This window comes from Octopus sinensis, linkage group LG5, assembly GCF_006345805.1.
Source record: "Octopus sinensis linkage group LG5, ASM634580v1, whole genome shotgun sequence".
NCBI lineage: Eukaryota > Metazoa > Mollusca > Cephalopoda > Octopoda > Octopodidae > Octopus > Octopus sinensis.
In genome coordinates, this window is record NC_043001.1 from 19,691,018 (window position 1) to 19,835,196 (window position 144,179).

The window sequence follows — 144,179 nt, forward strand, 5'->3', positions numbered from 1 at the left end:
GGGGTGCTTGTACCCTTTAACCCTTTCATTACTCTATTTATTTTGAGGAGCTTTGTATTTCTTTCAATTACTGGTATTTTATTTTATTGACACTGAAAGGATGAAAGGTAAAGTTGACCCCAGCAGATTTGAACTTAAAACATAAACAGCCAGGAGAAATACAAGGTATTTTGTCTAAAGCTCTAATAATTCTGCCAACCCATGGCTGTCATATGAAATAATAAAAGTCTCTATTATAGGCACAAAGTTTACAATAGTAATAATAATCCTTTCTACTTTAGGCACAAGGCTTGAAATTTTGAGGGACGGGGTCTAGTCGATTATATCGACCTCAGTGCATAACTGGTACCGTAAGGATGAAAAGCAAAGTTGACCTTGGCAGAATTTGAACTCAGAATGTAAAGATGGACAAAATGCCGCTAAGCATTTTGCCTGGCATGCTAACAATTCTACCAGCTAGCCCCAAAATCCTTTTTACTATAGGCTCATGGCCAGAAATTGTTTTGTGATGGAGAACTAATCGATTACATCAACCCCAGTGTTTCACTAGCACTTCATTTATCGGCCTCGAAAGGATGAAAGGCAAAGTCGATCTTGGCGGAATTTGAACTCAGGTTTCAAATTTTGACACAAACCCAGCAATTTCAGGGGTGGGGGAATGTCGATTACATGGACATCCGTGTTCAACTGGTATTTATTTTATCGACCCCAAAATGCAAAGTCGACCTCTGCTGCATTTGTACTTAAAACTAAATAATAATAATAATTAATTCGTTTATTGGCCACAAGGGCTGACAAAAATTAATTAAAACATAAAGGGGCAAAACGCAGGACGAAAGTTAGAAAGGGTTTTGTCCGTTTGCAAAAAACCGTGTAAAAATAACAACGAAAATATAACAATTGAAATTCCCAATAGGGGAAGGCGCTTCGAAAGGTTACTCGGGGGAAAACCCATAAAAGCCACGGGAGCCTGGTCAAAATAATTCCTTTGGGCGTGGAGTACAAAGCCATTTGATGATATAAAGAGAGATAATTGGTTCAATTCATGAAAGCACTTTTTTCATCAGCAAACAAGCAAATCGAACCCCGATATATACTAAATAAGAGGAAAGAGTAGAGCTCGTGACCTTTGTGAAACCCTTAATGACTGATGACATTGGTACGATTAAGGTTCAGTTGAATATTTCTGCAAGTTAACGTCTGCAGGGGAAACGTTCTGGGTGTGCGGTGAAGGACCAGGTATAATGGTTAATGTGGGACCTGAAGAACAATACGTAGGATAGGTGACGCGAAATAAAATAAGGTATATTGGGTGAACTTAGATGGAGGGGTATGCAACGAACTAGTTCAGAGGAACAATACTTATAAGGTACTGAAATAGACAATATAGAGAATTCAGCCTCTCTCTAATGTACGTACCGAATAAATATTTGGGAAATCAAACCCTTTTTCTTTTTACATATTTAGGAGGTTGTCTTCATGAGTAAACAAAACGAAGAAACATACTTAATTGTTACGAAGATTTAGAAATAAAATGTCCCAAACCCCACTTAAATCTGATAAACTAAGTTAATCGATAAATAAAATAATACATTTTGAATGACACCAAACCGAAAGAATACAAAATATAATTCGACAAATATAGGGTAACCAAATATAGGTATATGATGTATAAGGAGATATAACACAAGATATTAGATAAATAATTGAAGTGGATATATCGTTATTAGTTCCTTTAAAAACTCGATTGTTACAAGTTATTTTTGCTTAACAACTTAGAAACTGATTAGCTTGAAAATGACGTGTTGGAGGGGAGGGGAAACCTTGTCGAAAAAAGCGAAGCCACAAATAGTGGCGGCCACGTGTAAGTCCGGTTTAGCTAGATGATGGTCACTGTTAGGATATATATCCCACAGAAAGGCAGGGTTATCTTTGAAGAAATCTGCCCTGCTGTCGAAGCCTGTTGAAAATTCAAGGACTTTGTACTAAACAGGGTAATGTGTGGTTTTACATACCTGAACTTCGTTGAGAAAAGTAACTCATAAATTAATTAAATTAATTTTGAAATATTACAAAATAAATAATTAAGATTTTATATTTTAGTTTCAAACTTTTTTTCTTTAAAAGAAATTAGGCGATCTTAATTAAATATTGAAATAAATCTTGAATTTTTGTTTTCAATTTCTTTGCGACAACAACAAACAGAACTCGGTGTCCCAGGGGTTAAAATGAATATAAAAATGCTAACTCATCTAAGATTTCGTTAATAGAATTGTATTAGCCAGTCAAATTTATGTGATAACCTAAGCAAAAAAAAACAAGAACAGGATATAGTTAACTGAGATCTGGATTGTGAAAACGAAATCCAATTAAGATCCATTGAGCCATTTTAGTTAATTACTAAATAAAAACTGTTTTGTGGAGAGAAAGCATCAGTACAAAGAAAATAACATCCCAGATTAGGAATAGGATTGTTTGAGGGATTTGTGGCTGCAGAAAGGGACAGCTAGGCATACAACAACCGAGTATATGTACGTAGATATGCGACAAAAACAAGACAGCTTACCTTTCCGTTCATAAACATAGTGTTTGGTTGAAGGGTCAAATCTCCTTCTGTCTCTGTTACGCAAGATGAGACGCAAAGGGTTGAGGGGGAAACTCTCTCATGATTACCTCCCTTGAACAGCTGAATTGGCGTTTCCGGGTCCAGGAAATGTACTTTCGTTAATACGTCGAAGGTGTGATGTGGTACGTTGTTATCGTACGACAGGAGAAATAGGAATGGCCATTGTGAAAGTCGTCAATGAATGTAATAGTTGTCTGCGCTGGAGATTACGTTAAACTACAAAGTTTGTTTATACATACAAAAAAAAAACAAAAAAAACATGCGTACACGTCATTGGTGTGTCACCTGGAGCGTGAAAACCAGCTTCCTGATAATAGAATTCTTTTAATTGTTCACAAAGAAAGTTTAAAAAATATATTTCGGAACGGTGATTAAAAAAAAATTAGTTTAACCACAGGAAACATCATAAATCTAACAATATGAAAAAAAGCTACGAAGTGAGTGAGAGAAAAAGAGAGTTATTATTTTGAAGTTTCTTTGAGAGTAACTACAAAGCATTGACTGATGGAATCAATACTAAGTGTTGGGTCGACCACTGGATAAACAAGCTATTATCGACATCTTTATGACTTTTCATAAATCTGTCTATTGTCACAACTGAAAAGATAGTTTTTAGCCTTGTTTCTGACACCCATTTTCTCTAGATGATTTTTATTATCATCATCATCATCATCATTTAGCGTCCGCTTTCCATGCTAGCATGGGTTGGACAGTTCAACTGGGGTCTGGGAAACCAGAAGGCTGCACCAGGCCCAGTCTGATCTGGCAGTGTTTCTACGGCTGGATGCCCTTCCTAACGCCAACCACTCCGTGAGTGTAGTGGGTGCTTTTTACGTGCCTCCGGCACATGTGCCAGACGGGGATGGCAAACGGCCACGGACGGATGGTGCTTTACACAGGGAACTAGTGAAGGGGCTTCTGTTTGGTCATTCAACCCACTTGAATTAGTCCCTAAATCTCATCGTCAACCCCAAAATTACATCCTTCCTTCTTACAAGAAGAATATATTGGATAATCTGATGTTAGGTACACTATGTTTAAATAAAAGAGGGGTTGGTCAATGCTTCAGGTCATAGTTATGTTCAGTCAGTGTTTACTGGAAATAAACGACTGCAACCTTGCAGCTACCATTCAAATTATATTATGCTTTGCATTCACCAAACTAATTATTCACTTTTTCAGCTCTTTAATCTCTCTTTCTTTCTTTTTTAACATCATGTGGAGCATATGGTATCAACAAGAAATTTCCACCTGTCTCTTTCTTTGACAAGGGACTGCATTTGTCTCAAGGTGTAACCCACCTGCCAATGCTTCAGTTTCTGTGGTTGTTTTATTCTGTCATGCTTGTGTCTCGCTGAGGTGTCCATCAGTAGGCTTGCTTCATAATGTTGGAAACAGGTTTCCATGGGATGTACCATTTTCTCCTCTTGAGACAAATTATCATCATCGTCGTTTAACATCCGCTTTCCATACTAGCATGGGTTGGACGATTTGACTGAAGACTGGTGAACCAGATGGCTGCATCAGATCTTAATCTGGCAGAGTTTCTACAGCTGGATGCCCTTCTTAATGCCAACCACTCCAAAAGTCTAGTGGATGCTTTAACATGCCACCGACACGAGGGCCAGTCAGGCGGTACTGGCAACAGCCTCACTCAAATGGTGTTTTTTTACATGCCACCTGCACAGATGCCTATCAAATCATACTTAACTTAATCTTCTCCAACAAGATCAATATTATGATTTCACTATTCTACAGCCAAATAGCATCACATTTTTATATGAAACATCCTCTTTTATATATACAGAAAATGCTACTGTTTATGGCAAACTTTTTCCAGAGAGTATGCTTTCAGTGGCCACCTCGGAGTTTACTCAAATATCTCGGTTAAAAAGTTTATTTCATAATTTATTAGTTACTTCCAATTAATTACAAAGTCAATAAACAGACTTATATACTGGTTGTTTCTATTGATATTTGTTAAATGTTTGCCTCAAACACATTTCAAAGTAAGATAAATTCCAATAATTGAGGAAATGGTGATGCTTTGTGTTAGCAGCAGTTAGTTCATAAGGTAAGTTATGAGCGACTTCTGTAAGCTCAGTCCCTAGAGGAGCATAGAATTTAGCATTTTGAGGTTTGTTCTTTGTCAAACACTATTTTTCTTCACTCTTAACTGAAGGGCAACACCCTAAATGTTAGCTTCTATACTTCTCACAGGAAACTTTGTTGAAATTCAACCTGTTAATCTTTCAATTTGCTGCTAATAGGACTTGGTTTATACTCATGTGAGGTGGTGAAGCATGACCTTCAAACATTGGGCCTCACATAGGCAATGACTAGTGACTGGGACCTTTGGAAATATGCTGTGCTTGAGAAGACTCAGCAAGCCCAAGTGAGACAATAACCTCGTGGCCTATGCCAGGGGTGTAACCAGCCCACTTATGCTTACCTTTCCTTCATTGAACACTAAACTCTGCTTGTGAAGACCTGTTGAGGCAAGTAAAATCAAAATCGAAGTCAAATTCGATGACTGGCATCCATGCTAGTGGAGCACTTACAGTACCACATGAGCGTGCCGGTGGCACATAAAAAGGACCATTCAAGCATGATCATTACCAGAACCGCCTTACTGGCACTTGTGCTGGTGGCACGGGAAAAAACATTCGAGCGAGGTCGTTGCCAGTGCAGCTGGACTGGCTCGTGTGCAGGTGACACATAAAAAGCACCATTTGAGCATGGCCGGTGACATGTAAAAGCACGCACTACACTCTCAGAGTAGTTGGCATTAGGAAGGGCCCCCAGCTGTAGAAATTCTGCCAGATCAGATTGGAGTCTGGTGTAGCCATCTGGTTCGCCAGACCTCAGTCAGATCATCCAACCCCTGCTAGCAAGGAAAATCGTAGCTGCGGCAGGTACTGGTGTCATGCAAATGGCATTTGTGCCAGTGGCACATAATAGCACCCATTACAGTCTCAGAGTGGTTGGTGTCAGGAAGGGCATCCAGCTGTAAAAACCATGCCAAATCAGACTTGAGTCTGGTGCAGTCTCCCAGCTTCACAGCCCTGGTCAAACTATCCAGCCCACATGAGCATGGACAACAGACGTTAAATGATGATGATGAAGTGTTTCTAATTTTACAGAAGTTGCCAGTACCGCCTGGAGTGGTTGGTGTTAGGAAGGGCATCCAGCTGTAAAAACTCTGCCAGATCAGATTGGAGCCTGGTGCAGCCATCTGGTTCACCAGACCTCAGTCAAATCGTCCGACCCATGCTAGCATGGAAAGCGGACGTTAAACGATGATGATGATGATGAAACATGGACATCAGATGATGCTGATTAGTTAGTAATTATTATTTATGATTACATATATATATATATATTTGTGATTTGGACACAAGTATTTTACTTGTCTATTCCAAACCAGCATTAGACTATATTTTCTGAGGTTCTTTAACACATTCAAAAGTAATGAGTTTGCCTTAAGGTGTTGAAGTCCCAATGATATCTGATAAGCAACTGATGAAGAAGGTTCTTTAGTTGTGTTTTCATTCCTCCTTTGTCTTTACTCATGAATACTTAACTGTTGGATCTGTTTTACTTACCTAGGCTAGTACAGGTTTTATGTTATTTCATTCCTTGACAAAATAAATTAGTGGGTTAGATATAATCTTTATTATAGCAATACACTGCTTAGTAGTTATAGTTTAATGAGGTTAGAATATTGTTATGCAGCAGATAAGAATTATTCTTTCATAGGAGAACCTATTTTATCTTCCCAAGATTAAAGCTTATAAATTTATAATTATATTTAAAGCAGCTAACTGGCTTTTGTGCCGGTGGCACGTAAAAAGCACCATTCGAGTGTAATCGTTACCAGCGTCGCCTTACTGGCACTTGTGCTGGTGTCATGTGAAAAAACATTCAAGCGAGGTCGTTGCCAGTGCCGCTGGACTGGCTCCTGTGCAGGTGGCACATAAAAAAACACCATTTGAGCGTGACCATTACCAGTACTGCCTGACTGGCATGGAAAGCGGACGTTAAATGATGATGATGATGATGATTTAAAATCTCAATTGTTAATGTATATCTTGTATTTAGTCATTATCTTGGAGCTAGTTCTTATTATAATCACTGAAGTAGGATATAAGACTATGTTAAACAATGATAAAAAATGCTTTCTACTGATACTGAAATGATTACAAAACTATCTACAATTCACATGTAATATAAGGCGGTAATATTTTTAGTTTATATCAATAAAACGTTTATACATTTTGACGACAGGGTCTCTATGGTGTAACCAGTAATGCAGTTGCCAAAATATAATAGAGATAAGTTTTGTATCATATAGGAATACCTGCTTTTTTTCCTGTCCTAGAATAATGCTTGCTAGTGTCTTATAAATAAATATTAATGTTAAACATTGTCACACATATATATGTGTGTGTTTGTGTGTGTACAGATACATACATATGTACATGTGTTTGTATGTACCCTTGTGTGGAGGCGCAATTGCCCAGTGGTTAGGGCAGCGGACTCGCGGTTTCAATTCCCAGACCGGGCGTTGTGAGTGTTTATTGAGCGAAAACACCTAAAGCTCCACGAGGCTCTGGCAGGGGATGGTGGTGATCCCTGCTGTACTCTTTCACCACAACTTTCTCTCACTCTTACTTCCTGTTTCTGTTGTACCTGTATTTCAAAGGGCTGGCCTTGTCACTCTGTGTCACGCTGAATATCCCCGAGAACTACGTTAAGGGTACACGTGTCTGTGGAGTGCTCAGCCACTTACACGTTAATTTCACGAGCAGGCTGTTCCGTTGATTCGGATCAACCGGAACCCTCATCGTTGTAACCGACGGAGTGCTTCCAGTGTGTACCCTTGTCTAGACAGCATGTGACTGTTGAAAATAAGTATCAATGCCATACAAGCAAAGTTCTTTGTGTGCAGTCTTCAGTGAAAAACATATCTAACTATAGGAAAATATTACTTTCAGGAAACAGGTGAGGGTTTGTGACAGGAAGGGCATCCAGTCAGAAAAATCTGCCTTAACAAATTCTATGCAAGCATAGTAAAGTGGATGTTAATACAATGATAAAACTCAATTACACACTAGGATTTATAACTGATAATAAAGTATAAAATAAATAAATTTTATTAAATAGAAAAAGAAGAAACTTTATAAAAATATGGCATTTTTCAAAATCAGGAATCAATCATTTTTATAAATTGACTTTTAAACTTTATCAAACTGAAGTTTATTTTTCCTTTTTTTCAAACACCATTTGAGCGTGGCCGTTGCCAGTACCGCCTGACTGGCACGTAAAAGCACCCACTACACTCTCGGAGTGGTTGGCGTTAGGAAGGGCATCCAGCTGTAAAAACTCTGCCAGATCAGATTGAAGTCTGGTGGAGCCATCTGGTTCGCCAGACCTCAGTCAAATCGTCCAACTCATGCTAGCATGGAAAGCGGACGTTAAACAATGATGATGAACCTATTGCCTTGACTGTAATAAATACAAGTTTTAGTTCTGATAACATTCACTATCTATACCAATAATAAATGATATTATAGAGTGAAGAAGCAGATCTAATCATGAAATTTCTGTCTTAATTTCAAAATGAAATCATTCGCTAATGACATCTTATTAGTAAAGCTAGAAAAATATGAAATAATCCTGAGCTGTTTACACTGAAAATTCAGGATCTTTTCTGTTTGGCTGCCAATTTTCAATCTCTTCAATTCCTGCTCAAATTGATTTCATATTCAGTATAATGACAAGGTTTTGTATGCTAATCACTGCTTTGAAATTCATTTTCGCAATAAATCAATCAATAAAAAGTTATTAGCTTTTAAAGTTTGAAAATTTTGGGTAATTTTAGCCAATCATAAGCCACAGGCACATTCATGCCTGTTTCCATAGTAACAAGCTAAACATAAGAACTCTTTTGTCTGTGAGATAGCACGTATTGACAAATATATTCTACATGAAACAAGTGCATTGACATTGTATGCTGCTGCTTGTGCCCATCTGCTGGTAAAGAGATGTGCTAAAAATAACAGCCAAATAAGGCTTAAATCAAGCACTCCCACCTTTTTTTTTTTTTTTTGCTTGGCTTGTGCATAATTGTATCAATTCCCATGTGTAGAATACAAATTGACAAAAATTTTCCAAAAATTCCAAAGAATAAAAAAGCTATGAGGGGTTTATATGCCATGCGTAAAGCAGAAGTTGATTCATTTAGTTTCATATTAAAACACAAAAAGACAGCTTCCAAATCCTGTTTTCTGACTGGGTGAAAATTATCAAACTTTAAACCTCTATAACTTTTTTTTTTAAATTTTTTCTGGTAAAAGTGAAACATCTCTTGAAATTCAGCTTGGAAAACTACATTGATGTACCAAATTAAAAAATTTTTATTAACCTTTGAATTTTCATAAACTGACAGCCAAACTGAAAAAGATCTAAAATTCACAAAGAACTACAAATTGCTTTCTGTTCAAAGAGTCAGGTAGCAATCATGATAGTCAACTTGCTTGTACTTCTATTAACAAAATAAAGCAACTTTATAGTGTATTAAGAAAATATATCATGTATATATCAGTAAATATACTGTATATCAATATAATTTAACCCTTTAATGTTTAAACTATATCAGGCTAAACATAGAAGGGACAAACAAGGATAGACAAATGGATTAAGTCGATTACATCGACCCCAGTGTGTAACTGATACTTAATTTATCGACCCCGAAAGGATGAAAGGCAAAGTCGTCTTCGGCAGAATTTGAACTCAGAACGTAGCGGCAGACGAAATACGGCTACACATTTCGCCTGGCGTGCTAACGTTTCTGCCAGCTCACCACCCTCAGGCCAAAATATTCTACTAGTTTTATGTTCAAATAGCCAGATCTGACCTCTTACACCTATCCTACAATCTATAAAAAAAACCTTATGAGATCTTGAAGCTACAATATAATGCATGATTAATTCAAATAAGAGAACACTTATATTGATTCCAGTCTATTACTGGTACTTATGTTATAAGCTCCAGAAACAAAATAGAACTGGCAAAATTTCAGCTCAGAAAACAAGATAGAGAAACTTTATATGTAATCCCTTTAATATTGTTTGTTCCTTTTTGAGCCACGCCTGGCTCATAAGAGCCAGTTTCCCAGTTTCCTTGGCATATAGGTTCCCCACCTGGATGGGATGCCTGTCCATCGCAGGTGAGCTACTAGATGCAGGAGGAAAGAGTGAGAGAAAGTTGTGGCAAAAGAGTCAGCAGAAGTTCGCCATTACCTTCTGCCGGATCTACATGGAACCTAGGTGTTTCACTCATAAACTCTCACATCACCCGATCTGAGATTTGAACCCGCGATCCCTCGACAGCGAGTTTGCTGCTCTAACTACTAGGCCATGTGCCTCCACAATCCCTTTAATATAGTGTATATATATATTATTGTCTCTGTGATCTTGCAGCCCTAATTATTAAGTTAGCATTAGTTTTGTTCACCAAGTGTCTAATGAATAAATAACAATTAGCTGTATATAGTTTTAAAGTATAAAATTATATTTTTAATTGGATTTTTTTTCGCCTTTACTGCCTAATTATTTCTGGTTAGCTTTCTAATACTCCAAGCTTTGAATATTAACACAAACAGAAATGTTTATTATAAGCCATATATTCATAAATTTTAGCTATCTTCATCATTTTAATAGCAAATATTCCACTATCTTTTCAGAAAGATACATTAGTAATATTGAGAAATATTTCTGCCTGAAAATATTGAAAAATATTTCTACTTGAGTTTGAACTCTAGTAATTTCACAAATATACATAATACAAAAACAAAACATGGAATATATCTCATATTCCAAATAACAGTCTAAAAGAAAGAATACAATTCCATTTATTCTCAAGATCAAATGAGGCATCAGGTTTTCCTGAAAATCATTATAATTCAGTCTAAAAACAAAACAAATCTAAATGTTACAAATACTGATTTCAAATTTTGGCACAAGGCCAGTAATTTCAGGGGGAGTGGGTGAGATGTTTACATCAATCCCAATGCTCAACTGGTACTTCTTTTATCAACCACAAAAAGATGAAAAGTAAAGTAGGCCTCGGAGGAATTTGAAAATGTTACAAATATTGAAGAATAGATGCTTATTTCAACTACCGAATTTACTCAGCAGTAATAATTTTATCCTCTGAGGCCAAAACTACTTCTGTGGCAGTTACTGAACTTTCAGCTGGTTGAAAATTTACTCTTATATCTTCAGCAGGCAGAGTCTGTGAATTACCATCACCATTTACAGAACACAGTTCCAACGGCTGCACCATCAACAAAGTATGTCCGGCATTTCTTTGATCAGAACTTTCATCTGAGGCAATCTGTGATTGAGATGGCGGTAAATGCAAAGTAATTGTGTGTGTTGATATTCCTTGCTTAGAAGATGTATTTATGGTTGCTTGCATCCCAGTAAGCATCTGAGAGTCTTGCGGAAGAGAATTGGTTGCAATAGCATAAATTAATTCTGCAGCAGTGAGATCCGTTGATACCAGATTATTCCCTGTTTGGGCCATTTTAATAATGTCATCTGCACTTAGATTTGAAACACTGTTCTCTACAGGTGCTAACTGAGTTTGTATTTCACCATTACTAGGGTCGTTGACTTTTTGTAATATACTTTTATTATTACTGGAAGAAAGAACTGTTGAATTAGTAGTTGTTTCAGTGGTGGTGGTAGATGTTGTTGTTGATAATGTGGCGGTAGTTGTGGTGGTGGTGGTGGTGTTGGTCGTAGTGTTGGTGCCTTCTTGGACATCAATCAACCCATACTTGTGATCACTGACATGGTTAGTAAAACTGGTAGCATTTACCGTTCGGTAGTTACAAATATCACAGTGATAAATTCCAGATGAATCTGGATGCTTATTTTTCATGTGAGTTTTTAAAGAAATAGCTTGGATGCACGAGTAAGAGCAATATTGGCATTTGTATGGTCTCAATCCAGAGTGGCGCATTTTGTGACGGCGAAGTGAGTTGTGATCTCCAGTAGCATACTGACAAACATCACACCTAAATAAAAATAAAATATTGAGCATCATTGTTTAACATAAAATATAAAGGAAAATAAATCATTAAAGCTCACATAACTTTGAAATTATAAAAACAAAATAAAATTAACTATTCAATTTTTTTTACCAATATCAATATCTGCTTAAATTTACACTTTCGGTTCTTTCTAACATTTGAGATTTGAACTCAGACTGACTTCCTCTCTTAAAAATATGATACAGGTGTAACTATGCTCATTTTAATGATTTTTATTTTTTTTGCTAATAAGTGCTAGTAGGGTGTTAAGAGCACCATCCAAGCATGATCATTGCCAGAGCAGATATCTGGCCTCCGTGCCGGTGGCACGCAAAAGACACCATTCAAGCGTGATCGTTACCAGCATCGCCTTACTGGCACCTGTGCCAGTGGCATGTGTAAAAGATTCAAGCGAGGTCGTTGCCAGTACCGCCTGACTGGCCCTTGTACCGGTGGCATGGAATAAGCACCCACTACACTCTCAGAGTGGTTGGCATTAGAAAGGGCATCCAGCTGCAGAAACTCTGCCAGATCAAGATTGGAGCCTGGTGCAGCCATCTGGTTCGCCAGCCCTCAGTCACATTGTCCAACCCATGCTAGCATGGAAAGTGGACGTTAAACAATGATGATGATGATGATGATGATGTTAACTAGATATAAGAGGGTTTGGAAACAATATAAGGTTTCTGTAAGATCCAGTCCCCACTGAACACAGGCAGATGTTTATAACAGGTGGAGCAATACAAATGAATAACTATAAATGGCCTGAAAGCTTTTTGAGATTTATAAGATTACTTACTTGAATGGTTTTTCCCCAGTGTGGATACGTAGATGTAATTGTAGCATAGCTTTGCGTGCTGTTGAATGACCACAGTATGAACACACATATGGTTTGATCTTACTGTGGACAGCTTGTACATGTTTACTTAAACACTTCTGATTAGCAAAAGTCCGTTTACAAATGTCACACTGTTTGGTGGTATACCAACGGTCAGCATCATTTGACTGATGTTCTGCATGGATCATTTGGTGGTTCCTCATCTGACTGAACTGCTTAAAGCCTTTCCAGCATATATCACATGTATACGGTCTCTGGTCACTATGAATCTCTTTATGAATCAGTAATTTGTGGGTAGTGTCTGTTTTGAACTCACAGTTCTCACATGCAAAAAGATCTGTATCAATGGAGTGGCAACGCCAAAGATGCATCCTAAGATGTTTCCAAAGAAGAAATTCAACTGCACACATGTTACACTCAAAGAAAGACCTATTTGCATCCTTTTTGTGGCAAGCAATGTGAATCTTTAAACTTTGGTCCTTCTTAAACTTGGCAAAACATCCTTGCAGATTACACTTAAGACTGTAGCCTTCTGTAAGAACATTAGTATCTTTGTTCTTTCTTTTCTTTTTACCTAAATAATAATCATCTTTCAGAGCTTTTGGTGGGCGAATTTTTCTACGACTCCGTCCTTTGCGTGAATACCATTCGCTATTTTCATCTTCCTCCCAGTCCTTGTCTGAAACAGGTGAAGAGGATCTCTGAGGTAATGGGTTTTTCCGTTTTCTACCTGGCTTTTTTTTGGTAGACACAACTTGTGTTCCAACACTGACTCTATTAACAGGTTCTCCAGGTAACTGATTGTCTTCATTGTGGGGCAAAATATTGTGGACTTGCACGATATGGGATTTACATTCTTCAATACTGTTAAACCCAATTCTACATTGGCCACACAGAAACAATTCTTTCGTAAGAACATCATCCCCTTCAATATTAGGTTCGGAAAAGTCGTCAGAAGCAGCAACAGAAAACTGACTAATTGCTTGTGAATTAATTTCAGATTCATTAACAAAAGTCAACGAGTCTTCAACTGTTGTTGTAGCTTCCAGAGGAATGTAAGATGGTACAATATTTCCAGTTGATAAGATATCGTTGTGAGTTGGAATCATTTGGGGCTCGTTTAAAGAACCTTGAGTGAAAATAACTTGTTGATGATTTGAGGCTAACTCTATCAATGACCCTGCATCAGATTTTTCAATCAAAGAAACAGAGTCTACATCTGACAATGAAGATGCTTCTTGAGAAACGGCTACAGACTGGGTCTTAGACAGATCAGGTATTGTCTCTTCCTCAACAGTGACATCCCCTGAAGAACTTTCTGCTTGTTCGATATCAGGCATATTTGAAATCGTACTCAATTTGGAAGGAGTTGTCTTGATATGCACATTACGAACGTGTATGCCAATCTCTTGAGGCTGGTTGCAGGAGAAATTACAGAATCGGCATTTGTATGTAGTAACAACATCCATGTAATCAGTAAGATTAACATCCGTAAATCTGTCGACTGTTGAAGCCATTTTCTGTCTTTTGGAGTTTGTTTTTCAGGAAAGCTAAGTTCAATGTTGCATCTAGATGAACAAGAAGGATAAAAAAGATATGTTTATTAATTATACAATAATTTCAAAAACAGAGCAGGGTGGGATATAAATACAATTCTCTTTTCCACATATACATATTTCTGAAAATGGTAATATATAAAATAATTTAATATAAATTACTAAGTTGAGGAAAAAGTTTGTGCGCCATATTAAAATACTGATTTTTTTATGCAAGAATTTATTCAAAATCAACAACAACTATTCTTCAAAATAACGACCATCATTTTCCACGACCTTCTGCCAACGATCTGCAAGCTTTCGGATTTGGTTGAAGTACCAATCCTTTGACTTTGAAGCAAAACATTCTTGACAGGCTTCTTCACCTCCATCGAATAAACCCAAATCAGCGATCTTTCACAAAGTGCTGCATTGATTGGAAGAGACCTTAGTCAGATGGAGGAGCATCATCTGGACTATATGGTTGGATGCAGCAGAACTTCCACACTGATCAATTCTTCAATCTTGTTGTTGGTCTTTCTGGTGGTATGACTTGGCACAGGAGCAACAGACAAAAATCAGCCAACTTTGCTTCATATATTATAGTATACTGGTAATTTCTTTTGCTTTTCTTTTCTTTTTAATTCTTACAGCTGGATGCCTATTTCATCCCCAACCACTTTACATTGGGCCTGGTTGCATTTTATAATGTCTTAGCAGTAGGGGTTGTCTGTAGCTGAACTAAAAAGTTCTTGCTATCCTTCCTTACAAACACACTCCAAACTTTAACCCACAGGTGTCTTATCTCCCTTCTCTGTTTTTTTTTTTTTTATCATCTACTACAACACTTTATTTTTTGCAACTGGCTGACCATGTACCACATCTACTCAGATACTCCTCTTCTTGCTATTCATATGGTGTTCACACCCCACCTCAAGCCACACACAAACCAATACAGCTAGTTTTTCCTTCACAAAATGTTGGACTCCTGAAATTCTCTTCTTGTAACTGTTCAGAAGGAAGGTGAACCACATTCATTTCACATGTCCTGCAAAAGCTATGAACACAATCTCTTCCTCCGATCCAATCCTATATTAAAAAATAAATATCATCATCATCATCATTTGGTGTCTGCTATCCATGCTGGCATGGGTTGAATGGTTTGACTGAAACTGGTAAGCTGAAGGGCTACACCAGGTTCCAATCTGATTTGGCATGGTTTCTATGGCTGGATGCCCTTCCTAACACCAAATATGTATATAAATAAAATATACCAATTAAAGAAATGAACATAAAAGACTAGCACTTCATCACTTTCCCAAGTATTTCCACAAGTGTGATAACCAATTATTCCTTCTATAGCAAGACACCTATGCTTGGCTCATCAGATTTTCCCTTTTCTCTATTCTTTTTCTGTCTTGTAAGTTACATGATAACCTCATGACACAAAAAAAGCACCCAGTACATGCAGAAATATGGTTGGCATCAGGAAGGGCATCCAGCTAGTGAAGCCATGCTAAAGCTGATAATGGAGCTTGACGCTGCCCTGCAGCTTGCTGGATCTTATCAAACTATGCAACCGAACTCAGTATGGAAAATGGACATCAAATGATGGTGATGATTGTAATGTATTATGACAAGGTACATAAGTTAATTGTATTTAGGGGTTGCAGGATCGCAGGACGGCCTGCTGTGCTTACCTTGGATCATAGAGCGACCTGCTGTGCTTGAGGAGACCTATTGAGTCAAGTACATCAACATCAAAATAAAAAGCAAATGGAAATTGTAGTTGTGATACCTGTGTCAGTGGCACATAAAAAGCACCATCCGAACGTGGCCAATGCCAGCGCCGCCTTGACTGGCTTCCATGCCGGTGGCACGTAAAAAGCACCAACCGATCGTGGCCGTTGCCAGCCTCCTCTGGCCCCTGTGCCAGTGGCACGTAAAAAGCACCCACCACACTCATGGAGTGCTTGGTGTTAGGAAGGGCATCCAGCTGTAGAAACACTGCCAGATCAGACTGGAGCATGGTACAGCTTTCTGGATTTCCAGACCCCAGTCGAACCGTCCAATTAAGATATTCATTGTGAGTAAAACTGGCTAGACAGAAATTGTATGGAAGCCCATAAGATGGATTATATTTGTCATTCAAAACCCTAGCCTTCTCATAAGCTGGGTCATGCTGATTCTGCCCTTTTCATTAAGAGTGCAGGGCCTGCAGAACACTCAAAACAATTTACATAACTTAATGATTAGGCTAGCATGGAAAACGGACGTTAAACGATGATGATGATGAATATATTAACAATGTGAATCAATAAGCATTACATTTGACAGAGTAATCTGAATGCTGAAGAGTTAAGGGAATTTTAATAAAAAATTCATTTCTGCTGATATAAAACTGAAATTAAGATATTCATTTGGCAATCAAGAGGTCCTTAGGCAAGTGTCTTTTATAATAGCTTCAGGTCAATTAAAGCATTGTGAGTAAAACTGGCTAGACAGAAATTGTATGGAAGCCCATAAGATGGATTATATTTGTCATTCAAAACCCTAGCCTTCTCATAAGCTGGGTCATGCTGATTCTGCCCTTTTCATTAAGAGTACATGGGCCTGCAGAACACTCAAAACAATTTACATAACTTAATGATTAGATAATAAAAAATCTCAGAGCGAGTTATAAACAGTAGCTACGACACATCGTGACGTATATTTGCCATTTAAATATGGCTAACCCCTAAGGGTGGATGCTACTGTAGTCCTCCTGGGGCTACAAACTACAATAGCTTCCACTCTTAGGGGTTAGCCATATTTAAATGGCAAATATACATCACAATGATTAGATAAATAACTGAAAAATCATGAATTCTGCCATCTATTTGATTGTATTACATTAAATATGTTGTTTCTCCACTTAATTATGACCTTCATATAAAAGGCATCCTTGGAAAATCCACACACACAGACATAACTGCACTTATTCAATAATTGTTTGCTCAAAATCTTTATACCTCAGTGACTTAGTGTTTCTGGTAAAATTTTGCTTCTCTGAGATCTTATAACATCAAAACAGGTTCAGGTATTACCATACGGACTAAGGTTATTACCACATGGCCCCACTGAATGTCCCATTCAAACTAAATGTAGATTACGAAGTTGCCTCCCTTGCTTTTCTTGATCTGAGTTCATTAGAAAAACCCATGTCTTTTTTCCCATTTGGTAAGAGTGTAATTTTGAATTCATAGAAAATACATTAATCCACATTTAACTATATATTCTTCAGGTCATGGATGTGATTTGAATAGAAGTTTTATTTATTTTTCTCAAAGATCACCTTCACTCAAATCACATTTATCTGAACAATGCTTTATTCAGTATGTAAAAAAGGAAAAGGAAAATATTTTTATCTACTATACTGTAATTAATATATTCCCTCTGAACAACATAATGAGTACTCCCACGTTTGTGAAACTACTTCTCCCAACATCGCTTGACAACTGATGCTGGTGTGTTTACGTTCCCATAACTTAGCGGTTCGGCAAAAAGAGACCGATAGAATAAGTACTAGGCTTGCAAAGAGTAAGTCCTGGGGTCGATTTGTTCGACTAAATGCGCTGCTCCAGCATGGCCACAGTCAAATGACTGAAACAAGTAAAAGAAACACACACACTCAGAGGGTGGCTGACACTTTGATTTTGAACACTTTCTTATTGCAGACACATCTAATTAAGTTTGGCATAATATTGTCCAGAAAAATAAAAATAAAAATCGATCAACATCAATGGAAATTGTAGCTGTGATACCAGTGCCGGTGGCACGTAAGAGAACCAACCGAACGTAGCCATTGCCAGCGCCGCCCCGACTGGCCTCCATGCCAGTGGCACGTAAAAAGCACCATCCGATCATGGCCGTTTGCCAGCCTCCCCTGGCACCTGTGCAGGTGGCACGTAAAAAGCACCCATACACTCACAGAGTGGTTGGCGTTAGGAAGGGCATCCAGCTGTAGAAACACTGCCAGATCAGACTGGGCCTGGCACAGCCTTCTGGCTTCCCAGACCCCAGTTGAATCGTCCAACCCATGCTAGCATGGAATATGGACGTTAAACGATGATGATGATGATGATGAATCTCAACAACAGTGGCTCTGCCCTTGTGCAATCCAAAAGGAATTTTCAACCCAGCAGTAGATAAGAATACCTTTGGACATAACAAACAGTAACATACCACACATTAATCCACATTTGATTGATGCTATGTGTTGGTCAAACAATCCATCTTCATGATTGCAAGCTTCTGAAGCAATAACTTATGGTGAATTAGTTTTTGGTGTCTCCAGCACAAACCATAAAAGATTTCATGATGTCACAAAAGACTATCCTAAGTCCTTGAACATAAACTTCATTACATGAGAAATTCTTGCACTGAACAGAAGCAAATGGCAGTCTGTATTAAGAAGAACAACTATTAATTGGAGAAAAATTATCCCCCAACTAATGAAATGTAATGCCTGAAAGTTACTCTGTGGAATTTTTTTATAGTAGAGGGTTCAGAGATAATCTCACCTGTTCTATCTGTAGTTGGAGCAACATACATGTAAGCATATCACATTGGCCTCCCGATAAGTGACCTTTTATGGATGGCGAAACCAGCCTTTGAAAGAGTACTGCAACTCTTTGGTAGCACTGGCATCCATGCTAGTGGAGCACTAAGAGTACCATCCAAGCGTGATCGTTGCCAGAGCGGCTAACTGGCTTCAGTGCCAGTGGCACGTAAAATGCACCATTCGAGAATGATCGTTACCAACGTCGCCTTACTGGCACATGAAAAAACATTCGAGCGAGGTCATTGCTAGTGCCGCTGGACTGGCTCCTGTGCAGGTAGCACATAAAAAACACCATTTGAGCGTGGTCGTTGCCAGTACCGCCTGACTGGTCCTGCGTGCCGGTGGCACGTAAAAGCACCCACTACACTCTCGGTGTGGTTGGCGTTAGGAAGGGCATCCAGCAGTAGAAACTGCCAGATCAGATTGGAGCCTGGTGCAGCCATCTGGTCCGCCAATCCACAGTCAAATCATCCAACCCATGCTAGCATGGAAAGCGGACGTTAAACGAACGATGGTAGCACTTCAATATCAACCTGCATTTCAATGGAATTGCCAACATAGCTGAGTAGTTAAGAAACTTACTTTGCAACCACATGGTTTCAGATTCAGGGCTACTGCACAGCACTTTGGGCCAGTGACTTCTACTATGGTTCTGTGCCAACTATGCCTTGAGAGTGAATTTGGTAGATGGAAACTGTGCAGAAGCTTTGACAGTGTTGGTTTGTTTACGTCCCCGTAACTATTCGGTTCGATATAAAATACCATTTCAATAAATACCAGACTTTAAAAATATGTACCGGTGTTGATTTATCCAACTAAACCCTTCGTGGTGGTGCCGCAGCATCGCCACAATCAAACGTCCGAAATAAATAAGATCGATCTTCACAATTTTGCCTTGATTTAATCATTCTTACAAATGTATTCAATGAAAAAATAATTCAAATGCCTTCAAAACCTTTATTGTGTGACCCTTATCCATAGTCTCCAAATAAATTTTCCCAAAGTTATATGATACGAGTAAATATCCACATTTTAAAAACATAGTAAGCAGATATAACACCAATTTAGCAACTGTACTCGCAGAATACTTGAATGTATTTTATGATTGATCCCTAGTTTCTTACCATAGGGCAATCTTTCGTTTTGACTCGTCAGATGTTTACATTTCTGCGAGTCATATCGCAACATCGCCACCGATTCTAGGCGATCCTGGAGTTAACATTTAGCTTTACTACAATTCCAAGTACGTAAATAACATCATTCTCTGACAACTTCACAGAAACACCAACACAATTCTGAAGAACTTTAGAACCTTCTGAAGGATGAAACGCGAAGTCGATCACGGCGAGATCCAGCGCTAGACATGCAAGAAATAACAGCAAATTCTCACAAATAACATTTTACCACCTTAAATACATAAGGACAAATCGAACAATGGGCGATACTTTATGAACCCAAAAGGAAATACTAACAGACACCAGAATAACATACACTAATATCGATCATTGCATTTTCTAAAAATAAATGGATAAATAAAGCCTTGTTTCAAATGATATTTAATCATGTTTTAAGTATAAAACGTAAATGTATTCAGCAAGGGTGGTATTGATTAGTTACTTATACAAGATTTATCTGGAGTCTATCCTTAAGCGTATCTTAATAAAACAAGATTGAAATTTCATATTTGAAATATGCTTCTTTAGAAAATTTAATGACGTTCATATTGGTATTTTACCCTATTATTCCTGGATTTGTTAGTATTTACTTTTGGCCAAAATGCAAAGGATCACCGGACAATGTAATCTGAGATATGCAAAAAAAATAATAAAATAAACGAGATGGTCACAGATGGAACGCTTTTAATTATAGACTACCTTTAATCTCAAAAATTAGCTTGCTTTTTTCAAAAAAAAAAATGTTTTTAAAGGCGACACAAGTGAAATAAATTTGAAAGCGTTATTTCGTTGGTTTTAGTTTAAAATATATTTAAAAATCCTGAAAGCCATCTACTGTGTGTTAAATTCTTCATTTGCAGAGCGCTTTATCAGTAAACATATTTAAAGGAATACTATTAGTTAGAATTTTAGAATTCAGATTCTTCTGTGAATTACATTCATGCTGTGGCCAGTGGAACAAATTAAAGATCTCTATAGATTGCTGAGCAATTTTATACAAGCATGGTTTTCGGTACTTGTACCTGGTTTTCTTTAGAATGGATTGGACATGTGCTTAGTAAATAGAAATTTAGGTGTTGAGATAAAAGAATGTTTTTGCTATATTAAGAAAATTGATGTACAAAATATTCTTCACTCATTTATGAGCATTTCAGGAAAGTCTGATAAAAATTTGGTAAATTTTTTATACATATGCAATTATTTAGAATTCAGATTCTTCTGCGAATTACATTCATGCTGTGGCCAGTGGAACAAATTAAAGATCTCTATAGATTGTTGAGCAATTTTATACAAGCATGGTTTTCTTTAGAATGGATTGGACATGTGCTTAGTAAATAGAAATTTATTCTTGAGATATAAGAATGTTTTTGCTATATTAAGAAAATTGATGTACAAAATATTCTTCACTCATGTCTGAGCATTTCAGGAAAATCTGTTAAAAATTTGGTAAATTTTTTATATATATGCAATTAATTATTTAAATTGAATTTAAATAATTTTAAATAATTTTCATGAATATTTTGAATAAATTAATGTTACATACAAGCACACCTTCAATAATATATATATTTTTTGGCTTCTCAGAATAAGATATTGTTAGAATAATGTTATAAGTGAAATCTTTAAACGATATATTGAAAATATCTGGTAAGAATTAAGAGGTAGTTTAAAGAGATAAATACAAAAATTGAGACAAAACGAAAAACATGAGGATTTTCGGGCGAACAAGGATATCCTCTACGCCATATGTAATATCTGAGAACCGACGTGCAAGTCATTGTATTTTCATGAATAATAATAGTCATTGCAAAAAACAAGATGAAATATCATAACTATACTAACCTTGGAGATTAATGTAATATAAATTTTAAGAAACTGTGCTGTTTAATTCATCGAAATATTGCGATTTGAACATATTTTAGTGAGAAAAAGCGCTAGAGGCTAAGCTTCAATGTAGCAGCAAATAAAACAGAGGGAAACAATAGGTTTATAATAGAAGCGACGAAGGGAAGTAACTCGTGTGGGTCGGAAAGGCAGCGTTTGTTGTAGCAGACGATTTATTTCTAAGAATTTGCCTGAGAAAATATGTCTGAGACATGGGCAGCAGTTGGAATTGACCAAATGGAAGATTTACCTGTTCATGTAGCAGTAGAAGAACTAATACGCATGATATTCTTAGAACAAAAGCAACAATTTGTAAGGGATAAGTTTTCACTTACCCTTGATATAAAATCATGCAACACTGGAAATGATAGCACCCAACAAGAATTGTTTAAAATTAAATTATATTGCATTAGCAGTATTTCAGATATTTCTGTGTATCTTAAGGAAGGATTAATCAAAACATTGCAATTCTTAGTAGAAAGAATGCAATCCTTGATTAAAAATGAAAGTCACTTATGTCAAATTCAAAAGTGTCATTTGAATGACAATCATGCTTTGCAAAGGAATTATTTTTTTATTAAAAATCCTCAAAATAAAACCACTGACTTAAGTGAAATTTCTCTAAGTATCAACAGAGTCCTTCAAAGTCAAGCTACATGGTATTTGAGAATCTACCAAAATCATGCGCATATGCTGAGTGAATGTAGCAAAATTCTTGATTATCTGAAAAAAATAAGAATTTTAAACCCATCAGATGAATTCAAGTTTAAATTAAAAGTATCAGGTATCAAATGCAACCCTGATTTATCTACTAATAACTATATTGAACTGTGTAATAAAAGAATACTCATTGGTTTACATCAAAATACTAAAACTGGTAAGACAGATGATATTTCAGGAAAGACTTTCATAGGTACTACAACATCTTTAACTATTTCCACCAAAGAAAATATTTTCCGGAATATCTTTACTTTGACTTGTCTTGGTTTTCTTTTCCCTCTTGCAGAAGAAGATGCTGGAGAAAAACAGCATTTAGTTGAATTTTTCTCCTTTGGTCCCTATGGTGAACCCTTAAAACTTCCACATACAATTTTAAATTTTATTTCATGGGAGAAATACAATCTAAAAGCTTTGCTAAATAATTCCTTTGAAAATAGAAACAGTTCTTTACAGCCAGAACAATGTCTTGTTACACAACTAACAAATGGAAATACTTTGAAATGTCAAAAGTTTTGTATTGTTATTTATATAATATTTGACAATACTGATAAAAGACATGCCATGAGCTTACATGTTCTTGGACATCTACATAACAACTTGAAGTCTGTTTTTGACACCAATGAAAGAAATGTAAGAATAGCAATAGAAAGTTTCACAGATCTTGTCTTTCGTACAGATACTTCAAATCAGGAAAATACAAATGAAGACAGTTTTTCAAGTGTTAGTGAATCGATTGCAAACGTTGTTCGAAGATCTACAAATGAAGAATTTCGAGAAAGCTGTTTTCATACCATGAAATCTAGTTCAGTACAAGAAATGAAAACTGCAATAGCAAAAAGGTTGAAAAAGCTTTGAATATTCTTAATTAAAACTTATTAAGAAAACTGATTTTCTCCAATTTTATCAAACAAATATTTCAGCATTAAAACATTCCAAAAGAATTAAATTGTGCTCTCATTAAAAATTTCTTCTTAAATATAACTATTTGGGAGGCATCCTGTGTCTTGTATAATTTGGGAGTGTCAGCTTGCTTAATTTTTCAAGTCGTATCTTGCATACTGTGTTCTCTTCTCTGAGGATCCAGCTGGGGTGACAACTTGTGTTGGTCAGCTGCAAACCTCATGGCCACAACCAATGCCGAAATGTTTCATTAAAATGGAAACTGACTGGGACACTGCTCAAGATGACCTGAGCAGATACCAATAAATGCTGGATGCAGTGATGTATGGCACCTATACCTGGCCTGACCTGATAACTACTTGATACAGTTTACATCAACAATTCTATTGTAATTACTAAAAGACAATAAGTAATATTAAATATTTCAGGTTTGTGTCATAGTGCCATTGCAGAGTATTAACTTTCAAAAACTGTTACACAAGCCCATGAAGAAGCTTCCAAAATAGCAACCAAATTTCTTTCATATTATACTTTCCAAAAGAAAAGAAGACACAGGCTAGTATTTTGATCATTTGTCTTGAATTTTATAATTCCAACAATTAATTGCTTATTTGATAATTTGGATAATAATATAACTGAAACAGCCATTATATCTTCATTGACATATAATACAGAAACTCAACAGTCCAGCACTACAAGCTAATAAAATACTCATCAGCTAATATCATTGGTGTTTCATTGAAGTGCCTATTTATATCTAGATGAAGTTTGTAATAGATGTCTTTGTCAATTATAAAACACAGTCACAATTTTCTAAATGTCATGTTTGGAAACTCCGTTAGCTTCAATTTACAATGTATTTATCAAAAAGTACAATTACTAGCTTTTAAAAATTATTATATTTTGAAAAGTAAATTTAAAAGCAATAACAGAGATACTTACAAATACACATATATTTAGAACATCTCCTTTCAATACTAAAGAACGTTTGTGTTACCATATTGTTTCTATCTTCCTGCCTCTTCATAACATTATACTAAATCAATTATCTATGCTGTTAATAATAATGTGTTTACTGTTTAGATACAATATGTGTATGTATCAGATAGGGACATATAAACACTTAAGAACAAATAAAACCATTCAACTTGCTTTATTTCATGGCATCATCCAACACACTTATCTGTATACAATTTCAAATTTTAGATAAATATTGATTTACTGTTTAAAGAAGGCCATAAACATGGCGAGAACAGATGATTATATCGACCACCCCAGTACTTGACTGCTACTTATTTTATCAACCTAGGAAGGAACCCAGCAGGATTTTAATTCAGAATGTAAAAAGCTGTAACTGAATACCTCAGGCTATTTTGTCAGAGGAGTGCCATAGAACAATGTTATAACTCAGCAGGATTAGCTTACAATGTAATTTTGGATCATGGTAGAAGCCATTTTATTTATGTCACCAATGCTTTTAGCCAAGAGTTGACTATTCCATCATACCTTTAGAAAGTAGTGTCTTTCTATGCAGAACTTGTCCAGGCAAGAACTTTAAATCTGTCTTAAATATGGTAATCATCGTAGAAGGAAAGAGGTAATTTTTCCCTTTTTCTGACTAGTATACATTAATCTAGTATTTAAAATTTCCTTTTCAGAATAACTGTTTTCTCAATAGATCCTATTCGCAAGTGAGAGACTGTTTTTTAAGATGGCATTTTAACCCTTTAGTGTTTAAACCGGCCATATCCAGCCCAAATATTCTAAACGTTTTATATTCAAACTGGCGATATCTAGCCTCTCACACCTAACCTACAATGTCATGCTAAAAATAAACAATCACATCACTGAAACCTCAAAGCTATAAGATAATGCATGATTAATTCAAAACAATTTGAGTGAAAAAGTATTACATTTAACAGAGTAATCTGAACACTAAAGGGTTAAAGCAGCCAATTTTGTCCGCTGTTGAAAATGTTAGGAGAATGCATAAGTACTTTTGTTAATGATCCTGAAAAAGAAATTATTTAATGTCCATTATGCTCAAAACTCACATATAAAGTACATTAAACATCATAGCTAGCTAAAAAATAGTTTAATTTTGAAGTTATAATGGTTATAATAGCAGTAAAAATTGCATTTCAAAAACTGACCTTCCTCTTCAAAGCCAGCTCCTGACAGTTGCTAACTCTCTACAAGTCTGAAGTGAGATCCCCAACAGAATACTGCTCATTTGATTCACTGCAACTGTTGCCATTGAACACAAACATCCTAGACTGGTTTGTACAGAGTCACTCACCTACTCACTCCAAACTTTGATCCACAGACATGCTCTTGGCTTTTGTCTTTTTTATTGTTACCAGTGGCCTCTGCTCTTTGGGGCAAGCTGATCTCATGCTCCTTCCCTTTACATTCACATGACTCACCCATCACCCACATTGTGTCTATTCCCTACATTGCACTGCACTAACAACTTCACCCAATCACTCCTCCCTAAATATCAAACTTTTTGGATTCCCTACCAACCCATGTTTTCCTTGTCAACAAGCTGATGAATATAGGAAAAGACAGTTGATTCAAGAATTACGTATCTCTTCCTCAAGTCAAAAATAAATTTTTAGATACAAAAATCACTTTCACAAAAAAAACAAATATTCAAATTTCTAAAAAACATCCAGAATATGTTGGACATCATCATCATTATCATTATCATTTAACATCCTTTTTCCATGCTGGCATGGGTTGGACACCTTGAGTGAAAACTGGTAAACTGGGGAGCTGCACCAGGTTTCAGTCTGATTTGGCATGGTTTCTACAGCTAACCCTTCCTAGTACCAACCACTCCAAGAGTGTAATGGGTACTTATACATGCCACCAGCACAGGTGCCATTTTCATGACACCAGTATCTGTCAAGACTATGATTTTACTTGGTTTGATGGGTCTTCTTCTCAAGCACAGCATAATACCAGAGGTCATTGTCACTCATCATTGCCTCGGTAAGACCCAACACATGTAAGGTACTTTTCACGTGCCACCTTGCTTCTGTGAGGCTCAACACTTGAAAGGTACTTTTTACGTGCCACTGGCACAGGTGCCAGTTGTGACACTAGCATCAGCCACAACTATGATTTCACTTGGCTTGATAGGCCTTCTTAAGCACCGCATATCGCCCAGTCTTCGTCACTAGTCATTGCCTCTGTGAGGTCCAAAGTTTGAAGATCATGCTTCACCACCTTATCCCATGTCTTCCTGGGTCTACCTCTTCCACATGTTCCCTCCACAGTTAGAGATCAGCACTTCATTACACAGATGTCCTCGCCCATATGCATCACATGACCATATCAGCATAGTTGTCTCTCTTGCACACCACATCTGATGTCTCTTATGCCCAACTTTTCTGTCAAGATGCTTACACTCTGTTGTACATGCACACTAATATTGCACATCCAGCAAAGCATACTAGCTTCATTCTTTCAAGCCTATGCATGTCCTCAGCTGTCACAGCCTATGTTCCACTGCCATGTAGCATAGCTATTCACACACAGGCATCATACAATCTGCCTTTCACTCTGTTGCCAGCAGAAGTAGGAGCTCTCTGAACTTTGCCCAGCATTTTCTTATTCTCACAGTTATGCTCTGAGCATCCACTTATGTTACTAACTTGGTCACCTCTAACTTACCCCACTGGCAGTTGATGGAATCTATTTTCTGTGCTTATTGTACCTGTGTATCTTCCACATACAAAAACTATTTTCCCTGTTAATCTTTTTGTCACTATATTTCTGACCAAAATACACTTCATGAGTTTCAATTAGATTCTAAAATAATCATAAATTTAGACTAGTTTCATTAAACAACTGTAACTTTTTTACGTATCAACATATTAATGCGAAATTTGGAACATAATTGAAGAAAGGGTTCTTAATCAATTCTATTGCATAATTTTTGTCTCAAAGTGACTCTAATTACAGGTAAATGTAAAAATATTTCAATTCTGTTTAAACATTACCATAGAAAATGAGTCCTCAGCTATTTAAATGAGGTATGCAACAAAATTTTGATATAGAAAAATTGTGCACATCACTAGATTATCAGTTGAATTTAATGCACAGAAGAACAGGTGTACCATAAAGGTAAAATAAACTAAAATACTGGAATTTGTTTTTGAAGAAAACTAGAAAATTAACCTTCCTGATATTGCTGCATTGCTTATGTCCATAGCTTAGTGGGCACATCTTATGAATTTTCTACCTACGTCTTTTCTACAGATCAAGTATGGCCATCTACCCAAAGGGATTTGTCTGCCTTCCTACTTACTAAGACTTTGGTTTTTGCTAGGTTAACTCAAAGGTCCTTCAATTCTAGACCTTGCTTCCGTACCTGAAACTTCTTTAGTTCTGGTAGTGATTATATGTGTGTGTATATATATATATATATATAGACTGAAGTCTGGTGCACCTTCCAGTGTGCCAGTCCAGTCAAACTGTCCAACACATGAACCCATGCCAAAGTGAACAATGGACATTAAATGATGATGGGCTTCTTTCGGTGTCTGTCCACCATATCCACTCACAAGGCTTTGGGCTACAGCCTGGTCTGGGAATCGAAACCGCAATCCTACAACGAGTTCACTGCCCTAACCACTGGGCCATTGCGCCTCCACAGCTGCGAGGTTATTAGGGTAATTTTCAAATACATACTGACTATAAACAAAATGCTTTTGCTTTATTCAATATTAAAAATATTTTTTTAATACTTGATTTTTATTTTCTTTTACTTGTTTCAGTCATTAGTCTGCAGCCATGGTGGGGGCACCCCCTTGAAGAATTTTCAATCAAATTGACCCCAGTACTTTTTTCTTTTAAACCTGATATTTATTTTATCAGTCTCTTGGCGGAACCACTAAGTTACAGGGATGTAAACAAACACTGGCTGATAAGTGGTGGCAGAGGATAAACACACACACATATATATATATAATAATAATAATAAAGCTAGTTTTCTTGGCTGCTATTTCTAAATTTCGGTATGTGGTGAAGCAAATTTTTTTTTGCTGAACCCTAATTATAATTATACTCATAATTATAAATATTATTTTATGGCATTAGGAAGGGCATCCAGCTGTAGAAACATTGCCAGATAAGACTGGAGCCTGGTGCAGCCTTCTGGCTTCCCAGATCCCCGGTCGAACCGTCCAACCCATGCTAGCATGGAGAACGGACGTTAAACGATGATGATGATGATGATATATATATATATGTGCTAGCACGGAAAACGGACGTTAAACGATGATGATGATCTATATATATAAATGACAAAACGTCTGTCTGTGTGTGTGTGCCCTTTATACAAATCCACAATTTTTCAGTTAGAGGGCTCGCACTTTCTATGGTCATTCAAACTCGTCCAAGGGTGGTTGCGCACATCTTTACATTTCCCCAGTCACCCGGCAAAGCCATTAAAAAAATCAATAGAAGTGACTTTTTTGTGAAATTTCTATCCAAATCCCAATCAAAATGCCCGAAACTTGATACGCCAATTGAATGCCAGCTAGCTGTATGTAATTGGTCGGAGATTTGGACAGTACTCGTGTGTATGTGCGCACGCACGCAGCGGTATATGCATGCACTAGCACTATGACCCGGCGTTAGTTAGTTAGTTAATTTTTTGGCTCAAAAAGCAGAAAGCAAGGCCATGTAGGGGGACATGGAGTTATGTACAGGGTGGTGTTCATGTAAAGAGTTCAGGCCACTTGAGGGGTCATAGTGCTAATATTTAGTATTTTAAATACTATTCAATTTAATATTTAATACATTAATTTATAGATTAAAAAATCAATTTGAAAAGAAACAACAAAAATACAAACAAAATTTTATTTAATTTTGAAATAATTAAAAATTGTAAAATTTCTAAATATTTTTTCCTCAGTCATATTTTCCTTGTAGCCAATCAAAACGAGAATATTTATTATCGCCACGCTTATACCAAGCTTCTTTAGACCATTTCCAAAATGCTGCTGTTTTTACACCTCCTTTTGAGTAATCTTCCCTCCATAACTCTCCTTTAGTTTTAAATTCCATCTGTTTGTGACGAGGTTTTAAGTTACACTCAACATACAAACGACGATGCCTATAAACAAAATAACATCCTTTGCACCTGAGTTTTGGATACAGCTTCATTTTGTAAGTACGTTTTTGTTGCCAAGGGAATCCAGTAGTTGGCAGAATGGAAAACAAACTCGAATTATTAGACAAAAGACAGGATGGTGATTTCGAAATTAAAGGTCCACTAGGAACATTAAAGTTCTTTGTAGAAAAAGACTGGCTGCATGTTGACGTGGTACTTAAGGCTCGAAGAACTGTTTGGTTAGAATTTCCTGATATAATAGTCTTTTGAATGATTCCATTGAATATAGATGAAAAGTTTCTATGTAAGTTCAATGAAGCTCTTAGTACACAATTCATCTTGACATACCTGCATAACAAAAGCAAAAAATAAATAGTCTTTTTGATATTGAACTGTATTTGTGACATGGAACACAATCATATTGCTTCACATCCACTTTTCCACACTTGCATGAATCAGACAAAATTTTGCTGAGATAGGTTTTCTACATTTTGATACTCTTCCTTTCACCAATCCTCATCTGTTTGCAGGCAAAGCAATATTTTTCAAGACCAAGCATGTTCTTCATGGAAAACCAGAAACAAGTAACATCATTTATACATTGGTTATGTTCATTTACAATCATCACATGCTGTCAAGACAAGGGTACACACACATGCTTTAATCAGCCTGGGGTAACAGGACACTTGCCCAGGGCCATGTAAAGACACTAAATCCAAGACTACATGATTGGAAAGCAAGCTTCTGTACCACACCCATGCACACACCTATCAAACATAACCATACTGGTCCACATAAAAACCATCCAGTATATTCTGTAAAGTGGCTGATGTTAGGAAGGGCATCCAGCCATATAAACCAAACCAAATCAGACTAGAAGCTGGTGCTGTACTCCAGTTTGCCAGCTCTGGTCAAACCATCTAATCCATGCCAGTATGGAAAACAGACATTAAATGATGATAATTTTAAAAAAAGGTTAAGTGGAAATCACTAGGAATCTGAATTGAAGGACCAAATGTATTATATTATACTACAAAGTATAGGCGCAGGAGTGGATGTGTGGTAAGCAGCTTGCTAACCAACCACATGGTTCCGGGTTCAGTCCCACTGCGTGGCATCTTGGGCAAGTGTCTTCTGCTATAGCCCCGGGCCGACCAATGCCTTGTGAGTGGATTTGGTAGACGGAAACTGAAAGAAGCCTGTCGTATATATGTATATGTGTGTGTTTGTGTGTCTGTGTTTGTTCCCCCTAACATCGCTTGACAACCGATGCTGGTGTGTTTTTGTCCCCGTCACTTAACGGTTCGGCAAAAGAGACCGATAGAATAAGTACTGGGCTTACAAAGAATAAGTCCCGGGATCGATTTGCTCGTCTAAAGGCGGTGCTCCAGCATGAACGCAGTCAAATGACTGAAACAAGTATAAGAGTAAGAGTAAAGTACAGGATTTAAAAACATCTTGGATTAACTTCCTCTGTCATTCCTAGAAAGTTGATTAACATACTTCCTACTAGAATAAGCTGTAGTTTTTTTTCAATAAAAAATGTTTCAAACAAAGAAATATAGAGTCAGGTGTTGCTCAGCAGTAGCATATTTTTTTGAATGAGGAGAGTTTGAGTTTGTACCCTTTCAAATACCAAAGATTGATTGAGCCAATGAGGAAACTTCTGTGTGGAGTGCAAACCTGAGAAAATAGCAGTCAAATTTCCCTCTAATCTCTTCTGTCTTGCAAAAAGGGAAGAACACTATTTGATGTATCTTAAATACTGCAAAAAATACTGGAAGCTCAAGGTTGATAAATCTTAGATCACAGGTCTGCTGACCTGTGAATACACTAAGACAACACACCACAAAGGTTTATTTATTTGCATGCAACAATAAATTCAAGAAGAATCACTGATGGCAAATTTCTTCTCACACTAGAGACCAATGTGTAAATTATTATTTTATTTTTTTTTTGCTGTTATGAAATCTTATTGCTATATGGATGGCATAATGTTAGCTAGGTACATTTCTACATTCAACGGTTGTGAAAACTCAAGTCAACAGATCTGCTATAAATAGCAGCCAAGTCTCCTCAAATCAAACTCCATCATCATTAAAAAGAAAGGATACATTGGATAGTTGATACATTTAACAACACAAGATGGTTATATCTTGACTAATTTTGATCACAGGTTAACTGGAGGTTAAGCAACAACTGTTAACTTGGCGGTTCGGCAAAAGTGACCGATAGAATAAGTACTAGGCTTGCAAAGAATAAGTCCTGGGGGCGATTTGCTCGACTAAAGACTGAAACAAGTATTTAATACTTTGTGAAGATGATGAAATGAGGAAAGAAATCAGTGTGATGGTCGCACAAATCTAGATTCTGCATATTGGTACACTCGGCACAACTATATGCCGGTACACTAATCATATTAAGCTATATCAAAAAGGCTGGAATTATTTTCAGTTTTAAGTAGAATCGTAATTAGATGGGAGAAGGTTTAAACTGTGTAATTTATTAGGAATCCTGTACCGTATTCTTTTTCAACAAATCAATTAAATTAAAACACTAGGAATTAATTTTTAAAAATTCAACTTCCTAAAAGAATAATACCCCATAATATACAATTCGTATGTGTCAAATATTTATATGTGTTATAACAATTAGAAATGAATATCTCATAAAATGTATTAACAATACAATTGTATTGTAACTTAAAAATTTTGTGGTATATACAGATACAGTTTTATAAACATGAAAGGGACATTTGACTTCAAAGAAACATTGAAAACGGTGTAGGTCATATATTAGTGTAAAAACATGAAGGCGGTAACGTGAGACAAAACAAAGCAATGTAAGCACAGAAATTATTTGAAGAAGAAAAAGAATACTTTATACCATGTGTGTCAACAAATGTAGGCTGTTAATTTTCTACAATATATACTTTTCTCAATACGAAGTGAAGTCGTAAGTCACATTTTAAAAGGAAATGTGGTCTCGCCAAGGGAGATAATCGTGTATGCACAGTAACTAACAAGGTCATAACAATAGGTTCTTCAAAGATAACTGGAAAATACTCTTGTCAAGGAAGGATTCTGTATGTGGGCCATCGATTTTGCTACAAATAGTTGTCAATGTCCCAAATCACACACTGCTGTCTCCAAAAAAATTGAGTATGTTAGATAATCTTTATATATAAAAGTCAAGTTGTGTGTCTATCTCCTACGATTTAGATTCCTAACTACTCCCACATTTTGCGGTGCAGTTTAACCAAAACCGGGTATCTTATAGTCGTAATTCATATCGAGCCCTTCTGGGTATTAGCGTGCGTCTACGATGAGTCTACGATTTAAAAAAAAATTACCATCATTTTTTCCCATTTTAATGCATTTTTCGCTATTATATAAGGGAGGTAACTCTCTAAAAATGACTACGATGAGTCAACGATTTAAAAAAAAATTTACCATCATTTTATTTCCATTTTCAATGCATTTCTTTGCTATTTTTGGCTATAACTCTCTAAAAATGCTTATATAGTTATTTTCCTTACAAACCCGAGCAACGCCGGGCGATACTGCTAGTATAATCTATTTGCAAAAAGAGAAATAATTACTTCCAACCTTGTACTGGGGTTGAACAATCATTCTACAATAAAATAGGGTTGGAAAGAGGCGTGTTGTTGTTAGTAACCCCCAGTCAATTTTCTTCTTAAAGAGATACAAATACCTTGTTGATTGTGTCAAGAAAACATGGAAAACTTTATTGTTTTCTTTTTCGTCGGAACTAAATGCTCTTTTGTAACAGTTAGGGCATATTTGTTCAGACAATTATTATCTTGGGAGCCGATTCGATTAAGATTTGGATCTAGTTTGTTTCATTCACAGAATCTGCAGAGCTACACAAGAAGCACCTAGTGACTCTTTTTCATAGGTTGGAACAGTATGGGTTAGTAATCAACCTCGCCAAGTACGTTTTTGGTGCGACAGAAATCGACTTCTTGGGACATCGAATCACAAGTGCCGGTGCTACATCCCTGCCAGGTAGTGTAAAAGCTATCCTATCCTTTCCACGCCCCCACCACAAGCAAGGCTCTACGTCAATTTGTGGGCATGGTAAACTTTTACCATCGCTTCATCTCTTCTGCAGCAAAAGTGATGAGGTCCCTGTACAAGGCATTGTCAAAAAAAAGGTGCAAAAAGACAGGTGGAGTGGGACAGTACAATGACTTCAGCCTTTGAATCCATAAAACAAGCCCTGGCCCAAGCAACCGTGCTGTCACATCCTCACATCTCAGCTCAGACTGCACTCACAGTTGACGCATCCATCTATACCTATTATCGGATTTTGTTAGGGCCTCATATGGTAAAGATGTGGATGGGGAAAATGTGGGTAGAGGGTGATGTGCTAGCGGCGAGCTAGCAGAAACGTTAGCACGCCGGGCGAAATGCCAAGCGGTATTTCGTCTGCCGCTACGTTCTGGGTTCAAATTCCGCCGAGGTCGACTTTGCCTTTCATCCTTTCGGGTTCGATAAATTAAGTACTAGTTACGTACTGGGGTCGATGTAATCGACTTAATACCTATGTCTGTCCTTGTTTGTCTCCTCTGTCTTTAGCCCCTTGTGGGTAATAAAGAAATAGGTATTTCGTCTGCCGCTACGTTCTGAGTTCAAATTCCGCCGAGGTCGACTTTGCCTTTCATCCTTTAGGGGTCGATTAAATAAGTACCAGTTACGCACTGGGGTCGATGTAATCGACTTAATCCGTTTGTCTGTCCTTGTTTGTCCTCTCTGTGTTTAGCCCCTTGTGGGTAGTAAAGAAATAGATGTGTTAGCAACCCTCTCCCCTTACTGTTTTACAAAGTAAACAACAACACAAATAACTACGCAGAGGCAGCCATGGTTGAAACAAGAACAACAACAACAGGCATTATTAAAAGAGAAAAGAAGCATGGTAATTCCTTATTCAAGTGATCTTATCTTCTCGCCCACCACTTGTTAGAGCAAATAAACTGGTTTGATAGTTGAGCTCTGAGTGCTGTATGCAAATGAATTCATAAATAGGTCCGGAAATCTCATGGATAAAAAAAAAAAAAAGATTTCGCAGGCGGGACATCTCTTAATAATATAATGAAATTAATTGTATACAGTGCTCAGGTGCACCACAACTTGTCAGAAAGTGCATATAAAGTACATGCAGTAATGTAAAAATGTCTGGAAAGCGAACAATGTATGAGTCAGATACATGCCTGTGTGTGTATGGAGTGGAGAAAATCAGGTGTAGTGTTGGCAAATCTCAGAAAGCATGGAAGTTTTGAAGGATGCAGTGCTCTGACAACTAACAACTGATGCCGGCAGTTTGTTCCATGCTTCAGCAACTCTCAGCGTGAAAAAATGAGACCAAGATGTTTTGTTTTTTCTTCCACCTGGATGATTCAGTTAATTGCCGGCACCAAATTAGGATCTTTTCGGTTTGAACGGCAGTTTTTTTCTAGCGGTGTCATATCAAATTGTCACCCATAATTATGACCCTAGTATCGATCTATTGCATTTCAATCTGTTTTAGGGTTAGGGTTAGGGTTAGGGGGGGGAGGGTATCTTTTTTGTTCACAAATGTAAATAAACCCAATCTCTTTCTTAAACGAGGGACATATTCATACGGCCCAGAATGTTTTCACCTCAATAGACGTCATTGATTGGTTGAAATTGCAGAAATTGAAGAAAAAAACAACAAATATCTTACAAACCATAGAATTTTCTCAATAAAGCCAAGAGAAAAAGATGTTTTATAAATATTCTACCAATATACGAAGTTTAAAAGTGTTTAGTTACGTGGAAATTATTAAAAAAAACTGCCGTTCAAACAGAAAAGATCCCTGAATTATATTATCCAAAACTTATCGAACCTTATATCTCAGTTATCGATATCAATTCCGGGGAGGAAGTAAATCAATTATGTCGACTCCAATGTTCAACTGGTAGTTATTTTATCGACTCCGAAAAGATGGAAGACAAAGTCGGCCCCGGCGGCATTTGAACTCAGAACGTAAACTCGGAAGAAGTGCCGCTCAAGCATTTTTTTCCGGCGCGATAACGATTCTGCCAGCTCGCCGCCTTAAAAGTCTTCTTAATATTGGTTTCAAATTAAAGGTGATGAGATGGCAGAATCGTTAGCACGCCAAGCAAAATGTTTAGCATCATTTTATTCGTCTTTACACGCTGAGTTCAAGTTCCACCAAGGTCGTCTTTGCCTTTCGAGGTCAATAAAATAAGTATCATTTGAGCATTGGATCGATTTAATCGACTTAGTCCATTCCTCAAAATTGCTGGCCTTGTGCCAAAAATTGAAACTAATATTTGTCTCAAATTTTGGCACAAGGCCAGCAATTTCGGAGGAGTGGGGTTAAGTCGATTAAATCCACTCCAGTGCTCAACTGGTACTTACTTTATCGACCTCGAAAGGATGAAAGGCAAAGTCAACTCTGACGGCATTTGAACTCAGAACACAAAGATGGACGAAATGCCACTATGCCTTTTACCGGTCGTGCTAACGGTTCTGCCAGCTCGCCGCCTTCTTAACATTAGCTTCAGATGATACGGCGACCTGACTGAATTGTTACCGCGCCGAACAAAAATGTGAAACGGCAGAGATTGTTTTGTAAACAATATGATGATGATACCCATGGGAAAGGTACTTTCTGTAATTTCTTAATATTAGTTTTGTACTGTAAATACGAGGGAGAGCGGAAAAGCTCTTGGCTTTAATTCTCAAGAAAGACCTAGTTGGAGGCTCAACTTTCCGAGTTCTTTTACAGGGCTTAGAAAAAATGAAGGACCGCTGCAATAAATGTGTGAATCTGAGAGAGGAATATGTTGAATAAAATCATAATTAACTTATCCTCCTGTATTTTCTTTTATCCAAAGCCAGGAACTTTTCAGCACCCCTACGTAGTTTGGGATCACGAGTAAGCCACAACAGTTTCACGTTGTTGATTTATAAATCAACTAATCAGCATGAAGTTGTGATGTGATATGGCTTCTCGGATGATCTAAAATTCGTACCCCCCCCCCCTTTTTTAAACCCTACTTAAACAGTTTGGCGCCTAACTCACAGGCAAACCACCTTGGTACTCAAGCAGACGACCTCAGACACGTGGGCAGATCACCTCGAGCAAGAGACGACTTCGGAACTCACGATGTATCACAGTTAGCCTTCAACAAGACACTGTGCCAGCAAAGTAAATCATGTCCATCAATAAATATGTCAAAAGTTCGTGAGTTACTTCATTTGTAGTGCACGCAGCCAGCTAGACCACGCAACGATGGTCTTCAAACAATACAAAACGCATCAGCAAGCAACCACCACGATGTTAAGTAACCAAGCAACCTCGCGACAAGATTATCACCGATCGCAATAGAGAACAGCGCAACACATTTTATATTTAAGTCTTATAGATCTGAATAAAACTACATTAAAATAATGGTTTCAAATTTTGATACAAAGCCAGTAATTTCAGGGACAGGGTTTAGGCAATATCATCGACTCCAGTTCACGAGTGGTACGTATTTTATCAACCCCCAAAAGGATGAAACACAAAGTCGATCTCGGCGGCATTTGAATTCAGAGTTTAAAGCCAGAAATACCGCTTGGCATTTTGTCCGGTTCGGGACGGTCCTGCCAACACGCCGCCTTCAAGCTATATTAAAATAATAATAACAATGTATTATAAACCTGTCTGACATACTTTAAAATAACATTGCACATTAGTGACATATAGCAGTTGTCATTTGCAACAGCTGACGTACTGTAAACAATCAGCCCGGATCTCATGGTCCGCTCTGTTTAGTTTCACCAGGGTGCTCTTTCACACGGCTTTGTCAAAACGCAAGTATTTGCAAATTATTGAAAATACCTGTAGTGTATTTAACATCAACATTTCAGATACATAACAGTTATAATACTACACGCACATACGTGTGTGTGTGTGTTTTATAGGATTCATTAGAATCTAGGTGCATCAACACGTAGGACGTAGGATGCCAGGACTGGGTAGGTACCATAACATTGAATTTCCAGTGAGGTATCATGCGTTGGTAATATACTAATTTCCCAGTGAGGTATCATGAGTTGGTAATATACTAATTTCTTTACTACCCACAAGGGGCTACACACAGAGGTGACAGACAAACGGCTTAAGTGCGTAACTGGTACTTATTTAATCGACCCCGAAAGGATGAATGGCAAAGTCGACCTCAGCGGAATTTGAACTCAGAAATACCTATTTCTTTACTACCCACAAGGAGCTAAACACAGAGAGGACAGACACAGACAGACACACGGATTAAGTCGATTATATCGACACCAGTGCGTAACTGGTACTATTTGATCGACCCCGAAAGGATGAAAGGCAAAGTCGACCTCGGCGGAATTTGAACTCAGAACGTATAGACGGATGAAATACCGCTAGGCGTTTCGCCCGGCGTGCTAACGCTCTTGCTAGCTCGCGGGTATGTATATATGTAGGTACCAAATCCAATATAAACCATAGATCCGACTCAGAGTTGGTTCCAGGTGTTGCATAGGTATAAAAAGAACACAAATGAGATTTAAAATTTACTACAGCTGTTTGGGTAGAATTTTATTGAGGTATTCATAGATTACATCACAGCATAAATCCACCATCTCCAGCTGAAATTTTAAACAGGTATAAACAGGCAGGGTGAGCCCTTTTACCGGATCTTTTCGGTTTGAACGGCAGTTTTTAAAAATAATTTCCACATAACACTTTTAAATTTCGTATATTGGTAGAATGTGTTTATAAAATATCTTTTTCTGTTGGCTTTATTGAGAAAATTCTATACTTTGTAAGATATTTGTTGTTGTTTTTTCTTCAATTTCTGCAATTTCAACCAATCAATGACGTCTATTGAGGTGAAAACATTCTGTGCCGTACGAATATGTCTCTCGTTTAAGAAACAGATTGGGTTTATTTACATTTGTGAAGAAAAAAAGATACCCTTCCCTCCACCCCTAACCCTAACCCTAAAACAGATTGAAATGCAATAGATCGATACTAGGGTCATAATTATGGGTGACAATTTCATATGACACCGCTAGAAAAAACTGCCGTTCAAACCGAAAAGATCCCTTTTACCTTGCCTGTTTATGCCTGCCTAAAATTTTACCTGAAGATGGTGGATTTATGGTTTAATGTATCCACTACAAATCTATGAATACATCAATAAAATTCTGCCGAAACAGTTGTAGTAAATTTTAATCCCCATTTGTGTTCCTATGGTGAATATGATATATATAGATATATATCGAACGGCTATGTGACTACTGGAATATCGGCGTTATTATCACAAAGAAAAACCTTTTAATACTTTTATAATTGTAAGTTACGTGTGTTGGATTTGGTCTAATGCATACTGAAACATGTCAAAACATGTGGACAAAATTTCAACTCGTTGAACCAGAACCGGCACTTATACAGCCTATCGTTATGAAATGTCGACTTTGCCTTTCATCCTTTCGGGGTCGATGAATAAAGTACCAGTTTCGCACTGGGGTCGATGTAATCGACTTAATCCCTTTGTCTGTCCTTGTTTGTTCCCTCTATGTTTAGCCCCTTGTGGACAATAAAGAAATATATAATAGGGTAGTCTTATTCAACGAATATAGTTAAAAAACTAAACTTTCAATAGGAATTCTAGAGAGTCGTCTTATACACCGACTTTACGATATATTTTAATTTTATTGCAGTGGCCAGTTCTTTTGTAGTAGTATTAGTGGTGGTGGTGACGGTGGTGGTGGTGGCTGTGGTAGTGATGATGATGTGGTGGTGGTAATTGTAGCGGCAGCAGTAAACCTGTTTGAGTAGATACGTGATCGAATGTGATTTTTAAGCACAATTTCACGAAAACACGATCCAATATGATTTGACCAAATGGTTAGGAAGTTCGCTTTTTCAATCAAAAGGTCCCGGATTCGATTACGTTCTGTGACATCCTGAGAAAGTGCCTTTCACTACAACCTCGAGTAGACGTAGAATTGGGGAGACGAGTGGATAGTACCTGTAAAGCTAAGGTTCGGTTTTGTCCATCTCTGTGTCACGCTGACTTGGCATGAGTATTAACGTTAAAGCTGTATCTGTGGAATATCCAGCCACATTTACTGTCGTTCAACGAGTAGATAGCTTCAACTGACCAAACAACGGAAAACTCATCAACGGAAATTCCGACAAAAATCCATTCATTCATAGTGTGATATGAAGGAGATTTAGTTAGTCCTAGAATGTTGAACGATTACATAGAGTCTCTTCGTGAGCCCAGTTGTACAGTTTTAGTTGCTGTTTAGCCCCATAAACCCCGATCGAACAGATCTACGATCAAAGTCATTCCAGCCATAACCATCTTATCTTTAGCGTAATGTCTTGAAATATTTTATCCAATGTTTCCTTTCCTTTTAAGCGAATATGGTGTGATTTGAGGGAGATTAGGCTGACATTTCTAGTAGGTCGAGTGAGCACGTTGAGATTCTGTTGTTTAGCCGTGATTGTGCAGACCTATGGTCAAAGGCATTCCAGCAGTTGATCACTCATTTTTGTTAAGTATCTAAAACTACGTTACCAAATGTATGTGTTTTTTTAAAGACATCAGAGGGTAATTTGGGTTTATTTGGCTGCTAACTCTAACAGGCCGAACGAACGCGTGGCGGAAAGTCTCTTTGCAGTAGTATTAGTATTAGATGTCGATTAAATACTTATGTAAGAAAAATGAACAGCCGACTTCTGATGAAATAGTTAAAAGCGCTAAAGCTAATCGGATCACTCTACATTTTTTTTCATTTTTTTTTTTGGCCACTTAGAAATAAAACAAGTAGTTTAACCACAGTATCTAGATTTTGCAGCTAGGCTAAAATGACCAATGTTTCCTAAAAAAAAACATCTCCTACGTCAACATTACATCGATATCTATTATCTCATTTTATAAATTGAAATAAAATAAACGCTGTGGAGTGCTTTTTCTTAATTAATTACGTAAGTTGTCTCCCTTCTAACATGTAGCTCTCTAGATTCGCTAAACTTCAGTTGCCACGTTGGTTATTGACGACGTGTTCTATATTTCCGTCATTGCAGTATTTTATCACTTACACGTTGGCTTCCTTTGTCATTGGACTTATTTCAGTTTTTATACTTATTTAATATAGGATCAAGTTTCTACAGTTCATAAGTTGAACACAACCGTAAGTATTTGTCTTCTGCAAGACTGATTTTATGCCAAAGAAAACAAAATCTAACCGGCTTGTCAAAAGCAGATCTATCAATATGGCCGTTAATATCTCTTAATCCTCTGATGTTTATTCCACCCTTTCGCCTATGATTGCCTTTATTATACACCCATACGTCTTTACCGTATTCCAAATATATTCTCTGTGTAATTTATTACAAAATCCTTACTTGTACTTTCAAGTTTGAGTAACAAATCAGTTATATAGATTAAAAATTATTATAATGGGCGTGGGTGTTTTGAATAAACAACTCGGCAATTTCAGATTATTATCTTCATTTAATAAGTATTTATCCGATAAATCACGATTCTTTCATCTTAGTTTGTAACAGGTCCCGATATAAATTAATCTGAAAACATTGCATTTAAAATACAGAGAGCCGAAACTTGAATACTTTATAATATAATATATATATAATATATATATATATTTCTTCTAAAATATCAGTGGAGATGTCTTTATCATCTTTCCCCTGTTATTTAACTTTAGTATTTTATTCATTTTTTCTGGAATTATTTTAAATGGTTTCCTCCAATATTGTCCTTTTAGATTTGAACTCTTAAAAAAAAATCTGAAGAACTTTTGGTATTTCCTTTGGAAACAAGCTAAGGAAAAGATCTCTCCTCCCCCATAATTCCTTTTCGATCAGTTTGTTAAGATTTAATTCGAGTTTTGCTCTATGAATAGTGTCCAAGAAACTTAATTCTGTATACATATCATTATGCAGACCTTTCATATTTTTGGATCTAGTTCGTATTCATTATGACATTATACGATATTGCAGATATAGTCACAAGTTACATCAGCTGTATCGAATTAACGCTTGAGATTTCAGTTTGTAAACCAATTTAATTCCACATACTACAGTTTAGTTTTCTGTCCGTTTTTATATCATATTCTATCATCAACTTCTGTAAAGGTTATCAAAGATTCTCTTCGGTACGAACAGATTCAATTAGTAATTCATTGGACACCACCTACTCTATCTCACTACTTAGCATACCCAATTAATTATTATTCTTGTTGTTACTATTCTTGTAATGCCCTCTTACCTGTTGCTTTCGTGGCATATGATCACGATTGTTGTTACTGTAAGTGGTAGTGGTCGTTTTAGCTCTCTACGTTCCGAGTTCAAATGCCACCGAGGTCGACTTTATCTTTCACCCTTTCGGGATCGATAGAATAAGTATCAGTTGTATCTTCACTGGTGTCGATGTAATCGACTTCTATTCACCCTCGAAATTGCTGGCCTTGTGCCTAAATTATAATAATAATAATTATTATTAGTAGTAGTAGTAGTCATAGTGTCGTCGCCTCGCCGAAGATTGGGTCTTTGAATTCGCTTCTTTCATGTTAGCTAATAAATCACACCATCTCCTTTCCTAATTATAATCTGAAATTCATAGGGTAACCTACCCCCCTCCAGTATCTACCAGAGTATGATATTGAGCGAGCGATATTAAACATTTGTATCTTGAAATATATATATATATATATATATATATATATATAAACTCTGAGTAACAGCTTTTGTTATATTTCTGCTGCTTTTAAATCAAGCATATTATTCTACCTCTGGTATTTGAGTACCTTTTTTTCCACATAGTTTCACATTTATGTGCTTACCCCGGTATATATATATATATTATATATATATATATATATATATATATATAGAGAGAGAGAGAGAGAGAGAGAGAGAGAGTACGTGGTTACTTGTATTAATGGCAAGTTCTTGGCGAACTATATTAACAGGTGTCAATTTATCTAGTTGGAATTTCCTTACTTAAGCCGTTAGTTCCTTTCAGAAAGTCCTAAGCCTCATAAATTCTCATTTAACCTTTTATGATGTGGACTATATAAACCATTCTAACAAACCATTTGACATTTAACAGAAAATACCAATTTGGTTTATTTTTTCTTTTACAATTTACTTTGCAACGATTACAGAGATTAATGCTTCGTTGAATTTCTTCCCCCTCGACAAAAGATTTTTTACTTAAACACGTTTCTAATGTGATCTGTGAGACTTACCATTGTCTGATTTAATTGCCTCATCTTTGTCTCCCTTTGCTACGTGTCTTCATTACTAACCACCACAAGATATTCATTTGTCGAATGTCTTATCTTTTTTACAAACCTGATAAATGTGTATGTAGCTGTAGCTGCCGTAAATAAAATATGAAAGATAATCAGTTATGAAATATGTGTCATGCACACAAAAGAAGCTGGATGTCGTCAACAGCTGAGTCCAGTCACACCAATATTAAATGTTGATAGAATCTAAGAGATCTAAGAAATGCCGATAGAGCGGAAAAGTCGGTAGAGCGTCGAAGATGTCTTGCGGTGTTTAGTTGCGTCCCTTTATGTGTTGAGCTCGAATCCATCAAGATAAACATCACCTTTCTTCTATAATCCATAAAATGGTTAATGATATAAGCCACGATAACTATTCCATCGTTCGTAAGTTTGTTATTTTGCTCTTACGTAACTGGAAGTACCCCGTCATGTGGCCTTGTTATTGAATGTTTTTAGTTTATAGATGTCTTAGTGACACTTTTATATCGTTGGGAATTATTGTTCCTAAGACTAGAAAAACGAGGTTCCTTATAATGTTTGAACCTTTTCTTTTTTATTGGATTGGTTTAACGGAAGGAGTTGTATCCAAACTCCTTGTAGACCTAATGCATCGGGAGTGATCGATACAATTAATATTACTCTTGACCATTCATAAGTTGGCAGCTGCAGGAAAGACATGTGCAGAGTGAATTACAGAAAGTTGATGTTCTGGAGTGAGGTAGGTAGGTAGCCAGGGCAGGGCTCGGGGTTGTAGATATAATATGAATGAAGAGACACAATCTGGTTGAGAGTGCTTGGGTGACAGGAAACTAACCAGATCTGAAGGGCAGTGACCACTGTAGTAGCTGTAGAAAGACAGACGTGGGGAGGGAGAAGAGACAGCTCACCCATGGGCCAGAGGTGAGTGAGTGACATCATCCCAATTTAATCTTTCTTTGGATGCAATCTAAGATGTCTGTGTGTAGCAGCAGTTCAGTTCCAGCCTGGGGCAGCACACCATCATGGGCCTGTGTAGAGAGTAATATTTGAAGTCTGTAGTATTTAATTGCACTGAAGGGGTCAGTCTTTGAGGTGCTGTGTATTCACTAAGAAAGATCCTCAATGATATCAAAGTCTAGTATTTGTAGCGACCTTGAAGGATCCAGTTGTGTGCTGTTCATGTTTAGGGGTTCATATTTCATTACACTATGAATGGTGATATAGCAATAAAGTTAGTCAAGACCAGCTTAATATACCAACGTGGAGGCGCAATGGCCCAGTGGTTAGGGCAGCGGACTCGCGGTCGTAGGATCGCTGTTTCAATTCCCAGACCAGGCGTTGTGAGTGTTTATTGAGCAAAAACACCTAAAAGCTCCACGAGGTTCCGGCAGGGGATGGTGGTGATCCCTGCTGTACTCTTTCACCACAACTTTCTCTCACTCTTACTTCCTGTTTCTGTTGTACCTGTATTTCAAGGGGCCAGCATTGTCACTCTCTGTGTCACGCTGAATATCCCTGAGAACTACGTTAAGGGTGCACGTGTCTGGAGTGCTCAGCCACTTACACGTTAATTTCACGAGCAGGCTGTTCCGTTGATTCGGATCAACCGGAACCCTCATCGTCGTAACCAACGGAGTGCTTCCATCCAATATACCAATATATAAAGTTACAGATGTTTTGCTAAACCCCTTCTAAAGACTTATAATGAAGCATATAGATAGTCTACTTTGATATATAGTCACAGAAGGAGTAAAGACTATAAACTGCAAAATCTACTTTTTGAAAGACAAATCCCTTCAATCTGTCACACTTCTCATGAATACTTTCCAAAAGTAATCTTTTGCTGAATACTAACTTCATTAGAACCACATGGAAGAAAGTTGCTTTTCTCTTCAAAGTTACATATACAGGGGTTGGACAAAATAATGGAAACACCTTAAAATTTCAAACAAATTTATTTTAATATTGGTAGGACTGCCTTTGGCAGTAATTTCAGCTTGAATTCTACGAGATATGGATTCGTACAAAGTTTGAATTGTTTCCAAAGGAATTTTTGTCTATTCTTCAGCTAAAACAGTCTCCAGTTCTTGTAGTGATGATGGTAGAGGATATCGACTCCTTACTTGTTTTTCTAAAATGCACCATAAATGTTCAATAATATTGAGAACTGGGGACTATGGTGGCCAGATAAGATGTTCAACTTCACTAGAATGTTCCTTGTGCCATTCAGTTACAACTTTAGCTGTGCATTATCCTGAAAGATTGTATTTCCCTCCAGAAACAGTTCTGCAACCATAGGATGAATTTGATCAGATAAAATGTTTAAATAGTCCTGACTATTAATTCTGCCATGAAGGGAAACCATTGAGCCAGCAGATTTCCAAGATATAGCTCCCCAGTTCATTACAGATCCTCCTCCATGTTTAACAGTTGGAAGAAGGCAATCTGAGTCAAATGCTTCTTTTGGCTGTCTCCACATGTATACTTGGCTGGTGGTTGGAGATAAGTTAAAGGATGATTCATTCGAGAAAATAACATTCCTCCACTTCTCTAGGGACCAATTCTGTAGGATTTTACTTCTTTCTAAACCCTTTGCAATGTTTGTTTTTGAAAGTAATGGTTTTCTGATTGCAACCCTCCTGTGAAACCTGGCTTTCTGCAGCTCCCGGCTAACAGTTTTTATGGAAGCTGGGTTCTCAGAGTGGTCATTAAGCTCTGCAGTAATTTTGGGAGCTGTACTTTTGTGATCCTTTCTACTGATTTGCATAAAAGTCCAGTGGTCCCTATCTGAAAGTTTTGGTTTTCTTCCAGAGTTTTGTTTCAAAGAGGAGGTTTTTTCCGTCTTTCTCAAATGCTGTCATTACTTTTGAGAGCACTTCTTGATACACCAGACATTTCGGCTGTTTTCATTACACTAGCACCTGCCATGCGAGCACCAACAATTTGACCTCTTTGAAAGTCCAATTGATCTGTCATTTTAATGAATTTTAATTACCTTTTTCTGATGATATCTGAAAAGAAACAGCAATTTTAGTAAAACATATTAAGGAACCCTAATAAGAAATCAAAAAACAAAAATAAACAAGCTTTTGACAGTTTTATAGATATTTCAAAATTATAATGCTATGATGCTTGGTGTTTCCATTATTTTGTCCAACCCCAGTATGTATTTCAACCATGAGAAGCTGTTGAGTGCTTTGACAGCCTAAAATATATCCAGCTATAGAATATTGTTCTTTTATAGCTATGAAATAGTTCTGTTATTTTACCTTCTAAAAATACTTCAAATTACAACCTTCTTCCTTTCTGTATTTTATGCAAAGTAATTCAGAGATTATTGACCTTTAAGGGTTCATATATCTAATTAATACTTTAATTTGGATCATATCGCTTTCTGGACCAATAGCTGGTAAATATGTTTAGATCGCTCTATTATTGCTCCTGGCTTGTTTAACATCTGCTCTGTTTACCCTTAACATCTCCCAGGGAATCTGCATTAACTATAATTATAGTATGAAGAGGTAATTTTGTTGTTGTTGTTGTTTTTAAAGCTTTGGGATGAAGGGATGCACTCATGGACTATTTCAGGGGCTGGCTCAGATTGGTAAGAAGAAACCTCCTCAGATCAGAGAGCTTGCCCAAATGGTCTGTTAAAGGTACCCAAAGGCTAGTGGTGGTGTTAAACTTGGTGACAGATTGTCTATTACCCAAAAACAGAAAGCTTGGGGAAGGCCTATCCAAAAGTTTAACTTCCCATCAAATATATTGCTATTCCCAACTCAACTTTTAAAGGTGTTACTGCTTAAAATGGTTTTTTATCGATCACCAAAATTTACAGCATGTGACTTTGTCAACTAATACAAGATGTTAATTTTTTCCACAGATTTGTGTAGCTGTCTCACAAGAATGTTGTCACCTGTGAGTCTTTCTCATGATACAGATCTACTCTACATCACTACACAAGTCATTAATGTCTACTACCTTCATTACAGCTGCTGTAGATTTAGTTATAGCTTTCCTTTTCTATTGGGTTGTCCGGAAAGTTTGTGCCGATTTTTAAAGGAAAGAAAAAGGTCAATAAATACTTGCCATTACATTTTTAATCAACCAAATATGAACTGAGCTGGTTTCATGGCAAACAATTCATCAAAGTATCTTTTTAAGTCATCCAAGGAATTGAAATTTTTACCATTAAGACTATTCTGCAGAGACCTGAATAAGTGGAAATCCGAAGGAGCAATATCTGGTGAATATTGAGGGTGGGGTAACACATCCCAGCCGAGCTGCAGCAACTTTTGTCTGGTTCCCAAAGCATCAAGTGCCGAAAATGAACTTTCTTATCTTACATTTTAAAGGGTCACAGAATTAACACAGGTTATAAAAACATAAACGTTCTACCACGAAAAGATAGTTTAAACTGTGCTCTAAATGGAGGTGTAGTCAAATCCTATTTTATGGACTCAACCATGTTCTAAAATAAGTCAAAAGGTAAGCTACTATAAATCAGCACGAACTTTCCAGACAGCCCAATATTTACTTCTTTATTAGTTACATACAGTTCAGTATTTTAAATATTACCATAAATACTCAGTAAAAGAACTGAATTTAACCAAACTCTCTCTATTTTACTCTCTACATTATTTAGCGGGCGTGGAGGGTCTGTCATGTGGCCTAGAACTCAGAAGGCTGGAGCTTAACACACTTTATATGGCATATTAGTGACTGATTACAATACTCACTCCTGGACGGGATGCTGGTCCATTACAAGGTTAACTTCCCAGCTATTACTGGTAATTGTTTACTGTTCAGTAGACTGGAGCAAAGTGAAATAAAGTGTTACATTCAAGAACCCAACATAATCTTAAGATCATATTACAAAACCCTTATCACCAGGTTGTATGCCTTCATACATTGTTATTTACTAAATTACAATGTTTTTGTTTTGTTTGGTAAACATTTTAATTTCAACAGGAATTATTGAAATAATAATTTTTAATCAACTCTGCCTTGCCTTTTTTTTTTATTTGAAAGGAACAATGAAAGTAAAAGAGATTGATCGAACTGCAAATGTGGCATGGTCACCATCTTCGCAGCATCCAGTGTACCTGGCAGCTGCAACTGCTGCACAACAGCTTGATGCAACTTTTAGGTATGTTAATTGATTATTTTCCCTAATATCATTACCCAATTTCAATTTAACTACTGTACTGAAGCATATATATTACGGCATATCAACTGGACCGTTCACCACTTAGTCATCAGTTTAAATTTTTAATTCTAGTTAACAGGTATGTTTGTTGCTGACCAAGGCTACCTCATATGCTAGCCATTATTTTCACAGTTAGGTACACATGAGATCAAGAGATAAATACAAGCAAATATGGAAAGCTAGTAGTAGCAAAATGTGCAAATATGGAAAGCTAGTAGTAGCAAAATGTGCAAATATGGAAAGCTAGTAGTAGCAAAATGCGCAAATATGGAAAGCTGGTAGTAGCAAAATGCGCAAATATGGAAAGCTAGTAGTAGCAAAATGCGCAAATATGGAAAGCTAGTAGTAGCAAAATGTGCAAATATGGAAAGCTGGTAGTAGCAAAATGTTCAAATATGGAAAGCTAGTAGTAGCAAAATGTGCTAATATGGAAAGCTAGTAGTAGCAAAATGTGCTAATATGGAAAGCTAGTAGTAGCAAAATGTGCAAATATGGAAAGCTAGTAGTAGCAAAATGTGCAAATATGGAAAGCTAGTAGTAGCAAAATGTGCTAATATGGAAAGCTCGTAGTAGCAAAATGTGCAAATATGGAAAGCTAGTAGTAGCAAAATGTGCAAATATGGAAAGCTGGTAGTAGCAAAATGCGCAAATATGGAAAGCTGGTAGTAGCAAAATGCGCAAATATGGAAAGCTAGTAGTAGCAAAATGCGCAAATATGGAAAGCTAGTAGTAGCAAAATGCGCAAATATGGAAAGCTAGAAGTAGCAAAATGGGCAAATATGGAAAGCTAGTAGTAGCAAAATGCGCAAATACGGAAAGCTAGTAGTAGCAAAATGCGCAAATACGGAAAGCTAGTAGTAGCAAATACGGAAAGCTAGTAGTAGCAAATACGGAAAGCTAGTAGTAGCAAAATGCGCAAATACGGAAAGCTAGTAGTAGCAAAATGCGCAAATACGGAAAGCTAGTAGTAGCAAAATGCGCAAATATGGAAAGCTAGTAGTAGCAAAATGCGCAAATATGGAAAGCTAGTAGTAGCAAAATGCGCAAATACGGAAAGCTAGTAGTAGCAAAATGCGCAAATACGGAAAGCTAGTAGTAGCAAAATGCGCAAATACGGAAAGCTAGTAGTAGCAAAATGCGCAAATACGGAAAGCTAGTAGTAGCAAAATGCGCAAATACGGAAAGCTAGTAGTAGCAAAATGCGCAAATATGGAAAGCTAGTAGTAGCAAAATGCGCAAATATGGAAAGCTAGTAGTAGCAAAATGCGCAAATATGGAAGCTAGTAGTAGCAAAATGTGCAAATACGGAAGCTAGTAGTAGCAAAATGTGCAAATACGGAAAGCTAGTAGTAGCAAAATGCGCAAATACGGAAAGCTAGTAGTAGCAAAATGCGCAAATACGGAAAGCTAGTAGTAGCAAAATGCGCAAATATGGAAAGCTAGTAATAGCAAAATGCGCAAATATGGAAAGCTAGTAGTAGCAAAATGCGCAAATATGGAAAGCTAGTAGTAGCAAAATGCGCAAATATGGAAAGCTAGTAGTAGCAAAATGCACAAATATGGAAAGCTAGTCGTAGCAAAATGCTCTAAGTATTATGACTTCCATGCTTGCATGGATTGGACAGAATTTGTTGAAAAAGATTTTCTATGGCTAGAAGCCCTTCCTGTCACCAACCCTCACCTGTTTCCAAGTAAGGTGGTATTTCCCCATCACCAGGTATGATTTCATGGAAAATTGGAAATGAAGGTCACAGCTTGTTTGATAGTGACACTCATTTGCAACTATTTAAGCAGTGTCTGGGCAAGGGGACAGTAACATGCACACAATGTCCAACTCTTACAAGCATGGAAAAGCGGATGTTGAAATGATGGTTTCTTTTAGTTTTTCTCTCCCATACCCACTCACAAAGCTTTGGTCAGTCTGGAACTGTAGTGGAATACACTTGCCCAAGGTTCCACACAGTAGAACTGAACCCAAAACAATGTGGTTGGAAGCAAAGTTTTTGCCATCAAGATTTATGAACACATTCCATTGTTCTTTACTACTGTTGCTCAACACAAGGTGAGCTTTGCTGGTAACTACTATCATGCTGAACAACAGGTCATATCAGATGTTATATTTTGGAGACATCCACACCCTAATGGGAGACAGAGGTTCCTGGTGCAGTGTGGTGAAATGCATCTTGATTGTAGTTGCTTGAAGAAGAAATGTCCAAATCTTTGAGATAAGATACTTATAAGACTATAAATTTTTTGACTATTAACCTCATATTTAGAGATGAAAAAATCCTTTAATATTTACATCTACATTATATTTCATAGTTTGAATGACGTCTGGTACAATGTACACATTCAGATATAAATCTGATGACAATCAGCTATCAGACTACTTTCACTTTCAGTCAGCTATCAGGCTATTTTCCCTGCCCATTGTTCCTGAGAGGGTTGATGCAGGTATAATCCTCAGACACCTCTTCCATATGATTCTATCAGAAACATCTTTCATTACACTTTTCAGCTGGAGTCACAAGCACAACCAGCTTCTGCTATGGATATTACTCAACCATCTCATTCTTTGTTTATCACCAGGTCTCCTGCTGGTTGGCTTGGCTTAAAGAACCCCTCATGCATTTTTTTCCTATGACATTGTAATCATATGTTTTAGGACTAGAGTTGTGTCCTCTCAATGTTGGAATGTAGCTGCTTGACCTAGAGAGACTGCCTGATCTCCAAACTACACACCCTGCCAATTTATGTTACTCCAGAGATGTAGTGCTGATTTAAATCCTGTTTTTCCTTTATTTCTAAAGATAAGCCAAAAAATTAAAATCTTTGGCAAAATGTTAGTTCATCATCATCATCGTTTTAATGTCCACTTTTCTGTGCTTGCATGTGTCACAGGAAATTTGTTTAGGTAGATTTTTTACAGCTGGATGTCCTTTTTGTTGCCAGCCCTATGTATATATATATATGTATGTATATAATAATAATATTAGGGAGTATAACTCCAAACTTACAGGGAGAAGTTCAATTTAGTATTAAATCAAATTTCACAATATGATATATAATATATATAAATTAGAGAAAAACCACTAGTATGCAATTCAAACAATGATAGACATAAACCAAATCATAAATAAAGAATAAAACATATTATAAAACATATAATTAAATCACAAAAGTACAAAATAATAAATAACTTATTATATATTGTTTATTCATTTTTTTGTACTTTTTGTGATCTAGTTATATGTTTTATAATATATTTTATTTCTTCTTTATGATTTGGTTTATGACTATCATTGTTTGAATTACATAATAGTGGTTTTTCTCTAATTTATATATATTATATATATATATATATATATATAAAACTTGGAAAAGGATGCGTGGCATTTGATCATATAATAATATAAATAATATATAAATGTATGCATATATACATACCTACATCTATATGTATATATACATGCATATATGGGTACAGGACATTGAAAAAATGTTGAACACAATGAAAACGAAAACACAAAAACAAAAACATGGAAACAAACTTTTTTTCAAACAACGAAAAAAACAGAGTACAAGACATACAACACAAGGAATATTCCCCTTCTTCAGTTGTCCCTGTTTCGTCTACTCCGCGTTTCGCAGGTAAGGACAAGATGACTTCGTTGAAACAGTCATGTATATGTATATATATGTATATATATATATATATGCCGTTGCCAGCTCCACCTCGACTGGCCTCCGTGCCGGTGGCACGTAAAAAGCACCATCTGATTGTGGCCGTTGCCAGCCTCGTCTGGCCCCCGTGCCGGTGGTACGTAAAAAGCACCATCCGATCGTGGCCGTTTGCCAGCCTCATCTGGCACCTGTGCAGGTGACACATAAAAAGCACCAACTACACTCTCGGAGTGGTTGGTGTTAGGAAGGGCATCCAGCTGTAGAAACACTGCCAGATCAGACTGGGCCTGGTGTAGCCTTCTGGCTTCCCAGACCCCAGTTGAACCATCCAACCCATGCTAGCATGGAAAACGGACGTTAAACGATGATGATGATGATGATATATATATATATATATTATATATATATATATATGTATAGGTAGTGGGTAGTGATTTTCTTCAGGGAGTGATGACCCTGTCTGACATGAGTCTTGGGCTCAGCTGGCTCCGGCTGACAGTACTTGGTATGGGCCCAAGACTCGACATTCTTCTGGCAGCTCCTGCAACCAAGCTGGGGCTAAACATAATGCTCTGCACTCCTTTGGACTACATCACCAAAGCCAAGAGAGGAAGCCTGACGATTGGGCTACCCAGGATTTTCTTTCATCTAGCCCAGGCCTGCACAAAACTGGAGAGGACATAAAGTGTAAAAACCTGACTGGTGACATTTTTTTTTGCCTTGGTCAAGTTTGTCATTCTGCTTGGTTGGTTCCTTGCTGATATGGTCATAAGTCGTTCCGGTTGGTTGGTTCTCTTAAGGGTCATTTCATTGTATTCTCTAAAGTTCGGATTTGATTGGTCTGTAATTAGGTAACATCAGCAACTGGTGTTTGTAGAATTTCATTGGACTGGAGGTGGGTGATGTCAGCAGTTGATGTTTGTATGGTGATTTGGAGTTACAGTTTCAGATTGGAAGATTGTTACTAAAGTTTGCAGAAAAAATTTTTTGTTGTTGTTTTTTTTTTTCTTTTCTTTTTACTGCTTTTTCTTCTTTCTAAAGGATATTCAGCTGTGGTTTATATTTTTTAATCAGTATGTTTTCCTTATTTGAACGAAATTGGGTTGAAGTGTTTCCAGTGCATTGATAGAGAGGGAAGATTTGGTATTTAGGGTTTATGTCTACAGGGCATTGATCTAGGTGCTTGCTTAGGGGAATTTTCCTAGTGGTGGGGGTCCCAGATTTGTTGCCTGTGCCCTGTAAGTCTATCCCTCAAAGTTAAGCTGTGGGTCCTTCATAACCGAACTTCAGCGAACTTATCCTCCCTTTAAGAGAACCAACTAAACAAAATGACTTATGAGAGTATCTGTTTCTTTATTGCCCACAAGGGGCTAAACATAGAGGGGACAAACAAGGACAGACAAACGGATTAAGTCGATTACATCGACCCCAGTGCGTAACTGGTACTTAATTTATCGACCCCGAAAGGATGAAAGGCAAAGTCAACCTCGGCGGAATTTGAACTCAGAACGCAACGACAGACGCAATACCGCTAAGCATTTCGCCCAGTGTGCTAACGTTTCTGCCAGCTCGCCGCCGCAAGAAAACCAACCAAGCAGAATGACAAGTTTGACCATGGAAAAATATATATATACATGTGTGTATGTGTATATATATGTATACACACATACCACACACACAAGCACATCTATATACAAGAGAGAAGACTGTGCCGGTATGGACATGTTATGCATATGGCTGATGGAAGCTGCATAAAGAAGTGGTGTTTGCTAATTGTGAATGAAACCTGTGTAAGAGGGAGACCCAGGAAGAAAGGAGATGAAGTAGTGATGACTGACTTCAGGATGTTTGACCTTCATGGAGGAAATGACAATAGCCTGAGATGATTAACTATTCAGTGTGCTTGAGAAGACCCATCCTTCATGGCAAAACTGGGATCCTTAAAGCATAATCAGGTCCTACCCCCTGCACTCAATCTGGTCCTGTCAAACTTTCTTATCTTCCTAACACTTATCCCTTTACCACACTTCTTTTATTTTTTTTACTGCCCACAAGGGGCTACACACAGAGGGGACAAACAAAAACAGACAAACAGATTAAGTTGATTATATCTACCCCAGTGCGTAACTGGTACTTATTAAATCAACCCCGAAAGGATGAAAGGTAAAGTTGACCTTGGCGGAATTTGAACTCAGAACGTAGCGGCAGATGAAATACCACTAAGAATTTCGCCCGGCGTGCTAACGTTTATGCCAGCTCACTGCCTTTACCACACTTCTAATTACAACACTGCTCAGCTGCTATAATTATATGAGAGCAGAGCTACATATATTTCATTCCCCTTTTGTGCTACCAGTTATCCCTCTCCCTGGAACCACTTCCTTTTGATAGCCAACCCTCAGTCTCAGTATCTTTCCACTTTATTTTTCCACTGATCTCTCACTTCTGTGTCACCAATTAGCTCTCCCGTTCCCGAGCTACATCTTATTCTGCCATACCTCGTTCTTACTGCTATCGACTGCCCTCTCTTCCAACTTTGTTCACCACTCACTATATCCACCCCATTGTACCTTTGATCTCCATCTCTATCACTGTAAATCTCTCTCTCCTCCCCCTACTCTCTTCCCACACTTGTCATTTACCCTACCCACTCCACACATCTTATTTCTCATCTATCAGTAATTCATTGTATTGGATCTCTCTAGTCTTTCTGTATCTTCTATATCTTGTTTACTATTCACTATATTTATCTCTATCCCTATCTTTAAACATTTGTCACTCACCTCTCACACTGTTGCAAACTTATCCTCCTACCCTTCCTGATCCTCTGTCCATATTCTCTCTTCTACTTATTTTGTATCTTGGGTGTATCCCCAGACCCCTTGTCACCACTATCTTTATCTCTCTTTCCAGCTGTTCCCACCTGCCCTTATATTATGAAGGTAGCCATGTATCTCCTCTATGGCAAATCACCTGTTCCTATCCCTGTGTTGTATTTTAGCTTCACAGTACCTACTACAAAGCCACCTGCCTCTCTACTACTTCTCCATACAATTGAGGGAGGTTTTTGTCTTGTGAGTTAGTGTAGTGCTGCTGCCATGAAAAAAAAAAAAACTTCCAGTATACTCTGTGAAGTGATCGGCATTAGGAAGAGCATCCAGCTGTAGAAATCATGCCAAAGCAGACATTGGAGCTCAGAGCTCATTAGATTTTGTCAAACCATCCAAACCATGCCAGCATGGAAGATTGATGTTAAATGATGATGATATACATACACACATATCAATATATACGTACAATAAGAGGCTTCCAAATAAGAAAGCGTTGTGCTAGAAAGAACAGTAGAAATCTCAAAAACCACAAAAAAAGGATAAATTCTCAAAACGTTTTTAATTTTCATTCCTTTCGAGAATTTATCCTTTTTTTTTGTGGTTTTTGAGATTTCTACTGCTCTTTCTAGCACAACGCTTTCCTATTTGGAAGCCTCTTATTGTATTTCTATATGAATAATATATAGTCTAATGACTAATTCGTTTTTTGTGCTAGGCCACTGGTAATAATAATTTATTATTACCCTATGTATTATGCTTAAATATATACGTACATGTATGTATCAATCAGTCAGAGCGTGATGCTGTCGTCTACCTTGTCAGATCTTATTTCTGTCCTCTAGCTTGTCAGATTTTGTTGAACAGTCAAAACCATACCAGCACAAAAGATGGACATGGCACCGGCACCAATGAGGTCAACTTGTAAGACTGGAGTCCCCAGTTGACTGAGTAGGAAGGTAGGAGATAGGGTAGTTGTTTTAAGCAAGGTGTCGAGAGGTTAAAGTATGATACGGAGAGCAGGAACAGGTCTACTGTTTGTGGAGGACTTTCATGGCAACCTTGCATTTTACATGGGAAGATGGAGGAGGCTGGAGGAGAGCTAAGAGCTAACAAAACATAGAGAAGAGAAGGTGCTGGAACATACCCTCATGGTAACCTACCCATAAGATGTATAAAAGGGTGTGAATATAGAAAAATCAAGGAGAGTGTTGGGTAAGGTTGTAAAAGTATTGACGGAGAGTGATATATACATGGGGTGAAGTGGGACAGATATACATTGGGGATGAATGTAGAGAATGGGGAACAGAGATGGGATGGTAAATACGAGTAGGAGATGATGACATTGAAGGGTAGATGATGATTAGGGATAGAAAGAGAGTGGTGATGAGCAGTATAGAGAGAGTGATATGGTGTGGTTTATAGTAAAAGGTTCTGCTTTTCTGCTTTCATTTCTTATAGCGATAGAATAACGCAGTTGATTGGAGCATGATGGAGAGACAAGTGATAGGGATGATGAGGGTAGGATTAAAAGTGGGAAGAGAGTTAGAAATGGATAGCAAGGGGGTAGGTATAGAAGATAAGAATTAGGAATGGATGTCAGTAAGAAGTAGGTCAGGGATATATGTACATATAAGGCGGCGAGCTGGCAGAAGTGTTAGCACGACGGACGAAATGCTTAGCGGTAGTTCGTCTGCCACTACGTTCTGAGTTCAAATTCCACCAAGGTCGACTTTGCCTTTCATCCTTTCAGGGTCGATAAATCAAGTACCAGTTACGCACTGGGGTCGATATAATCGACTTAATCCGTTTGTCTGTCCTCTCTGTGTTTAGCCCCTTGTGGGTAGTAAAGAAATAAGGAATATATGTACATATATGTACATACATAGATAGTAGAAGACTCTTGCCCGAGTTGCCACACAATGGAACTGAACCCAAATCCATGTGGTTAGGAATCCAACTTCTTAACAACACAGCCATGCCATCCATAGCCATTGAAATTCCTTGGTAAAGAAATAAATGTTTGCATACATTGTCTTTTGTTTCAGTGCATCAGTTACAGATTTTATCATTCATCTCCTTACTGGCACTTGTGCCTGTGCTAGTAGGGTGCCAAGAGCCCCATCTGAACATGATCGTTGCCAGAGCGGCTAACGGGCTTCCGTGTCGGTGTCACGTAAAAGGCACCATACGAGCGTGATCGTAACCAGCGTCACCATACTGGCACCTGTGCCGATGGCATGTGTAAAAAGATTCAAGCGAGGTCATTGCCAGTACCGCCTGACTGGCCAAGTGCCGGTGGCACGTAAAAAGCACCCACTACACTCTCGGAGTGGTTGGCGTTAGGAAGGGCCTCCAGCTGTAGAAACTCTGCCAGATCAAGATTGGAGCCTGGTGCGGCCATCTGGTTCACCAGCCCTCAGTCAAAATCGTCCAACCCATGCTAGCATGGAAAGCGGATGTTAAATGATGATGATGATGATGATGTCGCATATTTAGTTATAGCATGTGGTTCTGAATGCTGCAGTTTAAAACTCCTGGTGTATTTTATTATTTGGTATGTTTGATGTGTTTGCGTTGTTCTGTGTTGCACTACAAGATGCAATATAGAGGATATATGTCTACACATATCTATCCACTACAAATGTATGGAGACACTGGCCATGTCTCTCAAATGATCCAAGTTAAACTGTCTACTCTCTTCCCATCTATTGAAGTCACAATTGATAAACAACAGCTCATGATTTGAACCAGCCGCTATAAAATCCAATCTTTTGAATGAACTCCTAATCATTCTGGTATATTCCAGTACAGTGTTTTGTATCTCAATATTTATAATATTTAACAATTACCGCCAGCCTCGTCTGGCACCTGTGTCGGTGGCACATGAAAAGCACCCACTACACTCACGGAGTGGTTGGCGTTAGGAAGGGCAACACTGCCAGATCTGACTGGCCTGGTGCAGCCTTCGGGCTTCCCAGACCCCAGTTGAACCGTCCAACCCATGTTAGCATGGAAAGCGGACGTTAAACGATGATGATGATGATGATGATCATACAGCAATAATTATAGCTATTTAAAATGTAGATATACTATCATAGACAGAATTCCATTGCATGTTTAACCATGTATCATTTAAAATGGTCTTATCTGGCCTGAATATTCTACCTCTTCTACATTCAAACCAGCCAGATCCAGCCTCTTACACATACCCTACAATGTCATTCTAAAAATAACAATCCTATCATCAAACTCTTGAAGCTACGAGATAATGCATGATAAATTCAAAACAATGTGAGTTATAGTTGAGAGTGTAATCTGAGTGCTACAGGATTAATAATCAGCATGTACTGGAATTGTCAATTGACTGACAAAATATTTTGACATTTTATAGCATTTAGTACTATCATAAAGTACCACAAATTTGAATATAAAAGTGTGTATGTGTGTTTTAAATGGCTATCATGACAATTGTTGCCAGAGCAACAAGCTGGCCTCCGTGCCGATGGCACGTTAAGCACACCATTCAAGTGTGATCATTACCGCGTCACCTTACTAGCACTTGTGCTGGTGGCATGTGAAATATTCGAGCGAGGTCGTCACCAGTGCCGCTGGACTGGCTCCTGTGCAGGTGGCACGTAAAAAGTACCATTTGGGTGTGGCCGTTGCCAGTACCACCAAACTGGCCCTCGTGCCGGTGGCATGTAACAGCACCCACTACACTCTCGGAGTGGTTGGCATTAGGAAGGGCATCCAGCTGTAGAAACTGTCAGATCAGATTGGAGTCTGGTTCGCCAGTCCTCAGTCAAATCATCCAACCCATGCTAGCATGGAAAGCGGACGTTAAATGATGATGATGATGATGATGATAATTGTTTCACTTTCAACAAACAATCTAATCTCAGTTCAATTCACTTGACAAACAAATACAATTGGGAAATTAAAACCTTCTTCTTTTAAATTTCAGTACATCAGCTGCTCTTGAAATATATAAACTGAACTTAGCAGAAAATGACTTGCAAATGCCAATGGTTGGATCAGTACCTTCAGAACACAGGTATAGTATAATTTTTATGTATCTCAGTAACAGGTTTTCACTGTGTGAATGTCTCTGTATCCCCTTATTTCATTAATTATTAACCTCCTCAAGTAACCTTTGTTCATCAGTGTTGGTTCTTCTTGTAGTTTATGTACTGCATAAGTGTTCCTTTATATTGTTTCTGTGCTATAACAATATCTTCTGATTATTCATTTGTGTGCATCTTTTCGGTTTGAACGGCAGTTCTTTCTAGTGGTGTCATATGAAATTGTCACCCATAATTATGACCCTAGTATCGATCTATTGCATTTCAATCTGTTTTAGGGTTAGGGTGGGGGAAGGGTATCTTTTTTTCTTCAGAAATGTAAATAAACCCAATCTGTTTCTTAAACGAGGGACATATTCATACAGCACAGAATGTTTTCACCTCAATAGATGTCATTGATTGGTTGAAATTGCAGAAATTGAAGAAAAAAAACAACAGATATCTTACAAACTATAGAATTTTCTCAATGAAGCCAAGAGAAAAAGATGTTTTATAAACACATTCTACCAGTATACGAAGTTTAAAAGTGTTTAGTTACGTGGAAATTATTTTAAAAAACTGCCGTTCAAACCAAAAAGATCCCATTTGTGTTGCTTTGTTATCTCCCCGTGTAATATATAAATATGTATAAATACTATATTGGATCTTCCCATGTAGTGGTTTATTGCATTAGTATCTCCATATTTATAATCTATTACAACAATGAATGATCTCTGCAAAAATTGAATTTCCTAATGTATTACTAAACATTATTAGACATAAGCACCAATTTGAGACAGTGCTCCATGGGTCATCAGTAACACAGCCAACTAGTAAGCATATAGCTGTAAAATTCAAGACCTATCAGTGGGCCTGTTGCTCTTTATTTGTCTCAAATTGGTACTCATTATATCTCATCATTTAAGTCATAATTAATGATAAGCAGTTTGCATTTCCTTATAAAAAAATAAAGAAGTTTTTATCTACCTATTATTGCTGCCAATTCATTTCTTCTCTATCACTGAGGTTTAATTATATTTTGAAATAATATACATTATGTATTACGGAGATGTACTTGCATAGCAAGTGACCTGATCTGAGATCGCATGCTGGAACGAAAACAGTTGCAGCGTGGAAGGTGTTTATAAGCCATTTGAAAAACACACAACATCCGTTAGATTCACTTCAACATTTAAATTTAATTTGTCAAAATATTTTCGTTGCTTTGAGACCGCGACCTGTTTACTGACAAAATTCCATACTGCACAAGATGCAGCACGGAATTTTGTCACTGAAGAGGTCATGGTCTCAAAGCAATGAAAATATTTTGGCAAATTAAATTTAAATGTTGAAGTGAATCTAACAGTTTTTGTGTGTTTCTTAAATGGTTTATAAACACCTTCCACACTGCAATACATTATGTAATTATTGTTTAACTAAAAAATATTAGTTTATTAGGGCCACAAATTGCTCTATGTAACATATTTGTTGATAAACATCTCACAGAAGTCTAATTTTATATTTTTATATTTTTAGGTTTTACAAAATTCTTTGGGGTTCCCATGGAATCTCAAACAGCACTTGCCCAGCTGGTATAATTATTGCTGGTTCTGAAACTGGCACTGTCTTAGGTTATAATGCTTCCTCGCTCATTTCAGGCGAGGAAGTTACTCCTATTTTTAAACAAGACAAACACACTGGATCTGTTAAAGCATTGGATTTTAATATTTTTCAGGTAATTCTTTACACTTGCATTTACCCAGAAAAATAAAATAGCTTCATTATTTAATGTTAGGTGTTCATTACTTTTTTTTTGCAAGAGTGTATGCATGTGTGAAAGTCTGTGCATTTGTGTAATTGTGAATAAGTGAGATGAGAAGATGAGGTGTAGTATTGTTGTCCTTGAAAGTGGAGGCAATGTGAGGCTGGTGTCATGTAATTAGCACGTAATAAGCACTTTTTGAGCGTTGGGCTTTGTGGAGGCAATGATAAATGACCAACAGCTTTGGCAATATTCTGTGCTTGAGAAGAAGACCCATCAAGCCAGGTAAAGTCATAGTTGTGTGGATATTGGTGTCGCACAAGTGGCACCCATGCCAGTAGCATGTGAAATACCCATTACACTCTCAGAGTGGTTGGCATTTGGGAAGGCAGCCAGTTGTAGAAAGCATGCCAAATCAGACTGGAGTCTGGTTCAGCCCCTCAGCTTACCAGCCCTGGTCAAACCGTCCAACCTATGTCAGCATGGACAATGAACATTAAATGATGATGATACACAAATCTATTCCAATTTACAAATGGTAAACATAATACAAATCTTCCTAAAAATGTCGTTATCTCTATTTTTGTGCCTAGATTTGCAAGCTTTTGCTGCCCAGTAGACTAAAGAAGAAAGATAAGAAATAATTTTTATCTTGTGCACAGTCACTTGTTTCTGTGATTAAAATATTGAATTACTAGCCACAAAATAAGAATTTGAAATCCTATTATCGGTGCAGGTGTAACTGTGTGGTTAAGATGTTTACTTCCCAATCACATAGTTCTGGGTTCAGCCCCACTATGTGGCATCTTGCGCATGTGTCTTCTACTATAGCTCTGGGCTAATCTAAGCATTGTGAGCGGATTTGGGAGATAGGAACTGATAGAAGCTCACTGCGTGTTTGTGTGTGTGTGAGTGTTTATGTTTGCGTCTCTTTGTCTTGATATCAGATGATATTTGTAAATGAATATCATTGTCATACAATCAATGTCATTCTTTTTCTGTATTCTCTGAGAACATGGGGGAAATATTACCTTGCTTGCAGACAAGTGGGGGTTGGCTTTAGGAAGGGCATCTGACCATAGAAAATCTGCCTTAATAAACTACATCTGACCCATGCAAGCATGGGAAAGTGGACTTTAAAAATGAGGATGATTATGTTTATTGTGATTTTGTTGTTTCAGAAAAGACTTCAGTTTACATTTTTGAAAATGTGTGACATTCCCAATTTTCAGTTTGTATGCATAAAATGATTTAAGTATTTTCATAGCATTTATATTTCTTTTATTTCTATTTTAGCCAAATTTATTAGCGTCTGGCGCTTGTGATTCAGAAATTTACATTTGGGATTTAAATAAACCTGACACTCCAATGACTCCTGGTTCAAAATCAATGGTGAGTGAATATCAATGAGTTTGATACAACTTAATTATTTTGTCATGTAATCACTTCTTATGTTAATTCCCTCATTAACTCTTGGGCATTCAGATTATTCTGTCAAATGTAACATTTATGTATTCACGCTGTTTTGAATCACTCATGCATTATCTTGTAGCTTTCAATGATGTGACTTTAATTTTAGAATAACATTGTTGGGTAGGTGTGAGAGACCAGATCTGACTTGTCTGAACATAAAACAGGTAGAATATTTTGGCAGATTCAAATGCTAAAGTGTCAAAGTATTGTTATCGTGGTACTATAAACAACTGCATCGTCATATTGCCATTACAACTGGTCACAGTGTCACCATCTATTGGTGTATGACTATATCACCACTATCATTGGTGGTGTCCACACCACTAGTGCTTAACAGTCATCAAACGGCACCATCACCACTGGTGATGGTGCTGTTCTGATGATGGTGATACTATTACACTCTCATCTCTTCTACTTGTATGTAAAGGCATCATCTCCACTGCATGTTTCCTTGTCTTGTGAGGCTGGATCTATACCTGTAAAGTCTACCTCCAAGGCACTGGTTTGGGCAACTTTTTATATGTAAGACCTGCTGTTGTCCATTCATGCAACTCTCTCTTCTCCACTCTAATGTTGTCCCTGAGAAAAGCAAAGGCCACAACGTCTGTAGTGCCGGTGTTGCCACAGATGCAAAGAGCCAGAACAAATGCTGCAAGACAGCTCAGTTAGCACTCTGACAAGCAGGGTTGTGGAATCAAATCAAAAAACTTTGACCCCTCTACTATTGGCACTTCCAACTCTGATTCCTCCTTATGTAATTAAGGGGTTGTGGTCTACATATCTCATAAAGCATATTCATACTCTTGTACTTTGAGTAGACTTATATGTTATAACTGGTTTATATTAAAGAATAAAGACATTGTGAGTTGGTATAGTTTTACCGACTCCCCCGTAATTGTTTCCGACACTGACTCTGACTCCACAGCCCTGTTAGCAAGTCCACCAATTCACTAGACTGGTACTTTATCAACCCTCAAAAGGATGAAATGCAAAGTTGATCTTGGCTGGATTTGAACTCAGAGCTGAGTGTTGGAACAAATACTGCAAAGCATTATATTCAATAGTAATTATTGCTAGAATATAATCTTACCTAAATCATTATATCATCCTTTAGATCTCCTTTTCCTTTAAATTCTGCATATATAGCATCATGATATTATCTTAGACCTTGCTTTGTCACTGATGGCTTTTATCTAGTGCTTTTAACTGTTATTTCTGAGGACAAAACAACTCTGTCCTCTTTGAGTTTCACTTAATCACAGAAATTTTGCTCTTCCACACACACACACACACACACACTCTCTCTCTCTCTCACACACACATTCACGTGTGTGTGAGCATGTATTACAGTTTTACAGTTGGTATATTACTTTGTTTCATGATTGTTTTAGCCTCCTGAAGAAGTGACTTGTATTGCTTGGAACTGTCAAGTTCAACATATCCTGGCTTCTACATTCTCGGCTAGATGTGTTGTCTGGGATCTACGGAAGAATGAGCCTATTATTAAAATTAGTGACAGTATGTCTGGGGTAAGTGATTTTGTTCTTCAACATTGATTTAAATCTAACAAATATGTAAACTTTTTTTTCCTCTTCCCTCTGATTCTGTCTAAGAATTTGTTTTATGCTGCCAGTGCTGCCTAACTGGCACCTGTGCCAGTGGCACATAAAAGGCATCATTCGAATGTGGTTATTGCCAGTGCTGTCTGACTGGCTCCTGTGCCAGTGGCACGAAAAAGCATCATTCGAGTGTGGTCAGTGCCAGTACTGCCTAATTGGCCCTCATGCCGGTGGCTCGTAAAGTACCCACTACACTCTCAGAATGGCTGGCATTAGGAAGGACATCCAGCTGTAGAAACCTTGCCAGATCAGATTGGGGCCTGTTGTAGCCTTCTGGCTTGCCAGTCCTCAGTCAAACCGTTCAACCCATGCCAGCATGGAAAGCAGATGTTAAATGATGTTGACTTTAGCTGTGTATTTGTTTCAGTATTTCAGAGAACATTTTTTTTAAATGCTATTGAGAAAGCTTTTACACTTCAAAAAACAACCTACAAACTTTTCATTTCTTGTAATTCTTCTTTTAATTTGGTCACATAAGTTTGTATGGATAGTTTTGTACTTCTTGAAAATTCAGATCTATAATTTGAGAGTCTAATGTGATAACTACTTAATAATTTTGTTTCTACTGTAATGATGTTGATAATTATTCGAAAAGAAACGTTTTACCCTCTGACATGATTTTTAAATGAATAATGTTTAAATTAAATAACTATTCAAGATGTTTATTTAATTTCAGATTAAAAGTAGATTAACTGCCTGGAGTCCGGATGTAGCAACTCAACTTTGTTTATCTTCTGAAGATGATCACACACCAGTCATACAACTGTGGGATTTACGTTACGCAACGTCACCTTTACGCTCATTTGAAAAACACCAAAGGTTTGTATAGTTCAGCAAACAGGCAAAATATGGAGCTGAGTTTCTTTATAAATACTGGAAAGCTCCTTTCTTGCATATGATTAAATATGGTTGTGTCGATGGAAAATTCTTGCAAATATCTTGGATTTATATACAGTTTCTGTATATGAGAACTCTAAGATATTTGCTTTTTTTAATTTCTAATATTTTCAACAACAAAAAAAACTCTGCCAATCTTTATTAATGTAATGCTTTTTTGTTTTTTATTTTCCCTGATTAAATGCCCTTCCTATCCCTAATTGTTTTATGTCGTATAGTGGGTGCATTTTATTAGGCCAGTAGTTGACACTGTCAAGATTAAAGAGTCCATTCCATTCCGTATTAGTCTTATATTCAGAGTTACTTCTCCTCTAAAGGAATTGCCTTTGTGTGACCTGCAGAGTTTACATCTTTTCTGTGCGATTTGTTTGGAAACTCAAAATTTTAGTTGGGTCACCTATACTATAATGGAGAATCTTGCATCTCCATATGTTGGGAGGAGGTTTGACTACTGATTGGAGGTCAATGCCAGTGCCACCTGACTGGCTTCTGTGCCGGTGGCACATAAAAAGTACCATCCAAGCGTGGTTGATGCCAGTGCCTCCTGACCGGCTCCCATATCGGTGGCATTTAAAAAGCACCATCTGAACATGATCAGTGTCAGTGCCCCCTGACTGGTTCCCATGCTGGTGACATGTACAAAGCACCATCTGAACATGGTTAATGTCAGTACCCCCTGACTTGCTCCTGTGCCAGTGACCTGTAAAAAGCACTATCCAAATATGGTCAATGCCAGTGCCCCATGACTAGCTCCTGTGCTGGTGGCACATAAAAGCACCTATGACACTCTTGGAGTGATTGACGTTAGGAAGGGCACCCAGCTGTAGAAACATTGCCTGATCAGATTGGAGCCTAGTGCAACCTGCTGGCTTACCAGACCTCAGTCAAACCATCAAACCCATGCCAGCATGGAAAGCGGATGTTAAACAATGATGATGATGATGATGATGAACTCAAGTTGTCTCTATGAAATCGGAGAGAGAAGTTAGTTTAAAAAAGTGGGTGAGGAAGTACTTGATGGTAGCATAATGTAGCTGTGACTTCAGCATCCTAGATGGGTCACCTTCACTATGGCTGAGAAATCATATCTTGCCATGATGTAGGTTACTTACTAAGGAGGTTTACAGTAGTAGCCTGATGGGGTACGACATGTTTGGACACAATTGTTTTGGCATTTCTGATTTGTTGCTGACTTATTTACCGTCTGGCGTTTTAATGTTTTCCTCGTTTTTCTCTCTCTCTCTCTATATATATATATATTTGCTTCTATATATTTACATGTGAGAGTATTTATGTTTGTGTATGTATAATGGTTCTCCCTCTCTCTCCCCGTCATTCTTTGTATATATTTGTGTATGTGTGTGTATTTGCTTCTAGTGGCAGAACATACTTTTACCAAAATAGTTTGAATGAAATTAAACATAGGCACAGGAGTGGCTTTGTGGTATGTAGCTTGCTTACCAATCACATGGTTCCAGGTTCATTCCCACTGCGTGGCACCTTGGGCAAGTGTCTTCTACTATAGCCTCGGGCCGACCAAAGCCTTGTGAGTGGATTTGGTAGACGGAAAAATGAAAGAAGCCCGTCCTATATGTGTGTGTATATATATATATATATGTGTATGTATGTTTGTGCTTGTCCCCCCAACATCACTTGACAACCGATGGTGGTGTGTTTATATCCCCGTAACTTAGCAGTTCAGCAAAAGAGACCGATAGAATAAGTATTAGGCTTCCAAAGAATAAGTCCTGGGGTTGATTTGCTCGACTAAAAGGTGGTGCTCCTGCATGACCACAGTCAAATGACTGAAACAAGTAAAAGAGTATGTCTTGTCAGCTGAGCAGCTAGGAATGTTTAGAGCACTCTGCTACCAGAGCTTGTGATGAGTGGTAGGTGGGGGGTTATCTTAAGGATATAAGAGAATAGAAAGGTAAAGTCAGCACCAGCAGAATTTGAACTCATAACATGAAGAGGTACTTCTAAATGCCACTGCAAGGCATTAATTTACAGAACTTTACCCATTCAGTCTTCAACTAACCTACATAAATATTAAAAATAATTTTGGGCAAAAATTTGATATTAGCTTAACTTGAGAGCAATCAGTTTATTGTAACATATGTTATTCATATGAATACATTATATAAAACTGTACAAACTCAATGAAATGTCCTTGCAATTTATTTCATTAAATTGATTTTTATAGATGAATTAAACATTTCAAAAATGAACAGTTTAATTGCAGAAAAAAAAAAATGTAACTTTCAGTCAATTTAAATTTGAATATTAGTTTCTGTTCTACTTTAAAAAAAAATTTTTTTTTTCATTTGGGTTTGAATTTCAATTCCAGTTTCATAAGTGTTTGGTTTATGAAAACACTTTTGACCTATTTGAATAGTTATATTTTATGCTCAGCTGTTAGAGTATTTATACTCATTTTGTGTGGACAAATGGATAAGTACTTTAATGTTACCTTTCTCTCTGTATAGTTTATAGTGCAATATAATTTACTCAGAAATATGACATAAGATAATATTTGTAACAATAATCTTGTTACAACATTCGTGTGATTGAGAGCTACCCATTAAACAACCTTAACTATGGATTGAAATCAACACAATAAAGCAAATTCAAATGTTTTATATATATATATATAGTACAAAGTAAGATAGAGGTTATGGTGTAACCCACTATGGGATATCATTTATCGAATATACTGTTGGTAAAGTACTAAAATTCTTAATACATAAATGTCTTTAATTGCAATGCAATTAATTCATTTATTGTATTAAACAAGTGAAGGTAAAGAAATATTTTTACCATAAATTTATAATACAAATAAGAAAATGGAGAAACAAATTTAGTTTGTTCATCAACTTACGGATATTATAATGTTAGATTATTTATTCATTTTACAAAGGAGGACATCAAAAGCATACAAAATATTATATAAATCAACAGATAATATAATAATACAAGTACAGATTTTAAAAGTCATATTATAAATTATTGAAATCCAGAAATTACTTCTTACAGCTGTTTCAGCCTATGGTCAAAAGTGAATCGAATATTCATTGCCTGTAGATGTCAACATACTAGGATTAACCCCTGACGAGGCCTATGGTTCTTTTAACATATAAGTATTATATTTTTTTTAAATGCCTACAACCCTAGTATGTTGACATCTACAGGCAATGAATATTCGATTCACTTTTGACCATAGGCTGAAACAGCTGTAAGTAGTAATTTCTGGATTTCAATAATTTATAATATGACTTTTAAAATCTGTATTTGTATTATTATCTTATCTATTGATTTATATAATATTTTGTATGGTTTTGATGTCCTCCTTTGTAAAATGAATAAATAATCTAAAATTATAATATCCGTAAGTTGATGAACAAACTAAATTTGTTTCTCCATTTTCTTATTTGTATTATATATATATATATATATATATATATATATATAAAAATAGTTTCCACCTAGGTTGACTTTGCCTTTCATCCTTTCAAGTCCAATAAAGTAAGTACCAGGGTTGATGTAATCGCCGAGTGCCTCCTTATCCCAAATTTCAGGCATTGTGCCTATAGTTGAAAGAATTATTATTAATATCATTAGTACATAATATATATATTATTCATAAATTGTTTTGGTTAATTAATAAAATGCTTAATTTTTTATTTCAGAGGTATTTTAAGTTTAGCATGGTGTCCTCAGGATCCAGATTTGCTGCTTAGTTGTGGAAAAGACAACAAAATCCTGTGTTGGAATCCCAATACTACAATTCAAGGTGGAGAAGTAAGTATTTCTTTATTTATAAACAATGAATATAACACTGTGCATACACTGAGATGTATCAGATAATTATTTCTACCCTAGGCACAAGGCCCTGAAAATTTTGGGGAAGGGGTCTAGTCGATTACATCGACCCCAGTGTTTCACTGGTACTTAATTTATTGACTCCAAAGTTGATCTCAGTGGAATTTGAACTCACAACATAAAGGCAAATAAAATACCTATTTCTTTACTACCCACAAGAGGCTAAACACAGAGAGGACTAACAAGGACAGACAAACGGATTGTCGATTACATCAACCCCAGTGCGTAACTGGTACTTAATTTATCGACCCCGAAAGGATGAAAGGCAAAGTCGACCGTGGCGGAATTTGAACTCAGAACGTAACGGCAGACAAAATACGGCTACGCATTTTGCCTGATGTGCTAACATTTCTGCCAGCTTGCCGCCTTAGATATATCATATAAGGAAAAATGCAGTTGTATCTTGATATACATTTGAAATAATCAGATGTATGAGTGTATATCAAACTTATTACGAAATAGATAAATAAATCATTTCTTAAATAATGAATTGTCTTAATAGCATTTTGCCATAAAGCTATTCAAATTTCACAACTTGCCAAAAACATTTTTCCAATAGCTATTTTTAGTAAATAGAAACCACTGTAAAACATGTGTACATCTTTATTTAATAATGGCCAATATAAATGTTGGTTGGTTACTTGTTTGATTTCTCTAATCATGCTTTAGAAAGAAGGGGAAAGAGATAGAGAGGGTTAACGTGCAGAATGAGTGCACATACAAGACTTGATTGCAGGCAATGAGTAAAGGAACACACATACACACACACACAGTGTCATAGTGACAAAGGAGGAGAGGAGGGAGTAAGTGCAGGATTTGTTATTGGAGAAGTTATTCAAATGAAAAATTTGTTATCTTTCATTTTTTTTAAAGATGATAAATATTTTTCACTCGAAAATTAGTATTCATTTTAGCATTTTGTATAAGTGCCAAGAAATTTCTTAAATTATAAGCATATGTATACCATAATTCCTGATATTGCCCATTGTAGCAAAAGTATACTTCCAAAGTTACTTGCCATCTGATGAATAAATACTAGTTTAAAATAAAGGCTTTTACATTAATGATTGGAGATATTAAACACTCTGCCATTAATTTCTCAATATCATTTGCAATGATGCAGTCTTTATCTTTGAGTTTCAGCATATCATCATCATCATCATTTAACATCAGTTTTCCATGCTGGCATGGGTGGGATGGTTTAACAGGAGCTGGTAAACGAGAGGACTGCACCAGGTTCCAGTCATCGGTTTTGGCTTAGTTTCTGTGGCTGGATGCCCTTCTTAATCCCAACCACCTTACAGAGTGTACTGGGTGCTTTTCACATGACAGACTAGGGGGCTCCGAAAGGGATCTCAAGGAGTAGTGTCCCAGCCTTCCTGAGCTAATTTTCCACCACATTTCTTAAAAATTGTGGTAGAGGCCTTGGTCTTGGGACCACTCATGTCTAGAAACTGAGGTTGGGGGGTAAGCAAGGATATGCTCCCCATAGAGAATCCAGCTCCAAAAAAGTTTCATGATAGCAAAGGAGAATGGGCACCAGCCAGCCCAAAGGTTGAGGTGGGCTGCACCTGCCTACCTCAGTTGCTATGGCATTGAGGTAGATCCAGCCACCCCCTTTAACGGGGACAAAACCTGGATTTAAAACACTGGATGATGATGATGACTAGCACAGGTGGTTTTTATGTAACACCAACACAAGTGCTTTATGCACGACACCGGCACAGGTACTCTGTACAAGGTGCTGACATGGGTGCTTCATGTGGGGCCAGCAGAGGTGTGAAATTAATATTTGTTACTCTTTTAAAATTAACTCATATTTTATGTTGCATATATCTCCAGAAAATGTGTTACTTTATTACATAATATTGTATTGTATAGTTTGACTTCAGTTTTTTAAATCTTTGTTCTGTTTTTAGGTTGTTTGTGAACTAGAAACCAGTAATCAGTGGAGTTTTGATGTCCAATGGTGCCCTCGAAATCCTGGAATTATTTCAAGCGCTTCATTTGATGGACATGTCAGCGTCTTTTCTTTGATGGGTGGAGGACATCCCTGTCAACCAACCAACAAGGTAATACTATTATGTAATGGCTGTAGATGGGTTGGGTGTCCAAATGTTTTCATGTCAGTCTTTTTTCAACAGCAAGACACAGTCTTAAATTAAAGTCCTCGCTTTGGACCTTTTGATCAGGAAACACTAAGTGTAGATGCAAGTATTATATATGAGTGTCTTGTTTTTTGAGGGTATGGGTTAACAAAGTTTACAGAGGACAGACTGGTGTCCACCAGATCTCTGCTCTTTCACCCCTTCTGTTCATTATACTCCTTAAATAAACCAAGTTCGGGACTAGTTGCACGTAGTTCATTCTAGATGCTTGTAATTTGGCTCTCATTGCAGAATCATTGAAAGAGTTGTTGAAAAGTTTTAAATGTAAATCTAAAAGTTAACGTATAAAAAACAAAGTGCTTGTTAGCAAAAGAGAACATAAAATCCCAGTCATTGCTACCTTTATATTACATTCACTTTTTTTATTGACATACATTCACTTTCTTTATTGACATAGGTTTGGTGGTTGTCACAATCCATTTCAGTTCTTATTTGGAATTAGTGTCTCCTAGATGAGTCATAAGGACCTTGTCTAGGTCATATGAATTGATTAGTGCCATTTGAAAATTGGTTTCCCTTGATTTGTAGAAAGTAAGAAGGAACTTGATACTGTGCATTTATTACAAGTAATATGTTACAAAAAAGGACTAGTGGGAGCTTTTGTTGGCTGACAGAGAACCAGGACTTGAGATGTAATAGTTGTACAGGAGTAATTAGCTGTAGCAGAACCTATAGAATAAAGCCTGTGAACTACTGAGAAATTCAGTAGACATAGTTTCTCGTTACAATTACTTAGATAAATTAATTAATGTTGGATGTGGTTGTAATGAAATATAGTAACTGAGGTAAGGAAGGAGTGAAAAAAGCTTGGAAATTTATTACATTTGTTAGCAGCAAAATGTTTCTGTCTTCTTGGAAAAAGCAAATTGTAAGAAGTTTTGATCATTTTTATGAAAACAAACTTTCAAACAATTATGATGATAATTTTATTAATTGAGTAGCTTAAAAAATTTGGATATTTGTATGATTCATTTGAATACATGTGTGATACCTCTCTGTAAAGTTAAAAAGCACCAGCATTACTTGTTTTCTGCTTTAATTACAATGAAGAATGTGTTTCATATATAATAATAATGAAACTATTGTATACAGTGCTCAGGTGCACCACAACTTGTCAAAAGTGCATATAAAGCATATGCAGTAATGTACAAATGTCTGGGAAGTGAACAGTGTATGAGTCACATACATGCTTGCGTGTGTGTATGGAGGGGAGAAAATCAGGTGTAGTGTTGGCGAATCTCAGGAAGCATGGAAGTTTTGAAGGATGCAGTGCTCCGACAACTAACAACTGATGCCGACAGTCTGTTCCATGCTTCAGCAACTCTTTGCATGACATCATTGACTCATCATCACCATCATCATCATTTGGTATCCATTTTCCATGCTGGCATGGGTTGGACAGTTTAAACAGGAGCTGTTAAGCGGGAGGGATGCACCAGGCTCCAGTCATCTGTTTTGGCATGATTTCTACAACCGGATGCCCTAATCTTAATTCATGTATATTAGTCTCCTTAATGAAGTACAATAACCATGTGATCAGCAAAGCAGTGACTGAAGCAAGTAAAAATAAAAGATGCAAAGGAGAAGAGAATAGTTAATGAGAAGATGAGCCAAAGAAATTTTAAAACATTAAAATTGAGATCAAACTGATCAAGTAACTTTACATGTAATGTTCCAAACAACGCTTGCTGATATGTTAGGAATTATTGATATTACTGGCACCTGTGCTGGTGGCATGTGTAAAAGGATTCGAGCAAGGTCGTTGCCAGTACCGCCTGACTGGCCCCCGTGCCGGTGGCACGTAAAAAGCATCCACTACACTCTTGGAGTGGTTGATGTTAGGAAGGGCATCCAGCTGTAGAAACTCTGCAAAATCAAGATTGGAGCCTGGTGCAGCCATCTGGTTCGCCAGCCCTCAGTCAAAATCGTCCAACCCATGCTAGCATGGAAAGCGGACATTAAACGATGATGATGATGATAGTCTGATATAAATTATGTGCATATAAAAAATACTTTTCTATCTTCAATGTTAATATCTGATCTACTTTTTTTCACCTGTCTAGGTTGCTGAATCATTTAATACTAATGTGTTTCCTGACCAATCTTCATCACAAACTACACCAGTCATCATTCCATTGCAAAAACCCCCAAAATGGCTATGTAAACCTGTTGGAGCAACATTTGGGGTAAGGATTATTAATCTATTTTTTTTATGCTACTGTGTTTATCCTTTGTTAATTACTTTACCTTTGAATAAGTCTTGTGCTGAATGTGTTGGCTATTTGATATTGGCTTCATTGATCCTATTAACAACAGTACCTGCAGCTATTTTTATATTGTGGAACATGAAGTATCCATCCAAGGGTTTCTTTTAGCTTAATATTCGACGTGCCATTATCTATCACTTTATCTGCTTTGAGTTCCACCATTAAATATAATTTACTTAATATTTCTTTTAAGTTTCTAAATTTTCATAATATAAAAAAGTACCATCTTATTGTACAAGTCTGGCAATAGACACTATTTAAACTTTTGTTACTCTTTGTGACTATTTCTGTTGTTAATGCTCAAAAAAAAAGAGGTCAGAATATTGTAAATGTCTCAATCTCCTTCCTTGAACAATTGAAACTTTTATGACTGTGTGATCAAGAATTATGTGGCATTTTGGGCAATTATCTTCTACTTTAGTGTTTGTCTGTGGAATTTGGTAGGTGACACTTGAAAGATCACTGTGTGTGCACACATATATGTTTGTGTTTACATTCTTTTTTCCATGCTAGTATGGGTTAGACAAATGACTCATTGAAGCCTTGTTTTGCAACCTGATGCCCTTCCTGTTATTTCTGTTATTTTCTATTTTAACCCTTTCGTTACTGTATTTATTTTGAGATGCTCTGTGTTTCTTTCAATTACTTTAAATATAACAAAGAATTTATTACAATAACTTAGTTATTATTAAGCTAATGTTAGGAACATAAATTGTGACTAAAGTTTGGTGGAAGATTTTAATTCAAAACTTATAAAAACAAGACATTTGTACAACAGAGCCACATGTAGTTTCAGCTGGATTGGTATCAAAAGGGTTAAACAATTTTTAGTCTTTTTTTGTTTTTCTAACTAAAAAAATTACGGAGATGTACTTGCATAGCAAGTGATTTGATCTGAGATCATGTGCTGAAACGAAACAATTGCAGCAGGGAAGGTGTTTGTAAGCCATTTAAGAAACACACAAAAGCCGTTCGATTCACTTCAACATTTAAGTTTAATTTGTCAAAATATTTTCGTCGCTTTAACTAAAAGAATTGATATTTGCTTGTTTTCAGTTTGGTGGTAAGCTGATAACTTTTGAACACATTCGAGGAACTGTCAATCCCAACCAATCTCCTGCAGCTACACAAATGCAAAGCCAATCTCGAATTGTTTGTATCAGTCAAGTTGTTACAGAGACAGATTTGTTACATCGATCGAACCAGCTTCAAAATGCTTTAAATAAAAACGAAATTGTGGAATTTTGTTCAATGAAAGCTGAGAATAGTGTTGATTCTATGGAACAAAACATCTGGAAGTTTCTCAAGGTTTGTCATTTAAACAAATATTTCTGTTATTTTTGCTTCACACCATTTTGCTAATCTTTGTTGGCCTTTAAATATTAGGAGGTCAGTATCAACATAGATTGTTTAAATTGTCTGTTTGCTTCTTTTCTTTTTACTTTTTCTTTTGCATTTTCTTCCAGTACAAATTTGTATTGGGAAAGCATCAGATCATCATCGTCATCGTTTAACGTCTGCTTTCCATGCTAGCATGGGTTGGACGATTTGACTGAGGCCTGGCGAACCAGATGGCTGCACCAGGCTCCAATCTGATCTGGCAGAGTTTCTATAGCTGGATGCCCTTCCTAATGCCAACCACTCCGAGAGTGTAGTGGGTACTTTTACATGCCACTGACATGAGTGCCAGTCAGGTAGTACTGGCAACGGCCACACTCAAATGGTGCTTTTTATGTGCCACTTGTACAGGAGCCAGTCCAGCGGCACTGGCAACGACCTTGCTCAACTGGTTTTTAGATGGGTAGTTTATATCACATCCAGTACAACAAACTTCAGTATTAAACATCTTGTTTGTTAATAAAGAGGAATTTCATGCATTTTGCCCATATTCCTTATGCCATGTAGTGTCTGCAATCATTCTATGATGTGCCATCATTATCATTGTTTTTCTTTTCTTTTCTTTTCTATGTTGGCATGGTTGGGATGGGTCTTCTTCATCATCTGCCATACACAGCAACAGAGAAAACTATCCATCTTTGTCATGTATGTCATGTTTTGTGGCATTTATTTTACAGCTTGATGCCCTTCCTACAGATTGAACTAAGTGTTTTTTATCATGCCACTGGTACTAGAGAGAGAGTCTGTGACAGGACTGAAAAATCCTTTCTCTCTTGTATCAGTGTTTTAATTCAGAATTACTCTTCTTATAGATAAGTTACCAATATAGGGGCTTTCCTTCATTTTGTTGGCATGGCTTTTACCTCTGGTTGCCCTTCCTATCACCAGTTATTTTACAGCATGGCCTGGCTATATTTTATCATGCTATTGGTACCAGACCAAGATTCTTCCTCTACCCTACATTGCTCTCTGGATATTCATAACTTAAACAAGCAGTGCCAATGGTTGCTAGTGTCACAATCCCTCTGATATCACTATGAATCTATGTACATGTGAATGTAAGACATTCAAAGACCAGTTTACAAAACCATGTATATTATAATTATTGAATTCAAACATAATTCCTTTGAAATTAAATCTTTTATTTTGTTATAGTTATTTTTTTATATAAAAATTAAAAAATTTTTTTTTTTTTTATTTCAGTCAAATTTTGAAGAAGATCCAAGATCTAAATTCCTTCAGTTGCTTGGTTATAACAAAAATGAACTTGCCCAAAATGTAAGTTTTCTGAGAAAATTTTTCTTAATTTCTATACTTTGGACTTTCTGCAACTTTACAATTACAAGAATGAATTTTATAATTAACAAAAATGAACACCATAATTTTGGGTTTCAGCTCCTACAACTTAGATATGCAGTAACTTTGATAACTTCATAGTCAGTGTACATATTACCTATTTTACTTCATATTAAAATAATTAAATATCCTGTTTCAGTTATTTATTCTCATATGTCATATCTCTTTTACACATCTATTTACTTCTCCCATCATTATACCAGAGATGTGTGGAGGCGCAATGGCCCAAAGGTTAGGGCAGTGGGCTCGTGGTCATAGGATCGCGGTTTCAATTCCCAGACTGGGTCTTGTGAGTGTTTATTGAACGAAAACACCTAAAGCTCCACGAGGCTCCAGCAAGGGTGGCGGTGTACCCTGCTGTACTCTTTCACCACAACTTTCTCTCACTCTTTCTTCCTGTTTCTGTTGTATCTGTATTTCAAAGGGCCAGCCTTGTCACACTCTGTGTCACGCTGAATCTCCCCGAGAACTAGGTTAAGGGTACACATATCTGTGGAGTGCTCAGCCACTTGCACGTTAATCTCACGAGCAGGCTGTTCTGTTGATCGGATCAACTGGAACACTCATCATCGTAACTGACGAAGTGCCAACAAATACCAGAGATGTATTGTATGAATCCATTCCAAATTCATTGAAATAAAGTGATTACTTTTTTGTGAAATTATAAAATTTAAAATATATTCTGATTTAAGAATTGATTGATGAGTGTATTTTCAAATTCAGACGTTTGTTCTAGATTTGACATTTTAGTGACTTCTATTTTCTTGCACAAATAACTTATTACCCAGAATGGATCAATAGATTGACACAAATAGAATAGTGTATTCTGATTCAAACCATGCAATATTTGCATTAGGATGTAAACCTTAAGGTGTTAACTTTTTCACTATTCTAGTTCAATTTGTATATCACACAAAAGAGAAAATTAAATAAAAAAGAAAATGAGTTATATATTTCAATAATATTTATTTAGGCTAGCTACAGTTCAGATGAATGTAAATATATTTTGTGAGATCTGGAAGGGGCAGCGCTAACTGGACTCAGCCTTGGCTTCATCAACTGGGTGTAGATGAGGGTGTTAGATTTTGAAAAACCCAGATACCGTTCTTGAGATATTGCTTTATACCTCACACTTTTATAAAGCCTTAAAGCCGTTCTCTGCTATACTGTACACAAACTTGTGTGTTGCTGTTGTGAAGGCTAAAAAAGGCAATTTCATTTCAATTCCGGGTGAAATTTTCCCAGTGTTTTTATCTGTTGTATTTACTGGCAGAGCTAACTAGAAGAATCTTCTCTGGTTACTGATCCTGTTATAAAAAGTAGACCAATTTTGCTTAACACAGCATCATCTTAAAAAGTGGACACATTAAACAATGGTAATCTTAGATGCCTCTAAAATGATGGGCTAGTCATTGTTGGAATACTTTTGATCACAGGTCTATTCAATCAGACTTTATTTGGGGCTAAATAACAACTAGGGGATCATGGAGAAGTAAAATAATGTTTATACAGAGCTTTACCAAGTAACTATCATACCATTCTAGTGCACATTGTTACATTTGTAATGAATTTGTGGATGTTATGATCATGGATAGTTCTACATGTTACCATCCATTGGAGGTGATTCTATCCGTAACCACACATTGTCACATTAAAATATATCTTTCCCAAAACGTTACTTTTAATACCAGACAATATTTACCTCATATTTAAGATTTAAAATGGTTATTTGTTTCTGTAGGTATTGAAGCATGTAAGCCTGAATGAGGATCAACAAGGTGTAAATGCTGCAGAATTAGCTCAGAAAATGTCACTCTTGGATACTGTAAGTTGAATAATTTTTTTATTGTACATGTTGTGGCAGTTGATATTTTTTATGAAAATAGTAAATTGTTTGTTGAAATTTTAGATTATATCATTTCAATAAAGTTTTGCAGAATTTTATAAATGACATTCCTTATCAGTCCTTAAATCCATTTTCTCCATATTTGGTTGGATTTCTTGATACTGCATTCTATGGCCAGATGCTATTTCTGATGCAAATCCTTATTTTCAAGTAAGGTATCTTATTCCGCTAGCCTTCAGCACATCAAATTACTTAGCTGCAGGACATATTGTTTTTGTGGGACATAAGCTGGCCTCTTCACTGCCAAAGTAGTGTCACTGCATCAATGCAATTACGTGTGTATGCACACAAACACAATACAACGGACTTCTGTACTGTTTCCATCCACCAAATCTCACTTACAAAGCATTGATCAACCTGATGCTGTAGTAGATGATACTTTGCTCTAGGTGCCATGCACTGGAGTTGAACCCAAAACTGTATGGTTGTTAAATGAAGACCTTAACCACATAGCTATGCCTGCACCTAGAGATTGTGCTTATAATATTTAAATTTTCCCTTCTGAAGTGGTTGCCCATCAAAGTACTAAGTGAGTTTGGTGTTGCTAAAATTCAGTGATCAGATAAGAATTAATGCTTTCAATGTGAAAGGACAGTAAGCCATATCATTAGCTAAATTAACCAAATAGAAAAATGTTGGTCATATCTTTCTATGATACTTGTAAGCTTCTTAGACCTTTCTTTTTAATTGTTTGTAGTTTTAGCTTATGTGAGTGTAAATGTCTTTACACATATAACTGGTTACAAGTGCTTCTTTGTATGTATTCACTTGTGCTTGCCATTTTGGCTACTTACAGAGATGTATGTTTATATAAATGTAAAGTATTATTTACATTTGACGGATATTTGTCCTCATCTTGTTTGTTGTTAACACAACATTTCGGCTGATATACCTTCCAGCCTTCATTAGGTGTCTTGGGGAAATCTCAAACATGGGTTCTCATTCCTAAGGTATTTTTCAATGTTATTATTATTCAGGTCACTGCCTGGAATCGAACTTGGAATCTTGGGGTTAGTAGCCCACACTCTTAACCACTACGCCATATGTCCACAGCATATGGCGTAGTGGTTAATAATAATAATAATAATAATAATAATTATAATATTAATAATAATAACATCAAAAAATACCTTAGGAATGAGAACCCAGGTTTGAGATTTCTCCAAGGCACCTGATGGAGGCTGGAGGGTATATCAGCCAAAATGTTGTGTTAACAACAAAGATGTGGACAAATATCCGTCAAATGTAAATAATGTACATAATTCTTCATCTCTTAAATATAGAACTGTAAAATGTAAAGTATGTTTACACAAATGTAATGTGTGTTTATGTATGTTTGAATAATTTTGTTTTGATTTCAGGATTCCATAGGACAGGGTGGTTTGCCTCTGAGTGGCCAAGGTTCCCCTAGTGTTGGTTCAAAGGTACTGTAATATTCTTTCAGAAACATAAGGCAATGTAAGCTCTAAGGCAAAAAATTATTTTCATAAAGAGAGAAAGAGATCCAAGTCTAACAGATTTTTAATTTACTGATCTTTAAATACATTTCAAATCTTTTTATATATTGGAATTTTAAGCAATTAAATGTCTTATTTCAATATGGTTTTCTTCACAGACTCCTAACAGTATTGGAGAACCATCTGAAGCATCTTCGTTATTTGAAGATATTACCTTGCAACAACGGAATCTGTCTGGATCACAATCCCCAATGCCTATTCCAGCTCATTCAAGTTTATCAGATACATCAAGCTCAAGAACTCCCCTCACAATATCCACTAATTCAGGTTTGTATATTGTCTTATGGATCTTTACCTTTTGACCGACAGATTTAAAAAATAATTTTTTGTAACTAAACACTTTCAAACTTCGGATACTGGTAGAATGTGTCATATAAAACATCTTTTACTCTTAGCATTTTTGAGAAAAACTTATATTTACAAAGTTATTTCACGTTAAAGTTGTCGTATTTCGGTAATTTTAACCAATCAGTGACGTGTATTCAGCTGAATAAAATTACTGCTGTTGTTTGTCAACAAGAACTTCTGGCGGTGTATATTACGTTTGTCACTGTTATTTATGACAACCCTAACCCTAAAACCTTAAAACCTGTACAAACGCACGAACGATGTCATAAATAACAGTGACAAACGAAATATACACCGCCGATAGTTGTTGTTGACAAACAACGGCAGTAATTTTATTCAGCTGAATACACGTCATTGATTGGTTGAAATTACCGAAATATGACAACTTTAATGTGAAATAACTTCGTAAATATAAGTTTTTCTCAAAAAGATGTTTAAATGACACTACCAGTGTCCGAAGTTTGAAAGTGTTTAGTTAATCTGTCAGTTAAAAAGTAAAGATCCTGTCTTATATTTATTACATGATGATAAAGAAATAGAAATGTTCCTTGAAGTTTTTCTTTTAACTATATATATTTACATAATTTCATTCTCATAATAGAATTCATTCAAAATTATTGGTGATATTAGTTTACTTCATTGAAAGTTTGAATACTTTAATAACTCTAATTTCAGCAGCAAATGCTGTGGAGGCGCAATGGCCCAGTGGTTAGGGCAGCGGACTCATGGTCGGAGGATCGCAGTTTCGATTCCCAGACCGGGCGTTGTGTGTGTTTACTGAGCGAAAACACTTAAAGCTCCAAGAGGCTCCGGCAGGGGGTGGTGGCGACCCCTGTTGTACTCTTTCGCTCCAACTTACTCTCACTCTTTCTTCCTGTTTCTTGCCCCCGACTTCCTATGCAACCGCTGAGCCTGGATGCGCATTCATCCATCCATCGATGCTCTTGGTGTTGGGGGTTGACCTGCTTTCTATTCTGCGGGTCTTACGAATAGCAAAGGACCACGTTTTGGACTTCTCCCACTGGGACAAAGACTGCTTTGCTCAATAAACAAACAAACAAGCAACAAATGCTTTATTTTTCCGCATTGTCAGCCTGCCCATCCATCCAGTGACATTTATGAAATAGGATAATCCAGTTTACTGATTTATGCTACATAATAACTTGCTGTGTATATTTTGAATAAGATGCATTAATAATTACAAAGTAATAATTCTTTTTATTTCAGATGCAAATGGCTTGCTTAGTCAAGCATTATTAATGGGCAATTTTGAAGCTGCAGTTGAGATGTGTCTTCATGAAAATCAAATGGCTGAAGCTATTTTACTTGCCATAGCAGGTGGTCCCGATTTGCTTCGACGTACACAGAATAAATATTTCAGCACTAATCACAGTTCTTTGAGCCGAGTAAGCCAACTTTCATATTCAGCATAATGTCACCTGTGCCGGTGGCATATGTAAAAAGATTCAAGTGAGGTCATTGCCAGTACTGCCTGACTGGCCCCGTGCCGGTGGCACATAAAAAGCACCCACTACACTCTTGGAGTGGTTGGCATTTGGAAGGGCATCTAGCTGTAGAAACTCTGCCAGATCAAGATTGGAGCCTGGTGCGGCTGTCTGGTTTGCCAGCCCTCAGTCAAAATCGTCCAACCCATGCTAGCATGGAAGGCGGACGTTAAACAATGATGATGATGATGATGATGATAACATCCCTTAAAAATGGACATTTCTATGTACCAGGGTGCAGAAATCAATATCATTAAAAGCAGTGTTTTGGTAATACAGCAAACATCTTTATTTGGCAACTGTATGTTCAATTGACCTGGCCTTATTTTAAATGGCTGTCATCATCATCGTTTTTTTTTTTTATCCATTTCTCATGCTGGTATGAGTTGGGTGGTTTGACAGGATCCAGCAAGCTGCAGGGCTGTGCCAGGATCTAGTGTCAGATTTGGCATGGTTTCTATTGCTGGATGCCCTTTTTAACGCCAACCACTTTACAGTGTGTAATGGGAGGGGGGGTTGTGCCACTGGCACTATTGAGGTTGCCAAGTAATTTGCTAGACAGAAAAACAAAGCAGGGAAAGGTGTAAAAATATATAAAATATAATTTTTAAAAAACTAGCTTGCTTACCAACCACATGGTTCCGGGTTCATTCCCGCTGCATGGCACCTTGGGCAAGTGTCTTCTACTATAGCCTCAGGCTGACCAAAGCCTTGTGAGTGGATTTGGTAGACAGAAACTGAAAGAAGCCCATCGTATATATGTGTGTGTGTATATATATATATATATATATATATATATATATATGTATGTGTGTGTATATGTTTGTGTGCCTGTGTTTCCCCCCCCCCCACATCGCTTGACAAACGATGGCAGTGCGTTTTCATCCCCGTAACTTAGCGGTTCAGCAAAAGAGACCGATAAAATAAGTACTAGGCTTGCAAAGAATAAGTCCTGGAGTCGATTTGCTTGACTAAAGGCAGTGCTCCAGCATGGCCACAATCAAATGACTGAAACAAGTAAAAGAGTAAAAAAGAGAGAGTAAATGGGGTGAATGTTTGAGAGAGATAGAGCTGGCTTTATGCCAGTTGTTGAGAGGCTAAAGTATGACAGGGTGACAAGCAAAGGTGTCTTGCTATAGAGGAGATACATGGCAATTTTTATTTTTCAAAGGTGGTAAAAATTATATTGCCCATGTCCATTTGGACATTTTACATGAGAGCTGTTGCCATCTTTCGCACATTGTTGAATTCAACATCAAAATTAAATTAGTGTTATGCAGAATTAGGATTATAACCCATGTCCATTTGGATATTTAACATGAGAGCTGTTGCCATCTTTCGCAAATTGTTGAATTCAACATCAAAATTAAATTAGTGTTATGCAGAATTAGGATTATAACCCATGTCCATTTGGATATTTAACATGAGAGCTGTTGCCATCTTTCGCAAATTGTTGAATTCAACATCAAAATTAAATTAGTGTTATGCAGAATTAGGGTTATAACCCATGTCCATTTGGATATTTAACATGAGAGCTGTTGCCATCTTTCGCACATTGTTGAATTCAACATCAAAATTAAATTAGTGTTATGCAGAATTAGGATTATAACCCATGTCCATTTGGATATTTAACATGAGAGCTGTTGCCATCTTTCGCAAATTGTTGAATTCAGCATCAAAATTAAATTAGTGTTATGCAGAATTAGGATTATAACCCATGTCCATTTGGATATTTAACATGAGAGCTGTTGCCATCTTTCGCAAATTGTTGAATTCAGCATCAAAATTAAATTAGTGTTATGCAGAATTAGGATTATAATAGAATAGACCAAAGATCAATTTCTTTCATTTTGTTCACAGTATATATTTTTTTAATTGTTGATTTTTATATACATATATATATAAAATAAATATGCTGATTTGATAATGGTTATTCTGTTCTTCTTCAGTTAATTTCATCAATTGTGACTCATGACTGGACTCATGTCATTCAAACCTGTAACCTGGAGAACTGGAAAGAAGCTCTAGCTGTACTTATAACATATACTTCTCCAGAAGAATTTTCTTTTCTATGTGGTAAGTTATAATTTCAATTATTTACTTGACTTTTCTTTAGTGTTCATGATCATCATTATTGTTTTAACAGTTACTCTTCCACACTTGTTGCGCCTGATGAAACTTGTTTGAGGTAGGTTTTCTATTGTTGCATGCTTTTCCTATTGCCTACCCGCATCTGTCTCCAAATGAGACAATATTTCCTATAGTTCTTCGAAAAACCAGCAACCCAATGGCTGGGCATGTTTTCATGAAAGATTGCAAATAAGTGACACCGTTTGTCTGATTGGTGACTTTGTTTGGTGACCCTTAAAATGTCAAGTCAAAGAAAAACATCAGACACATGCGTGCACTCACACATACACATATATCTCTCCACACACACACACAGAGTGTTTTTTATCCACCAAACTCACTCACAAAACATTGGTCACCCTAGGTCTATAGTAGAAGAAATTTGCCCAAGGTACTTTGCACTAGGATTGAACTCAAAACTATATGGTTACAAAGTGAACTTCTTAATCATATAGCATGCCTTAATTTTTTTTAATATTCTGAAATACTTTATGTTGTTGCAGTTGGTCCTCCTGTCTCCTATCATCATCATCATCATCGTTTAACGTCCGTTTTCCATGCTAGCATGGGTTGGACGGTTCAACTGGGGTCTGGGAAGCCAGAAGGCTGCGCTAGGCCCAGTCTGATCTGGCAGTGTTTCTACAGCTGGATGCCCTTCCTAACGCCAACCACTTTGAGAGTGTAGTGGGTGCTTTTTATGTGCTACCTGCACAGGTGCCAGACGAGGCTGACAACGGCCACAATCGGATGGTGCTTTTTACGTACCACCGGCACAGAGGCCAGTCAGGGCGGCGCTGGCAACGGCCACATTCGGATGGTTCTCTTACGTGCCACCAGCACTGGTATCACAGCTACAATTTCCATTGATGTTGAATGATTTCAAACAAACCTATAATCAAAGTCGTCCTTTCTTTTTAAGATGGTAGGGTGTAGTTTGAGTGAAATTTGACCTGTATAGGCTCTCTTGTTGGCTCATACATCATCCTCAGCAGCATTTAGCATCTGTTTTCCATGCCGGCATGGGTTGGACAGTTTAACAAAAGCTGGCAAGCCAGAGAGCTGCACCAAGATCCAATTGTCTGTTTTGGCAAGGTTTCTACAGCTGAATCCTTTCTTAACACCAACCACTTTATAGAGTGTACTGGGGATTTTTTACATGACACCTGCACAGGTGTTTTTTGTGTGACACCAACATGGGTGCTTTTTATATGACTCCAGCACCTATTTGTAATTGTTTCATATAAAACTTCTAAATTTCCAATTTCAATTTAATTTTCAGATTAACTCTCACAACTAAATTAGATTTTGTATCTCTTCTCATTTTTTTGTTTGCAATAATGAAAATATAATGAAATGTTTTGTTTTTTTTCTCCTTTAGATTCCTTGGGAAGTCGACTTGAAGCTGAGAAGGAATCATCAGTCAATGCTAGTTTGTGTTATATTTGTTCGGGAAATGTTGAAAAACTTGTTGAAAATTGGCAACAAAATTCACAGAATGCAAATGAGCCCTCAGCTCTTCAGGTTAGTATAACTGATAAAGGATTTTATATCTTTTTTTAACTTGTCGGAAATTGCAGGAAAAAGGGAAAATTTTGAAGTTTTTCAAGTTAAGACAGAGAATAATGACATCAACGGTGACTACAAATGTATACATTGACTAATTGAAATATTCTATTTTACAATCTTTTCTTTCGATTTTAGGACCTGGTTGAAAAAGTCATGTTATTACGCAAAGCTGTTGAATTTTCTCAAGGCCAAGAAATACCAATAAAAGAAGGATTAGTTGCTGATAAACTTTGCAAATATGCCTCAATTCTTGCTGCACAAGGAAATTTGAATACTGCCATTAATTACATGAACTCATTTCCAGGGGTAATTATGAATTAAATTTTAAGTAACAGTATCTTCTTTAGTAAAAATGGAACATTGATTTATAGTATTGTTTCTATCTGAAAGTTATCTCTCTATATATATAAACGGCAAAATGTCTGTCTGTGTGTGCGTGTCCTTTATACAAATCCACAATTTTTCAGTTAGAGGGCTCACACTTTCTATGGTCATTCAAAACCGTCCAAGGGTGGTCGTGCACATCTTTACATTTCTCCAGTCACCCCGCAAAGCCATTAAAAAAATCAATAGAAGTGACATTTTTGTGAATTTTCTATCCAAAACCCAATCAAAATGTCCAAAAACTTGATACGCTAATTGAATGCCAGCTAGCTGTATGTGATTGGTCGGAGATTTGGACAGTACTCGAGTGTATGTGCGCACGCACACAGCTGTATATACATGCACTAGCACTATGTAAATTATAAATCTTATTTTAGGTTTTGTTTGTAATTATTTATTCCTATTCATGTAATTTTTTTCTGTTACCAGCCTGCCCTAGATTCGATGAAGGACCGTTTGTTTCATGCTCTCAATGGGAATGTAGCGGGTGTGCAACAACCAGCTTTTCCGTTTCAAAAAGTCGAAATCCTTCCAGAAGGGGCTCAAAGGAGCCAACAACAACAACAACAACAACAGCAGCAGCAGCTACAACAACAGCAGCAACAACAACAACAACAACAACAGCAACAACATCATCAGCAACATCAACAACTACATCAACAACAAAAGCCTTATCAAGCGTCACAACCCCAACAGGCTTATGGACAAGCGCCACAAAATTTGTACCAGCCGAATCTGCAACAGAATCAATCTTTCCAGAAACAACAGGAAGAACAAAGACTTGGATTGAACCCACAACAGGTCAAATTTAACGAGGTTTTACACTTTCTGTTTTTTATTGAATTTAAGTCAGTGCAATATTTGACATCATCGCCATCACCATCACCATCTTCATCATCATCATCATCACTATCATCATTTAATGTTTGTTTACCATGCTGTCATAGATTGTATAGTTTGACAGGATCTGGTGAGCCATAGTGTCACATTGAATTCTAATGTCAGCTTTGGCGTGGTTTCTACAACTGGATGCCCTTCCTAACACCAACCACAGTACAGAGTGTAGTGGGTACTTTTTTTTATGCTATCAGTACTTGGGAAATTGCCAAGTAGCTTGCAAGGCAAGAAAAGTACAGAAAGAAGGCTACAGGAAAAAAAACCCCACCTTAACTAAATGTGTGTGTGTGAGGTTGGGAGTGGGTATTAAAACCGGCGATACCAATGTTAGTAGTATGTTTGTATCATTGGTATTTATAATTGGTGGCAAGCTGGCAGAAATGTTAGCACGCCGGGCGAAATGCGTAGCCATATTTCGTCTGCCGTTACGTGCTTAGTTCAAATTCCGCCAAGGTCGACTTTGCCTTTCATCCTTTCGGGGTCGATAAATTAAGTACCAGTTATGCACTGGGGTCGATGTAATCAACTTAATCCGTTTGTCTGTCCTTGTTTGACCCCTCTGTGTTTAGCCCCTTGTGGGTAGTAAAGAAATAGGTATTTCGTGTGCCGTTACATTCTGAGTTCAAATTCCGGCGAGGTCGACTTTGCCTTTCATCCTTTCGGGGTCGATAAATTAAGTACCAGTTATGCACTGGGGGGTCGATGTAATCGACTTAATCTGTTTGTCTGTCCTTGTTTGACCCTTCTGTGTTTAGCCCCTTGTGGGTAGTAAAGAAATAGGTATTTCGTCTGCCGTTACATTCTAAGTTCAAATTCCACCGAGGTCGACTTTGCCTTTCATCCTTTCGGGGTCAATAAATTAAGTACCAGTTACGCACTGGGGTCGATGTAATTAACTTAATCTATTTGTTTGTCCCCTCTGTGTTTAGCCCCTTGTGGGTAGTAAAGAAATAGGTATTTATAATTGGAAGTAAATTGTCTTTTGAAGTTTTAGTTTTCTGTCTTTCATCAAAACCTGTACCTGAAAGCAATTTTTTTTAAGTTATGAGGAAGTGAATTTTCATATTTTGGCAATTCCTATCATGTCTAAAAGCATTTTAGGAAACAAATGTCACCATTTCAAACTGACATTGAGTCATTAATTAATTAATGATGAATTAACACCTAACAAAATATTGACTTTATTAATTAAGTAATATTGTGAACACTCTTATACATAAAATTTTATTATCACCTTCACAGACGTTCACAATATTCCATAATTAATACAATCCTTTCTACTATTGGCACAAGGCCTGAAATTTTAAGGGAGAGCTAGTCAATTACATCAATCCCCAGCACTTGACTGGTTCTTAATTTATCAATCCTGGAAGGATGAAAGGCAATGTCAACCTCGGTGGAATTTGAACTCAGAACGTAAAGACAGACAAAATGCCGCTAAGCCTTTTGTCTAGCAAATCTGTGCCGGCATGGAACATAGACATTAAATGATGATGATGATTTAAGCATGATAGCAAATGGTAACAATATTTTATGTTTGTTTTATGGTGATTGATAGACTGCTCTACACTTAACATAGAAAAGCAATTAGGTAAGTGAAATAAAATTCTGACAACTCTAGCTTGGATTCTTGAAGAATGGATAACTTATGCAAAAAAAATCACGCTTATTAATTAATCATTAATATCGTTTATTAAATTTATATAATATTGTCCAACTCAATCTTAAGCCAAAATTTCACAAAATAAAAAAAAAAATTGGTGTAGTAGATACACTTTTTAATATCAACACCTGGCACCTGGGGGTCCTTAGTGGACATTTGGGCAGGTCTTTGATCTCAAAATAACTTTCCCCAGTTACAAATACCCTGAAAAGGCAACAACTGCTACCTTTTCTCTTCTGACAGCTAGTAAATAAACATAAACCCCTCAGAATTTAAAGTAATTAACCCTTTCGTTACTAACCCGGCTGAAACCACCTGTGGCTCTGTTGTACAAATGTCTTGTTTTCATAAGTTTTGAATTAAAATCTTCTACCAAACCTTAGTCAAAATTTGTGTTTCTAACACTAGCTTAATGATAATTAAGTTATTCTACTAAATTCTTTGTTATATTTAAAATTAATTGAAAGAAACACAGAGCATCTCAACAGAAATATGGTCGCAAAAGGGTTAAAATATATGATAGAGAAACAATTCTTAACCCTTTCATTACCAACCCAGCTGAAACCAGCTCTGGCTCTGTAGTACAAATGTCTTATTTTCATAAGTTTTGAATTAAAATCTTCCACCAAACTTTAGTCACAATTTATGTTCCTAACACTAGCTGAATGATAACTAAGTTATTTTACTAAAGTCTTTGTTATATTTAAAATTAATTGAAAGAAATACAGAGCATCTCAAAATAAATACAGTAACAAAAGGGTTAAGTAGAGTTTATAGAATCTCTGTTGACACTGTATTTGGTTAATGTCATTTAATATTGTTGATTTCCATTTTGAATTTATTTCAGGTTCAAGCAATCAGCCAGTTTCGAACTACGACTACCCCTAGTTCATATTTTGGACAAAATCAGTATCCTAGTACGAATGGTTCAGCTGCCGCACCACAAATTCCATCTTATCCAACACATATGAGTTCTATGATGGCTCCATCAACTGGTGCCCCAATGTCTAAAGGTAAGATCTTTACTATCTCTCTCTTTCTCTCTCTCTCTCTCTCTCTCTATATATATATATATACATATATATCTTTACTCTCTTTTACTCTTTTACTTGTTTCAGTCATTTGACTGTGGCATGCTGGAGCACCGCCTTTAGTCGAGCAAATCGACCCCGGGACTTATTCTTTGTAAGCCCAGTACTTATTCTATCGGTCTCTTTTGCCGAACCGCTAAGTAAACACACCAGCATCGGTTGTCAAGCAATGCTAGGGGGACAAACACACACACATATATATATATACATATATACAACAGGCTTCTTTCAGTTTCCGTCTGCCAAATCCACTTACAAGGCATTGGTCGGCCCGGGGCTATAGCAGAAGACACTTGCCCAAGATGCCACGCAGTGGGACTGAACCCGGAACCATGTGGTTGGTAAACAAGCTACTTACCACACAGCCACTCCTGCGCCTATATATATATATTATACTAGTGACTTTTATTGATGATAATTATCTCTAAATTGTTTTTATACTAATTACTTTGAAATAAAATCTTGGAGTGAAGCATAAATACACAAAGTTTATTCACATATCAGCCTGCTTGTGTGTGTGTGTGCGTAAATGTTAGTTTTTATGTCAAGTTATGTATGAAAACAATTAAACACTAAATTGAGGAATTACTCAATGCATTTTTAATGGAGCACCTGCTTTTTAAACTTTTACAAGGGCTTACAATCGAACGGAGTTTAGTGTGTTGAAACTTCAGTGTCACAGATTCCTCTCTCTCTTTACTCTTTTACTTGTTTCAGTCATTTGACTGCGGCCATGCTGGAGCACCGCCTTTAGTCGAGCAAATCGACCCCGGGACTTATTCTTTGTAAGCCCAGTACTTATTCTATCAGTCTCTTTTGCCGAACCGCTAAGTGACGGGGACGTAAACACACCAGCATCGGTTGTCAAGCAATGCTAGGGGGACAAACACAGACACACAAACATACACACACACACATACATATATATATATATATATATATATATATATATACATATATACGACAGGCTTCTTTCAGTTTCCGTCTACCAAATCCACTCACAAGGCATTGGTCGGCCCGGGGCTATAGCAGAAGACACTTGCCCAAGATGCCACGCAGTGGGACTGAACCCGGAACCATGTGGTTGGTTAGCAAGCTACTTACTACACAGCCACTCCTGCGCCTCTCTTGTAAAAGTTTAATAAATGTGTGTGTGTGTGTGTGTGTACACATGATGACATGGCCATGTGGTTAAAATGTTTGTTTCAAAACCACATGATTTAGAGTTCGTTTTCATTGCCTAGACACTATTACCTGATGTCTTCAACTATAAGCTATGGGCTACATATGTGTATGTGCATGTGTGCGTGATCAGTGTGGCTGTGTCTGCTTCTCAATGTTAATAAAAGCTGTTATTTCAGAACTAATGCAAAAAAAAAAAAATAGTGTAAGGACGCATGCATATTATTAGGTAAAAGAAGCAGAAGATTTCATGCATATATAAATATCTAAAGGACTTAAGGACTTCCAGGAGAAATTTATAACAAATGGGCCCTATACACCAAATCCTTACCTGTACAGGTGCCGGGTCAACCAAGGGGGGATCATTCCAGCCTGAATGCTACAGAGATAAAAATGGAAGTTCTACAAGGGATACATTTATAGTGCACAAAGCTAAATTTAATAAGCATAGATGCAAAATACTTTAGATTTACATTCTCTTCGGGATAGACTTTGTCAATTAGAACTTGGCATCTTGGAGTCTTTTTTTCTCACATTGCAGACTTGTGGAACTTTTGATTTAACTGATAAGATGTACATATTCCTGGTTTAGTTATACAGCACACTCATTTCATGTTCTGAACCCAATATTGTATATATATATATATATATATATACACACAATATATATATTACGACAGGCACCCTTGCCAACCCCCTTTGCTTGTGAAGACATGTTGGGGCAAGCGAAATCGAAATCGAATTGAACCAGCCAGGATCCCTGGTCTGGTGGTACGTAAAAAGCACTATCCGACTCGTGGCCGATGCCAGCACCGCCTCGACTGGCTTCCGTGCCGGTGGCACATAAAATACACCAATCTGACCGTGGCCGTTGCCAGCCCCGCCTGGCACCTGTGCAGGTGGCACGTAAAAAGCACCCACTACACTCACGGAGTGGTTGGCGTTAGGAAGGGCATCCAGCTGTAGAAACATTGCCAAATTAGACTGGAGCCTGGTGCAGCCTTCTGGCTTCCCAGAACCCCGGTCGAACCGTCCAACCCATGCTAGCATGGAGAACGGACGTTAAACGACGATGATGATGATGATATCGTCATGATAGATCGTTAGCCACTACACACATTTTTTTCTCTGCTTTTTTTCTCTCCTTGTTTTTTCTCAAACCTGATCATGTAGGTTCCCTTGCCTATACTGATATCCAGCGTGTTCTCTCTCACACCTTGCGTAGCAGTATGTGCAGGTCTGTCAGTGGACTTATTCAGCATTGTAGGTCCCAACATCGAGATGGTTGGACTTTTGCTGGAAGGCTGATTTTAGGTCTGTGTGAAAGAACTTCTAGGTGCCTTGCAGGTCTTTGGAGCCATATGAGCCTTCATCAAACTGCTGGCATCAGTTGTTAGTTGTCGGAGCACTGCATCCTTCAAAACTTCCATGGTACACCTGATTTTCTCCCCTCCATACACACGCAAGCATGTATCTGACTCATACACTGTTCACTTTCCAGACATTTGTACATAACTGCATATGCTTTATACACACTTTTGACAAGTTGTGGTGCACCTGAGCACTGTATACAATAATTTCATTATTATTATTATTATTATTATTATCAGCAATGGGGAAACCAAGCTTAAAATGTTTTTACTGTGAAGTTTATCTAAGCAGGGGTCTTTGTCAATCTTGAGTTGACTTCTAACATGTGGAGAGAGGGAGAGAGAAGGATTTTTACAGCTTTCTCTTTATCTTGGGAGAATGGTTCTGGAAACATATTATGTAACCCAAACAACATGATGGAAAATACTTGACTTAACTCTATTTTTCAGGTCCTTTAGCACAAAAATATCGTACCCATTCTGGTTCTGCAAATGCTGGTTATGGAATGGAAAACTACAACCAAACCATTGCCTTAAATCCAGATTATTCTAATAAAAGTTCATACCAACAACAGAGTTATCCTAGGTTTGTATATGGAGATATTTTATTAAAATTTCCAAATTACTACTGTTTATTGCATTTTATTACTACTATACTTTATTTTTATTGTTTAGTCAGGAAAAAAAAGATTATGCTCAGAACCTTGACTGGACCTTACAAATTGCAAGAGAACTCAGATGATTGGGAATTGTGGTTGATGCATGTTCTGGAGAAGCAGACATAGTATAGCTAATGAGAGAGAAAGAGAGTGTGTGTGTGTGTATAACTAGTAGTAGAAAGGAAAGCAGCGAGCTGGCAGAAACATTAGCACGCCGGGTGAAATGCTTAGCAGTATATTGTCTGTCTTTACGTTCTGAGTTCAAATTCCGCCAAGGTCGACTTTGCCTTTCATCCTTTCAGGGTCGATAAATTAAGTACCAGTTATGCACTGGGGTCGATGTAATCGACTTAATCCCTTTGTTTGTCCTTGTTTGTCCCCTCTATGTTTAGCCCCTTGTGGGCAATAAAGAAATAAGAAAGGAAAAGTAAAGAGACAATGTGTCTATGAGCCAGAGATTGGCGTGTTGGCAAGTAAAACTTTATCAACCAACCAGATGACTTTCCTTTGGATATGATTTAGGATATTCATGTGAACGTAGCAGCAGCATCCCAGATTTAGGAGCAGCATTCCATTGTGAGTTTCACTTAAGCCTTGTAGAAACTCAAAAGTGTTTACTCACTCTAAAGAGAAATGCTAGTTTTCACTCCACTTTTTATATAAGTTAACATCGGAAGCTTTTTTATATTTTTAAATTAGTAATAAGGAAAATGTTTCAGAAACATTTGAGCGAGGTCGTTGCCAGTGTTGCTGGACTGGCTCCTGTGCAGGTGGCACATAAAAAGCACCTTTTGAGCGTGGCTGTTGCCAGTACTGCCTGACTGGCCCTCTTGCCGGTGGCATGTAAAAGCACCCACTACACTCTCGGAGTGGTTGGTGTTAGGAAGGGCATCCAGCTGTAGAAACTCTGCCAGATCAGATTGGAGTCTGGTGCAGCCATCTGGTTTGCCAGTCCTCAGTCAAATCGTCCAACCCATGCTAGCATGGAAAGCGGACGTTAAATGAAACAATGAAGTCTGTAGCTTCAAATAGAAACTGATGCAGGGTTGAGGGTGTGGAAAGGTGTTCCTTAGTCCTGTCACAAACAGGCTCACTTCTACTTGTGGCATGATAAAATACACCCAAAGGACTCTGTATGATGAAAAAAGAGCATCTAACCACATAAAAATATATCAAAAAGTGGAATATACAAGCAAGACATGGACTCCACAAGTTGCATTGCAAGCTTCCCGTCTAGAAACTATATGGTCAGAGGTTTGATCCCCTACATGAACACCGTTGGCTGGTGTCCTCTACTATACACATATGCAGCAATGAAGTATCACCACACTTTCAGCACACAGAAAGTGTCATATGTGGTACCTTGTATGGTTATAGCCCCTGTTCAGACGCCATATGGTTGAAGTCATTATCTTCATTAATTATCAATGAACAAACTTGATGGCCCAAAGCATCTTCTGTTTCCTTCCTTGTTTTTTTGGCAGTTGCTCAGTCATTATCAAAGTTTACAGATTAACTATCAAATGTGTTCATTTTGTAGCTAACATGCTAGTAAAGGCTATTTATATGTGGGTTCTGTGATAAGTTGATATAGGATTTTGGTGGAGGGGTTTTGCTGACAATGTCATGGTTAGTAACAATGCCTTTTTGAGCAGGAGTTGTCTAGAGGACATAATTCTAATTTCATGCAGTTGATTTACTTTTCTTTGGTGTTATATAAGGACATAACCTTTTCTCAGCGGAATTGTACTATACAAGACTTTGATATAAATTTTATTAAAGAGTTGTGCCAGTGGCATGTGTAAAAAGATTCAAGTGAGGTTGTTGCCAGTACCGCCTGACTGGCCCTCATGCTGGTGGCATGTAAAAGCATCCACTACACTCTTGGAGTGGTTGGCGTTAGTAAGGGCATCCAGCTGTAGAAACACTGCCAGATCAAGATTGGAGCCTGGTGCAGCCATCTAATTTGCCAGACCTCAGTCAAATCATCCAACCCATGCTAGCATGGAAAGCGGATGTTAAACGATGATGATGATGTGAGTGCTTAGAAAAAAAAAGAAAGACTACATAAATTCAAGAATTTACCTGTAGACTATTTTTATAATTTTTGCTTATTCATTTAGAAAAAAAATTAGAACTTTCTGATTAGATTTTGGGAATGAATTGATTCCTTATATTACAGAAATATACAAGAAATCACCTTTTTATTTCTCTGCATTTTAATTAAAATTGCACCTTTCAGTAATTAAAACAATAATCTCTTCTCTTCTATATTTTAGTCCAAATTCTTACCAAACTTCAAATACTTATCATCAACAACAACCAATGCAGCCATCCAATGTATACAATCCAAATTCGGCACCAGGTAAAATATTTAATTTTGTCCTATGTAATAATATGCAAGTGTTGTATCATAATAGTTTTGACAGGGTGCATGTGTTAATGATTACATAACAGGGTGGATACTGGTATCTTGAGATACATCATGATTTTGATTCATATCATTTGAGTGTTACTTTTTCTCAGAGATTGTTTATTTTTCAACTTGCTTAAAACCAGAAACCAGTGAAGAAAATTCTATGAAATTATGTAGCATACTGGTATTGTGTAGAATGCATCGCTTGACCAGTTTCTTCCAATTCTAACATTGCATCCACATGTTTCAGTCTTAAATTATAGGTGAATAGCTTAGCAAGTATGGTTTGGTTACTAGCATAATATTGTGATATCCATGATAGACATTAACAGGCAGAACAAAAATATATGGGAAAACAAGCACATTATCAGAAGTCTACAAGAACAAGTTACAACTTTTATGTAGAATCAAGATCTGAAGTTGGGGCTTCTACATTTGTCTCTACTTACTGTCTCAATGATTAACCATGGCTCAATGGTTAGAGCATCGAGATTATGATCGTCAGGTTGTGAGTTCGATTCCTGGACCGGGCTGCATGTTGTGTTCTTGAGCAAGACACTTTATTTCACATTGCTTCAGTTCACTCAGCTGTAGAAATGAGTTGTGATGTCACTGGTGCCAAGCTGTATTGGCCCCTTTGCCTTTCCCTTGGATAACACTGGTGGCGTGAAGAGGGGAGGCTGGTATGCATAGGTGACTGCTGGCCTTCCACAAACAACCTTGTCTGGATTTGTGCCTCGGAGTGTAACTTTGTAGGTGCAATCCCATGGTCATTCATGACAGAAGGGGGTCTCAACTGTCTTAATTTAAACATATACACTCAGATCCCCATCATTTCATCTTGTTACATATACACGCCAAACCTTCATAAAAATTTCAACCCAAATATATTGAGAAATTAGTAATTATTTTATGCATTGAGACATAAATATACTCAAACTACAAAACAGATCATTGTTGTCAGTTGTGTAAAACATTAAAAAAATTGAATAAATTTATAATTTACTTTACAAATGTGCTTAGCTTTCTAAGCTAGCAAGGATTAGATGTCTTAATATATATATATATATATATATATATATATATATATATATTATTCAGCCAAATACCCTATATATTGCTAACCCTTACCTGTTTTTCAAGTAATGGGTCCTTTAATCCATACATCCTCAAGAGCACAGGTCCAGCAAACTTGTTAAGAGGAAAAGAACAAACCTTGAGGATTATAGCTCAGAGCTTTTTCATTCAAAGTTCACAGGATATAAATTTGCACCCACTCACACACGACAGGCTTCATATAGTTTCTGTCTAGCAAATTGACTCAAAAAGCATTGGTCAGCTCTGGTCCACAATAAAAGACTCAGAGGATGTTACACAATTGGACTGAAGTCAAGACCACATGATTGTTGGTTGTGAAGTGAACTTCTTAACCATAAGTCACATCTGCACCCAAACCAAATAACATCAACAAGTAATCATTTGTCTGATCTCTGTCTTTTAACTTGCAGAACATCAATTATACAATTAAAGTAGTCAACTTATTGAAACCCAAAAGCAAATTGTCACAAAAAAACCATTTGTTTTTCTTGTTAAAAACATTCATACTGAAAATGTTATAGTAATTTAATGTATTAAAAGTTGTTTATACATTGGCAATTTTAGACATCTTTTCATTTTGATATTTCTGCTTTCTAGTGGCTCCACAAGCTTCTGCTCCAATGGGAGATATTCCTTCCTTCCAAGAATGAAACCTAACACACCTTGGAATGATCCACCTGTGTTTAAAGATAATGTGAACAACTCACGTGTAAGTCAATCAAATCTAAAATGTGACACTGGTCTCGTATCCTATTTTGCAAAGCATTTTGTGTTTTTTCTTTTCTAATTATGTATTTAGTTTTTGTTGCAGAAAGTTCTTTTATAATGTGATATAAAGGTTCTTGACAAGAATCTTTTACCAAAATGTGATGGTTCTTAGATTGCTTGTTTATATAGTAAAAAACACTGCAACACTTTTCACATCTCAACTAGACCTTTTATTATTGATGTAACAATTCATTTTTCTCTTCATTATCTTTCATGCTGTCATTTCAACAAATCAATTGAGAAACAAAAATTAAATGTTTGTAATTTCATTATTTTGTCATCTCATCAGAATTTATTCATTGAAATTGCTATTAACATATTCTCAGAGATGTTTTGTTACAGATAACTAACACTAAATTAGTATCGTCATGTATATTTATTCTGATGGTTGAATTACAAATAGCTTTTTGTATTATGTTTGCTTTAGGGATTTACAAAAGTAACTTCTTACTTTTTCTGCTAAAAATATGTAGTAATTTTAATATTTTTCCTTCAAAACAGCTAGTGAATTACTATGCAGTCATGAAACCTACCAGAAATAGTAGCCAAAAGCACATTAGATAACAATTACACCAGTTATACTTTAGTCTGAAATAAAGATTGGATAATTTGGGTTTGAATACCTTTGCTCGTAAATTTACTGGATCAATAATTGCCTCAGATTAAATAGCTTTTTTTTCTCAGAGCTTTTTAGGAATTTTGATTGTAAAAGATCACCACATTGGGTTTAGCAGTTTCTCTCACACCTTATTCAGAGTTACATGTTATAATATGTGATTATCATTTTTCTGATCTCCAAAATAGTAATAGCCCTTTGTACTCTAAGCACAAAGCTTGAAATTTTGAGGGAGATGGCCAGTTGATTACATCATCCCCAGTACTGAACTGGAACTTATTTCATCGAACCCTGAAAGGATTAAATACCAAATTGACCTTGGCAGAATTTGAACTCAGAATGTAAAGCCAGAAGAAATGCCACTATGCATTTTGTCTGGCATGGTAACAATTGTGCCGGCTTTCTGCCTTCCACAAAATAGTAATAATAATAAATAGTAATGAGCTTATTGTATAGTACTCAGGTGCTAAGTGCTTCTTTTACTTTGTTGCTCGTGTAAGCCTGTTGATATAATGAAGGCCGAAATTTATAGATACATATACTACTAATGAAAATAACATAATACAATAACTTAAGATTCATCATCATCATCATTTAACGTCCACTTTCCATGCTAGCATGGGTTGGACGATTTGACTGAGGTCTGGCGAACCAGACTCCAATCTGATCTGGCAGAGTTTCTACAGCTGGATGCCCTTCCTAATGCCAACCACTCCGAGAGTGTAGTGGGTGCTTTTATGTGCCACCGGCACGAGGGCCGGTCAGGTGGTATTGGCAACAGCCATGCTCAAATAGTGCTTTTTATGTGCCACCTGCACAGGAGCCAGTCCAGCGACACTGGCGACGACCTCGCTCGAATGTTTCATGTGCCACCAGTACAAGTGCTAGTAAGGCGAAAAGCCGAAATGATGAAATATAGTTTCAAGGTAAAAGTAAATTTAAATTGCTGTGTGTCATGTAACCAATGTTACTGGGAAAACTCTTTGATTACCTCAATTACCATTATTATTAATTTCTTACTGAAGTACAATATTTATAGAGGAAGAGAATACTTTTTTGCAAGGATAATAGCAGAGTCTCTCTCTTATTCTTTGACCTTTGTCTACTAACGTGGATTACAGTTATATAAAAGTTAAAAGCTTGATATTTTTTATGGCATATGATTATTACTTTTATAATAGTCTGTGTTGTTTACTGTTCCTTACAAACTAAAATCACAGAGGAAAATTTTTTAATATTTAAAAAAAATTTTAATTGTTATGATTTCATACCATTTTACTAACAGACAAGTTTGAAAATGTTAACTTCACCTTGTTCTCTTGAATTTTTCTCTTGATTTGCACTTGTTTCACTGAATTGAATTTGGATTGTGTCACAAATCACAACACAACACAAAGCAACATGTCATAAACTGAATTAGATCAATAAACACCATTATGATAATGGTTGTGTGTTACACTTAATAAAAATTATGTTAACATGTTTTTTTTTTTCAAAGTAACATACGTAGATTAAGGAAAAACTGCAAATTAATCTGGTTATTTCCTTGGCGAACTTCTGTTTAGAAATTCTTATATTTGAAATAATAGAACATTTTTCAATAGATAGTATATGAATAACATTTTAATAAGAATCATGCTGAACATCATTGTAGACTAAACATTTTTTTTTCCATATCTGTTCCAGTGTTTGGGGGTGAAATATTGCCCGAGAACTTTTCGTAGCAGTTTAGAATGTCTTAAGATATCTATTTTACTTGGGGCAAATGTTAGAACAAAATCCAATCTAAAACATTTGCAGGTTCTGTAAATATTTAATAGATAAAGGTGAGATGAATCACTGATAAAGAAAGTCAAAGAAAGGCAAAAATTTTTCATTTATTTACCTTAACTTTGATAATAATTCTTGATAATATAAAACAGATTTTACCAGTTTGTTGACAAAGAAAAAAAACTATTGAATATCAAGAATTTGTCTTGTAAAATTATAAATCTACTTTCCAATAGGAATAGAAATTTTATGGTACTACAAATTTATAAATATGTATAATAATGTATATATTTTATAGCTAAATATGTCATAATATTCACTACTGGAGTGGAAAAAATTCACTTCAGTAGATGTAAAGTATGTTGAAAAATGTGTATACCTGAAGAACACTACAAATGGAAACGACAAAATTGAAGTTTAGTTTTGAACTATTTTTTAACTTTTAAACCACTGTTAAGTTATTGTTTCAACTGCAATGGTTCGAAGCAGTGGAAATAAAGCAAACGATTGAAAAAGAACAAAATATAAATACACCGTTAGCAGTACTATAAAATATTTTATATTTAAATATTCCATTGAGTTAAGAGTAATCTTTATAATTAACTATGAATAATCTAGAAAATTAAACAAATAGCTAATATTTACTACAATTAGATGGAGTAAATATTGTCCATTCATAAAATAATTCTTCATTAAGGATACATATATATATATGTACTAGATTACCTATGACCTGTTGGGTCACCAATAATTCAAGGTACCCAAAAAAACTGCATATCTCGGGAACCTGCGGTCCAATTTACATGAAACTTGTTTTATTCTGTTTGCATTCCCATTTCAATGGTACCTCACTTTCAAAGTATTTTCTCATTATGCACCGGTTTGACTATTAAATTACAGACAAGCAAGCATGCAAACAAGCAATCATAACGGTACCTGAGAAAACCATGTGTCTCAGGAAACTGTGGTCTGATTTACATGGAACTTGTCTTATTCAATTTGTAGTCTCATTTCAGGGGGACTACACAATAAAGGGCAATAACTCCAGGTTTCCACTGCTTCAATTTGTGGAAACAAACCCACAAAAACCATGTATCTTGGGAATCTTTGGTCCGATTTATGCAAAACTTATTTTACTCTGTTTGTATTCACATTTCAGGGGTATCTTACTTTCAGAGGCTTTTCCCATTATGCGCCAGTTTGGCTGTATTAAGCACGCAAGCAAGCAATCACAGACTTTTAGTATTATATAGATGTATATATCTCATTTAACATTTCCAAATAATAGACAAACTAATTGACATGTAAATAACAGTTAATGATTTTGTGTATTTTTTAAAAATTTTAACAAAAGAAAATTTATTTTATAAAACTATTATATTATGTTTTCAACAATTGATAAAATAATTTTTCCTGCTTGTTATATTATTTTGCAAATGTTGCTTAATGCAAGCTAGAATGTGGTTATTAGTTACCTCTGCACTTAATGCCTGCGTTGCCTTAAGGTTTTATACAATATTTCCCTTGTGAGAATGTGGTAGTTACATTTGTATTGAGTTATCAATCTCAATATCTGTAACCATTTTTTTTCCCTAAGTGCTGGATCGAAGGAAAGGGCAGCACTTGTGGCCTTTGCAGGGCCTTCTAGACTGGTGAGATTGATGCCATTAATGGTACTCTTAAAACTTTGTATGTTAAACACGTGCTGGAAAGATAGAGCAGGAAGGGCATTCGGGAGAGGTTCCAAAGAGTTGATGTTCTGGGATGGAAGGACTTGCATAGTGATTAGTGTGAAGCTTAGGGAGCTGAACACAACAACAGTGATGAGGAAAAGAGAGGTGAGCAGAATAGGAATGCTTGAGAGTTGGGGGCATGAGCCCAGGCAGCTCTGAGGAGCAAAAGCCAGATGGTAGCAGTAGAAGAGAGGGGGGTAGACAGCGTGCCTAAGAATCAGTGGTTGGAGCATGTCTGTGAGTAACTCTATGTCAGTCAGTCAAGGGCTCTTTTCTAGATGTACTCTGGGTTGTCTCATTACTATTTTGGTCCATGACTGCTAGCTTTGCATCAAAGATAGTGTGTTCAGAGCAGTTAATGTTTATTTGGATATATGAGAGTAGGAAACAAAGCCCTGATGATTGACTTCAAATGATATAAACAAGAATAATACATCATAGGATGGGGATAAGCCAACTGCAATAAACAGACTGCCAACTTAGAAACATCAAAACCTATATAATATTTATAGAAGACATTAAAGGAGATATACAGCTCTGTTATGAATAAAGACTGAAGATTGTGATAGCATGCACACTGCCAATAAACTAGTTGACATTTTCTGGTTAGCTTTAGATGGGAAATGATAAAAAGAAGATGTAGTGATTTGAATAGGGTAAAATTAATCCATTTCGTGTATATAAATATACTTTGTTTTGGAGTTGATGTACAAAATAATGAAACTATAAAATATATAATTAACCTTGCTCAAATCATATAACGACTTGTGTGTTTGTGTGTGTGTGTAATAGTGGATTTCTATTAACAAAGATTCTGTTATTCAATCAACCAAATTACCAGCTCCTGAATTAATGTGTAATGGACTGAGTATTCTAAACATGTGTACCCTTATTGTAATTCTCAGGCAGAGCCAGCATGACACAGGGTGTGACAAGGCTGTGCCTTCTTGAACTGCTGAGATAATCCACCCAATAGGCTTCTACAGATATAGTAACATATGATCAAGAGGCCACATAATGGAATTGAACCCAGGACTTTGTGGTGGTGCTAAGAACTTCTTAATCATATTATACCTCTGTGTGTGCGTGTGTGTGGGTGTATTTATTTATTGGACTTGGTGAGAGCTTATGGTGACTGGTGTATCTCAGTTGTTCTGTTACTGATTATCATTTGATCTTTCTTAATCTAAGTAAATCTTCACTCCAACATAGGGTGTATTTATATATATATATATATATAGGGAGAGTTTACGAAAAAAAACAAAAGACGAAGACAGGTGGTGTACAAAACAAACAGATGTATTAGTATAACGCTCAGGAATAGAAAAAGTCTTTTACATTTCGAGCCTACGCTCTTCTACAGAAAGGGACACAGAAAAAACAAGGAGAGAAAAAAAGCAGAGTAAAAAATGTGTGTAGTGGCTAACGATCTATCATGACGATAGATATATATATATTGTGTGTGTATATATATATATATATTATATATATATATTATATATATATATACATACATACATACACAATATTGGGTTCAGAACATGAAATGAGTGTGCTGTATAACTAAACCAGGAATATGTAGATCTTATCAGTTAAATCAAAAGTTCCACAAGTCTGCAGTGTGAGAAAAAAAAGACTCCAAGATGCCAAGTTCTAATTGACAAAGTTTATCCCAAAGAGAATGTAAATCTAAAGTATTTTGCATCTATGCTTATTAAATTTAGTTTTGTGCACTATAAATGTATCCCTTGTAGAACTTCCATTTTTATCTCTGTAGCATTCAGGCTGGAATGATCCCCCCTTGGTTGACCCGGCACCTGTACAGGTAAGGATTTGGTGTATAGGGCCCATTTGTTATAAATTTCTCCTGGAAGTCCTTAAGTCCTTTAGATATTTATATATGCATGAAATCTTCTGCTTCTTTTACCTAATAATATGCATGCGTCCTTACACTTTTTTTTTTTTTTGCATTAGTTCTGAAATAACAGCTTTTATTAACATTGTTTATCTATAAATATTTCATAAGACTTTCTAAAACTCTTCTTTTAATGAATCAGTTTCTTTAAATCCATTTTGTTATTTAACATTCTCTGCATGAAACTCAACAAGCATGTTTTCATTATAAATATTTCATATTTAATTCTTCTTTTATGTTTAATATTGTTTATGTCTGAGGGTAAGTAAATAACAAATGATGTCACTATATACACTATACACTGAACTGAAAAAATATTGTTTCTAGAATCTTTCTAGAAAAGATTCTAGAAACAAAATGTTTAATCTCTGAATAATGCAATCCTTGATTTATGCAAACAAACCAAGAATATTTGATGTTATGCATTAGTAAGATTTCTAGTCATCACTTATTTATAAAGCCATCAACCAACTATGATTTTTAAAAATTCATCATCATCAATCATCATCGTTTAATGTCCGCTTTCCATGCTGGCGTGGGCTGGATGGTTTGTCCGAGGACTTTCAAGCTGAGAGGCTGTACCAGGGTCCAATCTGATCTGGCAGAGTTTCTACAGCTGGATGCCCTTCCTAACGCCAACCTCTCCAAGAGTGTAGTGAGTGCTTTTTACATGTCAACCAGCACGGGAGCCAGTCAAGTGGCACTGGTACCAGCCATGCTCAAATGGTGCTTTTTGCATGCTACCAGCATGGGTGGCACTGGCATTGGCCACACTTGAATGGTGCTTTTTACATGCCACCAGCACAGGTGGCAGTCGGGCGATACTAGCATTGGCCATGCTCAAATGGTGCCAGTCAACTTATACAAAATGGTAACTGAAAGATACTAGAAAGTTACAAGAGCAAAAAACTCTATGTAGTCACTGGACTTGCTATGAATAGTTGCCAAATCTCCTTCAAACCTCACTCTGCTTTCTCAAACGTGGAAGGTAACATTGGAGAATGTACTCCTAGCTATACTATGAGGCTGAGAATATGCATGGTTATGGCTCAATACTTTTGATCATTTGTCTGTTCAATCAAAGCTGACTTAAAGCTAATCAACAATAATAACCAAAGATTAACCCTTTCATTACCAACCCAGCTGAAACCGGTTCTGGCTCTGAGTACAAATGTTTTGTTTTCATAAGTTTTGAATTAAAATCTTCCACCAAACCTTAGTCACAATTTATGTTCCTAACACTAGCTCAATGATAACTAAGCTATTTCGCTAAATTCTTTTGTTATATTTAAAATAATTGAAAGAAACACAGAGCATCTCAACAGAAATACAGTAACGAAAGGGTTAAAGCTAATCAACAATAATAACCAAAGATTAAGTGGGGAAAAAGCACTTTTGAAGAAAAATAACTGCTGATGAGTATGCTCTTTGATGTTGTAAACACAGAAAATATAATCCTGAAAATAATTTCAAATAAAATTTGTATGTTTATGCCTATAAGTGTCAACTTTACTGATACTCTATCACCGCTACCTTCAACATCAATCTTATGTGAAACAACAAAGAAATCAAGAAGCCATGGTAGCCTTAATGTGGTTGTTAGAGATATCAATCAATCCAATCCTTTTACATGGGACTTGATTTGTTATAAATAGCAATCAGATTTCCCTGCCACCTTGAAAATAAAAGGAAGCATACGTCAAATAATGTTCTAGATGTAATGTATGGAACATTTTTAATCATAAATTTGCTCCATTAAAAACATTTTTAATCATAAATATGGTCCATTAAAAACATTTTTAATCATAAATATGGTCCATTAAAAACATTTTTAATCATAAATATGGTCTATAGCCCCGAGCTGACCGGAGCTTTGTGATTGAATTCGGTAGGTGGAAGTTACTGCCGTGTGTGTATATGTGCGTGTAGGTGCTTGTGCCTCTCCCAAAGAGAGAGAGAGGGGGGTCCATTAATAACATTTTTAATCATAAATCTGGTTCATCAAGAATACAGAATAAATTGATGATAGTTTCTTTAATGTTTCAAGTTTTCTAAACTGTATGTGATTTCTTTTTTTTTTTTTTTGTAAAGTTTCTGTTGTTATTATGAACCAACAAAGTCATTAAACCAATAAGGGAACTTCTCTGTGGTCACTTGTGCTGCTTTTTTATTGTATTTTGTGACTGTCAGAGGTTGAAGGACCAGCCCACCTGACATTTGGAAGGTCTCTGAGACTGAAACCATGGCCCAAGAGTTACCCTCCGACCAGAGACATGTAAGCTAAATGCTTACAACAGAATGGACTCTGCTAAAGCACTTAAGGACCTAGTGGTACTATATTAAATTTTCAGCCAGATTCTGCATAGTTTCCATCCACCCAGTTTCACTCACAATACTTGGGTTGACCCATGGCTGTGGTAGAAAACACTTGCTCAAGGTGTCCTGCAGTGGGATCTAGTCTAGAGCCTTAAGAGTGTGAAATAAACTCATTAACCACATAGTTATATTTCTTAGAAATATAGCAGTTGTACTTAATCTGGTTTTCCCACCATCTTAAGAAAAATGTCTGTATGATTGCTACTTCAGAAGCTTGATAAGACTATAAATAGTATCTCTATTATTTGATATGCTATCTATAGATAGCATATTTCTGAAGCTCTAGTATGAAACCTTGTAGAAACATCTTAACAACTATTTCATATCTTTAACAATGCCATGGGAAGTATTTCATTTCAGTGACCAGGTTGTAGGTGTATAAGAAAACATTTTGACATTATATAGCATACTGTCAACAAAACACAAAATTTCATATAGTTTGTGTGTGTGGGCGTGTGTGTGTGTTGACTTTTCTCACAGTGTAAAACATTTTAGTTTCAACACATGGTCTCATAGCAAGCCGTTTGTCAAGCATTTAAAATGCCAACAGTTTTATAATTATGTTGGTGTGTAGTCAAGTCTCACAACTGGTTCTAGTTGTGGGAATATTTATTTTACAACTGTATCTAAAAACAGCTCTTTAGTAAAATGTTTAGTTTAAGCCATTGTGGTTTTAGCCTTACGACTGCTTTTATCCTTTTCTGCTTTAGCTTGGAGAAGGTGCAGTGCCCATGATTTTCCCAGGCCCTCCAAGCTGGTGAGATTCATATGAATCCGTCTGAGCATTAATAGACTGATATCTAAGGGAATAATGTAGATGGAGAGGAAATTCCTAATGATTGGTACTCTACAGAAGAAGGATTGGTTTAAAAGGGCTAATGTAAATAAAGTGGGGTTGGATTTGGCAATAAGATGAGAGCTCAGGTTCAGTCCCTCTCTATAGCATCTGAGGCAAGCTTTGAAGGGGAAACTGGCTAGACAGGAAATATGAAAGACTCAAATGAATTGTTCTTGCAATTCAAAGGGTTTGTCATGCTAATTTAGTCTGAGAACTATGTTAAGAGTACATGTGCTTTTTGAGTACTCAGCCTTTTACATGCTAATTTAATGAGTAGGTAGTTCAGTTGTTCAAATAACTGAGCACTCATCATTAAAACTGATGGAGGACCCTTTGTGCTAGTTCAGAGGACCAGAGGGCTTTCAAAACAACAACAGAACAGGCAGTGAGAGGAGACAGGATGTCTAAGCTCCACTACAAAAAGACTTTCCGAGATACCAATATCTTTTTGCCTTAAAAGATAGAACATTAAATTGACATGTTATTCATATTGACCTGCGAGTATCCTTCTAAAACAATTGTCAAGACTGACGAAGGACAGTGGTGCTACGACTATTGATAAATTTAAGCAACTAATAATGTAACAGGATATGAGCCATTGTCAGTTTCTATAATAACGAAATTATTGTATACAGTGCACAGGTGCACCACAACTTGTCAAAAAGTGCATATAAAATATATGCAGTAATGTACAAATGTCTGGAAAGCGAACAGTGTATGAATCAGATATATGCTCGTGTGTGTATAGAGGGGAGAAAATCAGGTGTAGTGTTGGCAAATCTCAGGGGCCTGGAAGTTTTGAAGGATGCAGTGCTCCAACAACTAACAACTGATGCCGGCAGTTTGTTCCATACTTCAGCAACTCTTAGCGTGTACACAGTACAAGTTGTAGACAATCACTCACTCGTTTGTTTTACATTTACAACCCACACACAAGTACATGCCGAGGCATTGCTTTACAGCTGGATGCCCTTCCTTTCACCAACCTTTCTCTTTTTTTTTTTTTTTTTTTGGTAAGAAGTTTTCATTCCACTTGTCTTCAAGTGCGGGGCTGCTGTAATATTTGTTGACACAAAAATGTGAACAAACATCACTGTCCATAGCTTAGCACTGTGCAGAATGCAGACATTCAATTGGCATGCACATGTATGCAGTACACTCTGCAAGGTGGTGGGCATTAGGCAGGGCATTCAGCTGCAAAAGCCATGCCGAAACAGACAGTGGAGCTTGGTGCAGTCCTGTCAAACCATCCAGTCCATGCCAGCATGGAAGATGGATGTTAAATGATGATGATGTGCATACATACACACACATGAAAGGCTTTGTGCAATTTCCATCTACCTAATTCATTCCCAAAGGATTGCTCAACCAGGGGCTACAGTAGAAGACATTTGCCCAAGGTGCCATACTCAAGGACTGAACTCTAAACCTCATGGTTTTGAAGTGAACTTCTTCACCAAACTGCCAAGCCTGCTCCAATCAATGATGATAATTCATATTGATTAATAATGCTCAACTTTATATCAATATAAAAAAAGAATGTGTTTCTTTTTACAAATTATTTTCTGCCTTTATTTCTTTCATTAACTATGTATTCACCAAAGAGTGAATATTTGAACTTTCTTATAATGCTAAAATTCATTAACCATTTAACAACTATCACATTGTATTAATATGATATGGTTTTCATATTCAGTCTCCTGTAGGTGCACCAAACGTCATATATTTGATAGAGACTGAAAATTAGTTCAGCTAAAAATCGCCTTTTAATATCAATGGTTTCTTCTACCTGCAGACTTACCTGAATTAAGCTTATGTTATTTTTCGAAAATTACCTGTAGAGCTGCTGTTAATCTTTGCTTATGTAAATTGCAGCAATTTGAATCTCCAAATGCAATTCCCAATCAAATGTATGGAATTCCTGGAAACACTGATCAACAACAACAACCTGTCAACAGTTATCCAAACATTTACAACCCCCAGGAACATCAGCCTCAATTGCCGGTAAGATATCTTTATATATAAAAGAGAAGTTGTGTGTCTGTCTCCTACAATTTAGATTCCTAACTACTCCCACATTTTGCAGTGCAGTTTAACCAAAGCCGGGTATCTTATAGCCGTGATTCATATCGAGCCCTTCTGGGTATTAGCGCGCGTTTACGATTTAAAAGAAAATTTACCATAATTTTTTTCCATTTTAATGCAATTTTTCGCTATTATATAAGGGAAGTAACTCTCTAAAAATGTCTGCGATGAATCAACGATTTAAAAAAAAATTTACCATAATTTTTTTCCCATTTTTAATGCATTTTTTTGCTATTTTTTGGCTATAACTCTCTAAAAATGCTTATATAGTTATTTCCCTTACAAACCCGAGCAACACCGGGCGATACTGCTAGTTTAATAATATTTTACTTTTATGATTTCACTTATAAATTTAAACACCTGTATGTTTTTTTATTAAAACTTATTAAAATATTTTACTGTTTGTAGCAATCAGCACCTGTAGTTAACCAAGCTCCAGAACCTGTACCTGAAGTTGTAAAAGGACCGTTGCCAAATGAACATCAAATTTTACAAGACATATTTGATGCTTTGGTTGAAAACTGTTTAAAAGTTGCATCAAATGCTGTAAGTAAAACAATGAAACATCCTTACTCTTTACTCTTTTACTTGTTTCAGTTATTTGATTGTGGCCATGCTGGAGCACCGCCGTTAGTCGAGCAAATCGACCCAGGGAATTATTCTTTGTAAGCCCAGTACTTATTCTATCGGTCTCTTTTGCCGAACCGCTAAGTGACGGGGACATAAACACACCAGCATCGGTTGTCAAGCAATGCTAGGGGGACAAACACAGACACACACACACACACACATACTCATATATATATATATACATATATACGACAGGCTTCTTTCAGTTTCCGTCTACCAAATCCACTCACAAGGCATTGGTCGGCCCGGGGCTATAGCAGAAGACACTTACCCAAGATGCCACGCAGTAGGACTGAACCCGGAACCATGTGGTTGGTTAGCAAGCTACTTACCACACAGCCACTCCTGCACCTATTTCATAATTTTTAATCTAAATATGCACTGCAATACAGACTTATTCTTTGTAAGCCTAGTACTTATTCTATCGGTCTCTTTTGCCGAACCACTAAGTTACGGGGACCTAAACACACCAGCATTGGTTGTCAAGTGATGATAGGGGGACAAACACAGACACACAAACATATACACACACATACATATATACGATGGGCTTCTTTCAGTTTCCGTCTACCAAATCCACTCACAAGGCTTTTGTCGGCCCACGTCTATAGTTGAAGACACTTACCCAAGCTGCCACGCAGTGGGACTGAACCCGGAACCATGTGGTTGGTAAGCAAGCTACTTACCATCACAGCCATTCCCGTGCCTATAGTAATATATAGTAATAATAATCTAACAAGTTCTGAGATTCTTAATTTTTTTTCTTTTTTTAATTATTTTAACAAAGCATGGTTTCCATTTATTTACTTCTTTCCCTGATATTTCATGATGTCGGACGTCCACTTCACAGTTTTTTAAATGCTGATTTTTTATCTCTTTTTCGTATTTAGCAAACTAAAAGAAAACTGGAAGATGTAGTTAAGAAACTGGAAGCTTTATATGACAAGCTAAGAGAAAATTCGGTATGATACTTTGCAGTTTTATAACTCCCCTCTCCCCCCTCTCCCTCTCTCCTTCACAGACTTGTACTTTCATCATTATCATCATCATCATCGTTTACCGTCCATTTTCCGCCCTAGCACGGGTTGGACGGTTCGACCGGGGTCTGGGGAGCCAGGGGCTGCTCCAGGCTCCAGTCTGATCTGGCAGTGTTTCTACAGCTGGATGCTGCCCTTCCTAACGCCAACCACTCCGCGAGTGTAGTGGGTGCTTTTTACGTGCCACCTGCACAGGTGCCAGAGGGGTCTGGCATCGGCCGCGATCGGTTGGTGCTTTTTATGTGCCACTGGCACAGAAGGGCTTAGCCGTGTGGTTACTTCGTTAATCTGAACTCTCGTTGTACTTTGTATTGCAATTATCATTAATTTCAGATAATTGTTTTAACTTCAGGCTTCAATTTCACCAACTGACCTTTTCTTCTTTGATTGAAGTAGCTCTGCAGTGATCTTCAGAAAAATTATAATTCCTTGATCAATTGGCCTCTTGTTTATAGATGAGGTTAATAGTCTAAAAGCATAATCTTTTTAACAATACCTAATGTCAGTCATTCGATGATCTTTAACCCTTTCGTTACCAACCCGGCTGAAACCGGCTCTGGCTCTGTATACAAATGTCTTGTTTCCATAAGTTTTGAATTAAAATCTTCCACCAAACCTTAGTCACAATTTATGTTTCTAACACTAGCTTAATGATAACTAAGTTATTTTACTAAATTCTTTGTTTATATTTAAAGTAATTGAAAGAAACACAGAACATCTCAAAATAAATATAGTAACGAAAAGGTTAAACTTCTAATTTTCTAGTTATCATTGTATTGGTATTACAACAGAATGTTTTGTCACATATTTCTGTAGCTGTAATCCAGAACATTTAACTTTGATATTAACTTATCACTAAATATACATAATATGGAGGTGCAATGGCCCAGTGGTTAGGGCAGTGGACTCATGGTCGGAGAATCACAGTTTCGATTCCCAGACCAGACGTGTGTGTTTATTGAGCGAAAACACCTAAAAAGCTCCAGGAGGCGCCGGCAGGGGGTGGTGGTGACCCCTGTTGTACTCTTTCACCCCAACTTTCTCTCACTCTTTCTTCCTGTTTCTTGAGTAACGCTGTGATGGACTGGCGCCCCGTCCAGCTGGGAGGTGGGGGAACACGAACCTGGCTAGGCTTGAAAAGGGCGCATAAATAAAAAAAAATATACATAATCCCTTTTGATTTTCTTTTCTATTGCCATCTTACTTAGCCTTTCACTTGTAGCATCCACCATTTTTTGTAGAACTAAAAGATGTAATCAAGAACATTTTTATGTGTCTAGGAGGAAGTTTAATATTTTAGTTGCTCTTGTCTACTTAATTTTTACTGGTATTCCGTTGGTGATGACAATGAGGGTTCCAGTTGATCCGATCAATGGAACAGCCTGCTCATAAAATTTATGTACAAGTAGCTGAATAATCCACAGACACGCGTACCCTTAATGTAGTTTTCAGGGAGATTCAGTGTGACACAGAATGTTACAAGGCTGGCCCTTTGAAATACAGGCACAACTCATTTTTGCCAGCTGAGTAGACTGGAGCAACATGAAATAAAGTGTCTTGCTCAAGGAGACAATGTGCCACTGAGAGATGAACTCACTATCTTACAATTGCAAGCCAGCCACCCTAACCACTAAGCCACGCGCCTTCTACCTAACTAAGGAATGAATAATATATTCTATCCTTCATTATTGAATGGTTAACTTTCTGAAAGATCATCTGGCTATAGATTTGCTTGAAAAGGTTCCCTGGTAAGATTCCAGAAAGGCATCTACTCATGTCTGTGTAATATTGTAAGAATAGCTGAAAACAAAATTTTATCATTACTCACCAATTTGATTTTGTTGACAAACTTATGAGGATTAAACCTCAGTTGTCCCAAACTGCTGACTTCACCATACACACACACACACACACACACACACACACACCACACACACACACACATATATATATATATACAACGGGCTTCTTTCAATTTCCGTCACCAAATCTACTCACAAGGATGTGGTCGGCCCAAGACTATAGAGTAGAAGACACTTGCCCAAGGTGCCACGCAATGGGACTTAACCCGGAACCATGTGGTTCACAAGCAAGCTACTTACCACACAGCCACTTCTACGCCTGTTCTCCATATCTTAATTGTTTGGCATAAAAAAGAGACCAACAGGATAAGTACCAAACATAAAAAATTATTATTGGGGTTGATTTGTTCGACTAAACCCTTCATGCATGGCTACAATCCTATGAGTGAAACATCATCATCATCATCGTTTAACATCTGTTTTCCATGCAAAAATGGGTTGGACGGTTCCACCGGGGTCTGGGAAGCTAGGAGGCTGCACCAGGCTCCAGTCTGATCTGGCAGTGTTTCTACAGCTGGATGCCCTTCCTAACGCCAAGCAATAAAAGATAAAAGAAATGCTGGTACACACATTTATGCACACTTTGTTGTCTTTCTTTTTTTTTTTTTTTTCAAACATTTTTTTCATCGTCTTTTTAAGTAAACGTTTCCATCTTTTCTATTGTTCGTTTCAGCTGTCCCAGAACATCATTCAAGGCTTGCATCAAATTGTACAATCATTGCAACAATATGACTACGACACAGGACTACAAATCCATGCTCACATGATTAAGCACGGAAACTTTTCTGAAATTGGAAGCTTTATGCCTAGTTTAAAAGTGTTAATGCAAACGGCAAACAATCTCCAAGTACAATGAACAATGGGTGATGTAAATCTCTCTGTTGCATTTATTCTGATTATTCATAAGTCCTTAACTACAAGAAAAGAACTGAACATTTCTCTGAAATCGTGTTAGCAGTTTCTTGCGTCTACACAACTGCTAAATACTGGAAACTCGGGTGGGTCAGCAGAATGTTAGCGATTTGGATACTATATATATATATATTCTTTTGACATCATGATTTATTAATAAAATGTCACGTTTTTTTTTTTTTTTTTTCAAACAATTCTCAAGGAACCTTCATTAGAATTTAATTAAACATTTATATGTTTATTTATTATTATTATTATTATTATTTTAATATTTTTTTTTTGCTGCTAATTCTTAAATTATACTTCATTTGATCTATAGTATAATTCTTCTAATTACTGCATGCACTTTGCCGCCTGTTTTCTTGTCCCCCAAACAGGATAATTTGATCACACATTGATAAAACTTCTGCTGATAACTCAATAAATTTTAATATTTCAACAGAATTTACTTCTGTTAAAGGTTTTACTTGTTTCTTTATTCCTATCTTGTTCTGTTCATGCTTCTAATTAACTTGTTAAATATCCTCTTGTTTACTTAGTTATGGCTTCTTAAGCCAATCATCCTCATGTTCATAGATTAAATATCTCAGTAATAAAAAAAAAAAAATTAAGAAAATTTCTGGGAACAGGGCAGAAAAATATCTATCTTTATTGTACAGAGCAGTTTGACTTTTCTTTCCTGAAGATAAAATCATTAAAATTTTTTTTTTTAATTATATTTTTAGTGTCAACAATCAGAACTTGATAATAATGCAAATTTGACTGAATATTATTATTATTATTATTATTAGGTGGCGAGCTGGCAGAAACGTTAGCGCGCCGGGCGAAATGCTTAGCAGTATTTCGTCTGACGTTACGTTCTGAGTTCAAATTCCGCCGAGGTCGACTTTGCCTTTCATCTTTCGGGGTTGATAAATAAAGTACCAGTTTCACACTGGGGTCAATGTAATTGACTTACTCCCTTTGTCTGTCCTTGTTTGTCCCCTCTATGTTTAGTCCCTTGTGGGCAGTAAAGAATTTTTTTTTTTTTTTTTTTTTTTGTAAATTGTATATTATTAGTCAAATTCTATAATTATATGGTAAATTTATATTTCATTGTGTGTGTTACACTGAATACTGGATTAAATTGTTTTGAAATGATCAAATGTATAAGTTCAACACTTAGAATGTTTCTAACTTGTATAGTTACAATTTATGATCAAAATTTCTGTAACCATGTTTTTAATCTTTCCTATATAGCATCTTAAATAAGTTTAATTTGTCTCCAAACTTGTCATCAGTGTAAAATACTAAATCAGGCTTGTGTGTAAATTAGTTACTTAAACAATAACATATCTGTATACAAATCTGGCACTTTAAGCATCCAATTGAGGCTTTGTGTAGAAAAATTTATTATAAAAGACATATTTAAAAGACATTTAAAAAAAAAAATTCTTATTGATTTGGTGTTATTTTAAGTTCAGGCAAATACTCTTCATTGAAAAATGTTGTTATCTTAGAAGAAGGCGGCAAGCTGGCAGAAATGTTAGCATGCCGGGCGAAATGTGCAGCCATATTTCTTCTGTCGTTTACGTTGTGAGTTCAAATTCCGCCGAGGTCGACTTTGCCTTTCATCCTTTCGGGGTCGATAAATTAAGTACCAGTTACGCACTGGGGTCGATGTAATCGACTTAATACCTATGTCTGTCCTTGTTTGTCCCTTCTGTGTTTAGCCCCTTGTGGGTAATAAAGAAATAGGTATTGTTATCTTAGAAGTTAGGTAAATGATAAATCTGTCAGAAAATAGAATAGCGATTTTTTTTTTTTTTGCATAAAATTTTTTTTAGAAAAACAAAAAAAAGCAAATCATGATGCATAAGGTGTATAAATGTACAGCAAGTAAAAAAAAAAAAAAGAAAAATAGTTCTTTTTCTTTTGAGAAATTGGGAAAAAAAAAACAACAAAAATTTGTTTTCAGACCAATATTGAAATATTTATTTTTGTATATTTTTTCCAGGAAATAAAAATTGTTTTCTGATAAATTTAACTTCTTCCCAAGTGTTAAATGATTGTCTCATTTGTACTCATTAAGAATAATGCATTGAAAATGTATGGAATAAACTTGTAATTGTATTACAGTTAATTAACACATTATAAATGTGCAATAAACTTTGTTCAATAAACATCTGAAGCTGTTTTTCTTTGTTTATCAAATTTAAGGTCAACAACTAATAAATTTATTTTCTGCCAGTAATAATAATTTTCTCGGTTATTTTACTCCCGTAACAAATAATCAGGGATTAGTGTAGGGTGCAGGTATGGCTGTGTGGTTTAGAAGTTTAATTTCCAATCACACGGTTTTAGGTTCTGCTCCGATTGTGTGGCACCCCAGGCAAGTGTCTTCTATAATAGCCCTGGGTCAATCAAAACCTTGTAGTGGATTTGGTTGAGGGAAATATGTTAGTGAGTGAATGGTCATGCTTAGAAATATGTGAGTGAGTGAATGGTCACGTTTGGAAACCAGTAAAGATTGGTGACAGAAGGAGCATCGACCATAGAAAATCTGCCTCAGTGATGAGGATTATACTTTCTTGAACTATAACTAAAGCTTTCCTACATTGTAAATGTTTCGATTTCTACTAACCTCATCTTAAACAATAACTCTGAGCACCTTTTCAAACTCCACCCATCTAACACCCGTGGACATATTTACAAAGTCAGAAAACAGCACAGCTCCCATGACTTCAGGAAACATTTTTTCACGCTGAGAGTTGCTGAAGCATGGAACAAACTGCCGGCATCAGTTGTTGGTTGTCGGAGCACTGCATCCTTCAAAACTTCCATGCTTTCTGAGATTCGCCAACACTACACCTGATTTTCTCAAAACTTCTATGCTTTCTGAAATTCGCCAACACTACACCTGATTTTCTCCCCTCCATACATACACAAGCATGTATCTGACTCATGCATTGTTTGCTTTCCAGACATTTGTACATTACTGCATATACTCTGACAAGTTGTGGTGCACCTGAGCACTGTATACAATAATTTCATTATTATTATTATTATTTAGAGATGACATTCATCTGTCCATGGCCAAATGGATAAGCAGGTGATATTACTTGTTGTTCATATCCAGTTTGTTACTATGTTAGATGGTAGGTATCATCTGCAACAGGATGAGGAAAGACTTCCGTCCTTTCCCCATTTTCTTCCAAATTTGTTTATTTAAAAAAATTTTTTTTCCAAAAATCCCCATTTTACGATATGGAAAATAGCCAAAAATTGGCATTGTGAAAGTTTTTTGTCCCTAACTCCTTCAATTTTGACTTTTTTCTGCAACACTAACCCTAAAACCCTAACCCTAACCCTAAAACCGCAAGTACAAAAATGTTTTGAAATTTTTGTCCGAACCCTGATGTCTGTATTTTTCCGCATATTTAGAAAAGAAAAAATTCTTAAAAAAAATTTCACAAAGGTTTTTGGAAAATTTTTTCAGAATCATAATCTCCATATTTTTCCGCTTATTTTGAGAAAAAAAATTCTGAAAAAAGTTAAAAATGAAGGAAATGGGGGTGAGGTGGGGTGGGATGGTAATTTAGAATTGTCAATTTTTGCCATTTTTTTGCAGATTCGTATTCCCCGTAGCCAAAAAGAGGGTTTGACAAAAAAAAAAAAGGAAAAAGAAACGTTTTAAAAAAGGGTGGTTTTTTTGGTAGGGGACAGGCGGAAGTCTTGCCCTGGATGGATAATGAACTCTCAATAACATCACCTTCTTCAGATACTGACCAGCTTTTAGAATGATTAAAGGGCTTTCATTACATTTTCTCCATTAAATTTTTTTCCAATAAATTAGGAGGTACTCAGACAGCAATTCACATATCCAAGTGTTTTTAAATGCCTTATATATTTCCTTATTACCCACAAGGGGCTAAACACGGAGAGGACAAATAAGGACTGACAGACGGATTAAGTCAATTACATCGACCCAAGTGCGTAACTGGTACTTAATTTATCGACCCCAAAAGGATGAAAGGCAAAGTCGACCTCAGCGGAATTTGAACTCAGAACGTAACAGCAGACGAAATACGGCTAAGCATTTCGCCCGGCGTGCAAACGATTCTACCAGCTCGCTGCCCTTTTAAATGCCTTATAACTCTCATGAAATAAGTGGAGTATTTGCGACATCTTGTATTGCGTAACCTAGATTATTTTTTTATTAGAGTTTTGATTCAATCAACAACAAACTATAGGCTTTCTGCAATACTCATGGTCTTCTAGATCAAAATTTTCACTCTTGGTTCTAGCAAACTACTTACAAACAGTTCTCACAGTTGTGGCACCATCTCCATAAACTTCATATATCCTCTATTACCCTGTTTATAGAGTGGTGTTTCCTTTTTTGAAATAAAAGAGCATCATACTCTTTCTCTTTTACTTGTTTCAGTCATTTGACTGCGGCCATGCTGGAGCACCGCCTTTAGTCGAGCAAATCGACCCCGGGACTTATTCTTTGTAAGCCTAGTACTTATTCTATCTGTCTCTTTTGCCGAACTGCTAAGTGACAGGGACGTAAACACCAGCATCGGTTGTCAAGCAATGCTAGGGGGACAAACACAGACACACATACACATATATATATATATATACATATATACAACAGGCTTCTTTCAGTTTCTGTCTACCAAATCCACTCACAAGGCATTGGTCGGCCCGGGGCTATAGCAAAAGTCACTTGCCCAAGATGCCACACAGTGGGACTGAACCCGGAACCATGTGGTTGGTTAGCAAGCTACTTACCACACAGCCACTCCTGCGCCTATCATCTTCACTTCTAATGTAAAAACAGTAGAAAAATCTATCTATACAGTAATCATATAGAAAGATGTGTTGAAATGTCACCTTTCAGAAAATATATGTATCATCATCATCATCATCGTTAAGCATCCACCTTCCATGCTGGCATGATTTGAACGGTTTGAGTGAGGGCTGGCAAACCAGAAGGCTGGACCAGGCTCCAATCTGATCTGGCAAGGTTTCTACAGCTGGATGCCCTTCCTAACACCAACCACTCCGAGAGTGTAGTAGATGCTTTTTACGTGCCACCAGCATGAGTGCCAGTGAGGTGGTACTGGTATCAACCACACTTGAATGGTGCTTTTTACGTGCCACCTGCACGGAAGCCAGTCAGGCGGCACTGGCAACAGCCACGCTCAAATGGTGCTTTTTACGTGCCACCAGCATGGAAACCAGTCAGGTGGTACTGCAATGACCACGATCAAATGGTGCTTTTTGCATACTACCAGCATGGAAGCCAGTCAGGCAGTACTGGCATCGGCCTCAATGTATATATATGTCACATACTCCTGTCATGTAAAAAAATAATCATGTTTAAACACCAACCATTGAAAAATAGTACCAATATTTGTTCCAATCTAATATAGTTGTGCACCTGAGCACTGTATACAATAACTTCATTACATTGATATGTAGAATGACTAGGGGAAATAACCAGGAATATCTGCTGCATGAAAACGAAACTGTAAAGTAGTCACTAGCATGTTTAATGCAGCATATTGCAAAACTATTGTTGGAATTATGCATTTACTGACAGAATCATTTTCTGATTGTTAGTAGTTAAGATAGGGGAGACAACCCTGAGATTTTGGTTAAGTCTCGAATGCAGTTAGGAAGTTTTGATCTGAAGAAATTCAATGAGAACTACATACTCTTTACTCTTTTACTTGTTGCAGTCATTTGACTGTGGCCATGCTGGAGCACCGCCTTTGGTCGAGCAAATCGACCCCAGGACTTATTCTTTGTAAGCCTAGTACTTACTCTATCGGTCCCTTGCTGAACTGTTAAGTTACGGGGACATCAACACACCAGCATTGGTTGTCAAGCGATATTGGGGGGACAAACATATACATACATACACATATACACATATATATATATATATATATATATATATATACATATATATATATGACGGGCTTCTTTCAGTTTCCATCTAACAAATCCACTCACAAGGCTTTGGTCGGCCTGAGGCTATAGTAGAAGACACTTGCCCAAGGTGCCACACAGTAGGACTGAACCCGGAACCATGTGGTTAGTAAGCAAGTTACTTACCACCCCTTTTTTTTTTTTTAGTATTATTATACTTTGTCACAAAGCATAGCGTAAGAAATTTGCATCCCATTTGTTTGACATCCGAAGCAAGTGGCTTTTGATATAGCAATAGACTGGCCAAAACTTTGAGGGGATTACGCTGATGGAAACTACAAGAAACCCATCTCACACATATATATATATATATGTATGTATATTTATGTGTGTTTGTGTCTCCTTGTCTCGACATCATGAGATTGTTGCAAATGAATGCCATTCATTTTCGATATTCTGTGAAAACTTTTGTCTGGCCATGGGAAAATATTACCTTGCTTGGAAACAGGTGAGGATTGGTGACAGGAAGTGGGGTGAAAGTCAATTATAGGCGTAGGAGTGGCTGTGTGGTAAGTTGCTTGCTTATGAATCACATGGTTCTGGGTTCAGTCCCGCTGTGTGGCACTATAGCCTCGGGCCGACCAAAGCCTTGTAAGTGGATTTGGTTGACAGAAACTGAAAGAGGCCTATTGTATATATGTGTGTATATATATATATATACACTCTCCCTATATATATATATATATAGGGAGAGTTTACGAAAAAAACAAAAGACGAAGACAGGTGGTGTACAAAACAAACAGATGTATTAGTATAACGCTCAGGAATAGAAAAAGTCTTTTACGTTTCGAGCCTATGCTCTTCTACAGAAAGGGACACAGTAAAAACAAGGAGAGAAAAAATGTGTGTAGTGGCTAATGATCTATCATATATATATATATATATATATATATATATATATAGCTTCTGCACGCAAAAATTTTTTTTCTCTCCTTCTTTCTGTGTTTTTTTTTCTCTGTGTATCTTTCTGTTGAAGAGCGTAGGCTCGAAACGTTAAAGACTTGTTTTATTTATATTTCCTGAGCGCCATACTAATACAATTGTTTGTTTGTATTCCACCTGCCTTCGTCTTTTGTTTATTTTCCGTAAACCTGCCTTCGTCTTTTGTCTATTTTCATAAAGCTTCCCGTTATATATATATATATATATTTAAAAAAGGAGATGTGGAACACGAGTTGTGATATATAAAAAAATGAAATGAAGAAAATGCTGACAAAATAATTTAAGTAAGGCAGAGTGTATTTAATTAGGTGAAAGTTTTTACCGGTTGCGCATTTGTTATGCTTATCAAAAGATATTTTTTAAGAGAGATAGAGTTCCTTTCTGATAGATTTTTTTCTCTTATCTGAATTTATGTTGGGTTTGCTGTCTCTTATATGTGAAAAAAGAGGCTCCAGAGTTGTTTAAGATTTGCTTGGTTTCGCGCCTAAAATTTCTTGTGGACAATGGTCAATACAATTTTGATTGGTCATTATAAAGGGGTCACATGAATGTTTGAATGGAAGTTGGTGTTGGGGTAAGAAAATAGGCTCCAGAGATGTTAAAATTTGGCTAGTGTCGCGCCTAAAATTTCTTATTGGTCATAATAAAGAGGTCACATGGATGTGGTCATAATAGAGAGGTCATGTGAATGTTTAGAATGAATGTTGGTGTGGGTGGAGTATGGAGTTTTCGAAAATAGCATTGTTGAAAATTCTTATTGTTCAGGCTGGTCAGTAGACGTCATGTGGAAATTTTAAATAGCTTTTTAGTGAGTAGTTAAGGAGTGTATTTTCCGCTTGACTGAATTTGAGCTGGATAAGTAAGTTCATTTAGGACAGGAAGAGCTATATGTATGTATGTGTGCGCGTGTGTGTGTGTGTTTATATGTATGTTGGGGCGCGCGCGTGTGTATATGTGTGTGTGTGTGTGGGTACAATTTTCAATATTTATAGTTCTGCTGGCCTTGTGCCTGTATCGGGAAGCAACGTGTTTGTGTGAAGTTAATATTTACAGTCATTTCCAAAAAATAGTGTTGGATGTTTTGCACCCGTATCAAATTATGTGTATGTGTGGAACCATATATTTGCGTGTGTCATGGTGTTAATATCTGGGTAAAAGTGTGTGTAGCGTGTGTGCAGGTGTAAGTGTGTTTGTTGTGGGTTCGTGTTAGGGGGATGTGTTTAGAAGTGGTCTGTATTTATTAATAAGGTGAGATTCCATGGTTATTCGCTGGGTATGAGTGGCATTGTCTTTAAATTTGTAGAGGGGAAAGATTCTAAAATTGGGATGAAGTTGTGCGGCACAGGTATCAATATGTGCACTAAGTGCTATTTTTCTGTATTCCTGTATTTTTATTTGGGATCTGTGGACAGTCATGCGTTGGCGAAGGCTATTTTTAGTTTGGCCTATGTAGTGTTCATTACAGCCCGAGCAAGTTAAGACATATACTAGGTTTTCTGATGCGCATGTGAAGTTGTGTTTTACTGTGAAACGTTGTCCTTGTTTAAAAAGGAATTCCGGACCTTCTATTAGGTTGATGCATATACCACAGTTGGGTCTATTGCATTTGTTTACTGTGGGTTTAGTTGTTGTGGTTAGCAGTACTTTGGCATTTGTTAGGATGGTTTTCAATGATTTGGGTTGCCTTTTGCTCTTTATGATTTCGTGTGTTAGGAGGATTTGGTTCATTCTATGGTCCTTTTTTAATACAGGAATGTTCTGGAGGATGGTGTCAAAAGCTTCATTGTTGAGGGGGTTGTGTGTAGAGATGTATGATAGAGTATGGGGTTTCGATGTAACAGGTTTAGGGCGTCTAAGTTCCTGTGTGCTGAGTTTTAGGGCACGTTGGATCCCATTGTCAATTAGTGACGTGGGGTAATCCCTGCTTGTTAATGTGTCCTTAAGTTCTTGTAGATGTAAGAGACGGGTGTTTTTATTGGAGACTATAGTGCAAATTCTCTTGGCTAAGTTGTAGGGAATGTTAATTTTAACGTGTCTAGGGTGGCATGAATTGAAAGGGAGGTATTGCTTGGAGTCTGTGGGCTTGTAGTATATGTCTGTTTCTATTTTTTTGTTGTGAATTTTAATGAGGATGTCGAGGAAGGGAATTTGTTGAGGGCTGTATTCCATTGTGAAAATAATGTTTGTGTTGAGCCCATTTATAAGGGTGTGAAATTCTTTAAGCTTCTCGATGGTTTCGGGCCAAAGGATGAAGCAGTCATCAAGATATCTCTTCCAGTTCTTCTCTATGTGTGTGTGGAGAGTGGTGCCAAATTGGTTAAGAACGTTATTATAGGTGATTTCCAGGTATCCCATGACTAGGTTGGCGTAAGTGGGAGCTGTTTTCGTTCCCATTGCCGTCCCTGATTTCTGTCTGTAGAATTTGTTGTTGAAGGTGAAGAAATTATTCTCTAAGATGAATTTGAGTCCTTCTAAAATAAATTCCTTTTTGATGCGGTGTGGGAGTTCGTTGGAGTAATTATCCAGCCTATCTCCTGGGGCTACAAGCTACAGTAGCATCCACCCTTAGTGGTTAACCACATTTAAGTGGCAAACATACTTCACATTGTCATGCAGCTACTGTTTATACCTGGTTCAGAGATTTATTATATATATATATATATATACAATGGAATTTTTTTTTACTTTCCATCTACAAAATCTACTCACAAGGCTTGATTTGGCCCAAGGCTGTAGTTAAAGACAATTATCGAAAGTGTCACACAGGAGGACTGAAACCAAAACCATGCAATTGGAAAGTAAACTTCTTAACCAAACACATCTGTTGCAGATGTGGGAACAATATTTCATTGTGAGTCACAACTGAGCTATGATGTGGGTTAGTAGCTGTTGGGGTTTGAAGTACTTTCTAACCCTGAATGGAAAGGCCAACCTTTGTAATACAGTCTTTACTATGTTAAATATGTTCCCCAATTTGAAATATACCCACAGTGCAATTTCTTGTGGTGGCCACCGGTATACACCACAGTTAAGAGAAATAAAATAAATCCTAAGATATCCAAACTACACTGGAGAAGGCTAGCCACTGGATTTGGTTAAAAAGATACGATGAGCGATGGCTAGAAGAATATTGAGCTTTATTTGATAACCAGCTGATCTAGCAAGTGGGGCTTCATATCAGTGAGGGGGGCCGGTGCGCATTGATGCCGTCAAGAGGTAGGCCCTGAAACGGCGCGCATTCTCTCCTGATTACCCCATACACTTGCTGGCTTCCGGTATGTGGAGTTTTTGACTGGTAGCACTTACATGTGCAAGTTGTTTGCAAGACATCTGAGTTCAATGCTCACTAAAGGTGATATTTCAAAGACAAATAGGAGTCATGATCTCAAAGGGCTCAGTTCCCTTAGACGGTCTGGACCTAAAAGACCAAAGTGCTTGATGAAAATTCTTCCTCAAAAGATTTATCTTGCTGTCTGCTCTTCTAATGACCTTGAAGGTTCTAATCACATGATATATCTAGAGGAGGAAAAGTATAAGAGTATTTTTCTTGATATGTGTAGTGATTGTGTCTGACTCATAGCTAATGATATTGAGGTACTGAGGTGATTCAAAGCATGTTTGAGGGGCAGGGATAAGCAAAATTTCGAATTAGATAACATTTAGGAATGATACCATCTGCCACTACTTAATCACCATTTAACTACATTTTTATCTCTCTCTCCACCTACGTCTGACTCTGGCTCTCTGACCCCACCCCTCCTCCTCTTTATAATATATATATATGAAAAAAAACAAATATATATATATATATATATATATATATATATAACTGTACAATAACTATATAATATATATCATAATGATATTTAATCTCCGATTTTGAAGCGACAATTTTTAAATATAAACAAATGACCGAAAACTGATGAGCTAACCTCAGGCTGAATTGAACCCACTAATTGTAGCTGTCATGGCTCCTTGCAAATCTGATTGGTCAAACACTCACCCATCAATTTCAGTCAAATTTAGTTAATATATATTTAAACTGTCTGAATACTACATCATCAATGTCCATATATATATATATATATATATATATATATATATATATATATATATAGGTGTGTATGTATGTATGTAAATATATCTAAATATATATACTTTATTAATAAAGCTGCAAAGAATGTGACTCGTGTCTGGCCAACCAAGATCTTTCTTTCTTGGCCTGACTGCCAGCCACCAACACCTCTTGTGTCCATCTCCCATGTTCCTGCCTTTAGGCTTTCACTTCATACGCACCAGCTCAATTTAATTCATTCTCAGTCAAAAGACACCTGTTGTTATTTTCTTGTTGGTTGTATTTGTAATTGCGTACATGCTCTCCGTTTTTTTGTCTTTGTTGTCGTACACATTTACTATCTTTCTTACCAAAATATCTAATGCTCTTAGCTTAGATTGTTTTGAGGGAAGCCAGATCGAACTGTTCCATGTGTAACAGCCTGAAACAGTAAGGACTTCTGGTAAACTTGACTGATGAAAGAAAGCCACAAATGACCCGTCTTTTTTTCCTGTCCTTCTAATTGTTGTTTCTCTTGTCCGCCTTTGTATCATTCATCTGTACGAATGTTTAATTGTCCTCTATTGCATTTTTGTTCCATTATATATATATATACACACAAAATTCAGGAGAAATGAGAGGTAAAAAATATTCATTACCTCTCACTTCTGCATAATTTGATTAATTATTATGTGTATACACCACAATTGTGATTCATGGATTTTCTGCTCTACTGAGTTTCATTAGAAGCCCATTGCACCCACCAAAGAAATATATAGGTCTCACAGAGGGAAATTTTAAAGCCAGGTTCAACAATCACGGAAAACAATCAAATTTTCCAGTCATATATGGTCCTTAAAAGAAAAAGGTGCCAGCTAGAAGATTCACTGGAAGATCTTGGCCAAGTGTAAGCTTTACACCAACAGCAGTGGAAAGTGCAGTCTTTGTGATATGGAAAGATGGCTCATCTGAAAAAGTTCTTAAGACCCTGCTACATGTCTAAATTGAAGAACTGAAATTTTTGGGTCATGTCCACATATGGAAAAACATTTGCTACGTTTTTGGAACCCACCCCACAAGATCACAGATAGAACCTGCTTTTTATATTATGTCCATGTACAAGCCTTCCATATGTCTTGCCATTTCTTATATATTTCTTATATATATTTTATTGCTTTATATATTTTTCTGTATATTATTTTTCACCCTTTATAATTGTGTAACTATATACGCATGTATATATTATATATTACCAGCATCGCCTTACTGGCACTTGTGCTGGTGGCACGTGAAAAACAACATTCGAGTGAGGTTGTTACTAGTGCCGCTAGACTGGCTCCTGTGCATGTTGCATGTAAAAAACAGTATTTGAGCGTGGCCATTGCCAGTACCACCTAAAAGCACCCACTACACGCTCGGAGTGGCTGGTGTTAGGAAGGGCATCAAGCTGTAGAAACTCTGCCAGATCAGATTGGAGCCTGGTGCAGCCATCTGGTTCGCCAGACCTCAGTCAAATCGTCCAACCCATGCTAGCATGGAAAGCAGACGTTAAAAGATGATGATGATGATGACAATGACATATATATATATATACATATACATACAGTGAGAGAAATGGAGAGAGAGAGAGGAGGGGAATAAAAACTGCACAGAAGGATGGCAGAGGAACACACAAAAAAAAAACACACACAGGATGTGGACATGCTCATCCCTTATCAATTATCACAATTTTGCACCAACACACACACACCCATACACATACATACACATACAATCATATATATATATATATATTATATATATATATATATATATATATATATATATATATATATTATACATAATATATACTATATATATTTATAAATAAATGTATATTATATATATATATATATATATATCATCATCATCATCATCATCGTTTAACGTCCGTTTTCCATGCTAGCATGGGTTGGACGGTTCAACTGGGGTCTGGGAAGCCCGAAGGCTGCACCAGGCCAGTCAGATGTGGCAGTGTTTCTACATCTGGATGCCCTTCCTAACGCCAACCACTCCGAGAGTGTAGTGGGTGATTTTATGTGCCACCGACACAGGTGCCAGACGGCCACGCTTGGATGGTGTTTTTTATGTGCCACCGACACAGGTGCCAGACGAGGCTGGCAGATATATATATATATATATATATATATATATATTGTTATATTTCGGAATGGTCATATTGCCAGTTTAGCCAATAAAAACACACGCACTATATATTTGGTGTTATTTTGCTTCAGTGTTATTTATTTTTTACATTAATCTTAATCTTATTTCAGCCAGAGTTCTTTCGTCACACTCCTGTGTGTCCTTTGTTTTCTTCTTTCATATTTGCGTCTCTCCTTACTAAACAATATCTGTTTCAACACACGACTTCACATAAAAAATCAGTGGTCCTTTGTTTCCTTCTTTCTTATTTGCGTCTCTCCTTACTAAACAATATCTGTTTCAACACACGACTTCACATAAAAAATCAGTGGTCCTTTGTTTCCTTCTTTCTTATTTGCGTCTCTCCTTACTAAACAATATCTGTTTCAACACACGACTTCACATAAAAAATCAGTGGTCCTTTGTTTCCTTCTTTCTTATTTGTGTCTCTCCTTACTAAACAATATCTGTTTCAACACACGACTTCACATAAAAAATCAGTGGTCCTTTGTTTTCTTCTTTCTTATTTGCGTCTCTCCTTACTAAACAATATCTGTTTCAACACACGACTTCACATAAAAAATCAGTGGTCCTTTGTTTCCTTCTTTCTTATTTGCGTCTCTCCTTACTAAACAATATCTGTTTCAACACACGACTTCACATAAAAAATCTTGCACAACAAATATTTAAACGTATATAATATATATATATATATATATATAATATATATATATATATTATATATATATATTATATATGTATGTATATGAATAAAGATTATTTACACACACCTATGTGTATGTATATATATATATATATGTATGTATTATGTATGTATGTTTGTACAAGAGTGTGTGTGTGTGTATGTTTGTGAGTGTGTGTGTGTGTGAGTGTGTGTGAAAATATATTACTTCCATTGTCTGCAAAGCATATGATCTTGCATTTAGTGAATAAATAATGTTACCTCTTATCTGTATATATATATATATTTGCTATAATGATAAAAGGTGACTGAAATATTTTATACTTTCAACATCCTGTTACTGCAATTTACAGATAAAAGTCAAGGAAAACAAATCATGTGGTATTTTTCATAAATTCCCATGAGTTCTGATATCTTTTCTTTGTCAATTCCTTTCTCCCCCATTTCTCGTCTCCTTCTTTTCTCTCTCTCTCTTTTTCTTGTTTATTTTATTTTTTGTGCGGGTGGCACGTAAAATGTGCGGGTGGCACGTAAAATGTGCGGGTGGCACGTAAAAAGCACCCACTACACTCACGGAGTGGTTGGCGTTAGGAAGGGCATCCAGCCGTAGAAACACTGCCAGATTTGACTGGGCCTGATGAAGCCTTCTGGCTTCACAGACCCCAGTAGAACCGTCCAACCCATGCTAGCATGGAAAGCGGACGCTAAACGACGATGATGATGATGATGATGATGTCTTGTTGAGTATTTGTACACCTCATTCAGAGGAAGTCGTATGGCTCAGTGGTGTGGGTATCTGGTTCGTGACTGTAAGGCCATGAGTTTAATTTCCAGCGGTGTGTTGAGCCCTTGAGCTAGACACTTTATTTCATGTAGCTTCAGTCCACTCGGCTGGCAAAAGGAGATTGTACCTGTCATTCAAAGGGCCAGCCGTGTCACATTCTGTGTCATGCTGAACCTCCTTGAGAACTATGTTAAGGGTATGTGTGTCTGTGGAGTACTCAGCCAGCTGCATGTATATTAATTTCATAGGTCGTTGCCAGTAATTCGAGCAAGGTCGTTGCCAGTACATTCAAGTGAGGTTGTTGCCAGTACCGCCTGACTGGCCTCCGTGCCGGTGGCACGTAAAAAGCACCCACTACACTCTCGGAGTGGTTAGCATTAGGAAGGGCATCCAGCTATAGAAACTCTGCCAGATCAAGATTGGAGCCTGGTGCAGCCATCTGGTTCGCCAGGCCTCAGTCAATGTCGTCCAACCCATGCTAGCATGGAAAGTGGACGTTAAACAATGATGATGTTGATGATGATGATGATGAGCAGGCTGTTCCGTTGATCAGATCAACTTGAATCCACACTGTCATTGTAACCAATGGAATGCCAGTACATCCAGAGGATAAAGACTTCATTCCATTCCAACTTGTTCAGTTCACACTTTTATTTAACATGAATAATTAGAGACATCATCATCATCATCGTTTAACATCCGCTTTCCATGCTAGCATGGGTTGGACGATTTGACTGAGGACTGGCGAACCAGATGGCTGCACCAGGCTCCATCTGATCTGGCAAAGTTTCTACAGCTTGATGCCCTTCCTAACGCCAACCAATCCAAGAGTGTAGTGGGCGCATTTACGTGCCACCAACACGAGGGCCAGTCTGGCGGTACTGGCAACGGCCATGCTCAAATGGTGTTTTTTATGTGCCACCTGTACAGGAGCCAGTCCAGCGGCACTGGCAACGACCTCGCTCGAATGTTTTTTCCTGTGCCACCAGCACAAGTGCCAGTAAGGTGGTGCTGGTAACGACCACGCTTGAATCATGCTTTTTACCTGCCACCGGTACGGAAGCCAGTTAGCTGCTCTGACATCGATCACGCTCGGATAGTGCTCTTAGCACTCCACTAGCACGGATGTCAGTCATTGAATTTGATTTCAATTTCGATTTCACTTGCCTCAACAGGTCTTCGCAAGCAGAGTTTGGTGTCCAATAAAGGAAAGGTACGCATAAGCGGTCTGGTTACACCCCTGGCATAGGCCATGAGGTTATGGTCTCACTTGGCTTGCCGGGTCTTCTCAAGCACAGCATATTTCCAAAGGTCTCAGAGGTAATTTGTATTATATTTATTGCTTATAGCCACTGACTGGCTCCCGTGCCAGTGACATGTAAAAAGCACTATCGGAGCATGATTGATGCCAGGCCCGCCTGACTGGCTCCTGTGCCAGTGGCACATAAAAAGCACCCACTACACTCTCGGAGTGGTTGGTGTTAGTAAGGGCATCCAGCTGTAGAAACTTTGCCAGATCAGATTGGAGCCTGGTGCAGCTGCTGGTTCTGCAGACCTCAGTCAAACCATCCAGCCCATGCCAGTATGGAAAACGGACGTCAGATGACAACAATGATGATGATGTGTTACCCCATCCTCCAATTCACCAGATATTGTTCCTTCAGATTTCCACTTATTCAGGTTTCTACAGAATAGTCTTAATGGTAAAAATTTCAATTCCTTGGATGACGTAAAAAGATACCTTGATGAATTCTTTGGCATGAAATCACCTCCCATCTTTATAAATTCACTATGGGGAACCAAACAGGAAGCACTTAAACACATATGCCCCCTCAGAAAAGGGCTTGCTGTGATTCCACAAAAAATGGTGAAGCTGTCAACAATCTGGACCATTAATTATACAGATTAACAAATAAGCTTTCTTTTACACTAGAGATCAAAGTAGTTTTTTTGTTTTTTGTTTTTCTTTCTCAATGCATTTTAGATGCTGATTCAATCAAAAGCGAAATATTAACTTGCTTTGGAAACAAGTGAGAGTTGGTGACAAGAAGGGTATCCAGATGTTGAAAATCTCCCTCAGAAAATTCCATCTGGTCCCCAATGAAAAAATTGATAAAAATCATTCACAAAACAAATAAATAAAGTCAAAATTTGAACTACTGAAATTCCTATCACACTTTATATCTGAACACCTTGAAATGTCATCTGACACAATATAGGTTCATATATAAAAGTGTATGTGTGTGTGTGTGTGTGTGTGTGTGTGTGCGTGTGTATGTGCGTGCATGCATGTTATATGTCCCCACATGTGTTGTAGTGTCCCTCTCTGTGCAATGTCTTTATGGCAATCTAAAAGAGATAAAGAAGCTTGCTTCTCAGCCACATGGCTTGCGGTTCAGTTCCACTGCATGGCACCCTGGGTAAGTGACTTCTACTATAGCCTTGGGTCAACCAAAGCTTTGTGAGTGGATTTGGTAGATGGAAACTGAAAGAAGCCTGTTGTATATATACAACAGGCTCCTTTCAGTTTATATATATATATACTGTTGTGTCTGGGGAGAGTCATTTTCTTTTTGTGCCTTATTATTTAAAACACTCACCGGTAAAATTTCCACTTATTTTTTATTTTTATTTTCCTAAAATTTTCAAACAAACAAAGAAAAAGGAAAGCAGTGTAAATAATGGACAGAGTCAAGACTATTGAAAAGGTTGCAAGACGCAACGAAAATTTTAGGAAAATAAAAATAAGAAATAAGTGGAAATTTTACTGGTGAGTGTGTTAAATTATAAGGCACCAAAAGAGAATGACTCTCCCCAGACACAACAGAATATGCTTCAACACATGAACTCACATAAAGAATCTTGCAAACCAAATCCCAAAATGAAACATATATATATATATATATATATATATTATATATATATCATCATCGTTTAATGTCCGCTTTCCATGCTAGCATGGGTTGGGCGAATGGCTGAGGGCTGGTGAACCAGATGGTTGCACCAGGCTTCAATCTTGATCTGGCAGAGTTTCTACAGCTGGATGCCCTTCCTAACGCCAACAACTCTGAGAGTGTAGTGGGTGCTTTTTATGTGCCACCAGCACGGGGCCACTCAGGCGGTACTGGCAATCGTTTACACATGCTTGAATCTTTTACACATGCCACCAGCACAGGTACCAGTAAGGCGATGCTGGCAACAATCACGCTAGAATGGTCTTTTATGTGCCACCAGCATGGAGGCCAGATAGGTGCTCTGGCAATGATTACGCTTGGGTGGTGCTCTTAATACCCTACTAGCACGGGGCTCGGGTGCCAGTAAGGTGACTTTTAAGTGCCACTGGCACTACACACAATGGGATTCTTTCTGTTATATATATGTGTGTGTGTTTGTGTGTGTGTGTGTGTTTGTCCCCACTGCCATCACTTGACAACCAATGCTGGTGTGTTAATGCCCCCATAGCGTAATGGTTCGGCAAAAGAAATCGATAGAATCAGTACTAGACATACAAAGTATAAGTCCTGGGGTTGATCTTTGTAACTAAAACCTATTAAGGTGGTGCTCCAGCATGGTCACAGTCAAATGACTGAAATTGGTAAAAGAATATTTATATATAGGTGCAGGAGTGGCTGTGTGGTAAGTAGCTTGCTTACCAACCACATGGTTCCGGGTTCAGTCCCACTGTGTGGCATCTTGGGCAAGTGTCTTCTGCTATAGCCCCGGGCCAACCAATGCCTTGTGATTGGATTTGGTAGACGGAAACTGAAAGAAACCTGTCGTATATATGTATATATGTATGTGTGTGTATATGTTTGTGTGTCTGTATTTGTCCCCCTAGCATTGCTTGACAACCGATGCTGGTGTGTTTACGTCCCCATCACTTAGCGGTTCGGCAAAAGAGACCGACAGAATAAGTACTGGGCTTACAAAGAATAAGCTCTGGGGTCAATTTGCTCGACTAAAGGCGGTGCTGCAGCATGGTTGCAGTCAAATGACTGAAACAAGTAAAAGAGAGAAAAAGAGTAAAGAGTATATAAGTATGTGCATATATATGTGTGTGTGTGTTACTTTCTCTCAAATCACACTTACTACAGTCTTTAAAAAATGAAGGACACAATGTAATTGATGGTCATGGTTGGAATGCCTTTAATCCTAGGTCTGCCGAACCAAAACTAAACGTCAGTTTAAACAGTAATGTGTAAGGGAACATCTATGTAGCAACTAGTGGCAGAATTTCTGAGTGGCCATCATGTCTGATAGAAAAAGCAGGTAAATCTTAGCCCAATTCACTCAAATCTGAAAACAACGGACACAAATACACAGGCTTTTATAATAATAATAAAAACATTGTGTACAGTGCTCAGGTGCACTACAACTCATCTAAAGTGCATATATAATCAGGTGTAGTTTTGGCGGATTTCGGAAAGCATGAGGGCCTTAAAGGATGCAGTGTCATGGCAGTCAACAACTGACGCAGGCAATTTGTTCCATGCTTCAGCAACTCTGAACGCGAAAAAATGTTTCCGAAAGTCATGGGAGCTGTGTTGTTTTCTGACTTTGTAGGCATGTCCACGTGTGTTAGACACATGGAGATCAAAAAGGTGTTCAGTGTTGTTGTTGGTGAGGTGGTTGATAACTTTGTGGGTGTTTACCAAGTTATCATAGGTTTGTGAATCAACCATACTCCGGGGATCAACTTCACTACAGATTAACCAGCTAAATGCAGAGCCAGCGTTCCCTCAAACCACATGCTACAACTTTCAAACTACAGAATATAGTTCCTGCAAAATTCCGCCGAGATCGACTTTGCCTTTCATCCTTTCGGGGTGGATAAATTAAGTACCAGTTACGCACTGGGGTCGATGTAATCGACTTAATTCGTTTGTCTGTCCCGTCTATGTTTAGCCCCTTCATCATCATCATCATTTAGCGTCCGTTTTCCACGCTAGCATGGGTTGGACGGTTCAACTGGGGTCTGGGAAGCCAGAAGGCTGCACCAGGCCCAGTCTGATCTGGCAATGTTTCTACGGCTGGATTCCCTTCCTAACGCCAACCACTCCGTGAGTGTAGTGGGTGCCTTTTACGTGCCAGACGGGGCTGGCAAGGTGCCTTGTGGGTAATAAAGTAAATAGAATATAGTTCCTGATATACCTGCAGAAATATGGATGGAAGGCTTTCATAGTGGGTCTACTCAAGCTAGAAATAACAAGAAAAATTTCCCCCTAATTACTCATCCTACAGTCTATCAAAAGGAAGGTCAACATGTATGAAAACCAATGTCAGTGATAAAGGAATTATCCTAAGATAGCGTGTTTGCGCTAGTATGTGTGTGTGTGTACTCGCGTACACACACACACATGAGCTTTAATTCAACCTGTGTATATTTTATCGTTTAGTTTTAAATTCATTTCATACCCTTATCAAAATAATCTGATAAAAAAGTAGGTCAACATGACATGAACGGAGCAAAATTACCGCCATACGGACATTATTTTGGTATCTTTGAGAAAATATATAAAATCTATAATAATTCTATTTGCTTTGTGTACTATTTTGAATTTCCAAAAATTAAAAATAAATTTGCATATTTCAAAAATAAGATTTGGCAATTTTCGTTTTATAGATAAATTATACGAAAGTAAACCGGATATTGATAATAGTTGTTGACTAAATATATGTAACAGGTGCCCTTTGATTCTGCTTCAGATCGCATCGGTGTTGCTTGCTGTCCTCTGAATCTACCCCTGCAATATGTCTCAAACACACAAATTCCACGTGGATATGACCTGTGATGGCTGTACGTCAGCTGCGAAGAGGGTCCTCTCAAAGGCCGAGAATATTGAGAAAGTTGAAGTGAGTTACGAGACGAAAACTGTATCAGTTACAACTACACAATCGGCTGACTATATTTTGGAAGTTTTAAAGAAAACCGGGAAAACTGTCACACATGTCGAAACACTGTAGAATGTAACTGGATCTGCCGACCGCTCTTGTAAGAACCAACATTCATTCGCTTCTTCGTTCTGTTTGGAATAATGATTTGTTTTAAAAGCCTCATTAATTGGTATAAAAGCCTCACTAATTGGTATATCCAGGCAACACCTACCACGACTTTACCATTCTTTTTTTTCTTTCAGTTCGTGTATATACCGTCTTTTGTTTATACATTGGACTCACTGAAAATGTTTCATACTACGTAGAAAAAAAAAACATTAAAAAACAAAAATGAAAGTGGTCTTTACATGGTTAAACCAATGCATTCGATAATGTATTGTAAATCTCGTTACATTATTCTATTTGACTTCAATGCTTGTATCTCATCGATATTTTTATGTCCAAAATATCCAAAATAAAAAAAATAAGATTTTATTTAGTTTTTTGCTTAATTTTTCAAATCTCTTTTTCAGTTCTTATGGTATGAGCCCGTTTGGGTAAAATTACAGATTAACACCCGCTAAATCTGTAATTTTACCCTAGTTTGTGCCAATTATATTGCATTATATCATTTTTTCATTTTGTCCTATATTTTTCTTGGATTTCCCAGTTTTGTTTCCCCACACACTCCCATTTTTTGCCAACGTGTAACCGAGTTATTTCCTTTCTTTATATGTTAAATGTGAGATTGTTTAACTTGATGTTTTTATTTTTAAAGCACACATGAGTTAGGCGACAATTTCTTTTACAGGTCACATGAATTTTCTCTAGTTGTGGCAGTTAGCATCATTAATTGGCCTTAAGTGATCTTTCTGAATCTTAAAATGCTCGTCTTCATTAGCAATACTAATTAAAATCCTATTTGGAAGTCAAGTTTGTTTTGTATTCAAACTATACAGACATGAATCTACAGATTTTTTGGAAGCTAATATGTTCGCTGGTATTAAAACTTTTTCTGTTGCTTCGTCTCGCCAGACCAAGAGCTGTAATTAGATTATTTATCAATAACCTCAAAGATATCGGACACCTGGCAGCAAAATTTAATGGGCGTTTTAAGACAGCAGGAGTGATTTCAACGAAATTCAGCTAATTCTTGCAGGTCGAGCCACTATAGAATTTCCCGAGTCGATTCGAAGCTATTGATATTTTCTGTGACAGGTTGAGCTACCAATGAAATAAACTGCGGAGATTCTTTTATCTCTTATATGTTTGTCATTGGACTGCAGCACCGTCTTGGATGTAGTTTAATTTGCTTCTCGTCGATTGTAAACCTAGATCTTATTTCGGTTAATATCTAGATCCGCACCCGGATCTAGATATTAACCCTTATTTCTTTATTGCCCACAAGGGACTAAACCTAGATCTTGCGCGTGAAAACAAGTGCTACAGAATATAAATCTTTGTTTTTCATAACTCGTGACAAATTCTGTTTATTTCATTGCTTTGGTAATTAATCTTCAATAGAAGAAATTAACTAAAGCTTGCTGAGTAAGTGTTTTCTGTATCATCTTGAAGCAATACTTTCTACGAAGATGTGAACATTCCGCCCCGATGAGGAATTGCTTGCACTAAAGACATTCTTTCGATATAACTCGACAAAATCAAAACATTTCACTTTCAGTATTTCTGTGGGTTGTGGAGTATAGATATAACGAAATTATGCCAGCAATGTCTCATTTTAAACTTGAAGTAAAAAAAGCCTTGCATATTTGTTCTTATCTGCTTAATGTGTGTATGTAAAATCCGCGAATTTCCAAACAAAACAGAATCGAACTGTCATTTGCTTCCACGGAAATACCCGATGTGAAATGTTTTGATTTTGTCGAGTTATATATCGAAAGAATGCCGCACTAAAGGCAATCTAAGTGATCAACCCGTCTTTTACAATGTTTTAGCTCTGAACTTGGTGTGTCTCAGTATGTGTGTGAGCCCACCAAATTTTTCTTTTCTTCGTATTAAATTCCGATATAATCGTTATCTACATCATCTGAGGGGTATGTGCAGAATATTTCATTAAAAAAAAAAAAACTATTTTTCTTGAAGTATGCAGAAACCGCTGACTTAGAATTTTCGTTACCTTCAGAAAACTTTTTACACAAATTCCAATATAATCAGAATCTGTACCGTATGAAACATCCAGTTTTCTGAAAGTCTCGGGGAAACAAAATCGGTGGAGGGGCCACATTTGTGGGGGTATGCCTGAAATTATGATTTTGTAGGGCTAATGCAGTTTCGCACCTCTCTTCGAAAAATGTATTTAAAAAAAAAAAAGTTTTCGGATTCTTACGTTTTAGATGTTGGAGATTATGAATATGCAAAAAAAAAAAAAATTATCCCCTCCCCCAATTAAAATTGTCGATTTTGTTTACTTTAAAGAGATCGTACCGAATTGACGAACATAAGCAAATCGAAATTAAATACAGACGAAAACATTAAAGTGAAAACAATTTGCGTTTTACTTGAATTTGCCCTAAATAATCGTAAATAATAATTTAATGTAAATTAATTATACTCTATTTTATGAGAAACATTAATGTTTAATAATTAATGTTATAAAGTTTAATAAGGGGCTCAAAATTCACCCCTCCTCCAGTTTTAAATTTTGAATTTCATTCATATCTATCTCTTTTTTCTTTCTTTCCTTTCTTCTTTCTTTCCTTTCTTCTTTCTTTCCTTTCTGCTTTCTTTCCTTTCTGCTTTCTTTCCTTCCTTTCTTTCCTTCTTTCTTTCCTTCCTTCCTTTCTTTCTACACATATCTATATGCTTATTGAATTTAAAGTTTTGAAAACGTCATTTCTTGCTTATTCGAAATCTGTCATCTAAAACAAAGGGAAAGAAATTTCGGAAAAGTTCAAAATTTTGAACTTGGTTAAATTTTTTTTTTCCTATTCGTAATCTCTGACATCCAAAATGTTAATAACGAAAAAAATTTTTCTTAAAAAATGCATTTTTCAAGGAGAGGTGCGAAATTGCATTAGCCCCAGTTTTTGAATTACATTGGTTGTGATGACTATCATTTATCATAGTCCTCCAGGCAATAACGGAGGAATTCAAGACAGGATGCCCTTGGGAGCTCCTCTATGCTGATGACCTTGCTCTAATTGCTGAGTCGCTATCAGAACTGGAGGAGAAGTTTCAGGTGTGGAAACAAGGATTAGAATCGAAGGGCCTCAGAGTCAATCTAGCTAAAACCAAAGTCGTAATCAGTAGGAAGGTAGACAAATCACAAACACCTTCAGGTAGATGGCCCTGCTCGATCTGTAGAAAAGGTGTAGGTAGAAACTCTATAAGATGCACCAAGTGTAAGCTATGGACACATAAGAGATGCAGCAATGTCAAAGGAAGGCTAACTAGGAAGATGGTTTTTGTATGTGGCAGATGCTCAGGAACAATAAACACTGAAAATGCTCTGAGACCAACTTCCGTCACTTTCCAGGGAGAAAAACTAGAAATAGTTGATAGTTTCCGTTACCTAGGTGACCAAGTCAGCAGCGGGGGCGGGTGTGCTGAAAGTGTAACTGCTAGAGTAAGAATAGCTTGGGCAAAGTTCAGAGAGCTCTTACCTCTGCTGGTGACAAAAGGCCTCTCGCACAGAGTGAAAGGCAGACTGTATGATGCGTGTGTACGAACAGCCATGCTACATGGCAGTGAAACATGGGCCGTGACTGCTGAGGATATGCGTAAGCTCGCTAGAAATGAAGCCAGTATACTCCGATGGATGTGTAATGCCGGTACTCACACTCGGCAGAGTGTAAGTACCTTGAGAGAAAAGCTGGACCTAAGAAGCATCAGTTGTGGTGTGCAAGAGAGACGTTTGCGCTGGTATGGTCATGTGGCGAGAATGGATGAAGATAGTTGTGTGAAAAAGTGCCACACCCTAGCGGTTGAGGGAACCTGTGGAAGAGGCAGACCAGGAAAACCTGGGACGAGGTGGTGAAGCACGACCTTCGAACTTCAGGTCTCACTGAGGAAATGACTAGAGACCGAGACCTCTGGAAGTGTGCTGTGCGCGAGAAGACCCGGCAGGACAAGTGAGTCCATAACCCGTGGCCTTCTACATGGGATGGAGCCAGCCTACGTATGCATACCTTCCCTTCTTGGGACACAAAACTCTACTTGTGAAGACGTGATGAGGCAAGTGAGGATCAGAATCGAAATCGATCAATGGAAATTGCGGATGTGCTACCAGTGCCGGTGGCATGTCAAAACTCTGCTTGTGAAGACCCGTTGAGGCAAGTGACGATCAGAATCGAAATCGATCAATGGAAATCGATCAATGGAAATTGCAGATGTGTTACCAGTGCCGGTGGCATGTAAGAGAACTTTCCGTTTCGCGACCGTTGCCAGCACCGCCCCGTTTCGTGTCCGTTGCCAGCCTCGCCTGGCCCTCGTGCCGGTGGCACACAAAAAGCACCATCCGTTCGTGGCCGTTTGCCAGCTCTGTCTGGCACCAGTGCGGGTGGCACGTAAAAAGCACCCACTACACTCACGGAGTGGTTGGCGTTAGGAAGGGCATCCAGCCGTAGAAACACTGCCAGATTTGACTGGGCCTGATGAAGCCTTCTGGCTTCACAGACCCCAGTAGAACCGTCCAACCCATGCTAGCATGGAAAACGGACGCTAAACGATGATGATGATGATGGTTGTAACGATGTAATTGGCAAAGAAACTGACAGTGCAGCTAGCAATTGCTGCATTCACATCTAATCGGAATGATTGTGTGTGTGTATGACAGTATTTTCAATGACTTAATATTTCTATATATTATACATTTGATAAATGGTCTGTAAAATATGGAAATATGTGTAGAGGAACTTTCAAAATATCTTGTAATTTTGTATTCATTTCAAATGTGTGTGTGTGTAAAAGATCACCTCACAAAAGTTTGGCACAGACATCTGCAAAAATACATACTCATGAATACTGTATCTGCATTTTAAATGGTTTCTGTGATTCTTCAGTCTTTCCACAAGTAAGTACTGTTGTTGAGTCCTAGGGGACACACAGGGTCAGTACCTCAGTTCCCATGGCACATAAGTGACCAAGATCACATTTTCATTGAACAGGACACCAATCCATCAATAGGGCGACCTATTTACAGCTGAGTAGACTGGAGCAGTGTGAAATGAAATATTTTGCTCAAGAATCCAATGCACCACCCACTCTAGGAATCGAAACCACAATCTTGTAATTACAATACTGGTATGGTAGGTCATGCACCTTCTCTTCATCACATCAGTTAAACTAAATTATTTGTCAAGGAAATTTTGTTTATAAAAATATGACTTCAGGGGGAAAAATGGAAAACTTAATTAAAAATAATTTTTCAATTTGTTTTGTTCCATTCTTTAATTAAAAATATTAAATCATTTTTGCTTTTCATATATGTGTCCCTTCTTGGGACACAAAACTCTACTTGTGAAGACCTGTTGAGGCAAGTGAGAATCAAAATCGATCAACATCAATGGAAATTGCAGTTGTGATACCAGTGCCGGTGGCACGTAAAAGAACCATCCGAATGTGGCTGTTGCCAGTGCCACCCCGACTGGCCTCGTGCCGGTGGCATGTAAAATGCACCAATCCAACCGTGGCCGTTGCCAGCCTTGCCTGGCACCTGTGCAGGTGGCACGTAAAAAGCACCCACTACACTCATGGAGTGGTTGGCGTTAGGAAGGGCATCCAGCTGTAGAAACACTGCCAGATAAGACTGGAGCCTGGTGCAGCCTTCTGGCTTCCCAGATCCCCGGTCGAACCATCCAACCCATGCTAGAATGGAGAACGGACGTTAAACGATGATGATAATGGAGTTTATGATACTCAGCAAGTTAGATATGATTTACTTTTTTACTAGTGTCTTTTTTTTTCTACTTTTTAGCTAAGTTTTACCATGTTCCATGGTTTAACATCATCATCATCGTTTAACGTCCGCTTTCCATGCTAGCATGGGTTGGACGGTTTGACTGGGGTCTGGGAAGCCAGGAGGCTGCACCAGGCCCAGTCTGATCTGGCAGAGTTTCTACAGCTGGATGCCCTTCCTAACACCAACCACTTCGTGAGTGTAGTGGGTGTATTTTTTTACGTGCCAGGCGAGGCTGGTGACGGCCACAATCGGTTGGTGCTTTTTATGTGCCACCGGCACGGAGGCCAGTCGGGGCGGCGCTGGCAACGGCCACGTTCGGATGGTTCTTTTACGTGCTACCGGCACTGGTATCACAACTACAATTACAACAGGATCTGACTAATCCAAAGACTGTATCATGCTTTTTCTATAGCTAAATGCCTTTCCTAACACTATGTTACGATAGTTATTTTCATGACACCTAGTGAGGTTACTGTGCAGCTTACAAGACTATGGACCCCATTGGTGGGAATGGCTTTTTGCTTGGAAGCGATAGGGGTGGATATGACAAGGGAGCAGTTTTGAAATGTTTAAACTTATCCTATAATCTAGCAAAGTAACAAGAATTATTTGGATACAAATCTTCTTTGTCTCCTCATTAACCCTTTAGCATTTAAACTGACCATATCTGGCCAAAATATTCCACCTGTTTTCTTTTCTAACTGGTTTGATCTGGCCTCTCGTACCTACTTGACAATGTTATTCTAAAAATAGTCACATTGTCAAAATCTCAAAACTATGAGATAATGCATGATTAATTCAAAATAATCCTTTCTACAATAGGCACAAAGCCTGATATTTTTAGGGAGGGGATTAGTTGATTACATCAATCCCAGTGCATGACTGGTACTTTATCGACCCTGAAAGGACGAAAGGCAAAGTTGACCCCCAGCAGCATTTGAACTCAACGTGATGACAGATGAAATACCTATTTCTTTACTACCCTCAAGGGGCTAAACACAGAGAGAACAAGCAAGGACAGAAAAATGGATTAAGTCGATGACATTGACCCCAGTGCGTAACTGGTACTTATTTAATCGACCCCGAAAGGATGAAAGGCAAAGTCAACCTCGGCGGAATTTGAACTCAGAACGTAGCGGCAGACGAAATACCACGAAGCATTTTACCTGGTGTGCTAACAATTCTGTCAGTTTATCACCTAGGTTAATTCAAAATAATGATAATATTATATTCAACAGTGTAATCTGAATGCTAAAGGGTCAATAAAGAAGTGCAGATAAAAGTATTCCCTAATATTGTTTTTGATGGGAGGGAGTTATTAGCTGGTTTGAGAATTACTGATTTCAATGAAATATGTTTTTTTCTTGTAATCTATTGGGTTGTCCGGAAAGTTCGTGCCGATTTATAGTAGCTTACTTTTTGACTTATTTTAGAATATGGTTGAGTCCATAAAATAGGATTTGACTACACCTCCATTTAGAGCACAGTTTAAGCTATCTTTTCTTCCTATAACCTGTGTTAATTCTGTAACCCTTTATAATGGAAGATAAGAAAGTTCATTTTTGGCACTTGATGCTTTGGGAACCAGACAAAAATTGCTGCAGCTCGGCTGGGATGTGTTACCCCACCCTCCATATTCACCAGATATTGCTCCTTTGGATTTCCACTTATTCAGGTCTCTGCAGAATAGTCTTAATGGTAAAAATTTCAATTCCTTGGATGACGTAAAAAGATACCTTGATGAATTTTTTGCCATGAAACCACCTCAATTCTGGGAAGAGGGTATTTTCTAGCTAAAGGAAAGATGGAGACGCTTTGTGCAACAAAATGGTTCATATTTGGTTGATTAAAAATGTAATGGCAAGTATTTATTGACCTTTTACTTTCCTTTAAAAATCGGCACAAACTTTCCGGACAACCCAATATTTTCCAAACTACAATTGTGACTTTCTTTCAGTGACATTGTTTTCTTTTCACTCTGGCTATGATCTTTGTATCTTTGATTATATTCTCTTTGGACATTAAACTCTGTATTTCTTTCTTCCTTTTCCTCCTCTACCTCCTATAGAAATAATGAAGTTACTGCTAATATTGATATAGCAAGACATTTTAGGTTAGGTCAATAATAAAAACAGGAAATGTAATATAAAAAAAAAATCCAAGTTGACTAAAGGTAGACCTTCTACATCAACATGTTACTAACCTTTCAATTGCTATGTCTGAAACATCAATCAAAATCCCAGTTGTCTCACAGCATAGATGCTGTCAAGGCTGTATGGTTAGAAAGGTCACTTTGTATCTATGTGCTTTTCTGTTTGGCTGTGTCAACTTGAATAAGAGAGTCTTCAATCAAATCTTTGTGAGTGAAATTTATTCTTTTCTACTCTAGGCACAAGGCTTGAAATTTTTGCGAAGGCCAGTCGATTATATCGACCCCAGTGTGTAACTGGTACTTATTTAATCGACCCCGAAAGGATGAAAGGCAAAGTCGACCTTGGCGGAATTTGAACTCAGAACGTAACAGCAGACAAAATACGTATTTCTTTACTACCCACAAGGGGCTAAACACAGAGGGGACAAACAAGGACAGACAAACGGATTAAGTTGATTATATCAACCCCAGTGCATAACTGGTACTTATTTAATCGACCCCGAAAGGATGAAAGGCAAAGTCGACCTTGGCGGAATTTGAACTCAGAACGTAACAGCAGACAAAATACGTATTTCTTTACTACCCACAAGGGGCTAAACACAGAGGGGACAAACAAGGACAGACAAACGGATTAAGTTGATTATATCAACCCCAGTGCATAACTGGTACTTATTTAATCGACCCCGAAAGGATGAAAGCCAAAGTCAACCTTGGCAGAATTTGAACTCAGAACGTAGTGGCAGACGAAATACCGCTAAGCATTTCGTCTGGTGTGCTAATGTAATGACAAAAACTGTGGATGCCAGTCAGAGACTTCCTGCTCTTGGGTGGTCATCATTTCTCACCTGATTTAACACCACTTCTCACAATTGAGAGTTTTCTTCTTGGGTGGTCATCTCCATTTCTCACCTGATTTAACACCACTTCTCACAATTGAGGATTTTAACTGAGTTTATTCTGTTGCAAAGATTCAGGTCAAGGTTTTCCTTCCTCTAAGAAACATTATCTACATATAAAGTCCTTAGTATCTCTGTCTGTTCCCAATGCATTCTCAAATGCCTCAACCAAATCAAATCAGATTTTACATGGTAATACTATCACACCGCAGAAGTGTCATGTAATTTTTTGGGGATTAAAATAATGCAACATTGGCACTGGTTCTGTATCATATCTCAAAACTTGAAAAATAAAAGTGAAACCTTCAATGGAGTAAGTTATAAATAGTTTCACTTTTAATAGTGCCACTATGTGTATATGTGTGTATATATATATATATATATATATATATATACACACACACATCAGGCTTGGAAGAACGGTGGTAGCAGGGAATTGCATCAGACTGCCAGAAGAGAAGCTAGGAGACAGGTTTATTTAGCCAGATGGTAAGCAGATAAGAAAAAATTTGCCAATGTACTGTGCCATAAGGACCAAAGACTTGAGGTATTTCGTGTTGCAAGACAGTGTGTGAGAGAGAATTGTGATGTGGTAGGAGAGAAATGTGTCCACATGGATGATGGCTCTCTTGCACTAAATGGGGCTGCAAAGAGAGAGGTTTGGAGACACCACTATGAACGGTTGCTAAATAAAAAAAATGAATGGGAGAAAGAGAGTCTGCCGAATGTCAACTCAACAGAGGGACCAGCTACCCGAGTTGACAGTACCTTGGTAGATAAAGCAATTAAAAGTATGAAGACAGGGTAAGTCCCCGGCCCATCAGGAATTACTGCCAAAATATCTGGCAATATCAGCTATAGCCTGGTCACCCGTATAGTTAACTAGGTGATACACGAAGGAGTTATACCCAATGACTGGTGTAGCAGCATAATAGTCACCTGCTACAAAGGTAAAGGTGACGCTTTAGATACAAATAATTACAGAGGTATCAAGCTGTTGGACCAGGTAATGAAGATCATGGAGAGAGTCTGTTTAGATGAGATGCAGTTTGGCTTCGTGCTTGGGAAAAGCACCACTGATGCTATATTTCTGGTAAGACAGCTGCAGGAGAAATACCGAGCCAAAGATAAACCTCTGTACCTGGCTTTCGTTGACATGGAGAAAGCCTTTGACAGGGTCCCCCAATCCCTTATCTGGTGCTCAATGAGGTAACTAGGGATAGATGAATGGTTAGTGAGAGCTGTGCAAGCCATGTACAGGGATGCTGTCAGTAAGGTGAGGGTTGGCAACGAGTACAGTGAAGAATTCAGGGTAGAAGTAGGAGTCCACCAAGGTCCAGTCCTCAGCCCCCTCCTATTTATCATAGTCCTCCAGGCAATAACAGAGGAATTCAAGACAGGATGCCCCTGGGAGCTCCTCTATGCTGATGATCTTGCTCTAATTGCTGAATCAATATCGGAACTAGAGGAGGAGTTTCATGTATGGAAACAAGGTCTAGAATTGAAGGGCCTTAGAGTCAACCTAGCTAAAACCAAAGTCCCAATAAGTAAGAAGACAGGCAAACCACAAATCCCTTCAGGTAGATGGCCCTGCTCAATCTGTAGAAAAGGCGTAGGTAGAAACTCTATAAGATGTACCAAGTGTAAGCTATGGACACATAAGAGGTGCAGCAATATCAAACGAAAGCTAACTAGGAATATAGTTTTTGTATATGGCAGATGCTCTGGTGCAATAAACACGGAAAATGTGCAGAGAACAACTTCCACCACATTCCAGGGAGAAAAACTAGAAATAGTTGATAGCTTCCGTTACCTAGGTGACCAAGTCAGTAGCGGGGAAGGGTGCACTGAAAGTGTAGCTTATAGAATAACAATAGCCTGGGCTAAGTTCAGAGAGCTCTTACCTCTGCTGGTGACAAAGGGCCTCTTGCTCAGAGTAAAAGGTAGACTATGAACAGCTGTGACTGCTGAGGACATGCGTAAGCTCACAAGGAATGAAGCCAGCATGCTCCGATGGATGTGTAATGTCAGTGTGCATACTCGAAAGAGTGTTAATGCCTTGAGAGAAAGGTTGGACCTAAAATGTCTCAAAAATACCTTGGGTCCTATATGCAAAGTTAAGTCTCTCATAAACTAATTTTGTTCCTGACGATCTTTTTCCTGAATATGTCCTGCTGAAATTTGGTAGCGTTTACTATTCCAGTGCTCATTGTACACAGACAGATACGGTGCTCACTTTTTTGGTTGTCAACGTTTTTGGATTTGGTTTGCAAGATTCTTTATGAGTTCGTGTGTTGAAGCATATTCTGTTGTGTCTGGGGAGAGTCATTTTCTTGTTGTGCCTTATAATTTAACTCACTCACCGGTAAAATTTCCACTTATTTCTTATTTTTATTTTCCTAAAATATTTTTCGTTGCATCTTGCAACCTTTTCAATAGTCTTGACTCTTGAGAGTGGAAATTTTACCGGTGAGTGTGTTAAATTATAAGGCACAAAAAGAAAATGACTCTCCCTAGACACAACAGAATGTTTAGAGTTGTTTCCCTTAAAGTTGTAAGCCGGCAAAAACAAATTCAAGAAAACGTATTAGTCTACTTAATATCCCAACTTACGCCAATATTACAAAGAAGCATCCTGTATACTAAATATAAGTGCAGTGGGATTTTACGAATGTAATATTGTAAGTTGAAAAGCTTCGAATAATTATAATTTTTCATGCAGTTAGTTGGCAAAAACTCTAAGGGTGGTGAAACTCTATAAGATAATGCAAAGTAGAGTGGATCAGATTTTTAAAGTTAAATATTTAGAGTAACGATTATTCTCAACGAAGTAAATTTTATTATGTTGGCAATTAGAAATAGAAATAAAGCTACTGAATGGCATACATGAAAATTCTCTGAAATCTCGCTCGAAATTTGAACCGGGTAATAATTGTTAGCAACTATCAGTCAAAGGGAGAT

At 37.2% G+C, this 144,179-nt stretch overlaps 3 protein-coding genes and 2 long non-coding RNA genes across 5 annotated transcripts in view; 2 read left to right on the top strand and 3 right to left on the bottom strand.

The window, feature by feature from the left end:
• LOC115212103 (zinc finger protein 429) overlaps positions 1–2,795 on the bottom strand; it is an 8,155-nt gene extending 5,360 nt beyond the window's left edge. The window contains exon 1 of the mRNA XM_029780945.2: positions 2,567–2,795. The gene's annotated coding sequence lies outside the window, so the exon portion shown is untranslated. The remainder of the gene's footprint in view (positions 1–2,566) is intronic.
• Positions 2,796–10,518: 7,723 nt separating this feature from the next.
• LOC115212000 (zinc finger protein 236) lies at positions 10,519–21,861 on the bottom strand. Its single transcript, XM_029780783.2, has 3 exons — positions 21,723–21,861; positions 12,529–14,135; positions 10,519–11,714 (listed from the first exon to the last, which is right to left on the bottom strand). Exons 2-3 carry the CDS (start codon positions 14,082–14,084, stop codon positions 10,817–10,819), a joined length of 2,454 nt encoding a protein of 817 aa, XP_029636643.1. The 5' UTR covers positions 14,085–14,135; positions 21,723–21,861; the 3' UTR covers positions 10,519–10,816.
• Positions 21,862–29,308: 7,447 nt separating this feature from the next.
• LOC115212046 lies at positions 29,309–32,574 on the bottom strand. Its single transcript, XR_003881701.2, has 2 exons — positions 32,398–32,574; positions 29,309–29,859 (listed from the first exon to the last, which is right to left on the bottom strand). It is a non-coding gene; the product is annotated as an uncharacterized LOC115212046 (long non-coding RNA).
• An 8,005-nt stretch (positions 32,575–40,579) lies between these two features.
• LOC115211736 (protein transport protein Sec31A) lies at positions 40,580–112,387 on the top strand. Its single transcript, XM_029780389.2, has 29 exons — positions 40,580–40,743; positions 47,878–47,995; positions 58,535–58,624; positions 60,168–60,366; positions 61,690–61,785; positions 63,258–63,395; positions 64,162–64,304; positions 68,069–68,180; positions 70,181–70,333; positions 72,493–72,615; positions 73,753–74,004; positions 75,298–75,372; positions 77,192–77,275; positions 78,718–78,780; positions 78,972–79,140; positions 80,449–80,627; positions 82,676–82,802; positions 84,235–84,377; positions 84,558–84,728; positions 85,236–85,622; positions 88,214–88,379; positions 91,460–91,595; positions 93,948–94,033; positions 95,780–95,826; positions 101,847–101,894; positions 107,074–107,202; positions 107,692–107,829; positions 108,804–108,875; positions 111,486–112,387. The coding sequence occupies exons 2-29, from the start codon at positions 47,883–47,885 to the stop codon at positions 111,666–111,668; spliced, it is 3,822 nt and encodes a 1,273-aa protein (XP_029636249.1). The 5' UTR covers positions 40,580–40,743; positions 47,878–47,882; the 3' UTR covers positions 111,669–112,387.
• Positions 85,651–87,708, top strand: LOC118763585. Its single transcript, XR_004999335.1, has 3 exons — positions 85,651–85,776; positions 85,950–86,053; positions 86,658–87,708. It is a non-coding gene; the product is annotated as an uncharacterized LOC118763585 (long non-coding RNA).
• Positions 112,388–144,179: the final 31,792 nt, after the last annotated feature.

Coding starts and splice junctions, on each gene's coding strand:
- LOC115211736 (XM_029780389.2), top strand. CDS start 47,883: ATGAAAGTAAAAGAGATTGATCGAACTGCAAATGTGGCATGGTCACCA. Junction 91,596..93,947: donor CAACAACAGAGTTATCCTAG/GTTTGTATATGG, acceptor TCTATATTTTAG/TCCAAATTCTTACCAAACTT. Junction 107,830..108,803: donor TAAAAGTTGCATCAAATGCT/GTAAGTAAAACA, acceptor TTTCGTATTTAG/CAAACTAAAAGAAAACTGGA.
- LOC115212000 (XM_029780783.2), bottom strand. CDS start 14,084: ATGGCTTCAACAGTCGACAGATTTACGGATGTTAATCTTACTGATTAC. Junction 11,715..12,528: donor ACTGGGGAAAAACCATTCAA/GTAAGTAATCTT, acceptor ATTTTTATTTAG/GTGTGATGTTTGTCAGTATG.